Source organism: Garra rufa, chromosome 13 (assembly GCF_049309525.1).
Source record: "Garra rufa chromosome 13, GarRuf1.0, whole genome shotgun sequence".
In the NCBI taxonomy this organism is placed as follows: domain Eukaryota; kingdom Metazoa; phylum Chordata; class Actinopteri; order Cypriniformes; family Cyprinidae; genus Garra; species Garra rufa.
The window spans coordinates 2,254,899-2,399,077 of NC_133373.1; the positions used below are offsets into that span (position 1 = coordinate 2,254,899).

A 144,179-nucleotide genomic window follows, 5' to 3' on the forward strand; every position below is an offset into this window, starting at 1 on the left:
TCAAAAGAAAGGAAGTGAAATGTTACAATTTGCCACGTAGGTGGGGTACATTGTAACATTTGAGGGGCACGTTGTAACATTACCATATGACAGTTTAAAATGTTATCTGGTCGAATGAAAAAAAATATGACAAACTATAATAGTTTAAATGATTAAATTATTAACTTTTTCAAACAAACTGATGAATAACAGACTGGAGATTAAAATAATAGCAGATTGGTCTCGTTTGAAAACTTAAAAATAACTTCAGCCAGAAATTTAAATATTCAGCGATATCTTCAAAAGACTTTTGAATTTTGGCGCACTTTATTGTCTGTATAGTGTTGCTATGTCAAGTAGTAATAATTTTGCTTATGCTAGCATGTGGAAATATTTAAACCAAGTGTGTTACAACTAACCCCACTGCCCTATCATAAAATATTTTAACATACTACCTTTTAATAATTTTTCATTAGTACATAGCCAATTTCACAGATATTTGCATCTAAAATATCACCAAATATTTCTTCCCCACAAACATGTATTATTTTGAAGATATGTGTGTCTTTGTTTTTTTATGTGACACTGGACCACAAATCCAGGTATATTTGTAGCAATCGCTAAAAATACACTGTATGGGTCAAAATGATAAATTTTTCTTTTATTCCAAAAATCATTAGGATATTAAGTCAAGATCAAGTTCTATGAAAATAGTTTGTACATTTTGTACCGTAAAAATATATCAAAACTTATTAGTAATATGCATTGCTAAGAACTTCATCTAGACAACTTTAAAGGCGATTTTCTCAATATTTTTTTATTTTTTAGATTCCACATTTTCAAATAGTTGTATCTCAACCAAATACTGTCTTGTCCTAACAAACTTATTTATTCAGCTTTCAGATGATGTATAAATCTCAATTTTCAAAAATTGACCCTTGTGACTGGTTTTGTAGTCCAGTGATAAGACATATTTATTTAAAATAATCCTTAGTCTTTTGTAAATAGTTTATGGTTTGTGTGCATCCCTCTTTTTGACTTAACACCCTTGCAGCCACCAAGAACTAAAGTAGGCTACTGACATTCTTTTACTTTGTTTATTTATTGCTTTTTCATGTTAGGCAGGATTCGTCAAGCTTAAAACAACCACCCCATCAAATAGAAAGGGAAAAATGTTGAAAATGTAAAAAATGAAATAAAATGTTACGCAAATTAATTTTAAATTTTGTTTTGTATTGTGGACTAATTCATTTGGAAGCATGTGGAATACTTTATTTGTGTTTTTAAGTGAATATGTTTTTTCAGTACAAACACTGAGGCCACTGAAACGTCGAATTCATTTTTCAAAATTAAAAATCCAATAATAAAACAAATGCATTAAATTACATACTTTCTATTTAAAAAGGAACATTTTACTATTAGGAAAACTTTTTACTTTTTTTTTTAAAAAGCTATTTCTAGTTTTATTACTTTAATGGGATACATATTGTCTGTTACGGGATAGTACAATAAGAGCTCCCTTGCATGAATAAAAACAGTAATATTAATAAAGGTTTTGTGCCTGAGATGTGTGTGTGTGTGTGTGTGTTTTGTTTTGAAGATTAACATTTTTCAAGTTGTAGGAAAAAAAAAAGTTTTGAATATTGTCATCCATATTTCATGTAATGACTCATTAATTGCACTAAATTAACCGTTAACATTAAGTAAATTAACCGTGCCAATTTATTAGGCTGGAGGGGGGCTGACTAATTACATGTAACATAATACATAATTTAATTACAAAATGAATGTAACTGTAATCTGTTACAGTTGCTGAGAAAAAGTCTGTAATTAAATGAGTTACTCAAGAAATGTTAACAATTACAAAGAAGAGGAATCTTCTAAAATGACCAGAGACAGCTGGAAAGCTGGACGTGACATTTGTAGACAACAAGTAGTTTGTTGTACCTGTGGTTGAGGGTCCATGCAAGGTGTTGGCACTGGCTCTGGTCAAAGACAAGGTCATTAGAAATAGACTGCTTTATACATCCACAATACTATAAAGTGCAATGTATTATGGAAAGTCTTACAGAGTAAAACATCATGATTCTCTGCTGACCTGGCTGAGTCTGCACACCTTAAACTGTCATGCACACAGCACATAATATAATGCATTAATTTAATTCATATTTGCATAAAGTTCAATGAATAAACAGAAAACTCAGATGAAGCGAAATTATTTTTATTACAATATAGATTATAAAATAAATATATACATATTTTCTCATTTAACAGTCATTTGTACATAATTAAGAAATAACTTAAAGAGTAAATATGTTGTGTGCCTTCTTACACATACGCATGCACAGAGTTCAAGGGAGTCAATGTGGGACAGACTTACAAATCTGAAAAAGCAAAATTATGTTATTTATGCAATACCTGTTTGATTTATGTGTGTGTTGTCAACTACTGTTAGATAATTTAAGAAGAACATCTGTATTGAAAAATATAACAGGTACTTTGACTGCTCCAATTCAATCTTTAAAAATGCATGCAAAGGGAGCAATAGATGAGGAGGTATTGTGAAAAGCAAGCCAATAGATAAATATGTGAAAAGTTAAATACTGTAGAGTTTGGAGTGAAAACGATAAAACACATGCAATGTTTTATCAGAGGACAGATGTCCAGACATAAAGGTCTTTATAATGTAAAAGTTTAAGTGTATTCTCGTTTATTATTGTGTTATAAATGCCATATGTCTAAATGATACAGTTTAAACACTAAACATATGGCATTTATAACACAATAACAAAACATCAATTTATAACAATATAAACATCAATCAAATATTCATATTTACTAAATAATTTAGTCATAGCAGTGCAACATAAAAAAAAGAGTTTTAAAGTAATTTTAAAAACATTCATTGAAGCCTTTTTCAGAAAGCGTTATTATTGTAAGGAGAGGAATTAATAGGACAATGACATATGGCTTCTACAAGCCCATCTGAACATGACAGCATCAAGCTGATTTCTTTCTTGTCTAGCAATTAAATTAAATTACAAAACAGCTGAACACTTGTACTGGGATGTTGAAAACATTCGACAGTCTCAAACCAATGTGTTCTCAACTGGTGGGTCATGATCCACAAATGGGTCTGTTCTGTACTGTAAAAATAATTTCTGAAGAATGCTTTAATATTAATAATTTATAATTTTAATAATTATAAATAATCCCCTTTACAATAGATAGACCCATATATTTAGGAAATCGGTGAATCAGACTGTGAAAGTGCCCTGCAAAACCCCCCAAAATATCAGGGTAATCAACACTGCAACCTTGATAGAGAGATGTAGTACATTTTGCTGCTTCTAATAGTAATGCACATTATATCAATGTCTATTATGTATATACAAACAAATGCATGTATTATGTACAGTGCAGTCTTTTATAGCAGAAAAATGAGTGGGATAATAACAATTCAGGATTTAAAGGACATTTAGAGACAATGCTAATTTGTAATGCTTAAAGCCAAATATGTTTTAAACATCTATCCAGAGGGACATTGTTCAAGTGTAACACACTTATACAGTGTTTATTATATACATATAATCTGTTATATATACACAAACACACAATTTCATTTACAGTCTATTATAATTTAAAAATAATGCAATAAACTGCACAAAAACATGAATAAATACCTTCAGTGATTCCATAATACAATTGTTTTTAAAAATGTGGAGTCTGTTCTTGAGAAAATTTTGGGTTATGAATAAAGATCATAAATCAGTTTAAACTGTTTTCGTCTCTGTTGGCTGGCAATTTTTAGCTGGCCAGACTGAGAAGTACTAACTTGTAATACCAGTAAATGAGACTGGGCTGGTTAAGCAGGTTTCTATCTGTCCCATGCATATTGGAAGCCATATAAGTGCAATTAGGGTGGCCAAAAGTTCCAATTTATCCAGGACTGTCTTGGTTTGATGAGATGTGTCCTTCATAGTGTATTCTCAATATGCTATTGTTTGTATTTAACGATGACAATGGAATCTAGTGAAGCAATGCAATTAACTGATTTGCTAATATAGAACGTTTATAATAAAGAGTTTGCAATCTGGCTGCTATAACTTGCATTCAGCGCAGGAACCTAAAGTTCTTGGTAAGTTAGAGAGATGCCCATAAAAATGAGTTTTCAATGACAAGAAAAATGTTTTGCTGTCACTTTAAATTTACTGTTGTCCACAGACAAGTTTCACAAGATATCTTGATAACTCCGCTAGCTAAAATTAGTCAACAGTTGTGTTTATTTCTAAAGAAAGACGTGCGTAATGATTATGTATTACATTGTCTGTTCTTAGCTTTGGAAAATAGGAAAAATTATATTTTTATGTATTTTTAGCATTAAACTAAACCTACTGCATCCTAAACCTAACCAAATCTCACTAGCAACAGGAGGATGAAATAATATTTTTTCGAAATAAATAATTTCTTAAATGCACTTTACAGATTCCACATTCTGCATAGGTTTTCTAAAGCTGTACGATAGCTGAAAGTAAAAGATGAAGATTTTAATGGCTGGAAATCTTTCCTCTCTTTAAACACAGTCAAAGCTCAAAAGAAATTGTTGCAATCAGTCATGAAACTTATGAGGGCCATTTGCATTTCCCATCAAAGCAGATGTAATGGTTCTTCAAGGCGTTCATGTTTGAAGGACTGCAGAGATTTAGAGTTACATGGGGATGTTGATCAACTTTGGGGCTTTTTCTAAAACAAAACAATTGTTTGGCCTTTTCGCAATTTCTTAATTATACTTTCTGCATTGTTTTTACATTGCAATATAGTGACAACTAATTAGGTTTAGAACTAGGGTCTGTTTAGGCACGTAACGTAGCTAAAATTATCGAGGCTTGTTAAATTGAAATTTTCACAATCGCAATGACCCTCATGTTCACGACAAAGCTTCTCCTTGAAAAAAAGAACTTTAAATTCACATGTAAATGTCACAATCTACAGAAACAAAATGTTTGTCATTATTTATTTTGTTATTTGCATTCTCGGTTGATTCTGCTCAAAATTTGGGGAAAACTGAATAAAACAGCAGAGAAATTGAAACACTATTAAACTAAAGATATTACACCAAATATGATATGCACCGTTTACATTGTACAACAGTTCCTCTTATTTTAAAATAAACATAATGTGAAACAAATGTTATTCCATCATTATTTCAGTCAATGGTGGCTGGTATTGTTCCACAAAAATCCACCCCCTGTGTATCCTATAAGACTTACAAATATCAGAAAATTTAATAAACCTGTACAGCAGTGTTCGAAAAGTCTGAGAACACTATTGAAAATGCTTCTTTTTTGTAATGTTTTCTCATTAAAAATAACAATAATAATAATGTTGTCATCATATATTATATAATTAGCATAAGAATTTACATTAAAAAGTTAAAAAGAAATGCAACATACAAGCTGCCCATATCATCTGGTATGATTGAGAATGTTACAAAACTTTTGTGTCATTGGTAAAATGACAAATTTGGTTTAATTTCATTGTCGACCTAGAGTGTGCAGAATATGAAATATTTATACTTTATATGTCACAACCTAATTTTTAACCATAAATCTTTGTTTATAAAGTATTTTATATTATATAGTAAAAAACAACAACCAAATTTTGGTCTTCGATTTTTGTGCACCTCGCTTTGATGTGTGAACAAACCCAGAACAGGGGGTGGAAAAATAGTGAAATAACATTTGCTTTTTAATTGCTTTTAGCAGAAATACAAAGCATTTTTAAGAAAACCAAGGAATGTTAAGATGGGACAGAAGAGAAATGAGAAACCAAGGAGTATGATGGCAGTAACTGACCATTAGCTACACTTGTTCTGCAAACATTTTGGTTGAAATCAACTGTCAGTCTCAACAATTCATCCTGGGTGACTGCAATACACTTTACGTAACATTATCTTTCAGTCTTTCAAACTGACTCGCTTTCATAAAGCTTAAAGCAAGAGATGTTGAAAGACTCTGTTTCAAGATTTCCTCAGAATCCTGTTTGAGCTTGTATATTCCACCAAGTCGTCTGTGTGCGAAAGGACCTGTAATACACACACAGCTGAAATCTCCAGCTGTGCCCGATGATATATCCAACTTTTTGTCAGAGGAGCGAATCAGTAGTCCTTGTTTGATTCAGCGCTCTGAAAACACTCTCATTTCCAGTCCACAAACTGAGCTCAAATAACACAAAGAAATAACTGCACTTCAAAACAATAACCAACAATAAACAGATTATAAAAGCATATAAAACACAAAGAGAAGACAAGAAGTAACAGTCACAGAAGCAGTTCAACTGCTAGCTGCCCCGGATAATCACACACATGCAAGTATATCCATGCACGCACACACACGCGCTCACACGCACAAAGATTTAGGGATTTTAGTCCTGACCAAAATCCTTGTTCTTCTGCAAAAAAGAGAAAGAGTAAACCATGTCCATGTTCTTTTATAGCTGATGTTATTTTTATTGATTGTTATTGTAACTAACGCAAAAAATGGATGAAAAGTCTATTGTGTAAGTGTATATTTTACAAAAAAAAAAAGAAAAATTCTCTTACACAACAAAAGAAGGTGTGTGTAATAATGCAGTGGTGTACGATAGCTATGAGAAATGCTCTTTGTTCAGTCTTTAAAATATGCACACATATGTTACACAAATCCAGTCTCTGCTCAACTGTCCGTACATGCAGGCAGCTCCCTTTACTGGGAGAGAGGAGGAGGAGAGAGATAAAAGGGGATTTCGGTTCCTATGTACAATTGCTTATATACTGTAGATCTGTTTGATTCGTTTCAGGGTTGTCATACGGAGGAATCTCAGAAAGCCTTGAGATGATAAACTACTAACAACGGGTGGTACAGTCAAAAAACAACTGCCTGCAAGAACTGTGGTACTGTGGAAGTTTGGAACGTGTTACTGATTATGCATTATTAGACTGGTGTCCCACTAGTCAATTTCAATTGTAGGTGCATTAACATATCAGTCCCAACAGGACAGATTTAATGGTAGGTTTGTTTGAACAGTGAGAGACAGAATAACAACAAAAAAATGCATTTCAAAAAAGTTGTAATTGATTTGCATTTTAATGAGTGAAATAAGTATTTGACTCCTTTGCAAAACATGACTTAGTACTTGGTGGCAAAACCATTTTTGGCAATCACAGAGGTCAGACGTTTCTTGTAGTTGGCCAGCAGGTTTGCACACATCTCGGGAGGGATTTTGTCCCACTTCTCTTTGCAGATCCTCTCCAAGTCATTAAGGTTTTAAGGCTGACGTTTGGCAACTCAAACCTTCAGCTCCCTCCACAGATTTTCTATGGGATTAAGATCTGGAGACTGGCTAGATCACTCCAGCACCTTAATGTGCTTCTTCTTGAGCCACTCGTTTGTTGCCTTGATCGTGTGTTTTGGGTCATTGTCATACTGGAAGACCATTTTCAATGGTTCTCACCCAAGATTTGATGATAAATGGCTCCATACATCATCTCTTTAATGTGGTGCAGTTGTCCTGTCCCCTTAGCAGAAAAACACCTCCAAAGCATAATGTTTCCACCTCCATGTTTGATGGTGGGGATGGTGTTCTTGGGCTCATAGGCAGCATTCCTCCTCCTCCAAATATGGCGAGTTGAATGCCAAAGAGCTCAATGTTAGTCTCATCTGACCACAACACCTTCACCCAGTTCTCCTCTGAATCATTCAGATGTTGATTGGCAAATTTCAGACGGCTGTACATGTGTTTTCTTGAGCAGGGGGATCTTGCGGGCGCTGCAGGATTTCAGTCCTTCATGGCGTAGTGTGTTACCAATTGTTTTCTTGGTGACTATGGTCACAGCTGCCTTGAGATCATAGAAAAAATCCTCCTGTGTAGTTCTGGGCTGATTCCGCACCGTTTTTATGATCATTGAAACTCCACGAGGTGAGATATTGCATGAAGCCCCAGACCGAGGAAGACTGGCCGATATTTTGTATATTTTCTTCCATTTGCAAATAATCTGTTGTCACCTTCTCACCAAGCTGCTTGGCGATGGTCTTATAGCCCATTCCAGCCTTGTGTAGGTCTACAATCTTGTTGCTGACATCCTTGGACAGCTCTTTGGTCTTGGCCATAATGGAGAGTTTGGAATCTGATTGATTGATTGCTTCTGTGGACAGGTGTCTTTTATTCAGGTAACAAGTTAAGATTAGGAGCACTGCCTTTAAGAGAACTGTATAAAAGACACCTGGGAGACAAAAATCTTGCTGATTGATAGGGGATCAAATACTTATTTCATTTATTAAAATGCAAATCAATTTATATCTTTTGTGGAATGCATTTTTATAGATTTTTTATTTTTTTTGGTGTTATTCTGTCTCTCATTGTTCAAATAAACCTACCATTAAAATTATAGACTGATAATTTATTTGCCACTGGGCAAATGTACAAAATCTGCAGAGGATTTAATATTTTTATTTCCCTCACTGTACACCATCACAGTCAAGAAATTATTTTTTAAAATTATTCCTAACCAGCCACAACTGCGAATGAATATTGCACCGATCGCAAGGTTTCTATTTCTGTGACGTTGCACTGGGCCGTCCAACCAATGTCAGATCTCTCTTTTTCTCATGATTGTACATCAAATATCTGGGTCATTGGAACACTGGAAGAGGGTGAGATTTGGAACCTATGATCCCCCTGATGAAATACAAGTTTTTTGGAGTTGGCTAGAGGGACACCAGCTTTAATGAACCATTGTAACAAGCCTCACTTCACTTATATCTTTAGCTATGAACCGAATACCATGTGGCTGACTGTTTTGGTCTAACAGCGGTAAAGTAAGAATAAGTATACATTAGATATGCTAAAAAAAAATCAGCATATCTTTAGGTACGGTTGGTTTTGGAGCTGGCGGGTGTTTTCGTATATTGAAAAACTCAAATTTTGATTGACGATTATGGCTCTGGTTTTTCAAAGGAGCTCTGATTGAAAGAAAGGGATTGTAAAGTTGTGCTTTGGTTGGAGTAGCATCTGCTGAGAATTATTGGATGGCAGGCGGCTTTGCAAAAGAAATAAACTTGGCTTTTATGTTTATACTGGGGCAATATTATGGGACAGACCCCGCAATTTATTTGAATGACAACGCCTCATTTTATGCTTGTGTTTAATATAAGTGCTTATGTATGGTTTTGAGTCTCAGTATCGATGAGACTGATGAGAGTGCTGAGATGAGGACGAGTATCCCATAGTGCTTTGCGATTGGGTGGAGCCTTGGACATTGCTCTGGTAACCAAGCCGCGAGCCGGAGTGCTGCAATGAAGAAAAGGAGAAAGTTGAATTACTGAAACAATTAAGCATTTAGCATGATTTGGAAGTTTTTGGGAATACTGAGTTGAAAGTAAACTAATATTACGGCTCTTGCTTTATTTGTTGTCAGTGCTGGGCAAAGTTACTTTTAAAAGTAACTAATAAAAAAGTAACTAATTGCGTAGGGGTGGTAGAAAAAAATCGTTTCTTCAATGCATCTCGATTCTCTCTTCAACGATTCAGAATATTTCAGAATCGATTATGAGCTTGTTTTTTTTTTCCCTGCATATGGAACATGTGCCCGCTAGAGACACAAGGGGCTTCATTGCACAGAATTTGCACTGTGTTTTACTTTAGATATGCTTTAATTTCTGCCGTTTGGAATGCAGTACTATTAGATCCACGAAACTTGCGCACTGACAGACTTTCACGTGTGCTTTATGTTTGTTCGTCCTAAAGCTCGATTGCAGCTGTGGTTAAATGCACTTGCATTTTCGAATACTTTTATACACAACCAATGTACACACAGTCAGTTATGTTTTCAGAGCAGGACAAAACATCTGATATATGGAAATAGATCTGTGCATTAGATTGAATGCAGTCTGTTAAAGCTGCCACTGTCTATGATCTCATCAAAAATAATCAAACGCCAATAATGCTGAGGAAAAAATAAAAAACAATAACTATTGTCTGTAAACAAACTTATTTTAAATAAGTAATTGTTTTAAAAAGTGGCCTGCTCATATAATAAAAAAATAATTTGATATAAAATGTATATGAAAATGCAGCCATGTGCAGTAATATTGAAAACTGTGAATGTGACGCATTGAGATGTTTAGTTGATAATAAAAATCGTAATTAAATTTAATTGTGAAACCAGTAAAGATTCACACCCATACTTTTAAGATGGCAGTACTGACACACTGAGATTCTAACTTTAAACAAAAAGCATAGAAACTGCAATTTTACATTTTGTTAAAATGTAAAGTTGTAAAGATGTATTTGCACAGCAGAAGAACTAATTGGGAAAAAAAATGTAGATCAAGAATCGTTTTGGAATTGGATCGTAACTCCCAGAATCAGAACGTTATTTAGTTAATGGAAAGTAATGCATTACATAACTTTTGAGTTACTTTTTATCACCTGGGCGTGGCTTGCTTATTTGTTACATTTTTGCCTAATTTTTGGCCCTTTTACATCAAAAGTGAAATTAATGAGCCTCAGGCTGAAGAAAGTGACTCTGCACTGTTCGATTTCTCTAAACATGGAGACAGGAAAGCTGTCAGTGAATAAATGGGAAAATGTAGTAACTTGCGTTGCTTATTTGAAAACGTAAGTAAAAATATTTAAAAATATATATTTACATACAGTACAGACCAAAAGTTTGGACACACCTTGGACACACCTTTGAACCAAAGTTTTCTTTATTTTCATGACTATGAAAATTGTAGATTCACACTGAAGGCATCAACACATAGTATATATATAGTATATATAGAATTAAATATTTTATACAATTAAATATAATTCCAAATGTGTTAATTCATAGTTTTGATGCCTTCAGTGTGAATATACAATTTTCATAGTCATGAAAATAAAGAAAACTCTTTGAATGAGAAGGTGTGTCCAAACTTTTGGTCTGTACTGTAATTTGGGGTGAGTGCTGCTTTATGTGTGTTCAAATGACTCTTTCCTGGTTGCAAACAAAAGTTTGTCTGTTGTTCAGCTCTGACTACACTCTTAAAAATAAAGGTGCTTCAAAAGGTTCTTCAAGCGATGTCATAGAAGAACCATTTTTGGTTCCACAAAGAACCATTCAGTCAAATGTTCTTTAAAAAATTTGCAATTCTTGTTTACCTTTTCATAATCTTAAGAACGTCTAGGTTACGAAGGTAACCCTCGTTCCCTGAAGGAGGGAACGGAGACGTTACATATGGGAACTCGCCTGAAAGACCATTCATCTCTGAGCCTTATTCAAAAGGCCAATGAACATTGGCGAGTGGTATTTGCATGCCAAGCCACTCCCCCGTACATACGGGTATATAAGAGGGCGGCTTGCAACCACTCATTCAGCTTTTCGCTGAGGAGCCGGATCGCGGAAGGGCGTGGTGGGAACCTTGGGCACATAACCGGGCCGGGGTGTCAGGATGACGTGAGAATCTCCGGGCCCGAACTCAAGGCACGTTTCGCTGACAGAGAAGGCTTGTAGGTCCCCTACCCTCTTGATGGAGGCCAGTGCAGTCAGGAGCGCTGTCTTAAGTGACAGGAATTTCAGCTCAACTGACGCAAGTGGCTCGAATGGGGCTTCCCGTAGGCCGCGGAGGACGACGGAGAGATCCCAAGAGGGTATGAGGTGCGGTCTGGGAGGATTAATCCTTCTCGTACCTCGCAGGAACCTCACGATGAGTTAATGCTTACCAAGGGATGTTCCATCCACTGCATCGTGATACGCTGCAATGGCAGCAACGTACACTTTGAGAGTCGAAGGGGACAGCCTGCGCTCCAACTTCTCTTGCAGGAAGGAAAGCACTACTGCAATCGTGCATCTCTGTTGGCATGCAAATACCACTCGCCAATGTTCATTGGCCTTTTGAATAAGGCTCAGAGATGATTGGTCTCTCAGGCGAGTTCCCATATGTAACGTCGTAGTGAAACGACTGAAGGGGAACCTTATTTGTTTGTGCTAAATGCTGTAGTAAGAGATGTATTACCTGTCAAATATTCATTTATATTTATGTTTGCAATTTTGTCAAATAGTTTTCTTAAATACACATCTTGATCTGATGGTTATTTAATTGTGCCATTGCAATGTTTTATTTATTTTGCTCTGCATTCCTCATTTTAAATATAATGAAGCATTCTTACAGTGTAATAAACGTTAAACATAAAAAACAAAACAGTATGGGCATGCATCTGTTTCTGATTATTTATTAATTTAGGAAAACAGTCTGCATAATAAAAATCACAAAAATGGCATGTGAATAAATTCAAATAGATGGGGAATATAATTTCAGCTCAATAAAACAGCTATAAATCAACAGACAGCTCCATTAAACAGCCTATATTGGGGTATTCAAACAAGTTACTTTTGTTACAACAACATCTGTCTCTGATGTAGATTCATTTTAATGTGGGTGAAGATTAGATTGCATTCTTTATGTTAAATGGTTGTGTTGGGTATAAAATTCATCCTCAAATTCAGTTTTATAAACAGGTAAAGGAAACATCTGGTGGAGGAATATCTATGATATCTAGATACTATTTTTCCCTGCATGCATGCATTATGAATGATTACTTACACTCTTAAAAATAAAGGTTCTTTCTTGGCATTGATGGTTCCATGAAGAACCTTGAACATCAATGGAACCTTTTTAAATGCAGAAAAGGTTCTTTATAGTAGAAAAAGGTTCTTTAGATTTTTAGAATGTCCTTCAAAACTTTTCACAGAAAGATTCTTTGAGGAACAAAATGGTTCTTCTATGGCATCACTGCAAAAACACCCCTTTGGAGCCTTTATTTTTAAGAGTTTTTCAATAAAAATGTAAAAAGTACAGATTTTGTGTTATAAAATCAGTCAGATTTAGACTTGCCAGGTTTTCATTATTTTTAAACCAAATGATATCCATGTACATGTCCATTATACTTGTATTAGTGCTGGTTGGACACTAGGTTGTGCTAGGGCACATGTGCAATGCTTTCAAGAAGGTGTGTGGAACTGCATTATTTAAGACTATTTTATTTGTTAGGATATTGAGTTGTAAGTTTCAATTATAGTATCAATTACCCCTTTAAACCCGTATTACCATATACCACGGCAAATGTAATCAAATTGTGGTAGTCTTAACATGCTATTTTGATAAAAATGAAACCACATTTTTTAAGGAAGCAATGCAGAAATTAAATGTAATTCCAAATGGTTCACAAAGTTTTTTTGCAACAGTACAACATGTGGACTCTTAAAATAGTCTAAGCTATTTTAGGACATTTGTTTATTCGGATCTTTGCTGGAAAGAATTTTGAGCAGCTTTGCATGGGACTTAATGGGGAAAGTAAAAATGTTGAAATGAAGTATTACTTTATGAGCAAGAGGAGAAAAGGGGAAAACTTGACAGGATTTTAATGTCCAGTTATTTTGGGTTATAGCACTATTTTACATTTCATTTTGGTGAAAATGAGAGCTTTTGCTTAGGTTAAAGAAGATCTGATAATAACAATTGTGATATGAGGCTCACACTGTTCAACTGTCCGTCCGGTGTCTGTTTCTAAACATTCAGTTGCAACATTCTAACACTGCACACTGTTTCACATGTGACATGTTTGGCACTGCAACATGGAGTTAACACTGCAAACAATTTCCCTCTCAATATACAGCTAATTTGCTGCTTATTAATAGTTGAGTGTATTTTTGGTGGATTAAGGGTCCTAAAATATGCTCGTGCACAATGAGGCATTAGTATAAACAGTTTAGATGTCGCAGCACTGCTAATAAGTATAGACACCATATTGAACCGAACAAAGATGAAAACAAGGCTGCAAGGAAAAAAACTCCTTTGCAGTGGCACAAATTGTTTAAAGGCCCTAGACCCAGTAATGATCACAGCTCACAACTTTCAAAACTATATTATGGAGTATTTGTCCACTAAGAAATTTTGTCAGAAAGCTATTTCATTACCTGGACAATTGGTATGTTCTTACTGTCCATTAAAGACACTGTAAGTTAATGTATTTTATTAATTTCATTCCAAATTAAATACGACTCTACCCTGACTAAGGTCTATTAACATTTGAACATAAAACAAATCTCAAAGCATTACCTTAAGTGTTTGTTTGATGATATTCACTTTTGTCATGTGTGAACTTGAATCACTCCTGAAGTCAAGTTAAACAAGTTGCACAATGAAGAAAGATACACTATATTGCCAAAAGTATTGGGACACCCCAATGAACAGGTTTGACAATTTTAGTCATTTCCATGGGTACAAATCTCAATGTTTAAGCATATAATGATATTCTAGGGAATTGCGTGCTTCTAATTTTATAGCAACAGTTTGGATACGAGCCTTTTCTGTTCTAACATGACAATGCATCTGTGTATAAAGCAATGTTGATAGAGAAATTATTGATTCAGCCAGTGTGGAAGAACTTGACTGGTCTGCAGAAGGCAAAGTCCTAATCCCAGCTGAACACCTCTGGTGTGACTTTAAATGCACGCCTTGAGCTAAAAACTCATCACCAAACACCAATGACTTGTACAGTCATTTTAGACACTTCCAAAACTGATGCAACAGAGATGGGAATACAGTTTTTAAATGCACTAAGTATGTTTTCATATTTGTTGCCTCAATTTTGGAAGTGCCTTTCTCTGTTCTAAAGAAGGGGTGTCCCAATACTTTTGTCTCATAAAGTACAAGTCATTGGTGATTGGCTCAAGGTCTGCATTTAAAGTCACAACAGAGACGTTCAGCTTGGACTTGGCTTTATACAGACCAGTCAAGTTCTTCCACACCGACTGAATGAATCATTTCTCCATTAACATCGCCTTATACACAGAGGCATTGTCCTGTTAGACTAGAAAAGGGTCCTGTCCTAACTGTATAAAATAAGAAGCACACAATTCCCTAGAATATCATTATATGCTTAAACTTTAAGATTTGTGCTCATGGAAATGACTAAAGTAGTCAAACCTGTTCATTAGAAGGGGGTGTCCCAATACTTTTGGCAATATATTGTATATGTGGTATATGCCAGATTATATTAGGCTGTTCTGTGAAAGATGTGCACTATTGATTGAAAGGTTAGGGGTTAATGAGATTCATTTTTAAAATAAATTAATACTTTTATTCAGCAAGATTAATTTTTTTTTACTTTTGTTTTCATCAAATAATCCTGAAAAAAAATTAGGCAGAACAGATTTCTACACTGGCAATGAGAAATTTTTTTGAGCACCAAATCAGTGTACTAGAATGATTTCTGAAGCATGATAATATGCTAAGTTTGTTTAACAAGCACAATTTTGGTTAATGCACGTGAATCGATCAGCGATAATGAGTGAATGCATAACATCGTTTGAATTAATCTGAACGGAAGGCTTCTCTTACCTGGTAGTCTGTTTGAAGAACACTGGTTCCTGAGGTGCGAGGTTTTTTGTTTGGTGGCCCCTGTTCCTGTCCATGCTGCATGGAGGGCCCCGTGTTGGCCCCTGCAGTGCCCGATGTGCCGTTTGTCTGCGCTGAGCTCTGCTGGGTCGGAGCCTGCTGTGTCTGCGTTTGTGTCTGCGTCTGTGCAGCCGTCTGCTGGTGCTGCTGCGTCTGATTCTAAAGACGACACAACAACATCACTGCGCTTTAAATGCCAGCTTTAATGATTTTTTGGCCACATTAAACAAGATTAATAACAGTTTTATTTTAGTGTGTGCAATATACTGGTGAATCCAATGAATTATGCAAAACATGGTTATGCAAAACTCCACCAAACATCACTTTATATTCAGGTATTGATAGAAAAACAAGTGCATCCTCTTTGCTGAAAAACTATCCCTTCATTTATCCATTTCCCTTTAGTTACTGTCAAGTTTCACTATCAATGCTTGTCTTGTCCCTAGATCACAAAACCAGTCATAAGGGTCATTTTTTAAAATTGAGATCAATAAATAAGCTTTCCATTAACGTATTTGGTTGAGATACAACTATTTAAAAATGTGTAATCTGAAGGTGCAAAAAAATCTAAATATTGAAAAAATCGTCTTAAAGTTGTCCAAATGAAGTTCTTAGCAATGCATATTACTAATTATAAATTATTTTTTGATGCATTTACAGAAGGAAATGTACAAAATCATGGAACATGATCTTTACTTAATATCCTAATGATTTTTGTCATAAAATTATTATTTTTTCCCCATACAATGTATTTTTGGCCATTGCTACAAATATATACATGCTACTTAAAACTGGTTTTGTGGTCCAGGGTTATAATATTATAAATACAGAATCAAGAAGTGGCTATCTAAAGAATAAATCTTTTTCTTGCACCATTTATTTTGTTGCTGTTTTTTTTTAAATCAAGTTATTTTAGTAAACATTATATAAAATAAATATAAATTTAATTAACAGCATTTTTGTGCATGCATTATTTAAATTAAATAGTGCAATATCATATATATCATCTATCTCTACGACACGGTAAAAATGTTTATATCAATCAACCACTATTTAAAAAAAAGGCATATTTCTGGCTCTGAAGTCAAATTAGTTGTTGCTAATAATTGCTAATAACTCTTGGAAGTTTTACAAAGTTGCTGTAAAATATCCAAGAGTCATATGTAGGCTAGGAATATATATAAAAACCATCCTAAGATGTCAGATTTTTTACATTAAATTATTTAATACTGAATGGAAATGCACTTGGTATGCAACGATGGCTTTTGTGTACGAATGAGGAATTGTCCTACATGACAAAATTCTCAAACTCATCAGGGGAAACTCACCAAAAATGATACAAGAGAATAAAAGACACAATCGTAAGCAAGACTCATGTTGTTAGATCAGCTTTTTAGTGTGTGCTGTCAAGTGTGCATGCTTTTTTGTACATGCAAACCTATTTTAAGTCATGGCCTTTGTGTCGTGGGAACCCAATCTGGGTCTGTTGGTCTTTGTAATAATGTGTGGTTCAGATGTGTTTGCAAGGTTTACTTCCTCAAATACACTCACAGCCATCCTGGAATTGTGCTACCCAGAAAAGCAGCAGTTGCATGAACATTATACTGTGTGGCCAAAGCCACTAAATGTAAAAGTAAATATTGGCTTAGTCCGGCATTGCAGACGTGAGATGGTTATTTTATGCTGTGTGTTTGTTTGTTTGCATTTGTTTGCCTTTTGCTTGGATACATTTCATCCTTGACTGCCCAAGTGCACAGCTTGGCAACACTGCTATCTGAGCTCTTGCTCTGCTGCTCCCTCTATCCTACATCAACACTCAGCTTCCCTCTTAGTTCCACTGGAACATTACATTAGAAATTAGCAGAAGGGACCATAAGAAAGCAGTCATTTTAGCAGATGCTTTTATCCAAAGTAGTTTGCAGTTGAAATTTTACAGGGATAATCTCTTTGGTGTGCCAAACTGCTTTGCTCAAGGTCACAATGTCCTTTGCAGTGTTCAGACCAACAATTCTGCTAATGTGAGCATCAAACCTGCTCATACTTCTATAACCCACTAACCACCTATGGCTGTTTAATTAAAGCAAAATACATGCAATTCAAATGAGTTCAGTGGTCAGCAGTCTGAAAAGCAAATATAGCCCACACATTATCTTACACCATAATTAAATGTGGTTTGAAATCAGATTTTTGAAAATCTGTTTCAGTTTGAACAGTTACATCAGATTTTATTTATTCTTTCATTAAAGGAGTTCACTTCCAGAACAAAAATGTACAGATAAATTTACTCACTCCCTTGTCATCCAAGATGTTCATGTCTTTTTTCTTCAGTCAATAAGAAATTATGTTTCTTGAGGAAAACATTTCAGGAATTATCTCCATAAAGTGGACTTCTAAGGGCGTTAAATGATCCCAGCCGAGAAAGAAGGGTCTTATCTAGCGAAACGATTGGTTATTTTCTTAAAAATAAAAAGACAATTTCTATACTTTTTATATAAAACTTTTGACCGGAAGTTCACACAGAGTTAGACAAGATGAGCATTTGAGGTTAAAAAGTATATAAATTGTCAATTTTTTTTTTTTTTAAATAACAGATTGTTTCACTAGACAAGACCCTTCTTTCTTAGTTGGGATCATTTAGAGCTCTTTAAAGCTGCATTTAAACTGCATTTTGGAAGTTCAAACTCGGGGCACCATAGAGGTCCACTATATAGAGAGAAATCCTGAAATGTTCTCCTCAAAAAACATAATTTCTTTAGGACTGAAGAAAGACAGGCATGAACATCTTGGATGACATCTGTTAGGTTGTCCTCCTCTTTATCTGCATGAATCATCTTTGAAAACTTACCTCTTTTCTCAGGCCTATTAATAATTTTTTTGAGTTAAATTTTTAGTCCTGATTTTTATTCGGTTTATGATTGATTGAAGTTGTTAATTTAAAATCTAAACTTTGTATTTTTTTGTATGACTGTTATCATTTGATTGTGTTATTGTGAAGCACTTAGGTCAGCTTTAATGTTCTTTTAAGCTGCTATATAAATAAAAATGACCTTGACCTTCTACAAGCCCAACATATGTGAATTAAAAACAATTATCTTGTCTATTATCAGCATAACAAGGTAAGAACTAGTGAATACAATGTACCACATACCAAAAACAAGAAAAAAAGAAAAAAAATGTAAGGGCAAAGCATACATGTAAATATAGGTCCTATAACAGATCCCTGAGGGATCCCACATATAATATGTGCTAATATGTTAAATCCTGCACTGCTCTCTGTCAAACTCAAAACTTGTAACTATTTTTTACTTAATTTCCATTCAGCCTTCCTGCATTCCTGCCTTCGGATGCACTTTTGATTCTTAAGCCAGGGTTCTGAATAAACTTCATATTCCTTGACTTTATATGGAGCAACAGAGTCAAGAATATCTGTACAGACACAGTTAAACTGTGACTAACTCATGTGGACCAACAGAAAGAGGGGAAATCCAGTAACACTAAAAAAGAGTCGGCAAATAAACTTCTGTAAAGTCCAGAACTGTGGATGAAGTATTAAGATGGGAATAGAACAAAACAGGCATGTGATCAGTTAAACAATTATTGATAATGTCAGCATTATTAGATAGAAGCCCTAGAGGTAGAGATAGACCTAAGGAGTTAGCTTAGGCCAGTAACTGAATTAAGAGTTAAGCAAATCTGAAAAGCATTTGTGACATTCACTATGTATTGAATGGTTCTTGCACATCACATGTAAACACAGTCATGTTTTATATGAGACTGACCATCATGTGAGAGATTTTTTTCTATCCTACTTCTGATATGTTTTTTGTCATTGCTCTCACCCTTAAGTCAAACCATAGCAAACCAATGTAGATAGGATACTGACTAAACTGTCAAAACAAAAGAATCTGGTTTTATTCTTTGCAAAATTACAGTTTGGAAAGTCAATGCTAAAGATCACACCTAAAAAACAAATCAGAACTGGATGCAATGTGTGAAAAACTTAAGTTTTTCTAAATCAGGCGTTGTTACCTTCTCTGTTTTCTCTTCGGGTTCATCCTCACTTAGAAACTCTCGTTTGGGGTAGGGGATCTGACATCCTGCAAATACACTAACAACACACACATGCACACAAAGAAAACATTAAGGCGAGACATTTTTAGTTAAAAATTAACTAAAAGTTAACACCTCACTTACCCAGTTGATTACATTGATATTTGCAAACATTTTTTGTATTACAAGTTTTCTAAAATGTTAGGTTTAAATATTCAAATGAGCCATTATTTAATGAACTATGCGCATTTCTAGTGCAAAAATCTAAACACTGGATCATGTCAGTTTCAAAATTCTTGTTTATTTGACATATTAATGCTTTTCTTACTTAGCTTTTTTGTCTTGTTTTCAGCCAAAATATCAAAAAATTCTTAAATCAAGAAGTATTTTCTAGACAAGTAAAAATGATTGTCTTGTTTTCAGAAAAAACAACTCAAAATGAAGTGAGTTTTTGCTTAAAACAAGCCAAAAATCTGCCAATGGGGTAAGAAAAAAAAAAAAAAATTCAAACAGAAAACAAGATTGTTTTTCTTACTCCATTGGCAGATCATTTTGCTTGCTTCAAGCAAAAATGCACTTAATTTTGACTTTTTTTTCTGAAAACAAGACAGAAATTTTTACTCATCTAGAAAACCCTTCTTGATTTAAGAATTTTTAGATATTTTGGCTGGAAACAAGACAAAAAAATCTAAGCTAGAAAAGCATTTTTTGCAGTGTAGAGTCATTTTTTTACAGAAGGAATCTCATTTTGTCACTCCATAATTCAAAAAACAATATATTGTTTGAAATTTTGGGGGGAATACAATGTTGCATATACTCAAGCAAATTATATATAAACAAATCCCTCTGTAAAAACCTTCAGGATATAGTCAGGAATACAAATGTAAAGTTTGGTGTGTGTAAGTGCTACTTAAAGTGTAAATTTATGGCTCAGTGTAGGAGAACAAACTCATTTTGAGAAAACAGCCTTTAAAAATATGAATTGTAATTGAAATCTATTGACACAAATAGATAAAGTGCTATAAAAGAAACACTTAACAGCATCTTTTGGATGCTTTCTTTCCACTAGTCTGGAAAAACACGTTATGAAAAACCAAAAAGCCCAAAATTTCAAACTTGAAATGTGCATGAAAAACTGTTTTTGCATGCAGTGTCTCCCCTTAAAGCAGTTTGTACAGGAACTGCAACTGTTTCAGGGAAGTTTGGTAAATTAATAACAGATGAATGACTATGTTTAAGCAGTTTGAAAGAGCAAAAACAGAAAATATCGTGGTATGCTACACTACACAGTGAAAAACAACCAGACACCCATTTCACATTAAAGGGTTTGGCGAAGTTCCAATGGCACAGAATGGCACTCCAGAGAATTAGGTACTTTTTCCTCTTGCATGAACATGCATAAAAGTGAGATCCATAAAAATTATCCATTGAGTCTAAACCAAAAATGAACACAGAATGAAAGCCAGATCCCAGAGTGAGTGCCTGAGCTTACTGATGGTCTTGAACAAGAGCAGCTTCTCAAAGCTAATTGTTCTGAAACTACACATCAGGGTGTGTTCATCCCTGAGATTACTCAGCATTTGTGCTTGTGGAGTGAGACTTACTCAGATGTAGGTAAGGGGTCCTCCAGGAAATATGGGTCCTGCAGTGCCTGCTCAGAAGTGATTCTTTTGGTGGGGTCCATAGTCAGCAATTTCTGGAGCTAGATTAGAAAACATTGATTACTTAAAAGATGTGCAAATTTGCATAATGGAGTTGGTGGGCCTTTCTAAATGATTATTTGACTAGTTCATGTTGAGGAAACCATGCATTCTTCAATGCATCACGATTCTCTCTTCAATGATTCAGAATCGATTCTAAACTTGTTTTTTTTTTTCCAGAATTTTCACTGTGTGACACATGCGCATTTCTCAACAGTGTGTGCTTTCACCCGCCGTGTTTTACTTTAGATATGCTTTCATTTCTGCTGTTTGGAATGCAGTTCTATTAGATGCACGAAACTCACACACTGACAGACTTTCATGTGCGCTTTGTGTTTGTTCGTCCTAAAGCTCGATTGCAGCTGCGGTTAAATGCACTTGCATTTTCTAATACTTTTATACGAAACTGATGTGCACACAGTCAGTTATGTTTTCAGAGCAGGACAAAACATCTGATATATGGAAATAAATCTGTGCATTGGTTTGAATGCAGCCTGTTAAAGCTGCCACTTTCTATGATCCCATCAAAAATGTAAACTTTAGGATACTTAAAGAACACTTATTTTAAACAAATAAATGTTTTGAAAAGTAGCCTGCTTATATAATAAAAAAAATAAAGTATATTTTGCACAAAATACATTTTATATAAAATATATGAAAATGTAGCCATGTGCATTAATATTGAAAACTGAAAAGAATGTGACGAATTATGATATTTAGTTGATAACGACAATCATAATTAAATTGAATCGTGAAACCAGTGGAGATTCACACATCTAATTTTAAGATGGCAGTACTGACATACAGAGATTACAACTATAAACAACAAGCATAGAAACTGCAATTTGACATTTTGGCAAAATGTAATGTTGTAAAGATGTATTTGCACAGCAGAATTAATTGGGGGAAAAATGTAGATCAAGAATCATTTTGGAATCGGATCGTGACTCCCAGAATCCCATCCCTACTGTCAAGGCCCAGAAAAGTATGGAAGATGTTTTGTCAAAATCAGTGGTTCAACCATAATTTTACGAAGCTATGAGAATACTTTTCATATGCAAAGAAAGCAAAAATAACAACTTTATTCAACAATTCGTCTCCTCTGAATTGTTGGAAAGTATCCACTGTACGCAAACAGCTTTCTCGTAGCTTCGTAAAATTATGGTTGAACATAGACACAAAGCTCCCGGTTTTCATCCAAAATATCTTAAATTGTGTTCCTAAGACGAACAAAGCTTTTACGGGTTTGGAACGACATGGGGGTAAGTGATTAATGACAACATTTTTATTTTGGGGTGGAGTGACCCACTATTTATTTAGCAAAACTTTGAAAGTTTTTTTAAAGACGGTGCATCTTCATATAATTCAAGAATGGCTCATACAAAAAAATCTTACTGGATTATAGTAATATGAAATTTCCTACTGCAAAACTGAAGCAAATGAAGTAACCATCTTAAAACAGATGTTTTGTGAAGTTTATATAAGTTGATTCCACAATGCAAAAAATACTTTTAAATAGTTCAATTGTTTGTCTTGTTTCCAGCCAAAATATCTAAACATTCTTAAATCAAGAAGGATTTTCTAGACAAATAAAAATGATTTTCTTGGTTGCAGAAAAAACAAGTCAAAATTAAGTCAGTTTTTGCTTAGAACAAGCAGAATAATCTGCCAATGGGGTAAGCAAAAAAATCTTATTTTTAACAGAAAACAAGATTATTTTTCTTACCCCAATGGCAGATTACTTTGCTTGTTCTAAGCAAAAACTGACTTAATTTTGACTGGTTGTTTTTTTTTTTTCATAAAAAAAAGACAATTTTTACTCATCTAGAATCACCTTGATTTAAGAATGTTTAGATATTTTGGCTGGAAACAAGACCAAAAAATCTAAGAAAAGCATTTTTGCAGTGCATATATAATTTGAAATGAGTAAACAATAGACTCACCAGTAGAAACACTTTGCTGTCTGGCTTGACTTTATGTTTCTCCATGTATTTGATAAGACTGCTGTTGGCATATCTGTAAAACAAATGCAAAGGATCGATATACACTGCAAAAATAGGCTTACTTAGTATTTTAGTCTGGTTTCTGGTCAAAAATGCTTAAATTAAGTTGCATTTACTAGATTTATTTGTTTCCAGGGTTTTAATTAAGTGCATTTTGCTTAAAACAACACTAATATCATATAATTTTGCTTATTTAGCAAATGCATTCGAAATTAATAATTTTTTTTTTTTAAGATATTTTAACTAGAAACAAGACAAAAATACTAAGTAAGATAAGCCCTTTTTTGCAGTGTATATGCACATTTATGTCTTCACATAAAATATGTGACCCTGGACCACAAAACAAGGATATATTTGTAGCAATAGCTAAAAATACAATTCGATGGGTCAAAATTATAAATTTTTCTTTTATGCCAAAAATCATTAAGATATTAAAGATCAGGTTGCATGAAAATATTTTGCACAATTTCTATCGTAAATATATCAATACTTAATTTTGATTAGTAATATGTATTGCTAAGGTTAAAGTTTTCCAATCTCAGCCAAATATTGTCATATCCTAACAAACCATACATCAGTGGAAGACTTATTTATTCAGCTTTCAGATTATTTCAGAAAATTTGAGCCTAATGACTGGTTTTGTGGTCCAGGGTCACATATAACACACATATACTAAGTTAGCTGTGTCAAACAGTACAGAACTGAACTGATGCACTGCCTTGCTGTTCCTTTGTATATACAGCTAGAAAGATTTACAGCAAGAATATTGAGTTATACACTCACATAAATGAATATAAATCATGACATAAAATCAACACTCGTATTGTTTTTGCTGTGGAGAACAAATGGTGTTGTTACTTTGGAAAAGAGCACGGCACTCACGTGGTTCTTCTGAAATCTTTCTGTAGAGTAGGATATTCTGGCATTTTCCGGATATCTTCCCAGTCTTTATCTAGGAATTACACATAAACATAATATAATAGTGCACAGCGACATTTAACAAGGCCACAAGTCCAAATAAGGACCAACGATAGCACATGGCCTCACTTCTTAGGCGTCTCTAACTACTATGTACTTTTGAAAATTATACATTTGATATAATAATCTGGTATTATTGTGTGCATTTGTTACACTGTACTTAAAATCAAAGCATCCGCATTTATTGCTAGCTCTTTATCGTACCGTATCGCTCGTGTCGTACTTATTATAGTAACTAATCCTAGTCTGTAAGGCATGCATGATTCAGAACAAATCAACAGAGAGACACACATATGTGACCCTGGTCCACAAACCAGTCTTAAGTAGCACAGGTATCTTTATAGCAATAGCTAACAATACATTGTATGGGTCAAAATTACAGATTTTTCTTTTATGCCAAAAATCATTAGGATGTTAAGTAAAGATCTTGTTCCATGAAGATATTTAGTACATTTTCTACCATAAATAAATAAAAAAAAATTTAATTTTTAATTAGTAATATGCATTGCAAAAAATTTCATTTAAACAAATTTAAAGGCGATTTTCTCAACATTCAGATTTTTTTCAGATTCCAGACCTCAAATTGTTGTATCTCGGCCAAATATTGTCCTATCCAAACAAACCATACAACAATAGAAAGCTTTAGCTATTCAGCTTTCAGGTGATACATAAATCTCAATAAAAAAATAAAAAAAAATTACCTTTATGACAGGTTTTGTGGTCCAGGGTCACATATTTTTATGCTGTGTGCATAACTGCCTAAAATGATCTGTGGTTTTCTAAGGTGTGGCAGTCAGTTTATTGGTATTTGCACCATTATTTATCACCCATTAAAAATGGGCATGTCCTAACTCATTTACGCAAACCTGATTATCATCGGCTCTACTTGTTTGCGGCCCTTTGCTAATTTGCGCTGGTAATTTGGTAGATTGCGTTGGTCATTATGGTTGTTTACGCTAATTTACCTTGTTTAGTAAATCAGATCCTAAATATTCACAAATAAAACTGAACGTGTTGCTTTGTTGATATGTTAATAAAAATATGAATACTTTTTGATGGGAGTCTATACATATTGTCTGCTATTTTCCAGCGTGTCTGCTGCATCTTTTTTTTCCTCTGCTCTATTATTGTGGTATAATCTATTTCAGATAAACCCACAAAATGTCATTCACTCATTCATTCAGTAAATCAATGACAACTCTTTTGTTATTGTACAAATTGCTTCAAATGTATCACTTACGTTAAAACAAAAAACTCAGAGCATATGCGAGTAATATTTGCAACTCAAATGTGGGAAGAGGACCCACACAAGGACAAATGAATTTAGACTTTGAAGAAAGTGAAAGAAAAAAAAACCACGTTGAATATTTAAACTCAATGGAAATGCAAGTGGCAAGTTAAGTACGTCACTAAGAGAAAAAAAAATGTGGAAATTTAAATTTAAATAATTTTGCTCCTAATCTAAAGAAACATATCATTTTGGGATCAGTAAGACTTGTAATGTTTTTTAAAAAGTCTCTTATGCTCATCAAGGCTGCAATTATTGGATCAAAAATACATAAAAATACAGTAATATTGCAAAATTTTATTACAATATAAAATAATGGTTTTTATGTTAATATACTATAAAATATAATATATTTCTGAGATGCAAAGCTGAATTTTTATCAGCTGTTACTCCAGTCTTAAGTGTCACATGATCCTTCAGAAATCATTGTGATATAATGATTTATTATTAGAATGATCAATTTTGGATTTTTTTGGAATCTGTGATTCTTTTTTTATTTTTTTTATTTTTATTTTAATTTTTCTTTGATAAATAAGTTAAAAAGCATCATGTATTCAAAATATAAATCTTTTCTAACAATGTAAATATATGCCATCACTTTATATTAATTGAACACATCCTTGGTGAATAAAAGTATTAATTTCTTTCAAAAAAAAAAGAAAGAATAAAAATGTACTGACTCCAAACTTTTGAACAGTAGTGTATATTGTTAGAAAACCTTTCTGTTTTAAATAAATACTGTTCTTTTTAACCTTTTATTGATCAAAGAATCCTGAAAAAAATATCACAGGTTGCAAAGAAATATTAAGCAGCTTTCTTAGTTTTCAACATTGATAATAAATCAGTATATTAGAATGATTTCTGAAGGATCATGTGACAGAAGACTATAGTAATGATGCTGAAAATTCAGCTTTGTATCACAGAAATAAATTACATTTTAAAATATACTCACATAGAAAACAGTTATTTTGAATTAAAATAATATTTCACAATATTACATTTTATTCTGTATTTTTGATCAAATAAATGCAGCCTAGAAACGTCTTTAAAAACCATTAAAAATCTTACTGATCCCAAACTTTTGGCCGGCAGTGTAATTTATAATCTACAATAAATGTATTATATATTTCCAAAAAAAGAAACGGCCACAGCCTAGTCATTCCAAAATAGATTAATCTAATCTGATCTAATCAAAGTGATGATGTAAAAATGTTTGCATTTAGTTCAAATCACAAGAGTAGAAAACTATTGTATAGTGAGGCTGAGTAAAGGTGGCCATACAGTACATTAAGGGTTAGTCACCTGCTGGGAAGCCCATGACGCTGAAAATGCGATCTAACTGGTCGTGATGAAAAGGATTGCTGGTCTTTATGTCCTCTTGTCGACAATGGAAGATTGGTTCTGACGTCAACAGCTCCGCAAAGATACAGCCTATTGCCCAAATATCTAAAAAGTCAAAGAATATTTAGTACAGACAACAAAGAACACACAAAGAAATGCTAAAATGCACACAACCAGGGATCAAAATTTACTTTTTCACTCACCAGCCAATTTGGCTACTAAAATTTTAAGTTACCGGCAATTCCACAACCCAACCAAAAAAAAAGGAATAAACCAACAGCTTGAGATTGTCTACATCGGACGTAACAAAGTGACAAAAGCAAATAATATGGTGTGGAGTGTGTGATATTAACAAAAAAATAATATCTCAATATTTTCCGGGATTTTATGGATAATGGTATTGATAAAGATAATTAGACAATATTATGCGTGAACAACTGTCTCCTAAATTCTTTGATATTCTTCATTTTCTATGGCCAGTTCACTGCAGTGATACAAATGATTCTTTTCCAGTAAGTTTAAATTCATTTTTACCTTTATAAAGCCATTTTTTCTAAAAGTGTGCATCATCTTTTGAGGCAAATTCTTACATTTAATCAGTCAATTATAATAATAATGATGGATTTAGGCTGAAATCAGTATCAACAAAATTAATCTTTACAGAAGTTAAATCTAAAGTGCATTTAGATGCATTTACACACTGTTTAATGAAGCCCAAAGAGACGTGGAATGCTTTAACCAGCAGTTACAAATGCATAAATAATTTTGTTTATTTTAAGCATAAAACGTTGAATACTGATATTTGAAATTATTTTAAAAAAATCAAAAGATACACTGTAAAAAATGAACATGAATTTAACGGTAAAAAAACTGTAAAAATGCTATGGTAAAAACCTGTGAAATGGTTAACTGTAAGTTCCCCTTCTATATACGGTGAAAAACGTGTTGGACATTGCATGTAATTTTACGGTAGTATACCGTCTTTGGAAGTGAAAAAGAACGTTGAATTTACAGTGAATAACCGTAAATTGACCTTTCCCAGAATTCCCTGTTTTTTTTTTTATTTGATGTTTTTTGTTGAAATAACGTTTTTTCTTGACAGTTTTGTACAGTAGGGTTGTATGTTACATCTAATGTTGTTAAAATGTTTTTTTGCATTATTTCAGTTTTATGTGTGTTGCCATGATGGTGTTTAGTGTTTGTGTGAATGACGCTGTGCACCTTCTACAAATGCTATTATTTAAAACCTCCTTGTGATGGACTTTGGTTCATCATGTGATGTTCTCATCACCACCTGCTTTTGGTGGTTATCATTGTATTGCAAAGGTTAAAAACAGATTTCAGTACTTCAAAAGGCTGGTACATTACCATTATATCAGTTGATGAAATTACGGTATTTACCTGTAAATTTAAGTGAAAACCATAAAACATTGCTACCGTATTTTTTATGGTAAAATTCTGGTAACCACAGCTGCCAGTAGTTTTTTACAGTGAAATTTTAATGTGAACTTAAAACCAGCAGTAGGTGGCAGCAAATCACTGTTAATAAGTGAGTCATTGCAATTGAACTGAATCATTTAAACGCTTGATTCATTCAGGAACGTGAAAATAGACCAAATGTGGCGTCTAAAATATATGTAAGTCTCTTATTGTTTATTGAACTCTTTTATAAAATCAATATCACATTTGTGATCATACTGATTTTTTAAGACAAAACGGCGCTCTTTGTGTGATATTATAACTATATGAAATGATATAAATTTCTAAATTTTCTGCCCCATATCTTGAATTATGTGATTGTTGTTAATGCATAATAATAAACTGATTCATGCAGTGAAAGGATGCACTCTAAATGCACACAAGCACTAAGTTCATCTTAGTGCATAACTTACCGATTGCTTTGGTGTAGTGTCTTGCCCCAAGCAGTAGTTCAGGAGCTCGGTACCAGAATGTGACGACCACTGGGTCCAGATCAGCCAAAGGCTTCAGTGGAGAGTTAAATAGTCGGGCAAAACCCATATCAGCTAAGAGACAAACATATAAACACATAAGTAGCCCACTCTGATCACAAGGACTTGCATGTTTGCAGATCATTTCCACTTTTGGGTGAGCTATGCATGTTTTTCATGAACAATTAATATAATATTTGCACTCTAGAGATCATTTTATCAGTGTTGCCAAGTCTGCGTTTTTTTCTGCACTGCAAAAAATGCTTTTCTTGCTAAGATTTTTTGCCTTGTTTCCAGCCGAAATATCTAAAAACTCTTAAATCAAGAAGGATTTTCTAGACAAGTAAAAAATATTGTCTTGCATTCATAAAAAACAAGTCAAAATTAAGTGAGTTTTTGCTTAGAACAAGCAAAATGGTGTAAGCAAAAAAAAAAATCTTATTTTCAAACAGAAAACAAGATAATTTTTCTTACTCCATTGGCAGATTATTTTGCTTCTTTCAAGCAAAAACACACTTAATTTTGACTTGTTTTTTTTCTGAAAACAAGAAAGAATTTAAGAATCTAAAAATGTAAGAATTTTTTAGATATTTTGACTGAAAACAAGACAAAGCAATCTAAGTAAGAAAAGCATTTTTAGCAGTGTGCTGAATTGGATGCATTTTAAACCACTCTCCAAAAACCGCAATTTTTGAAAAAAGGTGGAATACCATGGAAGGAAGTTTTAACCCCAAGGAATGCATTTTTGGAGCAAATTCAAGGTGTATTTATAGTTGTCTTATATTATAGATTTTGTGCTTGTTTTGTTGTGCAGACCTGGCAACCCTGTTTGATTAATATAAAAGTGTAAATTTTGCTATTTTTTCAAAACCTAATGGAAACCTTTGAGCATGTTTTGTCCCATGTGTCATAACCCGTGAGAGATTAAATAATTAGTCGTGCCAGTGCCACTTACGTGATGTGGCTCCAATACTCAAGTGAGTCAAGATAACATTGAAAGCCACAGTGCAACTAAACACAATAACAAATTCCACAGGCTGGTAAAAATAGTGCCCACAGCCCTGAACAATCATCACCCACAACAGTGTCTTATGTAAGACAATGGCTTCACATTTACTCAGACTGACCCTACAGCCGCCTAAGCTCTGTAAACCTTGACAATATCACCTAAAAACAAAATGCCTCGACTAAAAAAGGTTCAGCAGAATTACATAATAAAAATTACATATGTGACCCTGGACCACAAAACCAGTCATAAGGTTAAATTTGACAAAACTGAGATTTATACATCATATGAAAGCTCAATAAATAAGCTTTCTATTGATGTATGGTTTGTTAGGATAGGACAATATTTGGCTGAGATACATCTATTTGAAAATCTGGAATCTGAGGGTGCAAAAAAATCAAAATACTGAGAAAATCACCTTTAAAGTTGTGCAAATTAGGTTCTTAACAATGCATATTACAAATCAAAAATTACATTTTGATAGGTTTACAGTAGGAATTTTACAAAAAAATCTTCATGGAACATGAACTTTACTTAATTTCTTAATGATTTTTGGCATAAAAGAAAAATCAAAAATTTTGACCCATGCAATGTATTTTTGGCTATTGCTACAAATATAACCCAGCGACTTAAGACTGGTTTTGTGCTCCAGGGTCACATATTGGAAATCTTGTTAAATATATTCCAATCCAATGTAGTCAGTATGGCACTTTACCAATTTTGACTCGTCCTCGCTCTAGGCCCTCGCCCATGACCAGGATATTGGCAGGTTTCTGAAAGAGAAAGACCACAAATTACCACAACTTTATCTCAGAATTTCATTTTGACATTTGGTTGCAACTGCAAAATATCCTCAACAATAGATGCGAACATTTTTAATGAAATCATCTTAGAATCATTCTACATCACAACAGATGTTTATTTACAAATTGGGTAATTTTACTTTTTTTTTTTTTGATCTAGTCATCACCTCTGGGCCATGCAGTTCTTCTTAAAAGTTTGGAAAAATTTAGTTTTTTATTTGTTTTTTGGAAAATTCTCTACTGCTCATAAAAACTGATCAAAATCCCAATCCAGCAAAAATAGCAATTTGAAATTTGAAATTTTCTATGTGAATATATTGTTAAATGTAATTTATTTCTGTGATCAAAGCTGAAGTTTCAGCATCATACTCCAGTCTTCAAAGTCACATGATCCTTTAGAAATCATTATAATATCCTGATTTGTTGCTCAATCCTTATTGGTCATTTATTAAAACAGTTCTCATTAATATCCATGATAAACACAGTTTTTGCTGCTTAATATTTAGTGTAAAATTATTTTACTGTCACTTTTGATCAATTGAATGCATATTTGCTCAATATAAAAGCTATAGACCAATTTATAGTAGATGTAATAAGTGGAAGTAAACAGGTAAAATCCATGGAATAAAATAAAGAGTTTTCGTGCCTTTTGATGTCAAAATCAGAATGCAAATCATTTTTTAAGAAGAAGACGCCATTTGAAGCTAAACATAGAAGTTAAAACGGACATACTATGGATGAAAATTTATATGATTACTTTACTTTTAAAGCATACATTTGATGTAAACAATAGGTCTACATAATATGCTGTTCATAAGGGACATATTGTAATTATGTTACAGCATGAAATATTATTTAGACCTATTACTATTTAAATTTTTACATAACATTTATTTCATCTCACAATTCTGACTTTGTTCCTCGCAAATGCAAGTTTATATCTCCTAATTCATTAACTTAAAAAAATAGTGAGTTTTATGCCACCAGATAAAACATCATCCCGGTTTTGGATCTGTAAGATCTGTTAGATATCCCACTATCTAACATCAATTTCATTGAATAACAGTGTTATTTTCGGGTGTTTATCGCTGGGTAATATAATCTATATCTTTTTTAATCTAACTATTTTGTACCGTATCCGTGTAATTCTCTAATCATAAAGGCTATCCCTCCCGGGTTTTATGCAACCATGACAAATGTTTACAAACCTATAATTGCTCTATAATTTCTACATTAAAAAAACAGAGTGCCTACTTACACTAAGTGCAAATAACCGGCCTTGTTGACAAATGCCATTTACACTTACTCCGCCAACCAATGTTTGATTGGGATAGTCAACACTACAAAAGATGGCTGTTAATTGTAATTCCAGTGGTGCAGAGGATATATTGTGTGTTTCACTCTTTTCGATGCTACTGATCCGGGTTCGAATCCCCTTCTGACAAACTTTTTTTCTCCCTTTTCAAATCTCATATATTGGAAAGGCATTTATTTTCAATAGAAATAGAGGACATAATTGAAAAGTTGAAAATAAAATATCGGTTAGGGTTAGTGTAGAGGGCTTATTGTCCCAATAAGGCAGTGCCATTTAATAAATTTAATTAAAACTATAATTTACACTCAGTATGTAATTACTGCATACTGTTTTAATGTACCACAATACTGAGGTGCAGATAATTGAGTCTATTGGCAATACGTATTATAAATATCAGAAAATCCTGCTATTTCAGCATAGTGTGAATAGCATCTATAGCTATTTGCACTTATTTGAAAAAGAACCCATTGTTATTTGCAGTTAGTGTAAATAGCCTCTATTACTATTAATCCTTAGTGCAAATAGCCGCTGCTTAAAAAAAAAAACCTTTTAAACTGTAATACTATTTCATAACACTAGTATTTGCACTATATTTTTAAGCACACAAATGCAGCCTTGTTGAGTGGAAGAGACTTCATTAAAAACATTTCTGAATCATAATGTTTACAAACCTTTGACAAGTACAGTGTCATAGCATATAGCCATGACTCCCACTTTGTTTATGGAAATATTCTGTCTCACAGGGAAGCTCTGGCAGGTGCTGAGCTATCGCTCTTCTAAACGCATAACTTGTGGGAGACGCCATCTTCATAATAATATTTATGCATCTCAAAATATTAATTTCACTGCCATTACTGAGTGTTAATATATATTTTTTAAATTTGTTATTTTTATTAAGAACATAATATGTAAATGTACAGTATTTGTATTTGATTTTTTTTTTCACATTTTTCAAATGCTTTTTTATTTTAAGGTTTATTTAGTTTTGACGACAGACGGAATTGCAAAAATAATTACTTTTCCAAACTGCACAGACCCATTTTTCTGCCTTGATTTCTCAAGAAAACAAAAAAAATGTATGTCTATTGGATTCTGTCTGTTTATTTACAATTTAATTTGGTGCCACTAATACAGAAATTAACACTTTAGAATATGATGTTGCTTATAAATGGACAATAAAATGGAACGGACAGACAAGAAATCACAGAGACGTCATGAATCTTTAATTTTTAATTTGAATGTCACTATTGATGAGGATCTTTAAATAATATCCGTGTTTAAATGCAAAATGTTTAAAGTGTACCTAAAGTAGACTTGCAATAGTTCCAATTTAGCACAATCAAATATACTTAAGTACATCTATAGTTGGACTTCTGCACAATTAAAGTGCATTAAGTAAAAAATTAGTTGTTCCAATTTAGCAGACTTTAATTGTACCAGTTTAGTATACTAAAAGTACAATTTCAGGGCGTTTTAATTAAGCACATGATATGCAAATGTATTTGTAGTATGATTAATATTAAATAAATGTATTTTAAATACACTTTAGTAGATTTGTTTTTCACATTTTTCAAAAGCTTTTTATTTTAAGGGTTATTTAGTTTTAGCAACAGACAGAATTGCAAAAAAATAATTACTTTTCCAAACTGCACACACCCATTTTATTTTATGTCTACACGATTCTGTATGTTTATTCACAATTTCATTTGGTGCCACTAATACAGAAATTGCACACTTCAGAATATGATGTTGCTTATAAAGGGACAATATAATGGAACGGACAGACAGGAAAACACAGAGACGTCATGAATCTGTATGTGGCTGTGGATGACTGGTTGTTGCATCAGTAAGTAATGATGTCCTCTAATTATTCCGAGACGCGAGAGTTTCTATGAGCCTTAATGAGAGTGTGTTGCTATGGGAACAGCAAGCATAAGGTTTCTGTAATTCACTCAAAACAACACTGCCATCTCAAAACTGCTATTATCATGCACTTTAAATAATGGTCATTTATGGTAAAACTGCAGGCCTCAACGTTAACATTAACACAATATGATAAAATGCAGACACTTATCATGCCTGTACAATAACAAATGTGTCAACATATGGTATCTAGACCATTATAAACCCAGAAGGAATAAATGCTGAAATGAATTACAGTTAGGCTACATAGGCAAAATTTAAAGAATAGTTCACCCAAAAATGAAAAATTTGTGTAACACTTTAGTATAAACTTCACAGCTACCATCAAATTAAGAGTTTGCTGAGGCAAAACTCACAGTTAATGGTTGTTAATAGCAAGAACTGGACTTTAAAATAAAATGTGAGCAAATTCTGTCATCATTTAGTAACCCTCGTGTTGTTCCAACCCTTGCATTTTAATAGTAGACTATTTATTTTATTTACACACCTCTAATTAATTTTTGTAATTACATCTATAATTACACTGTCAACCCTTAATATTATACTAAGTACAGTTCAAGTCTATTAACATATTTGTTGACATATTGCTTAAGAGTTACTGATATAAAAATTGTAATTAAATTTTATTTGGAGTACTACTTGTGCACAATGCACGTTTTTTTAATATTAAGCCTAAAATATGTTTTAATGTCACTATTGATGAGGACTGTATAATCTTTAAATAATATGGTCTTTAAATGTTTAAAGTGTACCTAAAGTATACTTGCATTAGTTCCACTTTAGCACAATCAAATACTCTTTAGTATATATTTAGTTTGACTACTTTTGCACAATTAAAGTGCATTAAGTAGAAAATTAGTTGCTCCAATTTAGCAGACTTTAAATCTGCTGCTTATTAGTAGTAAGTTTAGGTTTGCTGTCAGATTAAGTGATATAAAATATGGTCATGCACAATAAGGCATTAGTATATGCTTTATAAGTATTTATAAACAGCCAAAATGCATGTTAATAAGCAACTAATTAATAGTAAACAGTGTTCTCTAATCTAAAGTGTTAACCCCTTGAACACTTTCACACAATTTCTTTTTCTAAGGAAGTGAGAAATACATAAATACAAAAGCATTAAATATCCCGCTGTTCCTGTTAAATCACATTTATAATTCATGTTGACTCTAAGCCAGCTGTTGACTGCAACAATGTCTAGTTCTCTTCTATTCAACTGGGTTAATGACAGAGTATGCTGTTGATCGCCACACAACAGGGATTGATGGGATTACATAACAGTGCAGTGACAATCCGTGTGTGACACTTTCCACTGGATTCAATCCATATCACTCTCAGTCTGTGTGCTGCTGATGCTTTTGACAAAGGCCAACACCAGCTGAACATTGCACAAATAGTTTAGTTTAGTAAAGATAAGACTGGAGGATCCAGTAATGGATGGGTGTGTAAACACAACTGAGTTACCGGAAAAAACACAGGAAAAAACTAATAGTCAAAATCCAACTTTATTTTCTTCTTACTTTGACTGTCAAATTATTCCTTACGTAAAACATAAAAAAATTTTTGCATACATGGCTGGAAATGTAGCCATTGTTTTAAACAAGCCAAAACACACCTTTAAAAAAATATATAGACACTTTTATCTGACTTTCCTGTGTAATGCATAATACTGCATGTTTAGAAATCTCCTGTATCTCATCAAATGCAGAGATTCAAATCCATATGTGAGCCTGGACCACAAAACCAGTCTTAAGTAGCACAGGTATATTTGTAGCAATAGCCAAAAATACATTGTATGGGTCAAAATTATTAGGACATTAGGTAAAGATTATGTTCTATAAAGATATTTTGTAAATATATCAAAACTTAATTTTTGAGTAGTAATATGCATTGCTTAGAACTTCATTTGGACAACTTTAAGGACGATTTTCTCAATATTTAGATTTTTTTTGCACCCTCAGATTTTAGACTTCCAAATATTTGTATCTCGGCTAAATATTGTCCTAATGAACCATACATCAAAGGAAAGCTTCTTTATTCAGCTTTCAGCTGATGTATAAATCTCAATAAAAAAAATAAAAAAAGACCTATATGTGGCCAACAATGTATTGTATGGGTCAAAATTACTAATTTTTCTTTTTTGCCAAAAATCATTAAGATATTTAGTAAATGTCATGTTCAGTGAAGATATTTTGCAAATTTCCTCCTATAAATATATGAAAACTTAATTTTTAAGAAGTTAATTTGGACAACTTTAAAGGCGATTTTCTCAATTTTTTATTTTTATAAAAAATTTTTTTTTTTTGCACACTCAAATTCCAGATTTTTAAATAGTTGTATCAATAGTTGTAAGCTTATTTATTCAGCTTTCAGAGGATGTATAAATCTCAATTTCAAAAGATTGACCCTTATGAAAACAAAACCAATCTTAAGTAGCATCTGTATATCTGTAGCAAAAATTACATTGTACGGGTCAAAATGATTGATTTCTCTTTTATGCCAAAAATCATTAGGATATTAAGTAAAGATTATGTTCCATAAAGATATTTTGTAAATTTCCTACCATAAATATATCAAAACTTAATTTCGGTTTAGTAATATGCATCACTAAAAACTTAATTTGAACAACTTTTAAAGGTGATTTTCTCAATCTTTTGATTTTTCTGCACCCTCAGATTTCAGATTTTCAAATAGATGTATCTCGGCCAAATATCGTCATATCCTTACAAACCATACATCAATGGAAAGCTTATTTATTCATGATGTATAAAACTCAATTTAAAAGAAATGACCCTAATGGCTTGTTTTGTAATCCAGGGTCACATATAAGCACATCTTTTTACTTTCACTGACAAATACTACTGGCAAACTTCTCTCCCCAAAAACATGCAGAAATAATTCTTTATTTTCGATTTTGACAATAATGGTTATCCTATTATCAGTGCATCCTATTATCACCTCTGTGTTCTTCATCGCCCCTGGCAGCCACAGCCTTTCACTAACAAGAAGGCAGAGCATCATAATTTCATCATTTCATCACTGAGGAAGGGATTTAAACGCCCACAGGACGAGAAGCAGAGAAGGTGAGACGGTTCTTTCTATGTTTGTTTCCATCACAGAAACAAATTGACTCCCATTTGCAATTGCAGTTCAGTTTCTGACCAGCACACTACTCATTTGCACACAATAATGTAACGTGTACTACAAAAAAATCTATTTAACACTTCTGCTGAATGACTTTCTGTCTGTTGAGTAACTTTCCAATCAGAAAATCGCAGCAATGCATGCATTTTTTGTTTTGCTGTTGGAAAAAAGACTGGAAAATTATATTTACTGTGGACTCTCATTTCCTTCCTTAAAAGTTTACCTACTACAACCTACACTCCTAAAAATAAAGGTTCTTCAGATTATAAAAAATTAAGAAAGAGATGGTTCTTTAAAAGAAACGTTGACTGAATGGTTCTTTGTGGAACCAAAAATGGTTCTTCTATGGCATCGCTGTGAAGAACCTTTTAAAGCACCGACCTAAATTATTTTTAAGAGTGTATAAACATGAAAAACATTGATTGTTAGGAAGCCACAGGTGTTTTATGTATTTTGCAGATAATTAACTTCACTTTGCTTTGTTAAAATCGATTTTGTACAATGGAATATATGTGGGCCAAAGACATTAAGATGTCCATGGCAAAAGAAATCTACAAAAGTGATTTTATGTCAATAGAAAGCACATTAAATGTCAGTAAAGTGTCTACATTTAAGGTTTCAAATACATTTTGGAGAATAAAATGTCAAAATCGGTTGAAATAATGTTACATTGTCATTAATTGTTACAATATTTATGTAAAAACTCAAACAACATGCTTATGCTGACTTGTACATATAAAAATATCTAAAAGCATAAGGGAGCATATTACATTTTTTAAATGAATAAAAATTCTTACTGATAAATGGGCAAAACCTAGGATAGTGGCAAATTTTAAAAAAATTAGAATTACAACTAATTATTATTTGGGGTGAAAGTAATTCATATTTAATGTCATAAATTTATTTTAGTTGTAAATATGCCTGACAAGATTGTTACACTGAATGACATTTTAATGGGTGTCTTCTGTAAATTAGGGGAAAATGTATGATATTTATTTTTTGCTCAGAAAAACAAAAATGCAATTACATTAAACAGAAAACTTTTTAATATTTTTTGGGAAAAACAGCAACAATTTAAAGCAGTATTACACTTATTGTTTTTATGCTTAAACTGTTTTTCGTCTTTGACCCATGTACATTAAAAATCTTCAAGATTTTATTTTAAATAACAAAAACACCAGCATATGGGTTTGTAAAAAATCAAGTTAAATAACAGAAATGACAACATCTTCATTTTTGGGTGAACTATATTTTTAACATTGCGTAACACTTAGTATTGAAATATTTTTACTTAAGTAAATTTAAAAAGTATCTGTATTAATTTTTTTCTTTGAAAAACTTCATCAGTTTTTCTTTGGAAAACTTTTACTTTTTCACTACATTTCTAAGCATTCTGTTGTACTTTTTGCGGCACTGGATTTCATAAATAAAAGTCGTTTTTTTAACCTTAAATACTTAAGAACATCTTGTACTTTTGAGTAAAAGTAAAAAAAGTACTATATTTCTAATGTAACTGAGAATTAAATTACATTTAATATGAAGCGTAGTGCCATAAAAAGTACAATATTATGCTTTGGAATGTTGTGAAGTAAAGTTTTCTAAAGAAAAACACACTTGAAAAGTACTTTTAAACAGTAAAAATACTTCACTGCTGTCTCAGTAGAAACATAATAAAAGAGCACTGAATATCCCGCTGTTCCTGTTACATAACATTTACAATGTAAGCAAGCGGGGGGGAAAACAGATAGGAAACAAACATCGAATCTGAGCACCATGCCTTCCGGTGCAAATCCTCTGTGAGCCACTGACCAACAAATGACTTCATATGAGGCTTGTGTTTGTACTCACCAGATCTCTGTGTAGGACCCAGTTGGCGTGCAGATAATGGATGCCGTCTAAGATTTGGTAAAGCAGAGACTTCACCATCCCCCTCGGTAGCTGCATGGGTTTCTTGTTGGCCTTTGACGCTCGATGAAATTTTATGATGTGCTACGACATAAGAACGGGTAAAAACTGAGTTTTTATGTGTGTGTTTTTTAGACACAATGCTAATCAAACAGAGGACCCCTGTAGATCCTAAGTGTCAAGGTCATTAAGGGCCAGTGCCCGGTTGCATAAAGCTCCTTAAGTTTTTCCCTTAAGTATGACACTTAAGGCATGATTTCCCCTTAACTAAGGGAATGACTTAAGGGTGTTGCATATAATCCCTTAAACACTGCCCTTATAGTTAAGGAAAACCGTTAAGTGTTTTACAACAGCGACGCAGGTTTTCCGTTAAAAAATCTACTGTTGCCATGGATACGTTATTTGTTAACGCAGATAGCGGTGTAAGTTTTCACAAAAACAATAACATGGATAAGATTTACTGAACAGGGCCAATTAGAGTGAGAGCATGATCCCAATAAAAGTGCAGATGGGAGTGGAAAGTTCTGAAGGTGATTTACTGACAATGCGCAAAATAAACACAGATGCAGCCATGTGTATTTCCATTATGAACATCACAAACAAACAGAGCCGATGATTATAAGGTGTGTACTAACAACACAGGTGCAGAATGGATTAAGACATGCGTTTTTAGCCAGCAAATAATGGTGCAAATACCAGAAACTCACTAGCAATTTTAGTAAATGACGCTGCGTGATTCATTTAACGCTCTGGTTGTGTTCGGCTTCCTGTCCCACCCGGTCCAAACAACTGCTTTTAAATCTCTCATTACGCTATATTATCACCTAATATTGGATTTAATCTTTTTGTCAACTTGTTTTCTTTCATTTAGGACCGGTTTTGTGTTTCTATTTGCATCTGATTAATCGTAGGCCTTGTTTTTCTGAGAGTAGGCACCTCGTTTTTTAAATGAATTTTTTTTTTATGAGTAATTTTCACAATTTGTGATAAAAAAAATTATAAAAATGTGATTATAACAAAAAAGATAACTTTTTGTTAGCTTGTTTTTAGCATGATTAGCATGTTACTAGCATGCTTTTCGCATGATTAGCAAATTGCAAGCATGTTGTTAACATGCAAGTAACATTTCCAAATAGTGTGAACTTTAAAGTCGTTTTTAAAGGTTAAAGTCTTAATGTTTTGAGGGCAATACAGTAGATAGATAGATAGATAGATAGATAGATAGATAGATAGATAGATAGATAGATAGATAGATAGATAGATAGATAGATAGATAGATAGATAGATAGATAGATAGATAGATAGATAGATAGATAGATAGATAGATAGATAGATAGATAGATAGAGCTGTTGCATGCAGTTGCTAAGGTATTGAGTGGTTGCTAGGATGTTGCTGTGTGGTTACTAAAGTATCCGGTGTGGTTGCTAAGGTGTTGGTATGTGGTTTCTTGGGTGTCCAGGGTTGTTGCTATGCGGTTGCTAGGGTACCTTAGATGGATGCTAGGGTGCTGGTTTGTGGTTGCTAGGGTATCCAGGGCGGTTGCTAAGGTGTTGCTATGCAGTTGCTATCCAGGTAGGGTAGCCAGGGTGGTTGCTAGGGTGTTGCTATGCAGTTGCTAGGGTACCCAGGGTGGCTGCTAAGGTGTTGCTATGCAGTTGCTAAAGTCCCCGAAGTGGTTGCTATGGTCTTGCTATGCGGTTGCTAGGATACTTGGGATGGTTGCTAGGGTGTTGGTATGTGGTTGCTAGGGTACCCGGGGTGGTTGCTATTGTGTTGCTAGGGTACTCGGGTGTTGCTAGGGTGCTGGTTTGTGGTTGCTAGGGTATCCGGGGCGGTTGCTAAGGTGTTGCTATGCAGTTGCTATCCAGGTAGGGTAGCCGGGGTCGTTGCTAGGGTGTTGCTATGCAGTTGCTAGGGTACCCAGGGTGGTTGCTAAGGTGTTGCTATGCAGTTACTAAAGTCCCCGAGGTGGTTGCTATGGTCTTGCTATGCGGTTGCTAGGATACTTGGGATGGTTGCTAGGGTGTTGGTATGTGGTTGCTAGGGTACCCGGGGTGGTTGCTATTGTGTTGCTAGGGTACCTGGGATGGTTGCTAGGGTGTTGCTTTGTGGTTCGAGATATGAAAATTTGAAGATTTATTTTTGCCTTTATTAGGACAGTATAGAGTGTTGACAAAGGGGGGGGGGGGCATGATGGGAAAAGGACCACACAGTCAAACTGGGTGCTACACATGGAAAGAGATGCACACAAGGCTATTAGCTCTGACAATGTTTGAATTCTTTTAACTTGACACAGCATCTTAAAAAAATTGAAAGACACTCATTTAATGCATGTTTAGATAAAACAAAATAATGTTGTCTATGTGAAGCACCTCTAAGATGTGTACACATGTATTCAAGGTATGAGAAAATGTGGTTTTATGCAAATTTTAGCAACTTCTTTCCTCAAACATTTTTGTTTCATTCTCAAATACATATTTCAACCACAATTGAAAGGTCTGTCACTAGTTTCTCGTGTCTTTTGAAACCTAATGGGGGGGGGGGGGGTTTATGAAGCAATGCTGAACCTAAAAAATGGCAAAAAGTGTAAAATCATAATAATTTGAGTGCATTTGTACATGTATACTCACCCACAGGTCGTGCTCAGCATAGTCAAAGAGGAGCCAGACTTTGCGGTCACTGTGAGAGAGAAATACTTTCTGCAGGGCGATGACATTTGGATGCTTTAACTCTCTCAGCAACTGCAGTAAAACAGAAAAATATATTTTTCTGTTTATTCACCTGTTCATTTTCCAAATGTTTTTCATACATGTACATGTAAAGGCATTTCCATCAGACAATGCACAGTAAAGGTCATTGCACACTGAGCACACTGTAAAAAAAAAAAAACGACCTTACATTGTGTCAATTGAGTTTACACACTGCCTCCAAAACTTTTGTACATCATAATAAAAAAAATCTTGTACCAGGCTTGAATTTCAGCATTTTTGCATCCGTAGCAAGCATTTTGATAGGAAAGGATGACAAATATGAAAAAAAAAAATGCATACAAAAATTTCTAACTCAGTGTGCTAGGACCTTAACCCTTAGATTTTAGGTACTATTGGACTTTTTGTTTTTTGTTTTTTTGGATTTCTGACCCCAAGGCTCTACTAAAACTCTCTTTCTGCAATTCTCTGGCTGTGAACCTTGGAGAGTCATTGGTCACTCAGACTAACTCAAACCCTAACTGTCTTGAACCAGAAGGCAGAGCAAGGCAAGACAAGCATTTGAGATTAAAAAGTATATAAACTATAATTTTTAAAAAAATTGTTTCGCTAGATAAGAACCTTCTGGAATCATTTGAAGCCGCATATAAATTGCATTTTGGACTATATGGAGAAGTCCACTATATGGAGAAAAATCCTGAAATGTTTTCCTCAAAAAACAATTTATTTTCAACTGAGGAAAGAAAGACATGAACATCTTGGATGACAAGGTGGTGTGTACATTTTCTGTACATTTTTGTTTTGAAAGTGAACTATTCCTTAATCTAACTCAACTTTTACATTTCCACATGGAAGCTGCTAATGAGCCGATATATGTTTTATTTCAATGATATCATCTGAGAACTATATTGTTGAATTTATTCAAGTGTTTTTAATGCTTAATGCAACTACTAAAAAACAATAAATGTTAAAAAATAACAATCAACAGCATGCAGCTCAATATTTAGCTACACTCTTAAAAATAAAAATGCTTCACGATGCCAGAAGAACCTTTTTGTCTAAATGATTCCATAGAGAACCTTTCTTTTTTAAAAAAGGTTCTTTGCAGCAAAAGATGCTTCTTCAGATTATAAAAAGCAAAGAAAGAGATGGTTCTTTAAACAACCTTTGACTGAATGGTTCTTTGTGAAACCAAAAATGTTTCTTCTATAGAATCACTGTAAAGAACCTTTTAAAGCACCTTTATTTTAAGAGTGTATAAAATAGACCTCAAATGAAGAAGCCAAAGTCCAAATGACAATTCTCAACTCATATTAGCCAACTTCAACACCTTTCATCCAGCTCCGGAACAATATGACCATTGTTTTGCCTTTGCAACAAAGTAAAAGCGACGTCAGATATTCAGAGATTGAGAAAGTGAGTGTTTGATCCTATTAGTTTGAAGGTAAGTCCAAACAGGTAGTCAAACAGTACATGACCTACACAATAGACACACCGAATTGGTTGGATTTAAACAATTCAAACTCAATTCAATGGACCGATTATCTGCACGCAGCCTAACAACAATACTCAATGCCGTGACTCATAATGTGGCCATCTGAGACTTCTACACCCATGACGTTTAAACCTCAAAAACAATGCTGTTATGCACTTGTTTTCAATCTCAGGAAAGACCTGGGCCAATTGTGCTGCTACTGAATCAATTCTATGATAAGGAGCTTTGAGAAACTTGGCATACAAAACGAATAAACAAGTTTATGCCATAGTTCTTGCGTTTGAGGCTCAGACCTGGCACATTGCATTGGATTAATGTTAAACAAGTGTTACAGTGTTGAATGAAAAGATGTGTGATATTATTTTCCTACTCAATAAGACATGTTTCGTTCGTAGATCATAAAACAGGTGTACAACTCACAATGAAGGACAGAGCCAAGCCAAGCCACATTCAGATTACAGAATATCCAAGACTCAACAGTGGTTTTGTTTGGCTTGGGTTAGAAATGTACCACCTTTAACATTCCATAGCAATTGCATCTCAGCTGGAAAAACGCTGTGCCACCAAAACGTTTTTAAGTGTCACTAGCTGGCCATTTTTAGAAAAGCGGCATATGTATAAAGCGGCTAGTAAAATTTAAATTTAAAGTCTCAAGTGTGTCAAATTTCTAACAATGGCATAATATTACTATTATTCCTAGACCTAAGAATAAGGGTGATTCATTAAGCTTCCTAAGTGTTACGAATTAGTCTCAGCTTCTAAATTATTTACGAGAGCTGAAGAGGTCTCCTAACCCCGTTAGGAGTATAACAAGACATATAAGACATATAACAATACGACATATTGGAGTTATATGATGATATGGAGTTGATAAAACAATACAAACTTGATTGTGAAGATAAATTATAAAAAATAAAAACAAGTAACTGATGTAACTGATCAAGCAAGAAATGTGATTTTCTTCCGCTCTACAAATCAATGCTCTAACTGCAGAAATAAAAGTAGTAATTCAATTCAAATTTAAGTCTCAGAATCAAGACTTGTCCAAGAAATTGATTTTGTTGCTAGGTTTTTTAAAAAAGTCTCAAAAGGTGTGAGGAAGTCACTAAATCTAGTGACAAAATCACTGCATTGGCATCACTGTCACATTGAGTACAGCAAAATTACTTATTTTATTTATATTTTGTTGGTTCTCTCGTTTTTACGTGTGTTCATATTTTCTTAATCATAACCAAAAATGATGTCCGCACAATTTGGCATGTTTCATTGTTATTATCACAAATAAAACAATTGACTCTAAGCAACTATGCAATATGTTTGCAAAGCCTTTAACAGTTTTTTTTTATTAAGGTTGAAGATGTGAAATTTTCCACACTGTACAAAAAAAAAAAAAAAATTGTTGAGTCAACTTAAAATCATTTCACACACTCGTACAACCTTAACATGTTAAGTTTAGTCACCTCAAAGTTTAATTAACTTGAAATGTTAAGTTGTACTAAGTGACAACTTAGATATTTGAGTTGACTTAACAAAAAAATGGTTTGTTAAACTTGTAAGCTGGGTAAGTTACCTGGCTGCCTTAACATTTTAAGTTGAATCAACTCAAATATCTAAGTTGTCACTTAGTACAACTTAACATTTCAAGTTAATTAAACTTTGAGTTGACTGAACTCAAAATTTTAAGGCAGCCAGGCAACAAATTATTTTAAGTTGACTCAACAAATTGTTTTTACAGTGCAGTCCAGCCATCCCTTTTAGCCACTATGGCAGTTCATTGACTTTCCAACTGATCGTCAAACCAAAACAAGTTACTTTTATGAGGATCGTGGACTTTCCTGGAGTTATTGGAGCTTGTTGTTATTCATTGCTCCAACTGTAAACAAGGAGACATATTTATAGAAAAGGATTTCAAAACATCAATAATAATTTGTGATAATTTTGCACAATGCAAAGCATTTTTAAAAAATGCATTAAAATATTAAATAGTGTCTTAACTGAATGATTTTATTGTAGTTACAACAAATGATTGGTGTTGTGCTGCTGTGACTTCACATGAGCAGCCTCACTATTGGCTGTTTCAGATGTCAAGGGCGGCTATTTTGGGTTGACATCATTGTAGTCCTTAGTTCACAAAACTTAAGTGTCCCCTCAGTCAACACTTAAGAATCGGTCACAGACTTTACCGAAAGCTGCTTTTACCTTCTTTGTAAAAGCATCCTACTCTTATAAAATTCCTACTTTTTACTAAGAATCTTTTGACACTTAAATCAAAGATTAGGACAATTCTTAAGAGCATTTCTGTAAAGTTTTATACAAACAGGCCAAGGTTTAAAAGGACACCAAGTTTTGGTGGAAATATGTTAACTGATTATTTATTGTTAGGCATTTGGCCCATTACTCTTTTCTGCACTTATGCAATACAGTGGAGCCAAACCTGAGAAGGAAGTACAGAGTATTCAACTGCGTTCCTGAATAAGTAATTAAAGTAGTTGTAATTCATAGGTGAGGATTATATTAATTGTGAATGAGAATGCTCGATCCCTATTTATGAATGATTGGAATTTCTGATGTTTACGAAGAGTTTGTGAAACTGGAAGGATGGTCTGTTTGTTAACACTTTACTTTAAGTGGAGACACTGCAGGCAAAAACACAGTTCATGCATCTGTCAAGTTTGAGATTTTGGGCTTTTTGGTTTTTCATAAAGTGTTTTTTCAGACTAGTGCAAAGAAAACATCCAAAAGAAACTGTTGAGTGTTTGTTTTATAGCACTTTATCTATTTGTGTCAATAGATTTACATATTTTTAAAGGTTGTTTTCTCAAAATGATTTTTTTCTCCTACACTGAGCCATAAATCTCTACTTCAGTATAGCACCAGACCAAACTTTACATTTTTTTCCCCTGTCTATATCCTGAAGGTTTTTATAGAGGGATTTGTTTACAATATAATGTGCTTTGTTTGTAATATAATTAACATAATTTGCTTGATTATATACACAACATTTTATTCCCTAAAGAATTGTGAAAATATATTGTTTTCTGTCTGTTCTAAGTGTTTTATGAATTATGGAGTCACAAAAATTTGACTTAAATATGAAAAATGACTTCATCCAGTGTTCGGATTTTTGTACTGGAAATGTATGCAAATTAGCACATATTTCATTAAATAATGCTTCATTGCATATTTAAACCTGACATTTTAGAAAACTTGTAATACAAAAAATGTTTGCAATTATCAATGTAATCAATCAACTGAGTAAGTACGGCAATAACTATTAGTTTTTTTATACCCCATTCACCTGCAGAGTCTTGCCTTAAGGATTCATTTTCACTATTATCTAGTTGCTTATTAGCATGCATACTACAAGCACATTGGCTGTTTATTAATACTTACAAAGCACATATTAATTGCTTTTTCTGCATGGCCCTAATTTAGATCACTTAATCCAACCCCAAAATTGAACAACTTCCTTACTAACTATTAATAAGCAGCAAATTAGGAGACTTTTGAAGGGAGAAGTGTTTTCTAATCTAAAGTGTCTGTCTATTAGGCAAACTACTCATAAATGAATGCAAGTTTCATGAATGAGGGCTATTGTTATGAAGAAGCAAAGCCTCTCAAGAATGTCAGTGTGATGTAGCTTTAAGATTTGCCCTTGCTGGATTTAAGGGGACAGATTGTTAAAAAAAGGAAATGTTAAATGAAAAAACAAAACAGCCATAAAATTATTTTTATAAAATTTACATAGAAAATTATTTCATTAAAGGTATCGGTTGTATTCCTCAGGAGTTTTTATTTATTTATTTATGATTTAACAATTCATAAGTGTATGTAGTGCATTTTTATTTAAAATTCTGAATGTTTTATTTTTTCAAAAGTTCATGCTAGTGTAAAATCAACAATACAGGTATTTTTTGTGTGTTTTTAGTCTGTAAAACTGCTGTGGCTGTTGAACTGGAGGCTGCTGAACCTGTTTCATGATCAGTCTGTTCAAATATGACCACACCTTAAAAGGCATGTAATTCAGTCTTTTCAGAACAAACCGATTAGGACCAAGAGAAAGACAAACAGTGACGCTGACATACCTCGCATTTGAAAATGAAGATCATCACCCACAATTCAGAAAACAGCTCAGACAAAACATAATGCACTGCCCATGCGTTCACTGGTAGGTGAGCATGCAGTGCATTTAACTCAGTCTCATACAAAAAAGTGCAAATATTTATGAGCCATTCATTAGCTGTGTTTGCTGAGGCGCAGAATCCCATCTTTTATCCATAACAGCCTCTTTGCAAAGCTGACAAATCCACAAAACAATACATACTAAAATGAGTGCATTTTACTCTTGGTTCGTTCTAATGTTATTTAGCAATAGTCGAGTTTATCCTACTTCCTCCTGTTTACAATATGAATGTTACATAATCTGACTCCATTTAGTTTCCTCAATGTGTCATTATGCACAACTATGATTTAAAACCAAGTACATTTTTCCTGTAACATAATACAAGAAAAATGGCACGATTTTAACTTTTAGAAAATAATGCTTACGTTTCCATGAAACAAACGTGTTTTATTTCAATTTCAATTCAATTTCAATTTTTTCCTTCTCATGTGCTCCCTGCCTTGTATCAATGAATGTTTTCACCCATTTTGCATGTTAATTAATTAGGGGCTAAGCACCATAGGTGCGATGGCACTTATTGTATCCACTGGCATTCCTATTATTATTCTTTTTCTACCGTTTCTTCTTCCGCTCAAGTCTATGGCAGCCCATAGAACCGCTTGCGGGAAAGTTATGAAATTTGGCACACTGATAAAGGACAATCTCAACATTAACCATAGCAAGTTTGAAGCCTCTAACTCAAACTCTCTAGCGCCACCACTTGTCCAAAGTTTCACTCATATACTAATAACTTTTGAACCATAAGGCACAGAATCAAAAATAAAATTTTCTCTAAAACCTTGGCTCATGCACAGTCGAATGGAGTCCAAAATTCAAAAATCGCAAGGTTTAGTTTTTTTTCTATTTTTAATAGCTCATAAAATCTACTTTTTCGAACTCCTCCTAGACGGTTTGTCTGATTTTCACCAAAATTGGCTCAGATCATCTTTAGACTATGCTGCCAAAAAGTTATGGAATTCAAGTTGATTATTCAAACTTTTCTTGAATAACTCCCAAACAAATTTTACAAAAAGCACGCTAAAATGGATGCGACACTGTATCTCCGCAACCGTTTGGCGTATTGGGACCAAACTTGGTGTGTGTTATAACAAGCATGAACAGAGGCTACTTGCAGTGTTTCTGAACAGTGCCAACTAGTGCTCAGGAGATATGAAAAATTGCTATTTTTGCTATTTTTCAAGGGTTTGGCCAAAAATCTCAAAACAGGTCTTAGATTCGGAGGAGCAATTTTCACATGTCAGCCATTTTGGGCTTTAGCCATTTTGTATTTTGTCATAAAATGCTATATTTTATGAACTTATTGACGTATTATTACTAAACTCTGTATGTGTCTTTCGCACCATGCCCTGACAGTACTCTAAAAGTTTACAAAAGTTATAAAGAAATCTTTTAAAATGCTAATAACTTCTGATGAAAATGGCTTATTGTAATGAAAGTGATCTCAAAATATTTCTTGGGTCATGCCAAGAACATTGATACCAATTATGCTAAAATTGGTCGAACTTCCTGTCCGCCATTTTGATTCATGTTGAAAACCCACTTTTTTGAACTCCTCCTAGACCGTTGGTCCGATTTTCACCAATTTTCACCATTTGACTCGGATCATCTTTAGGCCATGCTGCCAAAAGTTATGAATTTTGTTGGTATATGAAACGGTTTTCGTTTAACGCATCAATGAATTTGCTGGAAAGATGCCAAACTGCATCTGAGGCTGTATCTCTGCAAAGCTTTGACATATTTGCACCAAATTTTGTATGTGCCATTGCCACCTCACACTGATCACACCACATTAATTTGGTCAAGAGTAATAAACCATTCATTAACCATTAGTTATGAAATTTCCAGTTGTCACTTAGTACAACTTAACATTTCAAGTTGACTAAACATTTTTGAGTTGACTGAACTTAAAATTTTAAGGCAGCCAGGTAACAAATTATTTTAAAGTTAACTCAACAAATTGTTTGTTTTTTTTTAAAGTGTGGATGAAAAAAATGGATGACAGGATACAGATTGTAAAAATATGTAAAGTATTTTGGAATGTATTCATCCTACGTACCCAGAATATTTGATGAACGTATATCTCATACACAGTCGCGAAGTCGGTTCTACATTCAATTCAATACTCTGGAAAGTCTCTTTTTGACCTATTTATTTTTATTAACTAAGGCAAATACTCTAATCTCAATATTGCCCATTCTCATAACATAGCATGGATTCTTATGTTGTCTATTTTTGTAGTGCTGTCAATCAATAAATAATTTGCACATTTTAATACATTTATATTGTCAATTTCACATTATATCTCCAAATTAATGTAGAATCAACATAAAGAGGGTATATTTTAAATGTGTTTAATGGCATCAACCATCCTGGGCTAATATTAATGAAGGCCAGTATCATTTATACAATAGTGCTACGGATGTCTCTATGAAATGCATTTTCTTTCAACTTTAGACATTACAGCCATTCAACATTACAGTATAACAGAAAGACATTTGTAACATTTAATAGGGTTTAAAATATAACAACAACTTCCAATTGAAATGAATTCAAAACAATATTTACATGAACTATAAATTGTATATAGATTCATCTTTATTCAAGCATCAGCATAAGCTAGCAGTGTTTTTTGATTTACATCATTGACAGATTGCAGCGAGTTTCACTTTGAAAAGCAGTGCTGTCTCTTTAAAACCTGTCGCACATGACACAGATCTGACCCACATCTGATTTCCCTGGTCATTTATGTTTTTTAACTTATTTAAGACAAAGTCTGTGTACCAAATTAATTTCTGTTTTGCATCTTACTGTGTTTGACAGCGTGTTCATATATGCTGCTGTAACACTAGCCAAAGGATGCCAGGGGGGAAAAAAAGCATGCTGCGTTAATTGTGTTAAATATTTGTAATGCATTAAACTGAAACCAACTGACTGAACTTTTTCAGAACTGAATTTTATTTGCAGTTATCAAACCCCAAGGCCAAACAAGTGAATTTATCTAGTGGTTGACCTCACATCTATATAGTCCGCTAATATTACGTTGCTATCATTATCTTGTTTATTATTACCTCTGAAACCCACTGTGACCTATAATACTGAATTTGTGGGTTATACACTCTCAGAATAAAAAGGTCACTGTCATTGGGGCACTACACTTTCAAAAGGTACCAATATGTACACTTTAAGTACTAATGTGAACAATTTAGTGGCAAATAAGGTATAAAAGATGTACCTTTTAGCAGTGTAAGAAATGACAGTGATTTTTTGCGGTAAATTGCATAAAATAATGTGATTTTTTTTTTTTTATATTTGCAATGCTAATTTAAAAGTGTATTTATTTCTAGATAATGTTAGTTCATACTTTTTTTTAACACAATTACTTTATTTTAATATAAGTAAATATTTGCAGAAATCTGCTTAAGTGCTTCTGTATAAATGCTATTATTTACTAGTTCATGTTAACCACTGTGTAATCTTAATGTGCAACCATTTAAGTGTTACAAGTACATTAATAACAGCAGTCACAAGCTATGACTTGAAGCTGTAATAATAGCATACAAGCAAAACAGATCTGGCAAATGCTCAATGCTCAAATTTTGCATGCTGCAAAGTTTTGGGAATGACATCCGCATATAAATTCAGGATTTACTCTCGAAATTGACTGACATATTGGTAAACCATAACAATGGACAGGAAGAAAAAAAGTCAGAATAGATATGTGCATGAAGCACCCTCAATGATTTGATTCTAGAACGGCCTTGCCTCTACATTCTTTAACATCTTTATTTAAAATTAAAATGCTTTTTTGTGTTCTATTTGTCTTTCTACCAGCCAATCATGATTCTGAAGGAAAAAGGATAGGGTTTGTTATAGCAACAACAACTTTCATGCATATCTGACAACAGATAAATACAGATAAACTGTCCACTCTTATTTCAGTTAGGAATGCACAATACAGTGAAATTCTAATCGTGATCATGATTACGGATTGTTATCGGGGGCACATCAAAATACTGAGAATAATTATGTATAACAAATTACTCAGAATTATGAATGAATTTAAGATAACTTTTCCTATCAACTGGTCACAATGCACAACACCGCTGTATGCTGCGTCAAAGATGCGTGTGCACTTTGATGTAAACAGGCACGGATGAGAAGCACATGGTGAGAGACACTCTGGATGAAAGCGCACTTTCATTCTCTGACAGCAGATGGCGCTAAACATAATTCAGCCTTTACCCCGAAAACCCTGTAAACAAAACAGCTTTCAGTTTCTCAAAAGTGTTGTGTATTTGCTATGGTGTTCATCGCAGCGCTAAATATCTAAATATTTAGACCTAATAGGCTGTACACATAAAATAAACTGGCACTGAAAAATTCTTCATTAATCTTAGGTAATTCCAATATTTAATAACAAATTGTTACAATTAAAAATGGCAACTGTTTTATTTAATGAGCTAACATGAACTAAGAGTTGTATTTTTTAACAAAGAAAAAAGCAATAAAAGTATTTCAGCTTGTTTTTTTATTTCTATATAAAATGATGGCACGCAGTTGCTTCAAACAATGGTATAAAGCTATTTAAAACATCAATCAATGTAAATTGTGATAATCGTAATTAATAAGCACAATTACAATTTCAAAGGAATAATCAACAAGTATGAGTTTTGTCATAATTGTGCGGCCCTAATTCAGTGTTTTTATTGTGCTAAGAAAATCGTTTTGCTTTCTATATGCAATTCAACAGCATTAAGTTCAAGAGGGTAAACTTTATCACTCAACCAAAATCTGCACATGCATTTAGACATTTAGGTGTTCTTAAGCCATCCAATAAATAAACATGCATCCTTGATTGAGCAAGACATAGCTAATTTTCTTCAACAGCACTGTAAAAAACTATTTGTTGAGTCAACTTAAAATTTTAAGTTTGGTCAAGTTTTAAGTTTACTTTATTTATTTAGCACATTTTAAACAGCCGCAAGACTGACCAAAGTGCTTTACACTTGGAACTCAAAAAAGTTGAGTCAACTTGAAACATTAAGTTGTGCTAAGTGACGACTTATATTTTTGAGTTGATTCAACTTACAATTTTAAGGCAGCCAGGTAACTTACCCAGCTTTTAAGTTTAACAAACCAAATTTTTTCAACTCAAATACCTAAGTTGTCACTTAGTACAATTTAACATTTAAAGTTGACTACATTTATTTGAGTTGACTGAACTTAAAATCTTAAGGCAGCAGGGTAACAAATTATTTTAAGTTGACTCAACAAATTATTATTATTTTTTTTTTTTTTACAGTGAGCTCAACCTGCAATTTGCAAGAAAAACTAGTTGGTTCTGTTGTCACATCATACATCTAATCCTTCATTACCACTGCTAATACTGTACTCCTCTATCTAGTTCTACAATCACAGCATATAGATACCTCACAACTTGTCTTTTTAATACCTTGAATGGCCATTTATAAGCTCATGTTTTTTCTTGAAAAGCCTAAATAGTCTTTAAATAGTCATTGCATTGCATTGTGAACAAAGCTTAGGATTTTACTGCTTTACATTAAGTCAATTCTTACAAACCAACAGAACGTTTGAGTCACCAGCCGCATTCAAACTAGACTGACTCACAGTCACCAGTCAGTCTAAAAAAAAAAAAAACACCTCTTTGATATTCTCTCTAGGATTTACTATTACCTCACGAAACCCAAGTCTGTGACAAGCATCTCAGTCACTTGGGGAACGACAGCACAGCTAAACAAAATAATAAATAAACAGTAACAAGCATTTCATACATGTACAGAAACAAAATGACTAATATAGAGTTAGTACATGATGAGCCGGGCGTCAATGAAGTGCAAGTAAGAATATACAAAGCATACACACAAAACAATAACAATTTATCATGAATGCAGTCAGACGGCCTTATTGTTTCAAAAGGAAAGCAAATAAGTTGGGGAAAATAAAAACATGACAACAGTGTTTTAACCTTGTGTTAGTCATTTGATTTTAAAGAAACCTTTGTCATGTGACTGTGGGAGGAGTATAGCTGATTTGCGTGACTAAATGGATGTCTTTAAATGGCAAACCAGAACTGTTGCAGATAGTCACCTACCACAGAAATTTAAAACAATGTTTTCTATTATTATGCCTACAGTCAAATTCAGAATTATTCTCAAAATAAGTAAATATAAACAAAGACGCCTGTGAAAACAAATCTGCATTGTTAATCCTTTTGATATTTTATTGGAAAAAAATACACACACACACACACACACACACACACACACACACACACACACAAATATAAAACCCTAACCTTTAATTAGAGTAAAACAACTAAAAAAAATTATACTCCTTTGAAACAGGAAGCCATGGCTGGACAATTTCAATTTCATGTTTGTATTCACCCTGGTATGCTAAAAATTGTAAATATGAACAGGAATATACGAGATATTTCACTCATATTAATAACTTCTAGGGGTACCAATAATTGTGGCCAACGTGCATTGGAGAAAAGCATTAATTTCATAATTTAATTTTCCCACACTTTTTACATGTTTTACTTGTTGAAAGGTTCGAATTTTGTGATTTTTTTTTTAAATGAAAGATTAAAAAAGTTATACAAAACAGATTTATTTTCTTTCACAGGCTTCTTTGTTCATTTTTAATTAATGAGTGCCAATAGTTCTGACTGTATGTGGACTAACATACTGTAAAAAACAGTTTGTTGAGTCAACTCGAAATAATTTGTTACCTGGCTGCCTTAAAATTTTAAGTTTAATCAACACAAAAAATGTTTAGTCAACTTGAAATGTTAAGTTGTACTTAGTGACAATGTAGATATTCAAGTTGATTTAACCTAAAATTTTAAGGCAGCCAGGTAACATATCCAGCTTTTGTTTAACAAACCAAAATTTTGTTAAGTCAACTTAAATTTCAAAGTTAACATTTCAAGCTGACTAAACGTATGTGAGTTGACTGAACTTAAAATTTTAATGCAGCAGGGTAACAAATTATTTTTAAGTTGACTCAACAAATTGTGTATGTTTGTTTTTTTACAGTGCAGCTTAAAAAATAAACTAAACTACTATCTAACTGAACTTTATCTCTACATTGCTTTTCACCACACACTGCAAATCAGCTTTACAAAGAATACCGCCTTACAACCAGGGGTCAAATCTGTATACACTGTAAATCAGTGGTTCTCAATCCTGGTCCTGGGGGACCCCTGCTCTGCACATTTTGCATGTTTCCCTTATTTAACACCTGACTGAGATCATCCGCTCATGAGGAGAGAGATCCATGAACTGAACTAATTAGCAAATGATCTCAGTCAGGTGTGTTAAATAAGGGAGAGCAGGGGTCCCCCAGGACCAGGGTTGAGAACCACTGCTGTAAATAACAATTTGTTGAGTTAACTTTAAAATAATGTTACCTTGCTGCCTTTAGTCAACTTGAAATGTTAAGTTGTACTAACTGACAACTTAGATATTTGAGCTGTTTTAACTTAAAAATTTAAGGCAGCCAGGTAACATACCCAGCTTTTAAGTTTAACAAATCAAATGTTTAAGTCAACTCAAATATCTGAGTTTTCACTTATACAACTTAACATTTCAAGTTGACTAAACTTATTTGAGTTGATTTAATTTAAAATTTTAAGGCAGCAGGGTAACAATTATTTTAAGTTGACTCAACAAATTGTTTTTTTTTAATGAGTTTAATCAAATTCCCTGTACCAAACTAAATATGACCCTTTGAACCTTAAAGGAAGATTCCAGGTTATTTTCACAAATACCAAGTAAAACTAAAAAACTTTACTTTTTTAGCTGATTATGACATTGTGTTGGTTACACACAGAGTGGCTGGTAAATCATACTGATCATACTAATACCAAGCTAACACACAAAGATAGCAACCTAATATTTAGGAATTATGGTTATATTTTCGAAACAGTGTTAAAGTTGTATTAATTTATTGCCGTTATAGTTTAATAGCACTGCACTTGCTGGATTCCTTTGTTAACACTATACTGTATACATATTTTTGTTTATTGTTTAAAAACTGACAGTTCATTAAAAATTGTATTACTTAGCATTTAAGTAACTCACAGCAATTTCCCTGCAGGCAGACATGGAAATACCAGTGCCTTCTATCTGTTTCAGTGCATACTCCTTCTCATCCTTCCTGTAAAAACACAAACACAACATTACTAAACGTGAGGAAAGACATTTACGCGCATATAGGAGATATACCATTGCAACACTTTTGTCACAATATTAAATAATCTATACATCTATCTATTGTATTTCAGTAAATTATATTCTAGACATGAATAACAATACATTATTCATTTAATTATAAATAAGTATTACTCATTAACAAAAATAACTGTACACAATACCATACTTACATTTTTGCTAATATGATGAGTTACACACATTTTGCTAATAATAATGTTATTTACAATTCACTATTAGATATTTAAATGCCAATACATTGTTCACAGTCAACAAAAGTCAATGAAAATACATACATTTAGAAAATCCATACATATACACACTAAACTAATCAATATCACTTTGTTTTTTGAACAAACGTATTTCACAAATAATAACTCCTTAGGTTCTAACTCACTGTAAAAAACAATTTGTTGAGTCAACTTTAAAAAATGTGTTACCTGGCTGGTTTAAACTTTTAAATTCAGTCAATTCAAAAAGGTTTAACCAACTTGAAATGTTAAGTTGTACTAAGTGACAACTTAGATATTTGAGTTGATTCAACTTAACATTTTAAGGCAGCCAGGTAACTTACCCAGCTTTTAAGTTTAACAAAACCAAATTCTTTAAGTCAACTTAAACATAGTACAACTTAACATTTCAAGTTCACTAAACTTTTTTGAGTTGACTGAACTTAAACTTTTAAGGAAGCAGGGTAACAAGTTATTTTAAGTTGACTCAACAAATTGTGTTTTTTTTTTTACAGTGTGGCTACCGGGTGACAGCAACATTGCTCAAAAAGTTGCCTTGTGTATCAACACCTTCAAGGTGTGGTCACCATTAAAACTAAATCAATTCACAAAGAATCTAAACAATCTGGAATTTCATGTGAGGGCAAAATATCCTCACGCAAACTTCACAATAGTTTCACACTGCTCACCACACTAACCGAAAGAAAATCCCTTGGTTTCTTTTTATAGATGTGATTCATACATCACTGCACTATTGACAATAGACTATAGAGCTTTTTTGACCACACATTCAGAAATACGTCACAATTCGCTAATTTAAAAGAAATGACAACTGTTCACCAACAAATAAAGGCTGACGCAACACTGAACGTTTCGTAGAAATCACGCACCAGAACCGAAACAGAAAATCTTGTTTTCTGTTTTGGTAAAGAAAAAACCTCAAATGCAGTTGACAGAATTTCTATTTTTGGGTGAGCTATCCCTTTAATACACGTTCAAAAAAGGTACAGAAGTTGTCACTCGTGTGGTACCCTTTCAAAATGTACTAATATGTAAAATGTACGTACTAATATGCATCTTTGAAAGAAAAGTTCACTTCCAGAACAAAATGTAAACACCCTCTTGCCATCCAAGATGTTCATGCCTTTCTTTCTTCAGTCGTAAAGAAATCATTTTTTGAACAAAATTTCAGGATTATATAAATTGCTAATTGTTTTTTTAAATAAGAGATTGTTTCACTAGATAAGACCTGTCTTCTTCGACTGTGATCGTTTAGAGCCCTTTGAAGCTGCATTTAAACTGCATTTTAGAAGTTCAAACTCGGGGCACCATAGAAGGCCACTATACAGAGAGAAATCCTCATGTTATCCTCAAAAAACATATTTTCTTTACAAGTAAAGAAACAAAGACATGAACATCTTGGATGACAAAGGCGGTGAGTAAATTATCTGTAAACTTTTGTTCTTTAAAGGGGTCATCGGGTGCAAAACTCACTTTTACATGTTGTTTGAACATTACTGTGTTTTTGGCAGTTTGTGTACACAACCACCCTACAATGATAAAAATCCACCCAGTGGATTTTTTTTAATCTTTAAAAGTAATATCCTCTTTTTAAAATCAGGTCATTCTCAGCTTCTTGTCGTTGTGACGACACACAGTTGATTGACATGAGCATTTACCTTAGACCCTCCCTCACCGAGCTAAAACAGTCCGAATACAACTGCCATTGTGTGACTCAGGTGCAGAGGAAGACTCTAATTGAGCGACTGAGGTGTTTTGTTCGTTTTTAAAAGGAAAGCGCCGATCCCGATCTACATATGCATGTATCTTAAGGGTTTTTCTTTGCAAATGGCCTTTCTTAATAATGTGCTTGTTGGCAAGTTTCATGATAAACATGACTAAATGCAGCTAAAGTAAACATAATCCGAGAGAGAGGCGGGGCTAGCAGAGCTCGGTGGCATTTAAAGGGGCCATGTCTTAAAATTAGCTGATATTTTGCAGAGCTGATTTTGACAAGGTAAAAGGGTGTTTTTTTACACTACTGAGAATTATTTACATTAAGACCCTAAAGAATCATATGAACTTGTGGAAAATGGGCCCCTTTAAGGTATTAATGTGCATCCTATGAGGTATAAAAGTGTACCAAACATGGCTGAAGGTTGGCCAGCTGGAGGAGAGCAACTGCAGTACCTCACTGTCACTATAAAGTATTTTCACAGAGGTCACCATGGCACCATTTCTCACTAGCATGATCACCTGTTATTGTTTCTGCATGGAACTTGGTCAAGTCCACTGAGCATAGTATAGCATAGCTTTGGATAAAAGCGCCTGCTAAATGAATAAATGTAGTAACTGAATAGATATACTGCATAGATGAACTCCTATACATATGCTGTGTAAACTCCAACACCGAAAAAAACTTATGCACACGTACACATGCATTTGTAAACATGCGCACTGCTTTTGGAAAAGTGTGAACTTCTGCACAAATCAACACGTGAACTCCTGCAGACGCTGAGCTGCACAAATGAACACACATAAACATGACATCCAGCACAAGCGAATTTCTGAACACACGGACAGCTGAGCATGTAAGCACATAAAGTCCTGCACATATGAAAGTACGAACACATGAAGTCCTGCATCTACGAGCAGGTAAACACGTGAACTCCTACACATAAGAGTCAAACATACATCACGTTGGTTTGGGGGTGGACCGTTTGAAGTGCGTCCATGAAAACAAAAACAATCACACAGGCTAGAGATAACAGCGTGATACATATGAACATCCTGCACACACTGACAGTACAAGCTCGTGCAGTGAGTGAAACGCGTCAATCAATCGCGTGTCGCGTGTCTCTTACCCGTCTTTACGCTTCGCTTTATAAACATGCCCGTATGTGCCGCGACCCACTTTACAACCTTCATATTCAAACAGATCTTCCACTCTCTCCCTCTCGGCGGCGAGCTTCGTTTTGAAGTCGTAGTCCATTTTAACCCATAAATATTTCTTAATTTACAATAAAATAAAATATTAATTATTACATGCATTAATTAAATGATCCGATCGTTTTATTACCCCACCATTTCCTTGTTTGGGATTTTGGTCGGCTCCGCTTAATGGTCACGTGTTCTGTGACGTATTTTATTGTGGCGGATTGCCTTCTGGGAATTGCAGTGTATACAGATTAGTCCACCGGTTTGAATTAACGACGGTTGGACGTCCGTAAACTACAACGCGCAAATCGCGATGCGGACGTCGTTCTTTCATCGTTGCATTCTCTTTCAAAATTTTCTGGTTAGAACATTCAAACTATGCATTAGCTGCAATTCCAACGGGACTACAATAATCGTAGTGTCACTCACCGAATAAAAGATTAACACAAAATATTTTTTCCATTGAATAAACAGACAGCAATTACTTGTGACTGTCTGCACTTTGTCGCAGCGTTATAGAAAACGCAAATGTTGATTCGCCTATACAAGGGCATATACAAGCTGTGCTACTACAACGTGAACTCATGCCTTTACGCAACATCAAATTTGATTGACAAGAGTGACAGCCAATCGTTGCTGACACGAGGGCGGCTTCTCAGCCGTGATTGGTAACCGTGAAAATGACGTCGTCGGGTAGGTGATAAAAGCTCCGCGCAGGCTGCCATTCTGCGCTTACACAGTATGGCCGGCGATATTAGCTAGCACTCGCTCACGGTATTCTCTGTAAAAGGGAAGACGGTAAAAAAAACAAGGCAACTACACCTGGACTGCTCAAGGACTGTAACTAAGCTAATAAATTATAACAACCAACAAAGGACTAATTAACTGGGATTCCATCCGACGGTTTAATTTTCTGTTGTTGGAGTCTGTTTGTCTCACGATGGAAGACAGCAGTGCACACTTCTTCGAGGGGACCGAGAAGCTCCTGGAGGTGTGGTTCTCCCGGGAGGACAAAACCAAAGGAACCGGGGATCTGCGCACTATCCCCAGGTGGGTGAATCGGTCCGAGCCGTGGATGGATGGAGTAACGTTAGAGCTTAGTTTTAGTGATTCGCGGTTAAATCATCCATAAAACCTGTTTAAACCATGACTGTGGCGTTAGTAATATCACATTGATAGTTCTGAGGGAACGAGAGCGGCTGAGTGACATGTGGCCCTGACTCTGACACCCGAGGCGTGATCAGCAGTTTTGGCCATTTTCTGACACCATCCCCCTTTACGCTCATTCATTTGAGCTGTCAGGACTGGAGCTGAACCTCAGGCCCCAATGAGGCTCAGCTTTTTGCTTTTTCATTAATGATTTTGCACACTTAATTCCAAGTCGTTGTTGATCAAAATTAACAACGTAACGTTAATTAAATTAACGTCTTTACGTTTTTTGACGCGAGTCTGGCCCTGTCTGTGTCCTATCATTACTTTGCAATTTTCATCTCTGGTTTGAGTCGTGGCCCTCATCGAGTGATGTTTTCCCTGTATTGTGGATCAGCCATGTTTCAGCCTGAATCAGTTATCGATGAGCTGTTAGTGTGAGTGAAAGCTGATCGATTGATTAGCTAGTGGCTAGGGGCTACAGCTAGCTGATATGGCGCCTTAGCAAACACGCCTCCCCCAAACACAGTCCTCCGTCAGCGCTGGAGTGCATCTGCACAAATGAATGCATTCTGAATGGTTTTGGTTTTGGTTAACGTTGCCTTCATAGCATAGGCATTTGCTTTAAAATGCATTCTTTTAATGTTTGCAGGTATGCGTAAGCGCATGCGATTGATTGCATACAAGCGCTCTATTTTTGGGAAGTATCATGGCGGTTGATCCTGCGCCGCAGCATCCATGTGAAACTCACGTGTCGCGTCACGCTTCGTAAGCTCCGCCTCCGTGCCGTGATTGGTCGGGAGTTCTGGTCGCTCATTGGTAGGTATTAAATGTGCGCAGAGAGTTGGACAGCTGCGGCTGCACGCATGCGTCTCCTGTGGTTGTTGCTGTGCGTATAAACCAATGACTGAGCTGAAGAGTTAATGCAGAGAGAAAATAACATTTTACAGCACAGTACGACCACAACATCAATTTAACATGCAATAATGGTTGGATACTAGAATGTATTTGTCTTGAAGTATTATAAATAAAATGAGATCGTCCAGTAATTAACATGTTTATTGTTTGATCCTAATATTTTCAAAATATAAGTCTTGTATTGATACTATACTGCTTGAAAAAAAAAGACTGAAAAAAGGAATGTTTAAAAAAAATTGTTTCCATAAAAATGCATTTTATATATATTATTGATGTTTTCTTGTACTACTCTTCGTAAGGTAGCCATTTGAGGCTTTCCAGCTCATATAGGAAGGAGGTGTGTACAATATGAATGAGTCAGGACATTACATGCATCTATAGTATCCTGCAGTAAGGCCGCTGCTTCAGTTTCTCAGAGCTGAAAGCTGATCTCTGTGGTTTTCTCTGGGTACGGCTGCCAGAATGAATTATGAGGGCTATTAGTTTACTTCCGGGAAAGCACATTAACCCTCAGAGAGATACTAGAAAGAGAATCATTATAGTAGGAGCACAGCCAGTTTCTAAATAAGTCCAGTAGGCCTTGTACCTGCTCTTTTTCTTCCTACAGCATGAGGAAGCACTTTACTGTGCTCAAATAGGCTTTTGTCTAGTGATTAATTCATAGCTAGCATTTTATGTTTTGTTTTTTTGATATTTTGACTCCTATTTTATATCATCAGGTGCCCTTAATATATTGCACCTAATATTAAAATGATTTTTGATTTATGCTTTTATATGGTTTAGATTAAAATTATTTTTTATAAAAAAAAATGGTTTATAGTTGGTAACATCCCCACCAATGGGACTGGGGCATTAGTACCTTTAGCTGAGGAAACACTAATACATAATACATTATGTATGGTTATTGAGAGGAAACCTAAAGCTGTGTATTACTACAGACTCATGCGACTTTTACACGTTACACATTTTTACCGTCATCACCAGTGAGTCGTCTTGTCGATGATATGTGTTTGACAATTTATTTATAAAAGTATAGTCCATATGTGAAACCCAGGAGACTCGACAGAGATTGATGAACCTTTTGAATAAATTTGACTGTCAGTCACAGCTTTCTATGGTGAATGTTTGTGTTCTGACACCAAACAGTAAATAAGTGATGTAATGGGCTGAATCTTGTCAAAGATTTTGATTGCCATCCCCTTGGAACAAACAGGCCATCTGAGCTTGTGCCAAATGTGTGAAATCTGAGAGCTCTACGACACGAGTTCAACGGAGCCAGCAGCTGCGCACGCTGCCATTGCCGCAGAGCAAATGACCTCAGAGACGCGCCATTAATGCATCCAATCGGTGTTCGTTCATGCTATAGAACAAATCAGTTGTTTTATTTATTCTTTCCAGAAAATGTGACAGTCTAAATTTGCCTTGTTGAAAATGTTCGCCATTTGGAAAGTGTTATTTTTCAAACATAAAAAGTAGTATGCAATAACAAAATCATTTTGTGAGGTCTTAATGTTTTCCTCTCTGTGCATTTTCAGATTTGAGTGGGACAAACTTCTGGAGAATGTGCATTGTTTGATCATAAGTGTGACAAAGACTGACAAGCAGGAAGCTTATATACTCAGGTGAGCTATTGACTCGTAGGTCTGTCTGTCCTTTGAGTTTAGAGGACAGGATTGTGATGACGCTGTAATCCTTCAACCCGCTTCAAAGCGGCTATCCTTCAACACCTTAAAATCAACATTATATTAAGTTTTCTCATCACTGAGATATGATCAAACCAATAACTTAGGTTATTTGTAGCAACATTAAGGCCTAAACTAAATTAAAGTTAATTAAATAATAATTTAATTATCAAAAAATAATCAGGTGTGGCTCATTGCTGGATGAGCAAAGCCTTGGCGTTCTTACAAGTGCTCAATGTTTACAGTTTGCACTAAACTTGTACTCACAACTGATAAGCGCACAGTAGCGTTTCAGCTCGGAGATACTCAAAAGCTGATAAGAGTAGTATAAATGGCATCTGTGTGACTCACAGTCATGGGGGGGTGGGAATGATTCAGTGCAGAGTACTTGTAAACGCATCCTGCTAAGGATGACACTAAGCCATTTATTTGGGCTGAGACAAAGGGTCAAAGGGGGAATTCAGGTCAAAGCTATTCATAGCTGTCTGGAGAGAAAAAAGCTGGATGTGTTTTTACTTTCCTGCTAAAATAGCTTTACAGTTCCTGGAAGTAAAACAAAGTAAAAAAAAAAAAAAAAAAGGAGAATATTTAATAATTAGCATAATTTTTATGCAGCAATATAGCAATGCTTGCACTAAGGCTGCACGATTAGGACAAAAATCATAATTGTCAATTATTCCCCTGAAATTCACAATTTACATCGATTGATGTTTTAAATAGCTTTATACCATTGTTTGAATATATAATTTTATATAAAAATAAAAAGCAAAGCTGGAAAAAAAAACCACTTCCTAAACCTTTTTATTGCTTTTCTCATTGCCACAAATGTCAACGATACATTGGTTTGGTTTCTTTAAATAAAAAAAGTAAAATATGCAATATGCATAGGGATATGCCGGAATCATATTGAAATTTATTTGCAAAACATGGTGTCATAATACAGTATAACGCATTTAATAACTGTTTTCTTATAACAAAAATAACTGAATATTGAAATGCAAAATAAAGCAATACTCAAATGTATCAAGTTTAAAAATATTACACCGATTAAAGTGCAAAAGACCAGTAAGTATCACTTTACAGTAAGATCTCTTAGTTAACCTTAATGCATTAATATTCACAATAAGCAATAGCTACATTTGCTACAGAAGTTACTTTTGATTTTAACAATTTATTAAATATTGGAATTACCTAAGATTAATGAATATTTAGAAGAATTTATCAATGAGAGTTTAATGAATTAACAAATGTTAACTAATGAACTTTTACCTTATGTAAAGTTTGAACAATAAAGAATCAAAACACTTTCAAACAATATCTAGGGCAGGTTGTAGTCCAGATTAAAATGAAAAGAATAAAAAAAAAAATAGCCTATTAAGTCTGAATATTTAAGTATTTTGCGCTGAGATGAACACCATAGCAAATACACAAATCCTCTGTCAGAGAATGAAAGTGCGCTTTCATCCAGAGCATGCTTATCCGCGCTTGTTTACATCAGAGTGCATCAGTTTTGAACCTATTAAGTAAAATTGACAGTTTAATAGAACTCTCTTCTAAAACTTCTTTCTCTATAAACATTATTGTTATGGTTTGTAATGCAAAGGTGTGGGAAAAGTGCATTGATGTCATTGATATTTACAATGTTGATTCAGTTTATACTGGCAAATAGTAATAAGGAAATGCAACTGGAAATTGAGCCATAATTTAAAGCATTAACCACTCCTGCCTAATTTTCTCTCTCTCTCTCTCTCTCTCTCTCTCTCTCTCTCTCTCTCTCTCTCTCTCTCTCTCTCTCTCTCTCTCTCTCTCTCTCTCTCTCTCTCTCTCTCTCTCTCTCTCTCTCTCTCTCGCCCTTCCCAGTGAGAGTAGCATGTTTGTCTCCAAGAGACGTTTCATTTTGAAGACATGCGGAACCACCCTCTTACTGCAGGCACTGGTGCCACTGCTGGAGCTGGCTCGTGAGTACTGCGGCTTTGATGCCATCGAGGTACGTCATGCACACAGGTTTATGTTTAAGGAAGTGTTTATGGCACATCAGCCACAGTAAAACCAGATACGATCACATTAAAAGCTCTGACCGTGACACATCACGTTTATGAGATCATGTGAGATTTCTGGTTCACACTGAGTTCTCACGTGATTTTATAGATTAGTCATTGGCAGTGTTCAGTACAACGCATCTCATTTTCTTTTTCAGAATTTCTTCTATTCTCGTAAAAATTTTATGAAGCCCACCCATCAAGAGTTCCCTCACCGCAACTTCCAGGAGGAAGTCGAGTTCCTCAGCCAGATTTTTCCAAGTACGGTTTCATTATGAAAATGTTGTTTAATCAAACTGAACACCTATTTAACACCACTTCATTCACTAAGTATATAGTTACAAGGTTTTTCTGTTGTTTTTCACACTCAGATGGAGCAGCCTACTGTATGGGACGTCTAAACTCAGACTGCTGGTGAGCTGTTTTACATCATCTAGACTTGGCCTGATAAACCACTATTAGTTATCATTAAAGGTTGCATATGGCCAGATTTTAGCATTGGAAAATCTGGTTTGTTTTACAGAAGCATTTCATAAATGAATAAATTAGGGCTGTCAGTTTAACACATTAACTTAATTAGTTATAAGAAAAAAAAATAACAGGATTAAAATATTTTTATTTCATACAGTTGACAAATATGATGCTGGTTAACTCCATAAATGCAGTTATACCTTAAAATGTAAGAAATTGGTGCAAAAAATGCCCCTGAATGGGTTTTGTCTCATATTTATATATCACACGGGCAGCAAGAGCAATATGACACGAGTGTTGATTCTTTCCTGATCTGTCATGAGCTAAAATTTGATTTTATACAGCAGTTCAGTAAATAAAAAGTTAATATTGCGTTACATTTTAAACTCTGTTATGTTTTTGCTCAGTTTTGCAAAAATCATATTACCTTCGAAGCCATAGCAGAATTGTTGCGTCTCTCAAACACAGTGGTGTTTAGTTTCTGAATAAATCTGCGTTTTGAATGAATCGTGTGAATCAGTGACTCAAAGGCCTGTTCATAAAGAGTCATTTACTTCATTATTGAATGAATCGAATTAGCGAATGATTCATAAAGACATTTACCGCCACCTACAGGCAGATTTAGTTTCTTATTTAGAGTGTCATTTTGTTAAATGAAATAAATAAAAAATAAAAACATTTAAAGGGATAGTTAACCCAAGAAAAAAATATTTCTCCTCTTTTAATCACCCCCATGTCATTTTCAAACCTTTCTTTTGTCAAACTTTTTTTGAAGACTGTTGGTAACAAAGCTACGGAGCCCCTTACGTCACCTGTAGGAAAAAAATAATTAATCCGTGGGGACGGTTTTGCAATTCGTTCCCTCAGTTTATAAACCGTACTCATGAATTCTTAAACTGTTCCCTCGGTTTAACAAACCGTGCCCACGAATTTCCAATCCGTGCGCTCAGATTTTGTAAACCGTACCCTCAGATTTTGAATCCGTACCCACAAAATCATAATCCGTGCGCACGCTTTCGCAATCCGTTAGATCCGAGTTAGATGCATGCTGCACTATTATTGTTATTATTAAATAAGGCCTATTATTACATTGCATTTAGTTTGACAGCAAAGGAATGGCAACATAACCTGTACATTATTTGTTTTGTATTGCTTTTTACCCTCTCCTCTCCAAAACTCGTTTTTTTTTTTTTTTAAATTCAGGTAATTTTACATTTTGAAAAATATTATTAAATAAAACAAAGCTGTTTGACCAGCGCTCTTCACTTATTATTTTATTTTGGTACCATGACCGCACTTACAAAACAGGCTTCTTTTTAGCGTTTATTTTACATTAATAACCAATAGGATAAAACACATGGTGTTTTGGCAGCTAATCTATTGGTGATTAATATAAAATAAAGCTAAAAACTGTCAGTGTTGCATAGTCTCATATAGCCTACTGAGAAATAAAGTTTAATAAATGCAAAACAATGCATCCAGCACTTAAACAGGTGTCCTGGTTGAATTTGGGGGCGGGGCCACAAATCCGTGAGAGCAGTTTACAAACTGTGGGAACGGATTGCGAAAGCGTGTGCACGGATTATGAATTTGTGGGTACGGATTCAAAATCCGAGGGTACGGTTTACAAAATCTGAGCGCACGGATTGGAAATTCGTGGGCACGGTTTGTTAATCCGTGGGCATGAATTGTTAAACCGAGGGAACAGTTTAAGAATTCGTGAGTACGGTTTATAAACTGAGGGAACGAATTGCAAAACCGTCCCCACGGATAAATAATTTTTCTTCTACAGGTGACGTAAGGGGCTCCGTACAAAGCCATGACTTTCATTATATGAACAAAAAATACTGAGATGTTTCTTAAATGATCATCTTTTATGTTCCAGTCAGAGGTTGCGTTAGACTGTTACGTTGCCCGTCATTTTGACGGACAGGGTCGTAAAAAATCATCACCCGTCATTTTAATTTTCATATTTTAATTATAACAGATTTAATTGCATTTATTTTTGTTCACGTTTAAATTTTTAATATGTTGAAGAGAACAGATGAGACTGCTTAACTTTTCATGTTCAACACCACACCCCGCAGTGACATCGATTTTAATGTATTCTCATTTTAATGAGCAATATTGATCAGTAAATCCCAGTCGATCTTTTGGTCTATGCTGTTTTCAGTCGATGACTAACAAGTACATAGTGCGCCTCCCATCCAATAAATCGCAAAGTCTTCAATTTCATTAGGAGATTCAAGCAATAAATACCGTTTTGGCGCTCTTTAATGTGGCATGATAGATCGTTGTAGCTTCTTAGTACTACTGCGCCTGTGTGTAATCAAACGCATAGCAAAAGGCATAATATTAGTAACAATTTCTTTTTAGTTGTGGAGCAAGTGCTCTGTTGCCACACTGGAGCGCACTCGCCACCAACTGGACAGGGCTGGGAATTACAGCTAATAATTACACTAGATCACCCTCTGTGTAATCTGTCAAAGTGACGGACGGCCTTCAGATTTTTCCGTCTTTGCAACAAAAATTCCGTCAATGACGGACAATTTTCGGTTAACGCGACCTCTGCTTCCAGTTTACATTAGGCCGTCGCAGCCTAAATGTTTGTGTAATAAATTTTATGCAGAGTCAAATAAAATATTTTCTAACTTTCCAAAGCTACTATTTGTAATGTCTACTTGATACTTTCTCATTTGACACAAATAGCTTTAAAAATCTTTTGTGGGTGTTTTTAGTCAAATTTACTTTGCAGTTAATTAGATTAAACATTTGAATCGACTGACAGCCCTAGATTAAATACAACAGTTCCAAATCAAATTATTTTTCTTTACGGGAAAATAAAAAAACAGCATCAACTGATGTCCATTTAAATGACCTTTGCATGGTGTTCTTCTCCTTTCTGTCCTGAAGGTATTTGTTTACGCTGGAGCTGCCAGAGTACTGGGAGAACAAGCAGGCGGACCAGACACTAGAAGTTCTGATGAGTGACCTTGACCCAGCTGTGATGGACCAGTTCTACATGAAAGACGGTGTTTCTGCTAATGATGTCACTCGTGTAAGATTTGTGCTCTTATTGCCGGACGCTGGTCCATTTACCTGCATCATGTTAGTGCTTTGTACCATTTGAACATGGGCACCTCGGTAGTTTTTTGTGAGGGTGTTTTTAATGCTATCTGCTGTTTTCACAGATGAGTGGAATTCGTGACCTGATTCCAGGTTCAGTGATTGATGCCACAATGTTTAACCCTTGTGGATACTCCATGAATGGGATGAAAACAGATGTAAGGAGACCTTTATTTATTATTAAGCTGAAATCTGTGTCGTGCAGGCTAATTGAGATGGGTTCTTTTTCTAGGGAACTTACTGGACGATTCACATCACCCCCGAACCAGAGTTCTCCTATGTCAGCTTTGAAACCAACCTCTCCCAAACATCTTACGACGAGCTTGTTTGCAAAGTCGTGGATGTCTTCAAACCAGGGAAATTTGTGACTACGCTTTTTGTCAATCAGGTACTTTATGCAACTAATCCACAAACAATTCATTTTCAAACAGGTACTTGGTTTCCATCAGTCTGAAATAAAATTATTTATATATAGTATTACTTGTGAATTGATTGCTATGAATATTTATGTAACTGCATATGTGACAGTTACATTGAAGGCAGTAGGGCTGTCAAATTTTTTTTAGAATGTTTGTCAAATTTAACATAACACTTTCGAATGCAAAAATGTTGCATGACGACTTTGTGATGACCATGTTATTGTCATTGCATTATAATGTATTTATTATGCCATAAAACTAAGCCATTCACACAGAATGCATTATGTTGCGCATTTTCTAGAGGGTCATTTATCTTGCATCTTGTTTAGAAAGCCATGTAAAATAATGAAGTTCAACTTTGAAAAAACAAATCTTGATGATTTATTTTTCCCCATCCCACTGCATTATATTTTTAAATGGAAAAAAGTACTCTGTGTGATTGGCTTTTGATCCTTTGTGTTAAACTCATACATACCTGGGTCAAAGACAAAAAAGGGTTTAAGTATAAAAACAATAAGTGTAATACTGCTTTAATCTTTTTATTTTGTTTTTTTTTTTTACCCCCAAAAAATTAAAAAGTTTTCCGTTTTTGATTTAATTCCATTTTTGTTCTTGTTTTTCTGAGCAAAAAATAAATATCATACATTTTTCCCTAATTTACCGAAGATCAATTTATGACATATTAAAATAATTATTACTTTCACCCCAAATACTAAATAGTTGTAATTCTACATTTTTTAAATTTGCCACTATCCTAGGTTTTGGCCATTTGTCAGTAAGAATTTTTTACTCATTTAAAACAATAAGTCAGAATAAGCATGTTTTTACATGCATATTGTGTTGCATTGAATGACAATGTAACATTATTTTGACATTTTACTCTCCATAAACTTGTTTAATACCTTAAAAGTAGACCCTTACATTTATTCTGCTTTCTATGGATATTTTTGTAAATTTCTTTTGACGTGCACATCTTAACATCTTTGACCCATATACATAGTTTTGTTTAGTTAAGCGACTTAATTCATTATAATTTTATTATAAACCATTATCTTCACAAATAGTCATGTGATTTTATTTGAGTAAATATGCATTAGTATTATTTTGCTGGATGCATCGACTTGTGGCCACAGGAGAGAAGCCAAAAGCGTTTTTTCACCCGAAATAAAATTATGCATTTTAAATATAAAACGTATTTTGATCATATTTAAGTACAAAATTCAAATTTAGTTATTTTTTTAAGCTATTTTGACATCCTTAGATAGCAGTGTGTCCTTCTAGGGTTAAAATTGGTGATCGACCGATATTGATTTTTTTTTAGAACCGATACAGAACCGATATTTGCATGTTTATGTGCCCGATAACCGATATGCAGAACCGATATTTGCATGTTTATGTGCCTGATAACCGATATGCAGTACTGATATTTGCATGTTTATGTACCCGATATGCAGAGCCGATATTTGCGTGTTTATGTGCCCGATAACCGATATGCAGAACCGATATTTGCATATTTATGTGCCCGATAACCGATATGCAGAGCTGATATTTGCATGTTTATGTGCCTGATATGCAGAGCTGATATTTGCGTGTTTATGTGCCCGATAACCGATATGCAGAACCGATATTTGCGTATTTATGTGCCTGTTAACTGATATGCAGAACCGATATTTGCGTTTTTATGTGCCCGTTAACTGATATGCAGAACCGATATTTGCGTATTTATGTGCCCGATAACCGATATGCAGAACCGATATTTGCGTATTTATGTGCCCGTTAACTGATATGCAGAACCGATATCTGCTTATTTATGTGCCCGATAACCGATATGCAGAGCTGATATTTGCATGTTTATGTGCCTGATATGCAGAGCTGATATTTGCGTGTTTATGTGCCCGATAACCGATATGCAGAACCGATATTTGCGTATTTATGTGCCTGTTAACTGATATGCAGAACCGATATTTGCGTATTTATGTGCCCGTTAACTGATATGCAGAACCGATATTTGCGTATTTATGTGCCTGTTAACTGATATGCAGAACCGATATTTGCGTATTTATGTGCCCGTTAACTGATATGCAGAACCGATATCTGCGTATTTATGTGCCCGATAACCGATATGCAGAGCTGATATTTGCATGTTTATGTGCCTGATATGCAGAGCTGATATTTGCGTGTTTATGTGCCCGATAACCGATATGCAGAACCGATATTTGCGTATTTATGTGCCTGTTAACTGATATGCAGAACCGATATTTGCGTATTTATGTGCCCGTTAACTGATATGCAGAACCGATATTTGCGTATTTATGTGCCCGATAACCGATATGCAGAACCGATATTTGCATATTTATGTGCCCGTTAACTGATATGCAGAACCGATATCTGCGTATTTATGTGCCCGTTAACTGATATGCAGAACCGATATTTGCATATTTATGTGCCCGTTAACTGATATGCAGAACCGATATTTGCATATTTATGTGCCCGTTAACTGATATGCAGAACCGATATTTGCGTATTTATGTGCCCGTTAACTGATATGCAGAACCGATATCTGCGTATTTATGTGCCCGTTAACTGATATGCAGAACCAATATTTGCGTATTTATGTGCCCGATAACCGATATGCAGAACCGATATTTGCGTATTTATGTGCCCGATAACCGATATGCAGAACCGATATTTGCGTATTTATGTGCCTGATATGCAGAGCCGATATTTGCGTATTTATGTGCCTGATATGCAGAACCGATATTTGCGTATTTATGTGCCCGATAACCGATATGCAGAACCGATATTTGCGTATTTATGTGCCCGTTAACTGATATGCAGAACCGATATCTGCGTATTTATGTGCCCGATAACCGATATGCAGAACCGATATTTGCGTATTTATGTGCCTGATATGCAGAGCCGATATTTGCGTATTTATGTGCCTGATATGCAGAACCGATATTTGCGTATTTATGTGCCCGATAACCGATATGCAGAACCGATATTTGCGTATTTATGTGCCCGTTAACTGATATGCAGAACCGATATCTGCGTATTTATGTGCCCGATAACCGATATGCAGAACCGATATTTGCGTATTTATGTGCCTGATATGCAGAGCCGATATTTGCGTATTTATGTGCCTGATATGCAGAACCGATATTTGCGTATTTATGTGCCCGATAACCGATATGCAGAACCGATATTTGCGTATTTATGTGCCCGTTAACTGATATGCAGAACCGATATCTGCGTATTTATGTGCCCGATAACCGATATGCAGAACCGATATTTGCGTGTTTATGTGCCCGATAACCAATATGCAGAAGCAATATTTATTTGCTGTTATATAGTAAATAAATGACTGAGTAAAGTAAGTCCATACTTCACTGTTCACTGTTTAATTCTTATAACAACACAAACATTTAGTTTATAAAAAAGCTTTAGCTGCAACACTAACAAGTTCTACTATAAATGTAGAATGTCGAATGTTTTCAAATGGAGAAAATAAAGCAATATGTGGTATAGAATAGTTTAGATATGTTAAAGTTGATCATGCAAAGAAGCTTTGAGCTTACAGCTCTGATTGGCAGCTTCAACACTTCCAGTCGCTTCCAATGTTGCCGTTGTGGTTTAGAGTATTCGTTCTAATTCTTTCCCTCTCATTTGATTCCCAACAGAGCTCCAAATGTCGCAGTGTTTTCTCTTCGGCTCAGAAGCTGGAGAGCTACCGCCTCCTGGACCGCCAGTTGGCCCACTTCAACGACTACAACTTCGTCTTCACCAGTTACGCCAAGAACCGCCAGCAGAAGCAGAGCTGATCCTCTGAAATGAAGAAGCGTAAAAAGAAACTCCGCCGCTGCGAGGAACAACTCTGCAGCCGGCGTAGTCTCGTAGAGGAGAGGCGGTGTTTGTGCGTGGAGTCTTCTGGCTGTAGATCTTCCCTGAGTTTAACATTTATGCATTCTTGTACCAATGACGTAGATATCGTGCATGAAAGCTCTTCTTGTGTCTCTGTAGATATTCTAGCCCATTCTTGCTGTGATCTTGAAGTGCATGTAGAGTTCTTGAGCGTGGTGGTGTGGTTCAGGCATGTCACACCATCCCAACACATGCAACGCTCCCTTCCCTTCCTGCAAGTGTCCCCTCGCATCCCCCACAGACAGGGTTTCCGACCTCACTAGACAAGGACCCTGACGTGCTCAGATCTGGCTTGTATTTCCACATTGGTTATTTAAATCGCAACTGTGTATAGCTAGCTAACTTTTCTGTGACCGTGTGAAGAAATCCTGAAAACAAACTTCAAATATTCCTCGTTCATCGTTTCCCGTAACCCTGCAGGCAGCTGTCTTTACTCGCCGTGTTAGAGAAGTGAATGTCTTAGAAGTTTCAATGTCGACAGCCCGCTCATTTAAGTAATACACTAGTTAGATTGTAACTTTGTACAGGTAGGTAATATTTCCATTACAGGCTTTACTGGTGCCCAACTTCATTCAAAGTACCAGAGAAGTGAATGTTGCTTAACTGTTGCCTTAAATGTCAGCAACATATAACCTGCAATATGTAACCATTCTCTCGTCTTCCTTTCCTCAAATGAAATGGCCTTTAAAATGAATGTATTAAAAGTAAAAAATTAGTTAGTTGAAGGGTGACAGTGTGTTCTATATAAAAGAAGAAATAACGTTGCAAGCGGAGAAGCGTGCATTGGAGAAAGAGTGTCGTTTTTTGCTTTCCGTCCGTCGTTTTAGTCATTGTGAAGGACCCTGGGGCTGTCCAGCACTGATGCACGCCTTTCAATTGAGTGCCGATCGCACAGCAAAGCATTTTTCTTTTTTCCAAACAAAATGTGTTCTCTCTCTTTTTCTCTACAGAAGCTGGTTAGCAAACAATAGGCACGCACTGATCTGAGCACGTCAGGGCAAACCCGGATCATTCCACACCCCACGTCTGCATAAAGTGCAGTTTTAATAATTTTTTTTCTTTTTGCAATAGATTTGTACACCTCTCCAGATCATGCCCTCATTGTGCATTGAGAAAAAGATTTCTTCACATGTGCTATTGCATGCGACTAGCAGGATGTTTACTGTGCTTCAGCCCTTTGTAACGTTGACATGTTTAAGTTCTGTCCGTACGATGTAACAAACTGTTCATTGGTCCTGAGTGTGGTGAGCGGTGAGCGTGGTTTTATTTTTCGGCCTCACCAGTGCTGATGGAGAACCTGAGTGTTTTTGTTACGTCTCCTTCATCTAGTAACGAATGTCTCTGAAGAGGCAGCTGGATGTTTACAGTAGTTAAATCTGATCTAATGGACACTGTAGGTGTCTGACGTGGACCACTGCTAGGAGAAATAACATGAGCATGATTTCAGTGAAGGGGTGGCAGTTTCGATTTTTTTTTTTTCCTGGTCATTATATGTGGGATTTATACAATATACATGAGTGGAGGAGGAGATGTTGACGTTGCGGACCAAGTATATACAGTATATACTCCTTTTTCTGACCCTGTTCTGAGGTGGGGAGTGACCTTTTCATGATTTGGACCTTCTCTTTGTACTAGCTCTTCTTCCCAGCCGCTGTTGGTTGGTGAGGGAACTATAGAAAGGATTCTGTTGCAGGGTTTTCGTGGAGGTTAGGAAAGGGAAACTTTGCTGTTCCAATTCTCTTGCTATTTCCTTGGTTGGTCAAGATGTGCTAAATATATCTGTACTAAGAGCTTGATGCTTTCAATAAAGTGAGTAACAATCAGATGTGTACTTGTGGTTTATTTGTTATTAGAGTTTTGTCAATATGATACTAGGCTGAAATATACACCGCTGCTCATCAAAGCAGCCTTTATTTGATTAAAAAATACAGAAAAAAAATGTAAAATTGTGAAATATTATTGCAATTTAAAATAGTGGTTTTCTATTTGATTATACTTTAAAATAGAATTTATTTCTGTGATGCAAAGCTGAATTTTCAGCATTGTTTCTCCAGTATTCAGTGTCACATGATCCTTCAGAAATCATTCTAATGTGCTGATTTATTATCAGTTTTGCTGCTTAATATTTTTTTTGGAACATGTGATTTTTTTTAGGATTATTCTATGAATAAAAAGTGTGTGTTTGTGTGTGTGTATATATATATATATATATATATATAGTAACAATATATACACTACCTTTTACAATTTAGGGTCAGTATTTTTTTTCTTTCTTTGTTCAAAAGAAATTAATACTTTTACTCAGCAAGGATGTGTTAAATTGACAAAAAGTGATAGTAAAGACTAAATATTTTGACAAAATATTAAATATTTTGAATAAATGCAGTTCTTTTAAACATTTTATTCATCAAAGAATTCTGAAAAAAGTATTACAGTATCCAAAAAATATTAAGCAGCACAACTGTTGCCAACATTATTGATAAAAGTAATAAATCAGCTTTGCACCACAGAAATAAATAATATTGTAAAGTATATTAAAATAAAAAAACTTTTGAATTGCAATATTTCATAATATTACTTTTTCTGTATTTTTGATCAATTAAATGGAACTTTGATGAGCATAAGAGAAAAAAAAAAAACATTAAAAACCTTACTGATCCCAAACTTTTGAGTGGCAAGTGTATTAATTGAAATTCAGTAACCTTATTTTACCTTTCATAATGAAATGTCAATTTTCCAAGTTATAATGTTGATTAAAATATCTAAACCTTAAATCAAGATTAATTCATTTAAATACAAAGTGAACAGTGTTGGGGGGAACGCATTACAAGTAATGCAAGTTACGTAATCAGATTACTTTTCAGAATAATTAGTAAAGTAACACATTACTTTTTAATGTTCAAGAAAATATCTGAGTTACTTTTTCAAAAAAGTTAGTTTGTTTCCCATTTATTGACTGACAAGTCACCTGTCCCCATGTTGAGAGAAATCAAAGAGTAAATACAGAGGCGTTGTGTGCACTATGTAAACATGATGTTACTGTAGTTCTAGACTAAATATGAACATGCATTAATGCATCTAACTTGCAAAAAAAAAAAACATTAAGTATTCCTCAAAATGAATAAAAACAGAAATGCAAACCTGCAATACTTAAATGTTAAATCACAAAAATATCCATTATGAATCCAATTTTATTAACCGATGTCTTTGCTCCTGACCTTCGATGATCCAATTCAACCATACTTATACGAATTACTTTAATTGTGCTTCATTTTTTTTTATTGCTTAAGAGTGTTAAGTGTGAAAGGGCTTTTACATTTGACAAATATTATTAAAAACAAGCAAGCACTGTCCAGATTTTAAAAAAAAGAATGCAAAAGTAACACAATGCATTACTTATCATAAAAAGTAACCAAATAGTTACATTTTTAGGGTGTAATGCAATATTGTAATGCATTGCGTTTTTAAAAGCAACACTAAAAATGAACATATGAAGTCTTGTTTTTTGAATTAGAAGAAATTGAGTTTATTGCTAACACAAGAACAAATAACATTTTATTTACTCATTTGAAAATAAGTTATGTAGCTCTATTGGAATTGTTTTAATAAAACTCATTTACATTTAGAGACCATGTTGGCATATTGTGCTCTATTCAATTTAGCCCTTAAATGAACCTTCATAAAACCTGAATAAGTGCAAGTGTGAATGCAAAAATATGCCAAGTCACCTTTATTTATATAGCGCCTTTTAATAATACAGATTGTCAAAGTCAGCATATTTATCACCCACAATACCATTTACAAACAGGTTTCATAATCTTATGACAAAGGATTATATGAAGTCTGACTGTCTGTCAATCTGTCTTACTCAGTTTTTTGTTTGCCTATTAGTTGTAGTCGAATTTTTTTTTATTTTTAATATGCCGTAGAGTTAATTTTCATAAAAATGCTGTGAATTCAAATGAAAATATTACAGCTGCAACTTAAAGATAACAGATCAAATCTGTGTAAAATACAAATTTACCAAAAAGTGTCCTAATGTACCAGAATTCACTCTTAATATATATATGCGCTAAGCCTTCACCCCAGTAGGGTTTGTAGTCAAGTTGTGTCAAGTTCAGTTATAAATGCTGAAATATTTCTGGCGAAACGTCTTAACCAACAAGAAATGAGCCCACGTCTAACAAATGACTTGCATGACAGCCTAAGATAACCACAACTCTATCACTGATTTGATTTGATTTTCACCTCTACTTGAAGAACACAGAAAAGAGGTTTAATACTGGTTTTGAGGAAATGTATTTTTTGTATTTGATTTGCTAAATACAACGTCAGAGTAAAGCTCTCAAAACCACACGTTTGTCTGAGCTTATGTGAGAAGTTAAAAGCACATTTCTCAAACACATGCATCAACAACTTTACAAACCTTTTAGAAGTTCACGAGTACTGCCTAAATTGGCAAACTTTACAAACAAATTGACTTTTTACTTGTAAAAAAAGGTGTTTTCTTTACATTGCTCTCAGCTGAAATCAGGAAGTTCTTAGGAAACCTGCTCTGTTGACATACGGTAACAGTTATGGCGGTCAGCTGTAATACTTGGATCTCTTAGGGCTACGACTGCGGCTGCGGTCTCGTCTGTAGCGTTTGTGATCGCCGTCTCTGTCTCTCTGTTTCTCCTTATCCCAGCCCCTCTCACGCTCCTTGTATCTCTCTCTGTCTCTTGAACGTGAACGCTGTCTGCCTTTATCCTTTTCTCTCCGACTCTCATCACGATCCTAAAGAAAATGAGACATAAGAGAATACCGAGAAGTCTGTTCCCAGAAAAACATGACAGATTCAATTCAAAGTCTATTAGGGTTAGGGTTAGAATAATTAAAATCTCAAGAATCATTTTACTAATTGTACCAAATACAAATATACAGAATTTCTACTAGATGAACATTTAAACATATTCCTTTCCCTGATTTGTTAAAGCAACAACTATACCAGTGGTTCTCAAGTTTGTGACTCAAAACCACGAAGCTCAATAACTATGTACAGTTAAGGTAGCAAATTAAAATATAGCTGCAAGCAGCAATTATGGGGCCAAGCATTAGGCAAGGGAAGCATCAGAACAGGTGAAGCCTTTTTACGGGGATTTAATCAAAATGGGTGAAAAATCATAAAAACAAACACTAGTAATACAATATAATCGGTTATCACTTTTGATAACAAGATGGCACTGTCTCAAAACGTTTTGAATACATTCAGGTCATGGTCTCGACGGTACATACAAAGTTGTATAATGGTACACCAATGCATTCGTAAAATGTACCATTTTCTATTATAATGCTCCATTGAAGTCAATGGCAATTTCATGTTTTGTTCAATTATAGCGCCACAAAGAGGCACAATCCCACCCAATTTCCTTAGAATGTGCCCATACATATGCGTGTCAAATTTGGTGAAAATATTTCATTTCGTTTTGGAGTTATAGACATTTTTATATATGAGAAGAGAAAAAAATGTGTCTGGAGTTTGGCCTCTTCCCTGCAAATTTGTTGATACGCTAAATGGAAACCGTTTCGTATACTGACACGAAATCTGTAACTTTTTGCCAGCATGGTCTGAAGATGATCTGAGTCAAATTTGCTGAAAATTGGACGAACGTTCTAGGAGGAGTTGGAAAAAGTAGGTTTCCAACATGAATTAAAATGCCGGACAGAAAGTTCAGCCAATTTTGGCATAATTGGTATAGATATTTGCGGCATGGCCAAAGGAATATATCAAGGCAAGTTTCGTTACAATAGGCTAATATCAACTCGGCATGCTCATCCGAATCTATTGAGACCAGTTTTGTATATTTTTGCATATTTTTGGCCAAACCTTTGAGAAGTTATAAACAAAAATAGACATTTTTGTATCTCCTGACCCCTAGGTGGCACTGCACCAAATCACTGCAGGTAGCCTCCAGTCATGCTTGCTATCACACACACCAAGTTTGGTCTCAATACGGCAAACCGTTGCGTAGATACAGGCTCACATTTATTTTTGCGTGCTTTCGGTAGAACTCGTTTATGCGCTACTCGAGAACGGTTTGACAAATCAACTTGATTTCCATCCTGAACTTTTTGCGAGCATGGTCTGAAATTGATCTGAGCCAATTTTGGTGAAAATCAGACAAACCGTCCAGGATGAGTTCGAAAAAGTAGGTTTTTCAAACAATTAAATCTTACGATTTTTAAATTTGTGAAAATTTGGACAAGTGGTGGCGCTAGAGAGTTTGAGTTAGAGACTCCAAACTTGCTATGGTTAATGTTGAGACTGTCCTCTATCAGTGTGCCAAATTTCACAGCTTTCCCACAAGCGGTTCTATGGGCCGCCATAGACTCAAGAGCGGAAACGGAAGAAGAAGAAGAAAGCCAACGGTTTCAATAAGCTTATCAGGTTTAAAATAATAAAACATTATATTACTATTTGTTGTTGGCATCAGTGTCTGTGTGCCCAATCAACTTCACTGCCATCTGCCAAACTGCATGACATGCCCTCATTCTCTAAAGAGCAGACCACAATAAATACAATGAGGATTAATGTGGGTTGTGATTAGAGCTGGGCGGTATGACCAAAAATTTATATCACGGTATTTTTCAAAATTATACGGTATCACGGTATTTTTTTTTTCCCATGCATGACTAGGTGTTAACCACATTTCCTAATAAATAAGAGAACAATTACTGCAGTATATTGGCTTAGACTGACCGGACTAGTATTAACCCAGGTTTGATTGGTCTCACAAAATGCTGCTGTTCACAAAGAAGTGACAGTGGCACTCATAATTGTAATGAGGTGAAGAAATCAGAATTCATGACTTGCAGTCAAAATACACAACACTTTATTGTGCATTCTTCATATTCCAGGACATGTTTGTGGCGGAGGTGGTAAAGCAAATTGCTTGTGTTGCCTCCTGCGGCTACAACTTTAGCCTGACCACATTTACATATGTAGTGATGCACCGAAATGAAAATTCTTGGCCGAAACCGAAAACCGAAAGAATTATGCCAATTATTAGTACCATTGCATTTATGGCTATGACTGTGTACTAAATCTTACTAGAATCGAGGCATTGCAATTGCATAAATTAATATTAAAGTTTCAAAGAATAATTCAACTATATCAATTTAAACAATTATTATATTACTTAAATAGCATATACATATATTTTACTGCCTTTGTTTAAATTGTTTAAATTTTTATAACACATTATCTTGTGGATCCATGAGTTCACATTTACAAGTCTACGCGTTTCTCTTCCAGCAGGAGGCGCTGTCAGAATGGTAGTACACAAAGCAGCGCAACAAATGATTTTAAAACGTGCAGCGCTCATATTTATTCAATGGATAGCCTTTTGAAGTTTCATCGCAATTCTTGCCTTTCAGTCCCCACATTTAAGACCACCTGAAATCATAATTATGACTTTCATAACCCCCTAATAACACTGCAGTCATCAATGAAAATTAAGAGCTTTAAGACTTTCAAAAACAACCCTTACACAAAATACGTTTCTTTTATTTTTTTTCCCACCATGTTCGAGGCACAAGAAAAATATTAAGGGACTTAATTAATATCAGCATATGAAGTATAATCATCTCTCATTGTCTGAAAGAATGCACATCAGATGCTGAAAGTCAGTTTTTACTTTCACTTTAACATATTGATCAGTTTCCACGTTGCAAGTGTGATATCCATTGGCTCACCTCCATGGTTTAAAACATAAATATTAATAAAAATACATATAACGTAAAGCCATTGTTTTTCTCTCACTGAAAGCTACATCTGTCTGCACGCAATGCGCCGATCTCTGCTCTCATCTCTGCAGACACACCCCCTCTTGAAATTTCGGCATTACAAGTTTTGCAAATCGCTAACCCTGGGTCTTTCTCAGATATACTGAAATACGTCCACACCGCAGATGTGTTGCTTCAGACAAGCACGTGCAAGCTGCGGTTTCTGTTTGCGTCAACATACTTGTTCCCAGCGCTTTGTACGCACACACTCACCGGTATTGGGGTATATGAAAAATGAATATCATTTAAAAAAAAAAAACACCGGTATTCGGTATGAAAAGGTATACCACCCAGCCCTAGTTGTGATGACCATATGTTCTGTGCAACAAATCACTGGCTGCCAAGAACCATAAAAAGGAGCAATGATAAATTATTTCCATACTGTGGTACAAGAAGGATAATAGCCAATGCAAAAGAAGCCAGAAGTGCTTTTGAGAGGCCTTATACCCAAAAATGAAGTGTTACAAATGTCTAAATGTATCCTTAATGTCATTATTGCGATGTAAAAACATTGTTTTCATTTGTGCTGTTATACACACACTGTTTGGTCCAAAAAAAAAAAAAAAAAAATTGAAATAGAAGTATAGAAGAGTTTCTATGTTTCTGGCATGTTGTATGTTTGGCAACAATTCTTCATTTCCAAAACAACCATGTCTGAAGATGTTACATTATTAATATTATATTACATATACACAACTCGAAAACAGTTGTGTACAGGTTTTTTCAGGATTATTTACTACATAGAAAGTTTAAAAGAACAGCACTTTATCTGAAATAGAAAGCGTTTGTATACAATCCAACGTTGTGTGCTACGTTGCCTTCACAAGTCAGCTGGAGATAACCCAATGTCTCCATGTCAAGGTTTTCCCCATTTCTTTTGGCTGAAAGCAGACTGATCATTAAGGAAGACACAACAAAATTATTCAATAAACAATACGATAATTTGTACCATAACTATGTCCTGCTTCCTGCCCATTTCCAGGCTTTTGGACAGATAAAAGAACTGCGTTATCTAAAAAAGTAAACATTATGGAGGCTGGGTCTGCATGTGGCTGAACCTAATATTCTTGTGTAGCAAAATGGTCCAATAAGACACTATATAAGTGCTTTCTTTGGTTCGAAAATCATCATTAGAAGATGCAATAAGATCCCATTCGTTTCTTTTAACTCTCTGGTGAAAAAGTGGGCAGATGTGGACCAGACGGTTCTTCGGGGACTCACAGTCTGTATGTTTTGTTCAAGAATAAAATTTGGCTCCTGAAGCAAAACCAGTTGAGAAGCACTCAAATCCACAGCATTGTACCTTTGATTTTTTGTCCTTGGGCCTTTCGTCCGAATGCCGCTTCCGGTCTCGTTTCTCTCTGTCATCCTTCCTTCTCTCATCGTCATCCTCATCTAAGAGAAGCTCATAACGGGAGCTTTAGAAAACAGTCAAGAAATACTGACTTGAAAGAAGATCACCTAACATTTTTCGATTAACCGCTGTAGGACACAGACGTTAACTTAAAATCAAAATGTTCCCTCTTTCCATTTCTCAAACACATTTCTGGTCTTACTGTAAATGATTGACCAAGTGCATGTTATTCTAGCGGAAAACTATTTGAAATGTTGAATTTTTGATTAATTTGATTAATGGGTAACTGTTACAACCTGTGTTTCAAGCCAAACCATATCTGCTGTAAACCTTTTTGGAGAGTTCACTGAATTAAAAATGTAAAATCTTAAATGCAAATACTAAAAGGTGAAATACAATTGTCCAAGTATGATTTAACTGTGAAGAGATTATTATAAGGATACTCCTGTTTGGTTTTGACATTGTCTTTCAAAGCCAGTTTGGATCTGTTTTCCACGTCTTTCTCGTAGGCCTTAAAATCATCCTTGGTGTACTTCCCACCTAAAAAATAAGCCAATATATTAACAATAACATTACCTTCAGTTGCATGAAAAGTTTTGTATTTAATTTGGATTTACTAACATTGACATTTATCATATACACTACAATCAAAAGTTTTTGAACAGTAAGATTTTTAATGTTTTCTAAAGAAGTCTCTTCTGCTAACCCACCCTGGATTTATTTGATCCAAAGTACAGAAAAAAACTAAACATTTTTAAAATAAGTTTACTATTTAAAATAACTGTTTTCTATTTGAACATATTTAAATATGTTCAATTTGTGATCAAAGCTACATTTTCAGCATCATTAGTTCAGTCTTCAGTGTCACATGATCCTTCAGAAATCATTCTAATATGCTGATCTGCTGTTCAAGAAACAAATTTCATTATTATCCTCAATATTTAAAACAGTTATTTAAAAACATAAATCAAATTTTTTAAAAATTGAGCAAGGATGCTTTATATAAAAACATTTAGAATGTTACAAAAGATTTATATTTCAGATAATAAATGCTGTTTTTTGAATGCTCTATTCATCTAAGAAACCTGAAAAAATTACACTTGGCTGTTTTTAACATAATATTCTTTTTGAGCAGCAAATCAGAATATTACAATGATTTCTGAAGGATCATCATGCGAGTAACGATGCTAAAAAAAATCAGCTTTGAAATCAGGAATAAATTACATGTACATTTTTAAATTTACATTTCAAAATATATTCAAATACTAAAATATTTACAAATGTCACTGTTTTTGTTGTACTTTGGATCAAATAAATGCAGGCTGATAAGTGAGCAGAAGCGACTTAAAAAAAAAACATTAAAAATCTTACTGTTCAAAAACTTTTGACTGGGCTAAAGCAGTAAAATTCATCAAAGAAATGTTTTATTTTTATTACTTCACAGGTTATGTTTTCAAAAAACAGGCAGACTCACCTTTGCCTTTCCATTTTATCTTAGACACTGACTGGCTGAAATCCACATGAATGCGACGGTCATCTATCAGGACATTGTCCATTTTGAAGTACGCTTTTTCACAGTCCTCCACCTTATCAAATAATACACAAATGCATTTATTAATCCAAAATGACTGACCATGCTTTTGCCCTGAATGTACAATTTGCGGACCATTTTGTGCTCAGTAGACATGACTGTGTTTGGCTATAGGGCACGATTAGTCTTAAATATAATGCTGTAATCAACACTTTTCACCATTAGTTCATCCTGGTGACCATTACAGTAAAAATGCAGTAAAACTTTGAGAGAGAGAGTTCCACATGTAACACTCATTTCATTAATCATAGTTTAAATTCAGCATAGAAAATTACCATTTATATCTTAATGAAAACATACTAAGACTCTAAGTTCATATAATATTACATAATTTTAAACAAGAAAATTCCATAACCCCTTAAAACTGCTGAATATTACTAGATGTTTAATAAACTAGATGTTCTGATTTCTAATCTAGAAGTTAAACACAGGGCTTCATTAACACTAAACACTAATATCTGTAGATTTGTATATAACTAGGTCAGAATTTGTCAAGGACGAGACCATGAATCATTTTGGTGCAAGGTTATGGACTGCACAAAAATTAGAAATATCTATGTTTAGTATTTTAAAAATGTGTGCATGTGAATTTAGACGTATATATAAGTAACTAACTTTTTGCTTAAAATGACAGATATACATAATAGACATTACAAACCTTTTCAAACTCGATGAATGCATAGCACAGAGATTCTCCAGTTTTCCAGTCTTTGATGATCTCACAACTGCAAACGAACATTAACATGTTAGATCAAAGCTATATGTGACCCTGGACCACAAAAAACAGTCTTAAGTAGCATGGGTATATTTGTAGCAATAGCCAAAAAAACATTGCAAGGGCCAAAACTGTCTATTTTTGTGCCAAAAATCATTAGGATATTAAGTAAAGATCATGTTCCATGAAGATTTTTTGTACATTTTCTACCATAAATACCAAAACTTAATTTTTGATTATTAATATGCATTGCTATGAACTTCATTTGAACAACTTTAAAGGCAATTTTCTCAGTATTTAGATTTTTTTGCACCCTCAGATTCCAGATTTTCAAATAGTTGTATCTCAGCCACATTTGGTCCTGTCTTAACAAACCATACACCAATGACAAGCATATTCATTAATCTTTCAGATGTCTCAATTTGATCTTTATGAGAGGTTTTGTGGTCCAGGGTCATATATACACACACTGAGATTAAGACACAGACTATGGTCAAAACTGAATACTAGCGTACTCACTGGACTTCACACTCTGCCTAATGCCTACTGTAAAACAGCTATGCAATACAATATAACACTAACAAACAGCAGTATATTAGTGGTGTTCACTGTGGTCACATAACCTCTTTACATTGCATGTTTAATTCAGCTAGTAGCATCCTATTTTAGAAGTATTTTTTTTAGAAGTTCAACTGTAATGTGAAATGGAAGGTCATGAGCACACTGCATTGTGGGATATAATATTCCACATTCACTTGGCAAGGTCATCCAGGCATTCCATACATACAGCCTACTGCTAAAATTGTACCAGTAGAATGTGTTGCAAAATGAACCTTCAAGCCCTCTCTCTATCTCAAAATAAAAATAATACGCAAAATGGCATAAACACTTTAACACAAAAAAAGTATTTTACTGTGCTTATACACTTGAAGTCTGAATCCAAGGACCAATACTTACAAATAAGTAAGTACTATTGGTCTGCCCAGCTGCCTAACGCCACCTATTGGTTTACCCTGTGTAGTAACAGAATCGGCAATTGCAAAATATATGGGCATGGATCTGTATTTGTATTGAGACCTGTGTAAGAATAAAAAATAAAAAAAAACTACTAAAAATCCATTTGTTAAAAAAAATACCTATATGGTATGGAATGATGCTTAGCGCACACTGGGAGAAGTCCAAACTCTTTCTTACTTTTCCCTTATTTGGGCAAACAGGGACTTCAGACCAGCAAAAAGGACTTTGGATTTAAACAGAGGGCATTAAAAGGTAACTGTAAGATTGGAATTTTTTTCAATGCTTTTTCTTTATCACATAATTTAGTAATCATAAATTAATATATATCATTTGAAAGCTTAAAACCTCATTCTGTGAAAACCATTTTGCCAAATCGGACATTCCATTCCCATGGTACTTTAAAATCTTTTAGCAGTCTCCTCCCCTTAGTGGGTGGAGTCAAATGTCATATTACAAAATGTATTATGGTCTTTTAGAATTCCATTTTTTATAATCTTGACAAAATAATATTGTCAGTCTAAAGATTCAATATTTGAGGTTATTTTATATACTGACAGAAATTTAGACATTTGTGACAGAAAAATGCATAAAATGTTCAATAATGGTTTTGATGGCACCCAGTGGCTGTTTGTGGTATAACACCCTAAATAAACTCTCACAGGAACCTCACATTTTTTTCTATCAACTTCAAATTTGGAACATAACGTATTTAGACATAAGGCTTTAATAAAATAAAAATTCAGACTTCTATAACTTTTTGATACTTTAATATTTTAAAAAGATTCCACAAATCTGCAGATTGTCTTAAAAAAAAAAAAAAGTCCAACCTTAGGTCTGTATTCCAAAGCGTTCATTAATTAAAACAATTTAAGTTTGGATAGCGCACTTTCATGTCTATGTTCAAAAATAGGGGGTTGACACTTAAAGGGTTAAAGACCTTGACGAAAAATGTAGAATTCCAATGATAAGACTTTTAAACACTTACAAATTCGCATATGCATCAATGTCAAGCAAAATCATTCACTTTCTAGATTTTTACCAAAACAGGCAATTAATTAGTGAGCAGAAGCGACGTTTAAAAAAAAAAAAAAAAACATTAAAAATCTTACTGTTCCAAAACTATTGACTGGAATACAGCAGTAAAATTCATTATTACTTATCACAGGTTATGTTTTCAAAAAACAGGCAGAGACTCACCTTTGAATATGTTTTATGAGGATCTTAGTTCAACCCAAATTTCACTGTTTTATCACTGCAAATTTGTTTACAGCTCTAAAGAATCATCTGAATCCTAGAGAGCTGCTTGGGGTATAGATCTGCAATAAGACCTTTCAGATTCAGAATGAAGCCACGTATGCGTTTGGCTTGAATTGCGTTATGCCCAGAATTTGCCAAGTAATACTAGATCTAACACAACTAGGTAATACATACTTATGTCATCCCTGAAAAGTTAAATAAGTTCAACCCAAACATCCAAGACAGATGTTTTATGGGATGGGAATGTGAGGTTATTAAGGCATTCTGGCAAAATGTGACAACACTAATTTGTCCAATTATATCAAAACCAATTCCAGTGACCCCTGAAATATGCACTCTGGGTTTATTTTCTGTATTTTCTATATCATTATCAGGTTTTCAAACTAAAATGATTGCAATTTTCTAGCTGTTGTAAGACGCTTAGTAGCATTTTACTGTAAGAACACAGATCACTGGCTGAAAGATCTGGCACATTATATTGCACTGGAAAGAAGGTTAAGTTTAAAATAGGGATCTAAAATATGCAGAACAGGGCATTCATATGTATAAGAACTAATAACTTTATAAGAACTAATAAATAGCCAATATGATAGTAACATGCATTCTAATAAGCAACTAGTTAATAGTGAGAATTGGTCGCTAAACTAAAGTGTTATCTTAACATACCATGTATGTTATCTACAGAAATGAATATGATTTTTAATGACAGACTGTGCATATGTGAAACTTGTAATCTTGGATCAACCCTTGCACATGTCCAAACATGCAATCTTTTGGTTAAAGCTCTAATCATTACTTACACTGTTTAACCATTACTGTGAGAGTGAGACTATCATAGCAGCAACATTTTTTTAATATCTCACCATTTAATGAGGCCGAAACGTGAGAAGATGATCTCTAGATCTTCATCTGTGGTCACAGGGTTCAATTTGCACACGAACAGCACGTTTTCTGGAGGTTTAACATCTGCATCTGGAAGATCACCCACCTTTCAATAAGAAACAAACATTAGTGTCATCAAACAGATGTCTAGAGTAAGTGTAAGTGTGTTTATGTGTGAGTGATGAAATTTACCATCTCTAGTAAAATGGCTTGAGTCTTTGCTTCCTTTTCCTTGATGAGTTCATCCAGCTCCTCAGCATCTTTCCCATCGTTGTCGTTAATAACCTCATCTGCTCCAATCCGACCACTCTGAAATGACATTGAGGTGATGCATAATGCAGTATGTTCAATAAACCTAATGTTCAATTTTACACACATAGATAGGTTACATAATTAAATAATACATTTATGAAGTTTCCTAGAAACTGAAGTGATGGCCTTGGTAATGCTTTTTGATAATGTTTAACAAACGAATACTTATAAAAGAACATGCACATTTGTACAGTGCCTTGGGAAATTATTCATACCCCTTCATTTTTTTCACATTTTGTTATGTTGCTGCCTTATGTTAAACTACTTTAAATTACTTTTTTCCCCAGATCAATCTACACTCCCTACTTAATAATGGCAAAGCAAAAAATAGGTTTTTAACATTTGAGCAAACTTATTAAAAATAAATAACTGAAAAGATCCCGTTGCATAAGTATTCATACCCTTTTCTGGGACACTCGAAATTTAGCTCAGGAGCATTCATATTGCTTCTAGATGTTCCTACACTTGGAGTGGAGTTAAACTGAGGCAAATTCATTTGAATGAGTCTGATTTAGAAAGGCACACACCTCTCAGAAAAGGTCTAACAGCTGCTTCAACTATGTACTGAGTTAAGGGTATGAATACTTATGCAAGGTACTTATTTCAGTGTTTTATTTTTAATAAATTTGTAAAATGTGCAAATCTGTTTTTTGCTTTGTCATTATGGTGTATGGAGTGTAAACTGATGTGGGGGAAAACTAATTTAAAGCAGTTGAACATAATGCTGCAACAAAACGTGAAAAAAATGAAGGGGTATGAATACTTTTGCAAGGCACTGTACCTCTACTTTTAGAGTATTTATTATTCGTGAATGAAGACCAACAAGTAATTTATAATTACCAAAAATCATTAGAAATGTTTTTTGGAAATATTTATTTATTAAATAGACAAAAAGTAAACCTGCACTGTTTTCAGGAATCAACCTACAAATGCATTACTTATAGTTCATCCTGCATGTTAATCTTTGAAATTGTTACACATATCATCTCTACGCTGGCTGAAACCTGCCGCTTTGCAGTATAATATTACGGTGAGTTTTATTTATGCACTGAATGAAGACACTTACATCCAGCTGCTCTTTTGTGGGTTCAGGCGATCTGTCTGGAATCGGGAGGCCTGCAGGATCATCAAACGGGTCATCCAGAATCACTGTGTGATTAATCCTGCAAACACAGCACAGCACAAAAACTAAGTTTAGTCTACAGCACTTATGACACGATCAATGAACAGACCACTCAAATCCTTAAAATTAGGGATGCACTGAAATGAAAATTCTTGGCCAAAGCTGAACAAAATTAAACACTGGTTTAATTACCGAACACGTTTTTTCGTATGAAAAGGCATGTGTTTTTAATGTACAAATAAATGTACTCTTGCTGAGCAAAGGAGAATGTTAGAATAAATGTATTAATAGAGCTGTTCTAATGACTGTTATCATTATTTTTGTCTTAATTTTTTAGTTTTCTGAAATATTAGGTTTAAATTTGCAAATGGTGCATTATTTAATGAAATATGTGCTAATATGCATACATTTCTAGTACAAACATCTAAACAACTGGATGAAGCCAGTTTCAAAATTCTTGCTTTTTTGGCATTTAGATCAATTTTTTTTTTTACAGAGAGAATTTTGGGTATTTCATTTTCGTCACTTCTTAATTCAGACAATACTAACAGACTGAAAACAATACATTTTTACAACGTTTTGGGGGTTTGAAAATGTTATATATAATCAAGCAAATTATATACAAACTAATCCATCTGTAAAAACCTTCAGGATATAGACAGTAATAAAATGTCAAGTTTGGTGTGTGTAAGTGCTACTGAAGTGGGATTTATGGCTCAGAGTAGGAGAAAAAACTGCCTTTAAAAATATGGATTGCAATTGAAAAGTGCTATAAAAGAAACACTTGTGTTTTTTGCATGTTTTCTTTCCGATAGTCTGAAAAAAAAAAAAAAAAACACTTTATGAAAAAGCAAAAAGCCCAAAATCTCAAACTTGACAGGTGCATGAAAAACTGTTTTTGCATGCAGTGCCTCCCCTTAACACTGCTGATATGCACAATATTGCAAAATAAAAAAAAATATGTACAAATAGTATTTGTAAGAACCACCTACTCAGACTGAAAGAGTCTAGCTCGCTGACATGAAAGCAGATAATAAGCTTTTGTTTGCTTTTTGTGTCTGGGATACACTAAAATAATTTTCTCAGTTACTAAACACTGAATCTGCATACCAGTTATCATCACACACACACACACACACACACACACACACACACACACACACACACACACACACACACACACACACACACACACACACACACACACACACACACACACACACACACACACACACACACACACACACACACACACACACACACACACACACACACACACACACACACACACACACACAGTGTGGGTCAATCTCTCTCTAAAATCACTTTGTCCTACCTGATGTCCTGGTAGGGGATGAAGTTGTTGTCTACAAAGGTCTCATTGATTTTAGCGAGTACATCCATACCCTCTGAGACCTCTCCAAACACAGTGTGAACACCATCCAAATAATCCACATTCTCTCCCGTGGTGATCAGAAACTGAATGCAAATTGAAAATAAATAAAATAAAGTAAACCATACTCACAGCCCATTAACAATACTAACACTTGTGTATTAAATTTGTGCACAAGTAACCTGTGAGCCATGCTGGTCACTGCCGTTGTTCACCATAGACACTGTTCCTTTCTTTCTATGCTTGATCCTAGGCATCTTCTCGGGTTCAAAAAAGCGTGCCTGATCGCCATACAGTTTGCTACAAACATACAAACATCATCATTAGCACACAATACATACATCTGTATTCAAATATTATATTGAAAAAACCTCTTTCCCACCAGAACACAGACTCTCCTCCTCGCCCCGAGCCGGTGGGGTCACCCGTCTGAATGATGAAATCTCTCTGGAATTGGGGAAACAACAGATACAACATCTTGAAATTAAAAATACTGGCAATTCTGATACCCTACCTCAGTTTGCACCCATATGTGCAATAACTTTGCATTAACTGTACTATAAATTAGGGATGCACCCAAAATCAGCAACCGAAATTATAATTATTAAATAAATGATGCACAAATGGAGCAAACGTGGGCAGCATTTGCAATTTTACTGTTGTTCTGTAAAATAAAATTAAAAAAAAGACAGTGATGACAATCATTCCAACAGCTCTATTTATACATTTATTACAACATCCTTCATTTCTTAGCAGGGCTGCATTTACTTGTACATTAAAAACACATGCCTGATTCAAGAAGAGGGTCTAAAAAAATGGCCAAAGAATATTATTTTACTAACTTATTCATTTTAAGTTAAACTGTACTTTGTTGTTAGGCTATAATGTCTACTAGAACATTAAAATGTTGAAGAGCAAGACAAAAATTTAAAAAGCAAATATTGGCTATTTAATTTATGCAATGGTGAAAAAACTGGCAAAATACATGGGGGAAAAAACACGAAAAAACATGTTCGGTAATGAGCCTTCGTCCCAGTGTGCAATTTTGTCCAAGTATTATCATTTCGGTGCATCCCTACTATAAATATTATTTTACATATGATACAGTAATGAAACCTTATTATGATTTTTTTGAGACAAAAGTGAACTCAAAACGTTATTTCCAATTGAAAAAAATCGTACTTTTTTCCTGATAATGGTTTTAAAGGAAATACACCGATAATATGAACAGCACTTGCTTAAAGAACACTTTAACAAATATGGTAAAACAATGTATGATATGAAATCTGCAATACACATATATTACCTGAACATTGTGAATCAGACAGTAGTTGTAATATTTGATTTTGCACAGTTTCAGGAAGTTTAGCGAAGCTGCGAATTAAAAGGAGAAATCTGGTTATCATTCAGGACTATGCTTTACGTAAAATAATACCATGAACTGACTGTTGGTTTACACTCTTAAAATCTAATGAACTACTAAATAATATAACGTCGAAACGACTTAAATATTGGTCATGCCAGCACCATTATCAAGAATTTACTAAACATACAAGTTCCGACAGAGATTTCTTGTGTTTACTACATGTTACGTTGTCGAAAGTATTAAATGCTCGTGCGTGTAACAAAGCAAGTACGTTTAAACCCTTCTTCTGTTATAAATGTTATTATTATTACCTTTCGGTCTCTCTTCTGTGTATAAATCGATCACGATATCTCCTAACGTCGTTTCCAACAGCACCGCCATATCGCGGCAGTATCATCAACAAGCGCCGGACAGACACTGACATGCGCATTGAGAAGAGTCGCAGATATTACGTCACAACTATGGTACAGAAAGCACGAGCTGTAAACAACTGTAAATAAATAAATAACCTGTAAACAACTGTTATACACAAGTGTCGCTAGTTTAAATCTCCTCCCCTGTTTATTGTGTTTAAAAATGATCTAAAATACTTTTCAAATGCCCTTAGTAAAATGAAAAATCCAAAGGCAGTAAAACGATTTAATTTGTTTGTATTATATAATTTGTTGTAATTATATTTTCTTTATTATTACTTTTTGTTTAATCTTTGTTTCTTATTTTGTACTTGATTCTCTTTCTTGGAATATTTTCTTATATATTGCCATTTTTTTGTACTCAGATTTTGTAGGCTACTCAATAAAAAATAAATAAATAAATAAAAGCTGTAAACAACTGTATATCCAGATTAACCTTCTAAATTATACAAAAATTAAGTCTGGAGTGTTTAAAAAAGATTGCATACAACACTTTTTGGTTAACAACCTTCTTTGTTGTGGTATATTGTTTATTCACAAGGTTTTTGAAAACCGCCTCTTCTTTTCCTCACTTCATAAATGAGCTTAGAATTATTTATAATATTTTCACTGAGTTTAGTGATTTATAATATTTTATAACCCCTTTGCAAAGTTATGTAAATGTATTTTATTTATTTTATTTTTATCTATGTTTATTTATTATAACTTATTTTTTATTGTAATATTTTTCAACTTTATTTTGTAATTCAAATGTAGTTAATACTATGTATATACCTTACAGTTGTGTCTGCCTTATGTACGTGCAATTGTATATTTCTAAACGTCTATTTTGGTTTATTTAAAGCCTGTTTGGTTTGTACATTTTTTTTATTTTTAATTAAAAAAAAAGCTGTAAACAACTGTTGAGAACTGTTATATTTAGATATTTTGACTCAGACTCCACAAAAGATAATATTTGTTTTATTATAAATGTAATTCTTTTTTCAAATGTTATATTCACAAATATAAATTCTCAAATTCTAAACCTGTCTTTGTGGTCTTTTTAAGAGACATGGACAGTTATATTAATTTGATTTCACTATCTACTAATAAGAAAGCCATAAAGACTGTTCAAATTCATTCCACACTTTTTTGTGTGTAAGGAATTTTATGTAAAACAATGGCCCTTTTTTGCTTTGTTATTTTTGTATTATTATTATTTATTGTATTTTTTTACTGTTGTCTTTCAAGTATCACTACTGTTGATATTTTGTACTGATTTGTATGTTCTTGTTTTCAGCAATAAAACATTTAAAAATGAAAATTCTATCATTGTTTATTCACCTTCATGTTACAACTAAACTGTATGCATGTCTTTTTTTTGTGGAACATACAAGAACATATCTGAAGACTTTCTTGGTCCATGCAATGAGGTCTTGTGTTGTTTAAACTAAACAAAATTTGGATTTTAAATGAATTCCTAGCATACAATAGGTACATTCTTACAATAGATGTCCACATCAAAAGAAATTTATAAAAGTGATTTTATGTCCATAGAAGCACATTAAATGTAAGTAAAGTGTCTAGTTTAAGGTTTCAAACAAGTTTTTGGAGAATAAAATGTCACAATTTGTTGAAATGATGTTACATTGTTATTCAGTGTAACACAATATTTATGTCAAAATTCAAACAACATGCTTTTTCTGATAAGGGAGCATTTTAAATTGTATTGTGTTTTTAATGAGTAAAAAATTATTACTGACAAATGGGCAAAACCTAGGATAGTGGCAAATAGTATTTAAATATCTAAATAGTATTTACTGTAAAAGTAATTTGTCTTTTAATGTCATAAATATGCTTGACACTGAATGACATTTTAGTGGGTGTCTTCTGTAAATTAGAAAAAAAAGGTAGGATATTTATTTTATGCTCTGAAAAACAAAAATGCAATTAAATGAAACGGTAAACTTTTTAAAGCAGTATTACACTTTTGCCAAAAGCAGAAAGATCTTAACATACCACTACACAAGTGTAAATGTAATATTACTAAAGTCATATCAGCTGGAAACATGAAGAAAAAAAAGTTAGTTTGCTTTCAAAGTTTTAATTTACTTCAAAAGTGAAATTCCAATTTGCAATTTGCACAAAAGAGTTTGAATGAAAACACTGATCATGCAAACATTCGCCACAGATATCAACTTCTCGTTACATGATTGTCACATTACATAGCCCTGTATATGCATATTATAAATATAGAAACTAAGCTTTTTTTTTCCTCCCATGACCTAGCACTGACTAAAAAAATAAATAAATAATCAGTGAAATGAAATGACCAGATCAAGTCATTAGATGCGCAATTATGATTTGACTAAAACCCTGCAGTGCCATCGGTTTGAACTAAAATGGTCATGTAAAAAGGTCTTGGAGGTTTGTGCTGAATAAATAGACTTAAGTGCACAATGTCATAGTCTAGTGAAACATTGTGCGGTTTACATATGATCTCAGGAATGTACTTCTGAGGGAGATTACAGTATATACAACTTCAGAGGTGGTTTATTCATGTCATCCCATGTGGGAACACAGTACAGTTTGATTAGTTATTGTGTTTCTTCAATATATCTAAGCAAATATAACTAGTTTTGATTTAAAAGAAAAGAACTCGACAATATACCTTATAAATGATGCAAGTAAAAATATATAAAATGCACACAGACTCGTATGTGTTTAGTTTCAGTGTCTTTTTCTGAAAGGAGAAGGGATTTGGGCTGGAAAAGGTTCTCAGGCAGGTCAAGACATGTTTCTGTAAATAAATATCAAAAATAAAACAAGCTCCCCGTATAAAGATGCCGTAACAGCGCTCACGTATCAAATGTGTGGATCGTCAACAATTCATTTAAAGTCACTTGCACAATTGCAATTTTCACAGACGGATAAAAAAGTTAAAACACCTATTTACATGTGATGTGCATTATCACAAAGACTTGAATCGATCCCACTAGATATATTTGGTTATGTCTCGAATGTGAGCATGTGTACGTGGCTATGGTTCTCAGCCTGGCTTCTTTCTGTGTTCGGTGATAGCGTTCCAGAGTTTACACAGGACTCCACCGCTGGAAACACAAGAGAAGGAAAAACAAACAGTCATGCACTACTTGTGGACAGCAGGTTTTTATTGTGCATAGCAGAGAAATGCAATAATCATTCACTTTCACACTGACTGTGTTTCTCATTAAAAGATTCTTAGAAAACGGCATTGAATATTTAGTTTTAAAAATGATCATTAATTCTAAAAAGAGGGTGCCGCTGAAAATAATGACAAATTTGTAATTATTAATTTTAATTTATGTTTGGAGGAGGACTAAATTTACATCTAAACATTAATTTATTTACAAAGAAAAAGTAAAAAGAACATCGTATGGGTCGAAATGATGGATTTTCCTTTTATGCCAAAAATCATTAGGATATTAGGTAAAGATCATGTTCCATGAAGATATTTTGTACATTTCCTACTGTAAATATGTCAAAGTTAATTTTTGGTTAGTAATATGCATTGCTAAGAACTTCATTTGGACAACTTTAAAGGCGATTTTCTTGTGGCCTAGCAGAGAAATGCAATAATCCTAAACTTTCACATTGACTGTGTTTCTCATACACCTCTGTATAAAAAAATAAAATCATTCTTAGAAAACGGCATTGAATATTTATTTACAAAATTTAAATTAATTCTAAAATATTTAAAGAGTGTGCCACTGAGAATAATTACAAATTTTATCATCATGGAATTTATGTAATTTATGTTTGGAGAAGGACTAAATTCACATCTAAATATTTATTTATTTATATTGAATGGATCAATTTTTCTCTTTTATGCCAAAAATCATTAGGATATTAGGTAAAGATCATGTTCCATGAAGATATTTTGTACATTTCCCACCATATATATATCAAAACTTAATTCTTAACTTCAGTTTTACTTAAAAATAAACTGAGAATCATTATTTTATTTTATTATTTATGTATTTATTTATTATTATTTATTTCTTTTCTTTTAAATAAAACAAAATACAAATTTAATTTAATTTAAAATAAAATAAAATAAAATATATATTGTAATGTTTTTTTAAATATTTAATATTTGACTAAAAAAATACTTCTTGAGTTTTTAGATCATGAAAAACATCAAGTGTGTCCAAACTTTTGACTGGTAGTGTACAGTATTTTGTATGTATGGAGAAGGACCAAATTACATCTAAACATTAATTAATTTACAAAGAAATGGAATCCAGTCCTCAAATTACATAATATAACACACTTAGTTGTTTGTGTGTCTGTCACAACTTGCAACAAGCCCAACACACAATATCTTTTTTTATTTTTAAACAATGAACATGCAGTTTATGCCACAATTGAATGTTTCCTTATAGAAGCTTATATTTCAAAAGACTAAATAAATTGCATTGAGGTTACATTTTCATATTGTTTCAGCAGATATGTATTAGTTCACGCTGAAACAATAACATCTACACCGAGCATGTGACAACGAGCAACATATTAACATACCTTTACACAAGTGTAAATGAAATAATACTAATGTTATGTTAAAAATTACTACAAAATATTAGAGACGTTCATTCACCGTAATCTCAAAATCTTCAAGTCGTCTCTTGTGACACAAAGAAGGATGTCAGCAAGACTGTAATCTTCAGCTATAATCTGTCAAATTTAAAATGATCTGTTAATAAATACAGGAAAACTTTTATTTACAATGTTTGGTGACCAAATTGAACAGTTTGTGTGTTTATTACCTTCTCTATGGAATCTGCATCAGCCCCGTGGCATTTAAGCCATTCCAGAAGTTCCTGGTCTACTTCTCGTTCGAATGAACTACTTGTGCTCATGAAATGCACAGGAACATCTGCCATAAACACAACCAAACACAGGGTTGGACTTTGGACTGTGGTGTTCATACTCAAAATGTATTCTAGCATAATGATTTAATACATAGCAAAAGGCAAAAGACAAAATACAGGAATGAAAAACAACTAAAAGAACGAAATAAAGAGAAGTGACAGAAATGTCTGAATGCCTCTGCATTAGGTAACAAAATATCTGCATTTAAACATGGCAGGAGCCTTTTTCATTGCTAACTACATTTTCTTAATGACTTTTTCAGCAGAACCTTTTTAATGAATGCATAAATGTTGGGTTGCATATGATCACTCAGACCACAGTATTACTGCTCTGACAGAGACCAATGATCTTCTGAAAAACTGAGAAGTCACCGTCCTACATCTGATTCAAGCTATTTTCTCTGCAAATGCAAAGTCACATTGCTAAGACAACTGTTTTCCGTGATAATCATGTTCATGTTTTTCTTCTGAACTTGTTCAATTAAATTAAAGACACTGGAGTCAGGCAGTTTGTGTTTGTTGAATTCTTTTTCTCATGAAAGCTGCTCATATATATATATGATTTCTACAGCAAAGTACCAGAGTAGTATCCCATTTTTATGATTTGTGACCCTGCACCACACAACCAGTCATAAGGGTCATTTTTTGGATATTGAGATTTATACATCTTCTGAAAACTGAATAAATAGGCTTTCCACTGATGTATGGTTTGTTAGGATAACATTTGGCATATGAGCGTGCAAAAAATCGAAATACTGAGAAAATCGCCTTTAAAGTTGTCCAAATGAAGTTCTTAGAAATGAATAATACTAAGTTTTGATATATTTACGGTAGGAAATGTACAAAATATCTTCATGGAACATGATCTGCACTTAATATCCTAATGATTTTTGGCCTAAAAGAAGAATCGATCCTTTTGACCCATGCAATGTATTTTTGGCTTTTGCTTAAGACCGGTTTTGTGGTGCAGGCTCACATTTGTGCTCACAAACCACTAGATTAAATAGTTTATCATGTTGAGACTCACAGGTCATTTATATTCAAGACTTCTCTTTTGTGTTTCTTCGACCTTTTTAGTTGCAGCTTGAAGCTCTGAATAGCATGTGTATACATGCTATAAATGAATAATTTGCATATTAGTGTATGAAAGTGCATATTAGACTTACCGGCGGGCCCAGATCGACTCTTCAATAGTTTGATCTCCTGTTCTCTCTCCTCCAGCACTTGCTGTAAGATGGCCTGATACTCTCTCTCCTTCTCTATTAATTCCTCTAACAACCTAGAACACACAAACCAATGCAGGCATGCATAACTCAAGATAACTTAAGATCATGACACACATTGTCCAGAGTAGTTCAATGTATGTCAAAAAGCATCCTAATAACACTCTTGAGACCTAGGTCTGGGTGCGTTCCTCACACATATCTATCATATGACTTTAGAATACTTGGATTATAGCAGTCATATGGACAACCTGTGGATTACTTTGTCAAGTTGAGTCAAGTCAGCTTTATACAGTACTAATTGTGCCAAAGCAGCTTTACAGTGTTAAACAGGGAAACAGTGTTTCATTAATGCAAACAAGATTTTAATGGTGTTTTTTCTGACGTTTGGGGTTTGACAGGCCCATTAACCATTCACTTTCATTATATGCAAAAAGGAAAACTAACCTAAACCACTCCACAGTCAGTCTTATATGGTGACTGGCATTCATTATTTGTGACCCTGGACCACAAAACCAGTCTTAAGTCGCTGGGGTATATTTGTGGCAATAGCCAAAAATACATTGCATGGGTCAATTTTTTTGATTTTTCTTTACTACTGTAAATATATCAAAATGTAATTTTTGATTAGTAATATGCATTGTTAAGAACCTAATTTGGACAACTTTAAAGGTGATTTTCTCAGTATTTAGATTTTTTTGCACCCTCAGATTCCAGATTTTCAAATAGAAGTATCTCAACCAAATATTGTCCTATCCTAACAAACCATACATCAATAGAAAGCTTATTTATTGAGCTTTCATATGATGCATACATCTCAGTTTTGTAAAATTTAACCTTATGACTGGTTTTGTGGTCCAGGGTCACATTTGTTACAGATCATCAGAGTCTGCCAGTATTATTTACATTAGGGGTGAGCGATATGGCAAAAATATCATATCACCCTTGTTTTTTTGTTTTGTTTTTTTTTTAGAAATATTACGATTTTATCATGTTGGTTTCACTATTTTGCAAGTTGTCCAAGCAGCACACCCAAACTAATTTCCCTATTTTAAAACTAAACCCTTACAAGGTAACAAAATATAAAATAAAAATAATTTCATCATTCCATTATTTCATCTTTGTTATTCAAAAATAAGAACAAACACAGGCTACATGTTACAAATACACACAATATACAAATAAAACAAATAATGCTTTAATTTTCAGATACAGTAGGTGTATTTAGCAGTAGCATTTAAGAAACTGAATTAACTAAAATAATAATTAAACACTATATCCATAAAGTATACATTGACTCTTTTTTAACTGTATTAAAGTTCTTCAGTCAAGCACATCGAGTGATTTTTTTGTGTTTTGTTTTATTAGCCTACCATCACCCGAAAATGACTACTCTGACATTATTAACTCATTATTTTTATGTTGAACGTAAAACTTACTTTGAACGTATGTGGGCAACCAAACAGCTGCTGGTCCCCAGTGACTTCCATAGTATTTTATTTATTTTTTCCCACTATCAAAGTCAGTGGGGACCAGCTACTCTTATCCACATTCTTCAAAATATCTTCTTTTGTGTTCAGCACAAAAAGAAAAATGATTAGAGGTTTGTGACAACATGTGAGTGAGTCAATTTTGGCGTGAACCATCCCTTTAATGACAATCGGCAGCATGTTTATGAGTTCTGTCACTTTAAGAGCTGCTGTTAACTTTCACTTTAGACATAACTAACTGTGTTTATATGTAATCCTTGTGTGTTTTTGACAGTATTAGCGAATCAAATGCAAAGATAGCTTAGTCCAGTAACCAGGCGCTGTTAGACAGGCTTTTAGCTCATTATTTAACCGGCAATAATGTACTTTTGTGATTGCGAATACAAGTGCAGTGTCATTTTAATCATCCACAATCAAAAATCGTCATATCGCACAGCCCTAATTCACATGTGTACAAATACAATATATTAGAGCTGCAGATACAACAAAACAAAACCACTTACCTCTTGGTTTCTAGCTTCATGCGACCCAGCTCCATGCTAATTGATCGCTGAGCACTATGAGACTCATGGGAAACTGTTGAACTGAGCGTGCTCACTCCAGATGTGACCACAGTGTCGTCGTGATGAACGATAGGTGGCGCTATATCCTTAAGGGCAGCGTTTCCCTGAGGAACTGTGTCGTCATCAATGTCCTCTTGGTCAGCGGGGTCGCTCTCAGACGCCAACGTGAAGTGTGGCCGCAATTCTGCGAATGAACAAACAAACATCAAATGAACTGTTCCTGGAGCTGCCTTAATTCCTTAAAGGGATAGTTCACCCAAAATTGAAAATTTGACGTTTATCTGCTTACGCATCCAAGATGTAGGTGACTTTGTATCTTCAGTAGAACATAAACGAAGATTTTTAAGTCAAACCGTTGCAGTCTGTCAGTCATATAATGGGAGTCAATGGGAACCACGAATTTGAGTCAAAAAAACATACACAGACAAAACCAAATTAAACCCTGCGGCTCGTGACAATACATTAAGGTCTTAACACACAAAACAATTGGTCTGTGCAAGAAATTTAACAGTATTTATATCATTATTTACCTCTGATCCACGTGATCTGGCAATGTAGTCGGTGAAAAAAGTCATGATATAAATACTGTTCAGTTTCTTGCATAGACCGATTGTTTTGTGTGTTTGATTTGGTTTTGTCTGTGTATGTTTTTTTTTTGACTCTCAAAGCTGTGGGTCCCAACCACTGCCATATATATATGACTGACAGACTGCAACGGTTTGAGTTAAAAATCTTCGTTTGTGTTCTACTGAAGAAACAAAGTCACCTACACTGGATGCCCTGGGGGTAAGCAGACAAACATCAAATTTTCATTTTTGTGAACTATCCTTTTAAATGAACAGCAGCCAAAAAGCTGGATTGTTTTAAAAAGCAACCATGTTGTTGTTTACCAGGCACTAATATGATGATGGCAGTCTGTACAGCCTTCCGAATGATGTTGTCCAGGGCAAACATCCAGTGCGGCTTTATGTTGTGGTTATGCAGGATTTTATTTACCTGAGGAAATGCAAAATGATAGGCCATAACCATTTCATCTTCTATAATGAACTTTAGATATTTTATTTAAAAGTCACATTACATTTGAAGTTTTTGAAGTCAACCTGAAATGGCATTCATAGCACATTTTAATTTCAAAATTACCATTTCAGGTGAAGCAAGAAGAAAAAAACTATGGCATGATTTTCAAATGTTTTCCGCAAAGATACTATATTCTTTGAGGAAAACATCTGATATATTTCTCCATATCGTGGACTTCTATGGTGCCCTGAGTTTGAACTTCCAAACTGCAGTTTAATAAAGCTTCAGATGGCTCTAAACGATCCCAGCCGAGGAAGAAGGGTCTTATCTAGCGAAACAATCTGTAATTTATTTTTTAAATTACAATTTATATACTTTTTAACCTCAAATGCTCATCTTGTCTCTCTCTCTGCGATGTGCATGAGTAGTCTTGTGCATCTCTGGTTCAAGACAGTTAGGGTATGTCAAAAAACTCACATCTCATTTTATCATCATCCTACATTGTTGCAGAAGTACAGATCAAGTGTTTGCCAAACCAAAGTGAGCATGCAAAGATCATCAAACACACTTAACAAAAAAGGTGAAAAAAAGCGATAAGGACGATTTTGTAGTTGGAGGAGAAAATGAGATGGGAGTTTTTCAACATACCCTAACTGCCTTGAACTGGGGAAAAAACAAGAGTTCAGGCAGAGCAAGACAAGACAACAATTTGAGGTTGTAAAAGTATATAATTTTATTAAAATAACCAATCTTTTCGCTAGATAAGACTCTTCTTCCTCGGCTGGGATCGTTTGAAGCTGCATTTTGGAAGTTCAAACTCTGGGCACCATAGAAGTCCACTATATGGAGAGAAATCCTGAAAGGTTTTTCCTCAAAAACAATTTCTTTACAACTGAAGAAAGAAAGACATGAACATCTTGGATGACAAGGGAGTGAGTACATTATCTGTACATTTTAGTTCTGGAAGTGAACTTGTCCTTTAAAGTGCAATCACATTTACCATTACTCTGTGAAAGTTTGCCAGCAAATTCCATTCGTGTCAATAGGAACCTGTGTGATTGGGAGATTCACACAAGGAAAAAAATTAAAAAGTCCCCATGCAGATTTCACTCAGAAATGAACAGACAGCTGCTTGGTTTAAAAGTGACTTTCCCAATACTGGCAATAGAAAATTGACATTTTTGCCCACAAAATTTCGCCAATTATTTGTGACCGCACTTTTAGGAGTTTATTAGTTGGCTTTGGCTAGAGGCTTACCGCATCCTGAAAACCGAAGAGCGCCACCTGGAGTTGGCTGATTGCTGTGCTGTCAAAGTCAAGCTCTAGTTTGAGCTGAGAAAGGGTGTCTGCAATTATTTTCCTGTCTGCCATCCTCACAAAATCTCCCAAACTTGCAACCAGTGTGGAGATATGCTGATGTTTCAGTTTGGTCTCCTCAGACCCCTGTATTGAGACAGGAAAAGCAACACAAATCACTTACAAAATGCAACTGCTAAAGAACTCCAGGTAAATGTTATTGCTTTAGCAAAACCACACACTAAAAATGTTAAGAAATGTAAAATGAAATAAGCACACAGTGTTTAGGTTCACCTGTGTGAGTGCTTCTAGCAGGTGAAGCACTATCTTTTCTTTGTCCTCAGTCAGGATTCGGTGTAAAGTTGCTCTCCTTTCACTGTCTTTCCTCAGCATGAAGAAACCAGAGTCCTTCTCTTCTGGGGAAGGTGGTGCGCTGTGGTCTTCAAAGTTCTCCACAGGAATACTACAATAATGTGTGGACGAGTATATTCACAAGCTTACTAAAAGTATATACAATAAATGCAAAATAACTTAGGGATGGCACGAATGTTCGGCAACCAAAATGATTCGAAAATATTAAAAAAAAGCTCTTTCGGACTTCAGGCAAATAAGCGAAGTTTTTTAACAACTCGCAATTTCTGACTTTTATCGTAATTGCGGGTTTATATCTCCCAATTTTGAGTTTGTATCTCACAATTTTGGCTTTTTCTCACTATTGCGAGTTTGTATCTTGCAGTTCTGACTTGTTTCCTTGCAATTGCGAGTTACCTGGCAATTCTGACATTTTTCCTCCCATTTGCAAGTTTATATCTCGCAATTTTGACTTTTTTCCTTGCAATCATAAGTTGCAATTGCGTGTTTGTATCATGCATGTCTGACTTTTTTCCCCTCACAATTGTGAGTTTGTTTCTTACAATTCAGGCTTTTTTTCTAAGAATTTTCAAGTTCATATTTCGCAGTTTTACCTTTTTCACAATAGCGAGTTTATATCTTGCAATTCTGACATTTTGTATGTTTATATCTGACAATTTAGACTTTTTTTTTTTGCAATCACAAGTTTATATCTCACAATTCTGACTTTTATCACAATATTTTTTATTCATTTTTTATTTCAGTTGTAGTCAAATTACATCAGTAAAACTATAGGAAAATGAGAAATGTTGAAATGTATATATAAAATAATCCTGGTTCATTTATTTTTCATTCTTAATTTCTAATGTGAATAGAAGTAGAAATCGGACAGGCAGATTTCACAATGAATTCAAGTAGGAATTTCATTAATGTGACCGCGCCTTTACGTAGGAAACTATGTGGTATTTCTATGTGTTGAAAAAATAGTGAATAACTGAACGAATGAGCCACCTCAGACACAGAATGTGCGAAAAATGGACAAAACTTACGACTGAGATGTGAATATAGCAAATATATAATACTGAACAATGACGTGACGCGATCAAATAGAGGCGCGCACTAATGCAGCAAACATGTGGACAGTGTGGAAGCATTTAAAACTGTCCCAGAAAGACAAAAATCATTTCAAGCACAGACAGCGAGAGACTGTTTAGAACCGCATCGCATGTCTTTCATGAGAAAAGAAAGGGCTGGATGTTAGGGCTGGGTATTGTGACCAATTTGGTGATTCGATTCTTATTTTTATGGTTTCGATTCGATTCAATTCGATTCAATTTTGATTCGATTAGCTATCAATATTTCATTTAAAATGTTAGTTTTGCAGACATGGGATATTTTGATGTAAATGCTGGTAACTGAAACTCTCCTACTTCTACATTAACAATAGGGTGCACACAGTTGTTTATTTTAATAAAACTTTTATTTTAAACGAACCCTGTAACAAGAAATCATAAATATGTGCATCCATTGTACACCATGCAAACAAACTGCAAAATGCACATTACTGTAAAAAAATAAAAAGACTGTAAATGTGCAACAGTGAAATCTACTAAGAACTTCAAACATGTTTAAGAAATAAAACATTTATCTAAATTCAAAACGTTCAAAACAGGCCAATCATAAAGCCCTTGTCTGCGTATACAAAACATTCTAACTGTCCATAAATCTAACAGTTCGTAACTACAGTCTAATCATTTTTGATCACCAGATTTTTCAGCAAAAAAAGCAGCTGATGGTGACACCTTCAGGAGGAGAGGTGAATATTCATATCCTCTTAACGTGAAGCACGTGCATTAAACTGAAGATCGATTAAAATCGGAGAATCGATATTTTTTACCCAGCCCTACTGGATGTTGCTGGTTACTGTATGATGCCTGAAATCATCCATTAGTAATAAACTACAGAATGTTATGTTGTCTAATACACGCACCAGTTGTATTTATTCTGCCAGCGCTGCATGAGCTCAACGGTTCAAAGTCAAAAAGCGCAAGGAAAATCTGATGACAATCATTCATAAATCTGCTGCTGTCAGCAAAAAGTAGTACTGAGGTCTTCTTGCGGTTTCCACCAAAATAAAAGTCAACATTCATAAATGTTAGTATGTAGTGTTACGGTTGTTCTGTAAAATAAAATCAAAAGGCCAAAAATAATGCTAACAATCATTCCAACAGCTCTATTAATACATTTATTCTAACAGTCTCCTTTGCTCAGCAAGGTTGCATTTATTTGTACATTAAAAACACATGCCTGATTCCAGAAGGGGGTCTTAAAAATGGCCAAAGAATATTATTTTACTAACTTGTTAATTTTAAGTTAAATTGTGCTTTGTTGGTAAGCTATAATGTCTACTAGAATGTTAAAAAATGTTCAGTGTTAAATATTTTTAAATTGTTTTAAATTGATTTTTTTTCTTTGAAAAGCAAGACAAAACTGTAAAAATATTGGCTATTTAATTTATGCAATGGTAAAAGAAATTGGCAAAATACACGTGGGAAAAAATCCACGCAAATCCGTGTGTCTGCCCAGTGTGTCATTTTGAATTTTCATTTTGGTGCATCCCTAAAATAAATGGTACACAGTAACAAAATAGGATATATTTACGCTAAAATGAAACTTAATCTGACCTCAGGAAGAGAGAGCGATGACCTTTGACCTCTCTCTCGCTGTAGCACTTGATGCTGGGTTTGAAGTTGAAGGGGTTTGTGCAGAGCTCATTGTCAGGCGAAACAGATCCGTATTCGCTGCTGCTGCTGGTGTCCTCAACCACAACGGGAACCGGAAGAGATATGCTGCGCAAATACTCTACAAAACATGACCAGCATAACATCCATTCATAAGGATTCTAAGTGGAGGAAAGCTAAACATTATTGTCTTTTAAATGACTGATGAAAACTCAAATTTGACCTTGCATCTTTGTAGAACAGATCCTTGTGGATCGGTAGCTAAATAAAATAAACTTCATATAATATGTAATATGCATGTAACAATTTAGGTCATTTAATAAATACATTTATTTTCTGTATTTGACACATTACACATGCATACTTGAATATGTGACCCTGGACAACAAAACCAGTCATAAGGGTCAAGTGTTTAAAATTAAGATTTATACAGTACATGAAAGCTGAAAAAATAAACTTTTCACTGATGTATGGTTTGTTAGGATAGGACAATATTTGACGAGATACTATTTGAAAATATGAGGGTGCAAAAAATCTAAATATTGAGAAAATAACCTTTTAAAAATGTCCAAATGAAGTTCTTAGCGATGCATATTACTAATCAAAAATTAAGTTTTGATATATTTATATCGTCCTGGAACATGATCTTTACTTAATAAACTAATGATTTTTGGCATAAAGGAAAAATCAACAATTTTGACCCATACACTGTATTTTGGATTTGCTACAAATATACTCGTGCTACTTATTGGTCCAGGGTCACAAATGTATAAGTTACGTGGCATTTTGCACATAACACAGCTTGTAAGTGAGAAAAAGAGAACAATTTTTGATTAAGAACAACATTTTCATCAAAAGACAATGGTAGGAATTTAAAAAACAAAACAAAACAGCATTAGGTTATATGTTTTAAAACAGACAAGACTCACCAGCTCCTGGTGTAAGAGCTGTTAAAAAAAAGAAAAGAAGGTATTATTATTATTATAAGCAATTCCCACAATAAATTTAAATAGTAGTGAAAGGATCTCTTCACCTAAAATTAACTGTACACCTTAAGAGCTCAAATATTTAAAAATGTATTAATTTGCTCTATGTCTGAACACATTTACATTTTTACATTTTAGTCGTTTTGCAGACGCTTTTATCCAAAGCAACTTACAAATGAGGACGAGGGAAGCTATCAAAATCAACAAAAGAGCAATGATACGTAAGTGCTATGGCAAGTTTCAGTTAGTTTAATGCAGTATAATGAAAGTTTTTTTTTATTATATAATAAAAAGAAAGTAGAATAGAAAAAGAATAGAGCTTTTTTTGCTTTTTGTTAATTGCATAGTAAATAAAAAAAGGATAGAAGATATAAGAAGAATAGAGAAGCTAGTTTAGTTGTGTGTTTTCAATTTAACAATAAACATTAACGAAGCATTACAAAAACTACAGTCATTAAAAATACAACAAAATTGGTAAGAGACTTGACAGTAACAAAACCAAGGTTGCAGATGTAGCCTAAATTAACCAGTCACTCATATTCTGGCTTAGTTAGTTGATACCAGATATTACTATATTTACCATACATAAAAGATAATTTGATCTCAATAATTTTGGTAATTAATTTATTCATACATTCTGTCATTTAAAAATTTATATTAACTTAATTTTTTGGGTCCAAAAATTGAGGCAGTGTAACATTTTCTAACGGGAAAAAAATTATGCATGTAAATATTATGTTTTGCCACTGAACTGAAAATTCAAAACTACTGTGTTGTTTTAGTCATTGGAAACAATCAAGAGAGTCAAGTCCAAAAAAAAAAAAAAGTAACACTTATTCCCTATTATTCCCTAATGTACTCTATTCATGGAATCTGCCAATTGAAATGATGCCATGGAATAAGGTGTAATGTCCATATAACACACAAACACACCTGTGAAACTGTTGTTCTTTGATCGTTTTTTGCGTGATGTAACAGTGAGGAACTCGTGGGTGAGCAGATCGTTGGATGTGGCTCGGCTGTCTGGATCAGGCTCAAAACAGCGCAGGATAAATGCTTTGGCTTCAGCGGACATAGAGTCAGGAATCTCCGGGTGGATTTTAAACATCCCAACCTAGACAAAATACACCAGCACAAGCAGAAAAATGCATTTTCAAGACTCTGGACCAAAACTGAAGACAATTTCCCAGTAGGACAAGTACAGTGCCTTGTGAAATTATTCATACCCCTATATTTTTTCACACTTTGTTATGTTGCTGCCTTATGTTAAACTACTTTAAATTACTTTTTTTCCCCACATCAGTCTACACTCCCTACTAAATAATGGCAGAGCAAAAAAAATAGGTTTTTAATATTCGTGCAAATTTATTACAAATAAAAAACTGAAAAGATCCTGTTGCATAAGTATTCATACCCTTTTCTGGTACACTCGCAATTTAGCTCAGGAGCATTCATATTGCTTCTAGATGTTCCTACACTTGGAGTGGAGTTAAACTGTGGCAAATTCATTTGAATGAGTCTGATTTAGAAAGGCACACACCTCTCAGAAAAGGTCTAACAGCTGAAAATGCAGATCAGAGCAAAAACCAAGATAACTGCCTGTAGAGCTCAGTGACAGACTTGCGTTAAGGCGATGATCTAGGGAAGAGTTCAGAAACAAATCTGCTGCATTGAAGGTTGACAGAAGCATTCTCCATAATGGAAGACGATTGGAACAACTAGGACTCTAGAAAATGTCTGCCAGCCCCCATCCAAGCTGACAGAGATGGAGAGGTGAAAAGGTGAGGCAAAGAATGGCAGATAATTGCCAAATGCAGATGTGCAAAGATGGTCACATCAGACCCAAAAAGACTTGAGGCTGTAAAGCTGCTTCAACTATGGACTGAGATAAGCGTATGAATACTTATGCAATGTACTTATAGCAGTGTTTTATTTTTAATAAATTTTTAAAATTTGCAAATCAGTTTTTTGCTTTGTCATTATTATGGTGTATGGAGTGTAAACTGATGTGGGGGGAAACTAATTTAAAGCAGTTTAACATAATTCTGCAACAAAACAAAATGTGAAAATACTTTTGCAAGGCACTGTGTATTTTAGTATAACTATATGTGCCCTGCTGGGTTTAAAAACCATTTGAAAACTACTAAATAACAAATGTGACCCTGGACCACAAAACCAGTCATAAGGTTAAATTTGACAAAACTGAGATTTATACAATAGAAAGCTCAATAAATAAGCTTTCTATTGATGTATGGTTTGTTAGGATAGGACAATATTTGGCCGAGATACAACTATTTGAAATCAGAAATCTGAGGATGCAAAAAAATCAAAAAGACTGAGAAAATCACCTTTAAAGTTGTCCAAATTAGGTTCTTAACAATGCATATTACAAATCAAAAATTACATTTTGATATATTTACAGTAGGAATTTTACAAAAAAAATCTTCATGGAACGTGAACTTTACTTAATTTCCTAATGATTTTTGGCATAAAAGAAAAATCTAAAATTTTGACCCATGCAATGTATTTTTAGCTATTGCTACAAATAAACCCCAGCGACTTAAGACTGGTTTTGAGGTCCAGGGTCACAAATTACATTCAAATGCTTTTTATGTTTAACAAAGCACACATTCAGCACAGAGTAAAAACTAAAAGAGTGGCAAATTAGGCTACACATTAGGTACATTTTGTGCAAATATTCAGCACACTGAACACCAAGCATTAGTTCAGGACACTTTACAAAGTAATCATGACTGACCTTGAACATTGCTGCTTGTGGTTCCCCGAGCTCATAGAAGGGCGGTTTCCCAGTAGCCATTTCTATAATGGTGCAGCCTAGAGACCAGATGTCTGCTGGCTTACCGTACCCACGCGGCCCTTTATCTATGATTTCAGGGGCCATGTACTGTAACGTACCTGACACATTCAAACAAGTAATCAGTAACTGCTAATAAGAAGCAACATCAAATTGCTATTGACAAAAGGATACGGAAATATCAATAACAAAACAAATACTGCATTCAGTACCAGTAAAGGTTTCAGTGCAGGGGTTTATTCCAGCCAGACGTTTGGACGTTCCAAAATCGGAGATTTTCAAAACTCCACTGTAGGTGTTTATCAAGACATTATCCCCCTGTAGGTCATGAAAGTCAGTCAGCTTTCTGTGTAACTTCAGAATCTCAAAGAAATTTGAATACGGCACAATATACCAGTACTAAAAAGGTATCGCAATACCCTGCTTTAAAAAAAAAAAAAAAAAAAAAAAAAAAAAAAAAGTAAGATTCCGCATTTTTCTAGTACTGGTGCTTTAAGAAAGCATTTTGATAAAAGCCGTATTACAGTTTTGTACAGACGCTAGGACTCATTTCTCAATACTTAGGTCACTTTTGCAAAACTCTTCACACAATTCTCCTAACCGACTTTCAGCTTGGCAAAGCAGTTCATTTCACATTCAAAATGCACTACAACTACCAAAACACTTTATTCAGGTCTCAAATAAACTCATTCTTCCAGAACACTAGCAAAGGTTGACAGAAGACAAACACACTTTGTCACCCACAAAACAATGAGCTAAAAAACACTAACAACACGTAGCATTACACAGTGTTTTCTGGTGTAAAACGGACACATCTCTGTTTATAACTGCAATATATGTTACTGGAATGAATCAGACATGATGCAGAATTCGTCAATATTTTATGTTGTTGACTCATTTTTATTTTTTTGCACTAAGTAATTCCAAAATACAAGAATTTGTATACACACCATCCACTGATACAGATACAATAGTAATGCTAATCTACTCGCATTTTTAGATTTGAAATATGTTTCAATAAAATATTGCTGTTGAATTTTGCTGTTTTATTCAGTTTTGCATTATGTTATTGTTTTGAACATAAGTTTAACAGTTTTGAAAACAGTATGTAAGCATGCGCAAAATGTCCTGTACGTACAAAGATTTTTGGCAGTTGTTGTGTCTGAGTGAGAAAAGAATTCATGAAATTTGAGAGATGTAGTCATTGAATGCATTTTGTGCCAAAACAATGATAATTGATCCTCAGTTTAGCCCACATAGACTTCTGTTGTGCTCACTGTGTGAAGAGTTTTGCAAAAGTGACCTAAGTATTGAGAAATGTGTCCTAGCGTCTGTAAAAAACTGTAACACTATTTATTTAGGCTCCTATGGTTAAAGTGAAGTGGAAAACGTGGATGGAATTGCGGGATCCAGTCATAAAAACAGAATTTATTTTATAAGACGGAATATCACAGAAACGTAAAGGCTGCAACCCGTCAAAATAAAAGTTTGGTTTAACTTGACAGAAATATTACTTAATGTAATGATAGTACTACTACTAATAGTAAAAATATTATTTTATTTATTTAATATTATTATTATTTACCAGAATTTATTTACAAAAAAATTGTAAATACACAAGGCAATATTTCTGGAAAAAAATAAAAATAAATATTCTTTATAAATTCTTATTCATCTTTATTAATTAATTAGACATGTTTTTGATGATTTAAATTTAATACAACTATTAAAATGGAATGCAGAACGTTTATAGAAAACAGATTCACAGATTTTGATAAAAATAAAACTGAATTTAAGAAAAATAATAAAATGTTTTTATAGGGCCTTAAAATGTCATTTTTGTTAAACTTCTTTTGTTAAATTGTCTACGTTTCATGATTTAAATTAATTACACATGCTTTTTGAACACTATTTTGTAATGTAACCATTAAATTAGAGTCTAGAAAAAAATATATAATAATTAAAATTATAATTAAACGTAAAAAATAAATAAAACAAATTTCATAGGGCCCTATTTATTTCATTTGTGTCTTTGTTTTATTGCATTTGTCCTTTAGTTTGTTACTTGCATCTTTCTTCTTCTTATTAATAACAAAGATAAAATAAAAATTGACTATATCATGATATAAATTATTGTGAAATAAAATGACTAATTCATGAAAAAAGATTTGGCGTTATCCTTTTAGCTCTTATCAAATTTGCAAAGATTTAATTATTATTTTTTTTAAAGAGGGATGGAATGCTTTTTTAATAGATAAAAAAAATAACCTTTATCTGACTTTATCTGTCATTTTATGTTTTTGTCTTAGTATCGGTTCAGTAGGAGTATTGAGTCAAAATGTTGGTATCGTGACAACACTGCAATCACTTCACATCTGCGTATTCAACCTCATTTCAGGACGAAAGGTTTATTACCTTAATGTCTCTGTGAACAATCTGGTTGTCATGCAGGTATTTGAGACCCTCCAGTATCTGTTTGGTGTAGAAGCCGATAGTTGGCTCATTGTTCTTTAGAGGACCCCACTTTGATCTTAGCAATGCTGACAGACTGCCTGTGATTCACAAAAAAATGCATTTTTCACATTTTGAATAATACAGATGAATTTTGGCCTAAAGAAGTACGCTGTAAAGGTCTCACCTCCAGGCACCTGCTCCATGAAGATCTTGATGAAGCCATTCTCGCTGATGGAGCCGAGGTATTGCACGATGTTCTTGTGCTTGAGGTGTTTATGCAGGGCGATTTCCTCATGCAGAGGCTGTGAATATCTATCAGCACAGAGGTGTTACATGCGTTAGATGAACTTGCAGCCGTGTAAATGCATGCATTTTTCTTCTTTCTATTCACATTTGCTTAATCATATCCTCCTAAGTACATTTGAATAACGCTTATGCATTTATATTATATATAAAGTGTATAAACCCTCAGATTAAAAATCTGATGCTTTACCCACTGAGCTATCCTAAATTCCAGCCAACACACATGACACATGCACATACAACTCATGCATCTAGAACACTGGAAATTATGCATGACAACAGTAACAAGTAATCAGACTTTTCACGTTGGATATATGCCATAATGGAGGTAGTTTTGCCATAGTATACAGAGATACCAGTACAAGGACTAGAACATGCAGAATTCAATATATGATAAAAAAAAATAAAAAAAATATAAATAAATAAATAAATAAATAAATAAATAAATATATATATATATATATATATATATATATATATATATATATATATATATATATATATATTTTTTTTTTTTTTTTTTTTTTTTTTTTTTAATCATATATTGAATTCTGCATGTTCTAGTCCTTGTACTGGTATCTTCGCATTAACATCCATTCACACCTGCATGATCTGTAATTATCTGCCTAATAATTTTGTGCTTTTCTGCTATTTCTTGTGAAGTTAAATTAAAAATTAAATAAGTTTCAATCACTATTATGTCATTCTCATTGTAACATTGTGCATTACAGAACAAATTGCATGCTGTATTCATTTAATATTTAATATTTATTGCAGTGGGTGGCATTCCTGAATGCTTAAAATATTGAGGTTAGGTAATCAACACACACTTTAATCTGATTGCACTTAATTTGTCCATTTTGTTTTCATGTTTATTTTAAATGCATACAAAAAATGTTTTAAACCTGTTATAAACACTGTTATAAAAATTATGACATTGTGGCAAGTCTACACAAAAGTTTTCTAGGCTGTGCAATGAGAAAAGTACATTTCGTTATAGAATTCAATGAAGGTCAAAATGGTCAACATTGTCAAAATATACATCACCGCTCAAAAGTTTGAGAGCAGTAAGATTTTAATGTTTTTAAAAAAAAAAGTTTCTTATGCTCATCAAAAAACATAACACTGTGAAATATTATTACGACATAAAATTGTGTTTTTCTATATTAATATACATTAAAATTTTATTTATATCTGTAATTAAAGTTGAATTTTTAGAATCATTGCTCCAGTCTGCAGTGTCACATGATCCTTCAGAAATAATTCTAATATGCTGACTTATTATCAACGTTGAAAACTGTTTTTTTGTAACCTGTGATACTCAGGATTATTTCATCAATAAAAGGTTAAAAAGAACAGCATTTATTTAAAATAAAAAGGTTTTCTAACAATATACACTACTGTTCAAAAGTATTTATGTATGTACCCATGAAGGAGTGTTGTAAGTTTGTTATTGTGTTAAAGTTTATAAAAATAAAGTAAAAAAAAAATAAAAAAATAAAACTGTTTTTTTGTAACCAGTGATACTTTTTTTTTCAGGATTCTTTCATCAATAAAAGGTTAAAAAGAACAGCATTTATTTAAAATAAAAAGGTTTTCTAACAATATACACTACTGTTCAAAAGTTTGGGGTCAGTACATTTTTATTCTTTCTTTTTTGAAAGAAAATAATACTTTTATTCACCAAGGATGTGTTCAATTAATAAAAAGTGATAGATTTACATTGTTAGAAAAGATTTATATTTTGAAAAAACTGTTTTTTTTTTTTTTTTTACTTTTTATTTATCAAAGAATCCTGAAAAAAGTATCACAGGTTCTAAAACACATTTGGCAGCACAACTGTTTCCAACATTTATAATTCTAATAATAAATCAGCATATTAGAATGATTTCTGAAGGATCATGTGACACTTAAGACTGGAGTAACAGCTGATGAAAATTGAGCTTCACAGGAATAAATTATATTTTAAAGTATATTCAAATAAAAAAAACATATTTTGCAATATGACAGTTTTTTTTTCTGTATTTTGATCAAATAAGTCTTCTTTAAAAAGCATTAGTGTACATATATTTACTGCAATGACACACATTCCTATCCAAATGAATTCAATTTCAAAGTGAAATAAAATGTCCTTCCAGAAATTTGTAAAAAAAAGAAAACTTGCTCACCTACTGTCCCGTTCAGGAATCTCTTTGATGGCTAAGCGCACCTGGTTACTGAGGTCACGACCGGCATAGACTACCCCAAACGTGCCCTTACCCAGAACCACCCTCTCTCCATGCTCATCGTATTCATAATCATACTGCAGGCACACAAGAACACAAATCACTTACTGTCTTGCCTCCCTGTTGCTCAGCACTATATATATAGCAAAAGCAAACAACAATCATTTACCTCTAAAGCCTCCGATTCACACTCAGGCTCTTCTGTGCCTTTCCAGGCCTCCTCAGTGAGAGTGTTTACCAGATCACAGAACCTACGCAAGACAGACATCATCACAACTTATAAAGTCAAATAACTTAAATGACAGTGCACATGCTTTAAATACACAAAGATGCACATTGTTATTAACTTTTAGACCTTCTTAGTATAGTATGCCCTGGGCCTGCACATAGTATAAATGTGACCATCGACCACAATCTGAAAGTTGAATAAATAAGCTTTCCATTGATGTCTGGTTTGTTAGGATAGGACAATATTTGGCCAAGATACAACTATTTATAAATCTGGAATCTGAGGGTGCAAAAAAATCTAAATATTGAGAAAATTGCCTTTAAAGTTGTCCTAATCAAGTTCTTAGCAATGCATATGACTAATTAAAAATGAAGTTTTGATACATTTACAGTAGGAAATTTACAAAATATTTCCATGGAACATGATCTGCACTTAATATCCTAATGATTTATGGCATAAAAGAAAAATTGATAAATTTGACCTATACAACGTATTAAAATAAACCCGTGCTCCTTAAGACTGGTTTTGTGGTCACCTTCACAAATGAAATGTTCGTTCATATAATTTATTTTCATTGCATGAGTTGGTAACCGTCTGTCGTCTCTATTTCTTGCCCCCTCATGACTGAAAGTAAATAATTTGCTATTTTTAAACAACAGCCCATGTCTAATGCTTTTAGCAGCAGATGGAATTATTGGCTGATGCATTTTGCATTGCTAGTGTCTAAAATAAGTCTAGTAGGCAATCAAATCTGCAGGCACTGTAAGAAAAAATAAATGCAATGTGGGAAAAAGGCATACCTCTTGCAGTGCATCTCTGCGCAGAAATAGATTTGGAAGTCTTCAGAGTTGTTCACCACATACAGAAAACAGCTGCGCTCATCAAATTTGGAGATGCTTTAGACAAAAAAAAAAGAAGGTTAAAAAAAAAATGCTTTATCCCAGGTCATAATATTTATATGTATAATACACTATTTTTCCAAAAGTATGAACACTGCAAAAATGCTTTTCTTACTTAGACTTTTTGTCTTGTTTCCAGCTAAAGTATCTAAAAATTCATAAATCAAGACGGATTTTCTTGTCTTGTTTTCCGAAAAAAATATTCAAAATTAAGTGTTTTTGCTTGAAACAAGCAAAATAATCTGCCAATAGGGTAAGAAAAATAATCTTGTTTTCCGTTTGAAATAAAAAACTTATTTTGCTTGTTCTAAGGAAAAACTCACTTAATTTTGACTTTTTTTTTCTTTTTTCAGAAAACAAGTAAATAATTTTTACTCATCTAGAAAATCCCTCTGGATTTAAGAATTTTTAGATATTTTGGCTGGAAACAAGACAAAACATTTTTTGCAGTAAACAGGTTTGGCTACTTTAGTAATTCCCATGAGTGTAAATATTAATGTTTAAGCATATTCTCTGCTGAGACTCTGCACCAAAAACTCCAAAACCAAAAACCAATATCTTGTACACTATATGGACAAAAGTATTGGGACACCCCCTTCTTTAGAACAGAAAAAGGCACTTCCAAATCTGTGGCAACAAAGATGAAAACACAATTCATGTATTTAAAAATTGTATTTCCATCTCTGTTGCAACAGTTTTGGAAGTGTCTAAAATGACTGTACCCATATGTAAAAGTCATTGTTGTTTGGTGATGAGTTTTTAGCTCAAGGTCTGCATTTAAAGTCATACCAGAGGTGGACAGATAAGATTAGGTCTTGCCTTATACACAGATGCATTGTCATTGTAAGAATATAAAAGGGTTCTGTCAAAACTGTTGCTATAAAATTAGAAGCACAAAATTCCCTAGAATATCATTATATGCTTAAACATTAAGATTTGTGCTCATGGAAATTACTAAAATAGTCAAACCTGTTCATTAGAAGGGGGTCTGAATTCTTTTGGCAATAGAGTGTATAGTAAATAAATCATGTTCTACTGCTGTCTTCTAGTGCTGGAAGGTCAGTTTACCCTACAGCATTTACCTCACTCCTCGTACTGATGTAGCACTGAAATTCCACTCATGGATCCCTTGATTCTAAAACACAGAGAGAGAAATTGTATCCATCCAGGCATAACATAATTTCGCATATTTTTTTTTTCTGCACGACGGATAGCATTAAAACATGATAGCATTTGCAGTCTGCAAGATACAGCGAATGATGTTCACAATAAACTGACTACATTATATTTCATTGTTGGACGTGCATGAAATACAGGTTGCGTTCAAAATCTTAGGCCGCCGACTTGTTTCCTCACTGACAAGTAAGGAAATGACTTGCAATGACCGCATGCAGCAAGTAAATCGTGCAAAAATGTCTCAAAACTTCTGAAGAATTTAGAAATAGAAAATAAAAAAGATGTCTATTTTAAATAAATGCTGTTCTTTTTAACTTTTTATTGATCAAAGAATCCTGAAAAAAGTATCACAGGTTCCAAACAAATATTAAGCAACACATCTGTTTCCAGCACTGATATAAATCAGCATATCAGAATGATTTCTGAAGGATCATGTGACACTAAAGACTGGAGTAATGATGCTTTGATCACAGAAATAAATTAGATTTAATGTAGATTGAAATAGAAGAATGCCGTTTTACATCGTAATGATATTTCACAAGATGAGCATTCGAAACCTATTTAAAATACATTAAAAATCTTACTGATCGTAAACTTTTGAGTGGTAGTGCATGTATACATGTATGTATAATACACGAAAAAGGCACATACATTTTAGGAGCTTTTTTAAGACCGGCTTAAATGAAATGAATATGAAGAAACATATGCATTCTCAAAATAAATAAATCCTGTAGAACATGGAAGAGTGTCATGCTTTTCCTTAAAAATGTGCAGCACTCTATACTATAATGTTTGGATTTGTAAGCATTTAGAGAATTACAGTCGTACAGCAATTAAAAAAACATCTCAATTTAAGAACAAACAGATAAATAGGAAGTTATTACTTTGTCATCAGGAGTCACGTGCCAGATGGACAATGTGTTCTCTTCCACATCTTTGTTGATTGAGAGGTAAGATGGCTGATACACTTTAGTGGGCTCTAATATCAACACCTGCACACAACAAAAACATGCAAAAAAATTTAATTAATGCTTTGCATGCCATTAACAGCCATTAGTCTTACAAGGTGTATCAAGTCAATGCTCTTACTAGCACTAAGATAAAATAAAATAACAATTGCCAGTGCCTAAATGACTGTTTATAAGGGTTTATAACAGGGTTTTTTAATGCATGTAAATGTGAATGCCACTTTCGTGTCTTAAATGACTTTCTCACAGTAAGTGTTCTGGTTTGGCAATGCAATGTGGCAACGCAGTATAACAGTCACTGTGTGAAGAGGGTTCATACAGGAAAACGGACGGATGTCACATCTGTTTTGGTGGCTTCCACCATGAAGTCCATCCAGAAGTCCACAAGCTCTTGTTTAGGGGCCTGCGGATCAGTGGTTGGTTTTGTAAAGTGCTTATAGATGAGGATGGTCTCAACCAGAGAGCGGAGATACCTGAAATACACATAAAACACCTTAATGAATGAACAACAGCCCATATTTATAATAACACAATCATATTTAAAAATGACTTTAATCATATAAATGGAGAACATATATTTATTATACGTTATAAAGTCCAGTTCTGGGGAGAAACAAAAGACATGTTCACAGAATTGCAAGTTGTTATCTCACAATTCTGACTTAAATTGCAATTATGAGTTTACATCCCACAATTCTGACTTTATATCTCACAATTGCAAGTTTATATCTCACAATTCTGAGAAAAAAGTCCGTTTTTTATCTTTTATTTAGTGGTGGACACAGGCTTTCCTACAGTAAGGGTCACCAAAAAGAAGTTTTTTTAATTAAATGTTTTTAAACAATACAAAACAAAAACTAAAACATCTCTCATACGTAATGCACAGCTCTGTTGATGTAAAACCAGATTAATTTATGGAACCTCCTTCAAAGATTCAAGAATCATCTTTATTTATTTATTGTATTTATAATATTAACATATTTTAATGACGGAATATTAAGCTAAATAAATAGTTTTGTTCATCAAAATAAACAGAAAATAGTACAAACTTTGCTAAAGTGAATGTTTTGAACACGTATTAATTGGAATATTACGCAAACCATATTACTAAACGTATTGCATACTTTAAGTAGTGTATTTATAATAATATTTTGTTCTGTGCTGATGAGGCTTTTATCTCACACAGACAAAACAAGCCAGATTTATGATTTATTTTCCAACAAAATGTTTGCTCAATCAATGTTTAATAAAAAATTATAAATGTTATACTATACACTGTCGAAGAAGTAAAAAGCACATTTTGTGTGTGAGTTTTTGATTACTTTATTAAAAAAATCAAATAAAATCAATGAAAGATTTCAGGACTCTCTATGAATTGAAATGTCCTAAACACTGTTTTTGTTCAAATTTAAATTGTAATAGTTATATATTAATACATATTATTTGAAACAGTGACGCATGTGAAATGTAATTTCGTGCACATACCAAATAGGAGCTTTAAGCTTGAAGAGTTTCTCAGAGGCCTGGATGACTCGAGTGTTGTCACAGGCCAGAATACTAGCCCCGAGAAAGAAACCCACATCCCAGTAGCTCTGTAATCTATCCAAACTGCCCTTCTTCCCCAGGAGACTGCTCAACTTCACACCTACAAAACACACAGATTAACTGCATATATTCTATTAAGACGCATATTAATACATGGGAGACTTATTAATTTATTGATTTATATGACATTTTGGTTCCTCTCTCTGTATAATATATGGGATATATGAGGACGGTCTTTATTAATTAGCAAGTATCAACAGTAGTATTTTGGAAAATGGCAAAATTAATATGCAAATGAATTTTTCAATTTGTCACATTATTTTTGCACAATTGTATGGAAGCCCGTTTCTGCCACTGAATACAAAATAAAAAAGTAACTGCGACTTTTTTTGCAATTGCGAGTTTATATTTTGCAATTCAGAATTTTTTTCTCAGAACTGTGATATAAATGCACAACTGCGAGTTATAAAGTCAGAATTGCGGGATATAAATTTATAATTGTGAGAAATAAAGTCTGAATTGCAAGATATAAACTTGCAATTCAGATTGTTTTCATGCAATTGCGACTTTGTATCTCGCAATTCAGACTTTTTTCTCAGAATTGTGAGATATAAACTTGCAATTGCAAGTTTACATCAGGCAATTCTGATTTAATTTCTTAAATATCTGGGAATTCAAACTTTATAACTTGCACTTGCAAGTTTATATCATGCAACTGCAACTTTATTTCTCAGAATTGCTAGTTTACATCTTGCAATTGCGACTTTATTTCTCAGAACTGTGAGTTTATATCTTACAATTCAGAGAAAAAAAAAAAAAAGTCAGAAGTTTGTATCATGCAATTCTGAGAAAAAGTCAGAATTGTGAGATAAGTCGTAATAACCTTTTTTATTTAGTGCCGGAAACGGGCTTCCATACAATTAGGATAACTAATGTAAACTGTTTTTTATTTCAATTTTTTAAACAATACTTGAAGAACAAAAAACATCCATCATACGTAATGCAATAATGTTTTTTATTTTAATATACTGTAAAATATAATTTATTCCTGTGATGCAAAGCTGAATTTTTATCAGCTGTTACTCCAGTCTTAAGTGTCACATGATCCTTCAGAAATCATTCTAATTTGCTGATTTATTATTAGAATGATCAATTTTGGAAACAGCTGCGTTGCCAAATATTTTTGTGGAACCTGTGATTCTTTTTTTTCGGGATTCTTTAATGAATAACAAGTTAAAAAGAACAATTTACTTAAAATATAAATATTTTCTAACATTGTAAATCTATGCTGTCACTTTTTATTAAATTTACCACATCCTTGGTGAATAAAAGTATTTATTCTTTCAAAAAAAGAAAGAATAAAAATCTACTGACCCCAAACGTTTCAACAGTAGTGTATATTGTTAGAAAACCTTTCTATTTGAAATAAATGCTGTTCTTTTGAACCTTTTATTGATCAAAGAATCCTAAAAAACAAGTATCACAGGTAACTAAAAAAAATATAAAGCAGCACAACTGTTTTCAAAAGATTCTGATAATAAATCAGCTTATTATAATGATTTCTGAAGAATCAAGTGACACTGAAGACTCTGAAAATGTAACTTTAATTACAGATATAAATTAAATTTTAATGTATATTAATATAGAAAAACATTGTTTTAGATCATGATAATATTTCACAATATTACATTTTTTTCTGTATTTTTAATCAAACAAACAACCTTGATAAGCATAAGGAACTTCTTTAAAAAAACATTAAAAATCTTACTGATCCCAAACTTGCGTGGTAGTGACACAAAATAAATGTTGATCTTGCACAAACTTTCAGGGGAAGTTCTTATGATGCCAGACAGTTAAAAAAAAAATAGTAGAAAGAAAAAAGAAAAAAAAACATTTTGCCCCACCACTTTTGTAGGAGTGGTTGAACTGAGTGGTTGAGTCTCAAGCCAGTATTATCCAAGCTGTCAATCAAACGCACCTACTTTACGCAGCTCAAAGGAGGAGTCAAACTGATGTCCTGCAGCCAATAACAGCACTGCATAGTTTATCCCAGAGTGCAACGTGGGCTCAGACTCAAAACCTTTTCTAAACCTGTATATGGAAAGAAACCGAGACAGTACAGTGCCAATGTACCTGTTACTATGGCCACTTTATTGGTGAATCTCATAAAACCTGTTAACACTTTCACAATGCAATAATCCTAAAAGCAGACTTCATTTTGTTTTTGTATTTTTGCATGAAATGTGATCCTCACCAGTGTATGCCTTGATCTCTGCTATCAGTGTCGATGAAATGAGAGTCCAGGAACATATCCTTATAGATTCGTCCAACCAGGCAATAAATATCCGATGCCACCTGCTCATCTGAGTTCACCAACGGCAACATAATGTCCAGAGCCTTCTGACGGTCTCCTGGTAGGTTTCTCCTGCAGGGACAAACCAAAAAGACTGTGAAAATCAGAAATTAACAAAAAAGTTAGATCTATGCATTTTCTTTTTGTTCAAATACTTTTAGTTTAGTTTAAAGCGAGACACTGCAGGTGAATAGGGTAAAAAAAAAAAAAACTAACAGTTATCACCTTACTTACCCAGTTGATTGATTACATTGATAACTGCAAACATTTTTTTGTATTATAAGTTTTCTAAAATGTTAGGTTTAAATATGCAAATGAGGCATTATTTAATAAAATATGCACTAATTTGCATACATTTCTAGTACAAAAATCTAAACACTGGATGAAGTTTCAAAATTCCTGTTTATTTATTTTTTGACATATTAGAGTCAAAAGTTTTTACAGAGGGGATTTGGGGTATTTCATTTTGTCACTCCATAATTCAGAAAAAAACTTGTAACAGACGGAAAACAATGTATTTTTACTATTTAAAAAACAACAACTAATAGTTATCACCTTACTTACCAAGTTGCTTGATTACATTGATTGCAAACATTTTTTGTATTACAAGTTTTCTAAAATGTTAGGTTTAAATATGCAAATGAGACATTATTTAATAAAACGTACTTATTTGCATACATTTCTAGCACAAAAATAAAAAAACTGAATAAAGTCAATTTCAAAATTGTTTAATTTAATTTTTTTGACATATTAGAGTCAAATGTTTTTACAGAAGGAATCTCATTTTAACGAGAAAATACTTTTAGGAAAATAGGAAACACTGTATTTTTTACAATTTGGGGGGGGGGGGGGTAAAATGTATAAAATCAAGCAAATGATATATGAACAAATCCCTCTGTAAAAACCTTCAGGATATAGACAGGAATAGAACTGTAAAGTTTGGTGTGTCTAAGTGCTACTGAAGTGGAGATTTATGGCTCAGTGTAGGAGAAAAAAAAACTCATTTTGAGAAAACGTTAAGCCTTTAAAAATATGCATAACAGTGTCTTTTGGGTGTTTTCTTTCCACTATTCTGAGAAAACCAAACCAAAAAGCCCAAAATCTCAAACTTGACAGGTGCATGAAAAAAAAACAGTGTTTTTGCCTGCAGTGTCTGCCCTTAAATATCAAATATTCTGATTAGCTGTGTTTATGTGGTGTCACAGTATTTTAAGTAAGATATTCAGCCATCACCTGTTGAGGGCAAAGGCGTAGTGGAACTTTATGTGAGGATGAGCCACGGGGTCAAAGGTCGGCAGCTTTTCCAGTGTTTCAACTAACTTCACAATGGATTCATAATCCTACAAACAGATAACCAAAAGACAAAAAGACAGGAAATTAATATTAATTATACAATATTATAAAATACATGTGGATTCCTGTATGATGTATGATCCTCCTGATGTGAAAAAAGGTAATCTTTATGAATAATTCTGCCATAAAAGTACATTCAGTTTCTTTGTATTTCTTTATTCTAAACCGCTTTGTTCAAACATAATGATTCTTGCATGTAAAATGTATCTGCTTCATATTTCATTCAAATAAAAGCACTAAAATATTCATGAGAACCTCTTAAATAAGAGCTAGAGTCACAGTAACCACAAAAACATAATTAATTAGACTTTTGACACATTGTCTTTCAATTTGAAACTTGGAAATAATGTACTACACGACACTTTAACTTCACTATAAGCTCATGCACAGCAAATCAAACTAAACAATTTGTGATTTCAGACTTTCGTTCATGCCCAGTTTTTAAAACCTATATCAAGTATATCACGTCTTGTGATAATGACAAGATGAAGTGAAAAGCAGAAACTAGAATGAATCATTGAAACAAACCGAATCGCCTAAATGAGTCAAACTTCTAAAATACTAAAACAAAGCTGAAAAACCAAGGCAAACATAATTATAACCAATTATGATGAACAATGCTGATTTGCAGTGGTTAGTAAATGACACACAGAAAAACTAACTTTAAAGTGCATTAACAAAAACACCCATTTAATTTTGAGACTTATGACAATGGTGATGAAATTAAGTTGTGTGTGTCTTTGGTGCAAGAAACCTTAGAAGTCAAAAAAATAAAAATATAGAAGTTCAGAATATGGCCTAAGAGAGAGATTTATATGCAATGAAATGAAGGTAACAAAGTGCATGAAAACTATGCAACTGTAGTTAACAGTCAGTTATCATACATTTTACTTTTAAGGTAACTTACTTCCAAGGTGTGTCAGAATTATAGCAGCGCATTTATGACTTCCTGTTCTCCTCTTATTAATTTTTAACAGGACAGGCACTATTAGGATCCTTTCTTTGAGTACTGGACAACTTCAATATCCAAAAGCAACAGTACTTTTATTCTTCTACATTTGGCTAGGCTAGCAGATTGATACCAGTTTTGTCTTAACAAAATTGACTGCCTCCAACATTTCTAACATTTTGACTTGGAATCTCTACACCTCACCTTGACATCTTCAGGAGAAATCTATGGTTTTCTTAATTAAAAGTGAAAGTATTTGAGGCAAGAAATGAGCATCTTGTATTTTCGTCAAAGCATAAGCTTTTTAGTACACAGATGTTTTTAAGGTGTACTTGTGGGCCTGATGGACTTCTCGTTATGTGTTACTGATGCAATCCCAGAGGGTGGAGTATGCTTCAAGTAAACAGTGTTTTATGGACACATACCTTTGTACATATTATGCATCATTTACAAGGTGTACCCTCTTTACATGGGCATGACAGGAGTACTTTTGGATGTATATTTGCACAAAGTAAACAAAGTTTCCTCACTCTAGACTCATGTTAACATGTTGAGATGGGATGGGATGAGAAACATCCATACAGAAGAACGTCCTGGATGTGTGTGTACTAGGGGTGAGAATCTTCAGGCACTTCACGATCTGATCCGATTCTGATTCTGGGAGTCACGATCAGATTTCAAAATTGTTCTTGATCTACATTTTTCCCCAATTAATTCTTCTGCTGTGCAAATACATCTTTACAACTTTACATTTGTGACCCTGGACCACAAAACCAGTCTTAAGTCGCTGGGGTATATTTGTAGCAATAGCCAAAAATACATTGTATGGGTCAAAATTATTGATTTTTCTTTTATGTCAAAAATCATTAGGAAATTAAGTAAAGATCATGTTACATTAATATTTTTTGTAAAATTCCTACTGTAAACCTATCAAAATGTAATTTTTGATTAGTAATATGCATTGTTAAGAACTTAATTTGGACAACTTTAAAGGTGATTTTCTCAGTATTTTGATTTTTTTGCACCCTTAGATTCCAGATTTTCAAATAGATGTATCTCGGCCAAATATTGTCCTATCATAACAAACCATACATCAATAGAAAGCTTATTTATTGAGCTTTCATATGATGTATATATCTCAGTTTTGTAAAATTTAACCTTATGACTGGTTTTGTGGTCCAGGGTCACATTTTAACAAAATGTCAAATTGCAGTTTCTATGCTTTTTGTTTATGGTTGTAATCTCTGTATGTCAGTACACTGCAAAAAATGCTTTTCTTACTTAGATTTTTTGTCTTGTTTCCAGCCAAAATATCTAAAAAAAAATCTTGAATCAGGAAGGATTTTCTAAACAAGTAAAAATTATCTTGTTTTTAGTGAAAAAAAAAAAAAAAAATCTTATTTCAAGCAGACAACTAGATTATTTTTCTTACCCCATTGTCAGATTATTTTGCTTGTTTTAAGCAAAAACTCACCTAATTTTGACTTGTTTTTACTAAAAACAAGACACAAATCTTTACTTGTCTAGAAAATCCTTCCTGTTCAAGAATTTTTAGATATTTTGGCTGGAAACAAGACAAGAAAATTTAAGTAAGAAAAGCATTTTTTGCAGTGTACTGCCATCTTAAAAGTAGGGCTGTGAATCTTCACTGGTTTCACAATTCAATTTAATTATGATTTTCAACTAAATATTACAATGCGTCACATTCTCAGTTTTCAGAATTACTGCACCTGGCTACATTTTCATTTACATTTTATATCAAATTTCTTCTGTGCAAAATGTACTTTATTTTTTCTATTATATAAGCAGGCTCCTTTTTAAAACAAGATCTTATTTAAAATAAGTGTTCTTTAAGTTTTTCCGTCGAGAAGAGTCGCAGGGTAACGTGAATCATCACTAAAACACTGCCTTTATGGCATTTGGTTCTGGCTTTTGTTCACACAGCGCTCGTTCCCGTAATTTTCAAGAATCAGCGCGCATTGTGAAAGGGGCTTTACTAAAGCAACAGTTACGCAGCTTACTGCATTCGGTGTTTGAAAAAGAAAAAACATTAATGATCATTCTGAAATATCCTGTTGAGTATCAGCAGGCTAGGCTCTCTCTATGGCTCTGGGCTCGGCTACAGCATACATGACCGTAGTTACTTGTGATTGGCCTGGCTGTGTGTCACTCAGAAAACAACAGGCCAATCAGAAAGGAGGCTCATGAATATTAATTAGATGGGCCAAAATCGACCTGTTCTTGACAGAGCTCCTAAAAAAGGAGCTGTAAAAATATATTGAGATGGATTTTGACACTTATACCCCAAATATATATTCTTAAGGACATTAACAACTAAAATAAACATCCAGAAATGTGTACAATATGGGACCTTTAAAAGCCTTTGTCGAGGTTTTTGTGTATGTTTAGTGTATTGTCAATAAAGCATGTTTACAAGCTGATCTGCGACCCAGAATTTTTCCCCTCACCAATCCACTTTTCCCCAAACAAGTCTACTGTGTTATAAGTTATGGGTGGCACTTCCGGTTTATGGAACTTCCACCCAAAATGACTGAAACAAATCATATTCAAATAAAAAGCCTGCACTGCCAATAAACCTGATCTGTCTGTGAGCTGTATGCGTTCACTCATGTTCTATTTTCAAAGGAATAGTTAATAAAAAAAAATTACAGATAATGTACTCCCCCCCTTGTCAACAAAACAAAACCAAAAGCTTATGTGATGCACTCACCTGAATATCTCTGTATGACAGAAGGAGGTTTATGACGACATCAGCTGAAAGGCACTCCACGTTATCGAGCCGCTGTTGGATCCGCCTGAGCTCCGCCGCTAGCTCCGCTCCGGTGTAAAGCTCACGCGCTTTACGAATCTCATTCAGAACGGTCTCACGAAAGTACTGGCTAAACAAGCACACAAAAGAGACAAAAAGAAAAGTTACTAATCTATGCAAGAATGGAAATACACACTGCAGATTCACAGTGTTATTATCATACACTAACACCAAGTAAACAATTTTAGAAACAACATTTCAACCCCAAAGTTGATTATTACAGCTAGCAGCCGGTACAGTACAGTATATGCTGTGAACAGCCAACAGGGAATATGTTTCCATGAAAGGGTAGGTAGGTGATAAGCGTCAAAGTAACACCCGCATGTATGGCAGGACCCAAGGATTCCAGCAGAAAATTACCCAAAGCATCACACTGCCTCTGCTGGCTTGCGTTCTTCCCATAGTGCATCCTGGTGTCATGTGTTCCCCAAGTAAGCAACGTACATGCACCAAGCCTACATTTCAAAAAAGTTATAAATTGATTTGCATTGAAATGAGTGAGTTAAGTATTTGACCCCCTATCAATCAGCAAGCTTTTTAGCTCCCAGGTGTCTTTATCCAAGTAACAAACTGAGATTAGGAGCACGCTCTTAAAGGGAGAGCTTGTTAACTGTATAAGAGACACCTGTCCAAAGAAGCAATCAGTCAATCAGATTCCAAACTCTCCACCATGGTCAAAACCAAAGAGCTGTCCAAGGATGTCAGGGACAAGATTGTAGACCTACACAAGGCTGGAATGGGCTACAAGACCATCGCCAAGCAGCTTGGTGAGAAGGTGACAACAGTTGGTGCGATTATTTGCAAATGAAAGAAACACATAATAACTGTCAGTCTCCCTCGGTCTGGGGCTCCATGCAAGATCTCACCTCGTGGAGTTTCAATGATCATGAGATCGGTGAGGAATCAGCCCAGAACTACACAGGAGGATCTCGTCAATGATCTCAAGGCAGCTGGGACCATAGTCACCAAGAAAACATTTGGTAACACACTACGCCGTGAAGGACTGAAATCCTGCAGCACCCGCAAGATCCCCCTGCTCAAGAAAACACATGTACAGCTCGTCTGAAGTTTGCCAGTGAACATCTGAATGATTCAGAGGAGAACTGGGTGAAGGTGTTGTGGTCAGATGAGAACAAAATCAGGAAGAATGCTGCCTATGACCTAAAGAACACCATCCCCACCGTCAAACATGGAGGTGGAAACATTATGCTTTGGGGGTGTTTTTCTGCTAAGGGGACGGGACAACTTCACCACATCAATGGGACGATGGACGGGGCCATATGCCGTCAAATCTTGGGTGAGAACCTCCTTCCCTCAGCCAAAGCACTGAAAATGGGTTGTGGATGGGTATTCCAGCATGACAATGACCCAAAACACACAGCCAAGGCAACAAAGGAGTGGCTCAAGAAGAACCACATTAATGTCCTGGAGTGATCTAGCCAGTCTCCAGACCTTAATCTCATAGAAAATCTGTGGAGGGAGCTGAAGGTTCGAGTTGCCAAACATCAGCTTAGGGCTGAGCGGTATGACCAAAATTTTATTTAACGGTGACGATGTCTTTCACGATATAGTTTTTTATATAGGTAGTTATTCCAGAAATGTACAAAAGGGCTTTATGTAATAAATAAGCTTGAATATTTAAGAAAAGAAAAGGACTTGATCTTATTTGATTATTTTGTATTTTATTCCTCCTCCTGCTCAGGATTTTCTTTTGAGCCCTCCTCGTCTGTTCGTTTCTCCTTTTCCATGTTTTTACAACCTCCCAGCGTATCCTTCAGTCTTGCATTCAACGGTTTGACCGGTCTCAGCCTCACGCGTGCTGCATGTGAGTTGGCCACGCCCACTTATTTACATTTTGCGGTATACACGGAATAAAAAATTATTTTACGGTACACATTTCATTCCGCGGTAACGATATACGTGGATCCAAACCTTTCATCAAATTTGTGACCCTGGACCACAAAACCAGTCTTAAGTCGCTGGGGTATATTTGTAGCAATATCCAAAAATACATTGTATGGGTCAAAATTATTGATTTTTCTTTTATGCCAAAAATCTTTAGGAAATTAAGTAAAGATCATCCTCCATGAAGATTTTTTGTAAAATTCCTACTATAAATATATCAAAATGTAATTTTTGATTAGTAATATACATTGTTAAGAACTTAATTTGGAGAACTTTAAAGGCGATTTTATCAGCATTTTGATTTTTTTGCACCCTTAGATTCCAGATTTTCAAATAGTTGTATCTTGGCCAAATATTGTCCTATCCTAACAAACCATATATCAATAGAAAGCTTATTTATTGAGCTTTCATATGATGTATACATCTCACTTTTGTAAAATTTAACCTTATGACTGGTTTTGTGGTCCAAGGTCACATTTGTCCTAAAACCAAAAAGAATACCCGTTCTTATCTTAGGACAACTTTTGATGAACTTTTTTGATCCACTTCGAATGTTGACTACTGTATACCGTCTTACCGCCCAGCCCTACATCAGCCTCAAAACCTTAATGACTTGGACAGGATCTGCAAAGAGGAGTGGGACAAAATCCCTCCTGAGATCAAACCTGGTGGCCAACTACAAGAAACGTCTGACCTCTGTGATCGCCAACAAGGGTTTTGCCACCAAGTACTAACTCATGTTTTATGAAGGGGTCAAATACTTATTTCACTCATTAAAATGCAAATCAATTTATACATTTTTGAAGTGCGTAGCCATCACAATTTGGCCCTTGTCAAACTTGCTCAATTGCAGTGTTGTTTTTGACAACCATCTTAGATTTAGTCTTAGTCTTAGTCTTTTGGACTAAAATGCTTATTAGTTTTAGTCAAATTTTAGTCACTTCTATATGTGATAGTTTTAGTCCAATTTTAGTCGACGAAAAGTCAGAAAGGTTTTAGTCTAGTTTTAGTCGACGAAAAGTCAAAAAGGTTTTAGTCTAGTTTTAGTCAAAAAAGGGGAAAAAGTAGTCTTTTAACAAATTAATGTAGGTCAGTAAGTATTTTGCTGTTGGGTAGTGTCACTTGAAAGTTCTGAAAATAGCAGATCTATAGTTCAACACAATGTGAGCTTCCGGATCGACTATTTTCACCAATAATTACAATAATGAAGGAATGTTATAAAACATAAAAGACAAACAAGGATGGAATGCTAAAACGGCTTGCCATACTAGCATGGCAAGGAGTATTTAATGCTAAAATGGCTTGCCATAGCGGCAGATACGTTTCAGGTTTTGATTGGCATGCACAATAAGCAGAAATGTCATGCATTTTAAACGTCTGACGGACCACCCACTAACATTTGTCTATTCTCGTCTCATCAACGAAAACTCACACACGTCTCGTCATGTTTTAGTCATCAACGAGCCATTTTTATCTCGTCATGGTCTCGTTATCGTCCTGAAAAAAAGTGGCGTCAACAAAATGATTTCGTCATCGTCATCGTTGACGAAAACAACACTGCTCAATTGCTAACATTTGCCCATTTTTCCTGATTCTAACACATCAACTTTGAGGACAAAGAGTTCACTTGCTGTGATGCAGGTGCTGTGATGAAGTTAATCAGTGTTATTCACTTCACCTGTCAGTGTTCATAATGTTATGTCTGATCGGTGGATATTCAGCCATAAAGATTGTAATTGTATTACTGCTATAAGTCAACTCTGTAACTCAACAATCAATTAACTGTGAGATGAAAATGAGAATTGAGGAGACAAAGCAGGTAGTGAGCTCCCACCAGGTGTTGGTCTTGCAGGTGGTGAGCAGTTGAGTGAGTCTGTCCAGCAGCGGCATACAGATGGGCCCCAGCAGGGCCTCAAAGCTGGGCTGCATCAGTTCACTCAAACCCTTCATCAGACTGCTCTCACAGCAATACACCTTATTCTGAGGCGTCACCATGTACGGAATGAACGTGTAGTTAGCGGCACACGTCTGGAAAAAGCAAACAGGAGGAAACATAAAAGCAGAGGAATGCAGTTAATATCCACAGTGAAAATGAACAACATAAAATGAATCAGTAGTAATGTCATTTCTTGGTTGTGGACAGCAGGATATAAAAAATTACTAATAAATTTACTCATTCTACTGAAATGCACTCATAAACCCCTATGGGTTTTCCTGGCCTTAATGATTTTCATGCCTAATTTTTTTCTTTTTTTGGTGCATAATTATAAAATCTTACAACAAAGCTCTTGCAAAAGTCTCAAACAGCAAAAAATATCAATAATGTGAAATCTTCAATAATATGATATAACCAAACATGAAGCGAAAGTTTTCCATTTCCACATTTTCAGGATTGCAATCAAACTGACTAACCTACATGAACTACAGCACAAATGTAAGAAAGGATGCACAATTTCTTTGTTTTAAAAAATGACATCAAATTAACATGAGGCAGAAAGTAAGTGAAGATTAAGAAACTTACCATATTCTTCTGACATATCACCTCCTGTATGAGAGAAATATGAGTCATAATCAATTTAGATGGTATAAAAGGTGTTTTTGTTTTTGACATAATTCTATTACAAACATACAGAAGCCTGTCTCAGCCACTGAATAAAAAATAACTTTTTATCTCACAATTCTGACCTTTTTTCTTGCAATTGCAATTCTTGCAATTTTTTTTAATTCTCAGAATTGCATCATATAAAATCGCAATTCTAAATTTTTTCTTAGAACACACAATTACTTTATATATATATATATATATATATATATATATATATTGCAGTCATAAGTTATAAGTCTGAATTGCAGGATATAAACAAAAAAAGTCTGAATTTTGAGATATAAACAGTTCTGACTTTTTTTCTCGTAATTGCGACTTTGTATCTTGCAATTCTGACTTGTTTTATTAGAATTGTGAGATATATACTCGCAATTGCAAGTTATAAAGTCCAGTTATAAAGAGAAAAAAGACTGATATGTTCACAGAATTGCTAGTTTGTATTATAGACTTTATAACTCACAATTGTGACTTTATATCATGCAACTCTGACTTTATAACTTGCTTTTGCAAGTTTAAAAATCATGCTATTGTGACTTTATTACCCATAATTGCAAGTTTATATCTCATAATTCTGAATTTATAACTCGCAATTGTGAATTTAGGTCTGAAAAGTCAGAATTGTGAAGTCAGTTGCAATAACCTTTTTTATTTGTATTTAGTGGCGGAAACGTGACCTTCATACAAACAACCTAAATGTGTGTCTGAAGACGTTTAATAACTGTTTGTGTGTGTCCATGTCCAGAACATTATAATTGATTTACTAGTTTTGTAGTATGTTCTGTAGTATGGTTGTACTAGGTCTGTTTCTGTTGAGTATGCAAGCTAAAAAGGCCAACTTGGCCTTCCATTTCAACAACTATAAATCTCTTGTCAGATTATTTAATTGAACTGTTAAAACAAATGTCTTCTACCAATTTATTTCAAAGAGAAAACTAAAATTCACCCACTGCTTGTTTGACATCCTTAAGACGATTTCAAATGAATGCTTGTTTTGCAATTCCGTTTGTAGTCACTTTTTATTTAAGATGAACTGGAAATGCAAAATTAAACATGCACTCCTATAACATCACGCTATTACAACAATGTAGTATGCAACTGGTAAAAACTTTTATCGTCGCATATTGTGTAGTGATTCCTGAAACTGCAATTCCTAAGCAAGGCACTTCTTACTGAACTGATCTGTGTGTTTATGTGTTTTCCAAGCACCATCCTCCACTAAAATCTGCCTAGTAATAAAATCACTGCCTTAAAGAGCTCTTCTAAATATATCCCATATTATGCAACTTACTCCCCACTCACCTGGCATAACTCCATTTAATAATGTAAAGTAATAATGGAGGTGTGTGACCTTGCTAGGAGGATCTCCATGACAATAATGCCTGCCTACAATTCACTGACCAACCTACAATAGACCACTGTGATCAAACTGTTGGATGTCTAGTTGATGCACTACAAGTTATGTAGGTTGTATTAAAAATTTAGTGTCCATCCAATAAATGTCAGCTCTCTTATTTTAGACTAATACATCTTTTAATTAGAAAGTTTGTAAATGTTGTCACAAAGAATGAATGAATGAAAAATGAATTTTTTTTAAGAAAAACTGAAGTTAAGAATTTTTTTCCCATGGAAAAAACCAAATGCTTTTATTAAAAACAAACTGAGAATCATTCCTTGGCACAATTTGTATTTGAAAATCAAATCAAATCAAATAAGATCAAATAAAAAATACATAATAATTGTATAAATCTATATTTTTAAGTGATTAATATTTCACTAAAAAAAAAAAAAAAATTAAAGTCAAGTGTGTCAACACTTTTGACTGGTAATGTATATTACAATACCTGTACTACACACCATAATGCAGCTGCTTATTTTAATTTTGCCAAGCAAGGCATGAAGCTTCAACATTCTAACAGCTAATTAGATATTAGGGTTAGATTTTGGGGCACTCAACCAGCTCCTGAGTCTTTTTCAGTCCAAACATTTCTTGGCTGGGATGCATGAAGTTTGTCTATAATGTCTGCTACTTTAAACCGAAGCTATTTGCTATTTTTATATGTTTTTCTTTGTCTTATATGTGACCCTGGACCACAAAACCAGTCATAAGGTTAAATTACAAAACTGAGATGTATACATCATATGAAGCTTTCTATTGATGTATGGTCTGTTAGGATAGGACAATATTTGGCCGAGATACATCTATTTGAAAATCTGGAATCTGAGGGTGCAAAAAAAAAAAAAATCAAAATACTGAGAAAATCACCTTTCCAATCACCTTGTCCAAATTAAGTTCTTAATGCATATTAGTAATCATAAATTACATTTCGATATATTTTAAGTAGGAGTTTTACAAAAAAATCTTCATGGAACATGATCTTTACTTAATATCCTAATGATTTTTGGCATAAAAGAAAAATCAAACATTTTGACCCATACAATGTATTTTTGGCTATTGCTACAAATATACCCCATCGACTTAAGACTGGTTTTGTGCTCCAGGGTCACAAATAAGCCTTCCATTGATTTATGCTTAGTTAGGATAGAACAATGTTTGGCTGAGATACTGCTATTTGAAAATCTAAGGGTGTAAAAAATCAAAATACTGAGCAAAATGCCTTTAAAGTTGTCCAAATGAAGTTCTTAGCAATGCATATTACTAATCACAAATTGAGTGTTTATATATTTACGGTAGGAAATTTACCAAAATATATTGATGAACGTGATCTTTAATTAATATTCTATTGATTTTTGGCAATCAATAATTTTTTCTCATACAATGTATTTTTGGATGCTTTTGCGGTTATATGCTATACATATAATAAAGCAGCTTTTTCTATAAGACTGGTATGTTTCTGATATGAGCCTTACACTCAGGTGCCACAGTTTTGGACTTGCGTTATTTCCCCTCAACAACATTTTACAAAAGTGCTTTTCATTTCTTGAGCAATAGGAAGCATTGGGGATGAGATTAGTGTATTTGTTCTCTTGCAGTGATCCAGAAAAATGTCCTACTTGGCTGAATCAGGGTCACCTGATGCAGTAACACACTACCAGTCAGGTTTGGACACACTTGGCTTCAAGGAGAAGTTCAATTCCAGAACAAACATTTACAGATAATGTACTTACTCCTTTCTCATCAAAGATGTTTTTCTTTCTTCCCTTGTAAAGAAATGATGTTATGTCTCCATATAGTGGACTTATATGATGTTCCTGAGTTTGAATTTCCAAAATGCAGTTTAAATGCAGCTTCAAAGGGCTCTAAACGATCCCAGCCGAAGAAGGGTCTAATCTAGTTAAACAATCAGTTAAAATTGACAATTTATATACTTTTAACCTCAAATGCTCATCTCCTCTAGCTCTTCGTTAACTCTGGGTATTCCCGTTCAAGACAGTTAGGGTATGTTGAAAAACATCTCATTTTCTCCTCCAACTTCAAAATCATCCTACATCACTGCAGAAGTACAAACTGTTTACAAAGTGAAAGTGCAAAGAAGATCAAACACCCTTTATATAAAAAAAGAAGGTAAAACAGCAATGTAGCATGACTTTAAAGTTGAGGGGAGAAAAATGAGATGGAAGTTTTTCGACATACCCTAACTGTATTGACTCGGAGATACACAGACGGGCATCTGAGATTAAAAAGTATATCAATTAGGGATGCACTGAATGTTTGGCAACCAAAATTATTCGGCCGAACATAGCAAAAAAAAAAATCTATTTAGGTGATCGGCCAAATAAGCGAAAACGCCAAAAAATGTTATAATTGACAAAAGACAAAACTGTAAAAAGCAAATATGTGACCCTGGACCACAAAACCAGTCATAAGGTTAAATTTTACAAAACTGAGATATATACATCATATGAAAGCTCAATAAATAAGCTTTCCATTGATGTATGGTTTGTTATGATAGGACAACATTTGGCCGAGATACATCTATTTGAAAATCTGAAATCTAAGGGTGCAATAAATCAAAATACTGAGAAAATCACCTTTAAAGTTGTCCAAATTAAGTTCTTAGCAATGCATATTACTAATCAAAAAATACATTTTGATAGGTTTACAGTAGGAATTTTACAAAAAATCTTCATGGAACATGATCTTTACTTAATTTCCTAATGATTTTTGACATAAAAGAAAAATCTATAATTTTGACCCATACAATGTATTTTTGGCTATTGCTACAAACATACCCCAGCGACTTAAGACTGGTTTTGTGGTCCAGGGTCACATATTGGCTATTTAATTTATGCAATGGTGAAAAAAATTGCCAAAATACATGGGGGAAAAACGTGTTCGGTAATTGGCCTTCAAACCAGTGTGCAATTTTGTTCGGCTTCAGACAAGAATTTTCATTTCGATGCATCCCTAATATATTTTGTACCTTTTTTTTTTTTTTTTTTTTTAGAAAATAACATATAGTTTTGCAAGATAAGACCCTTCTTCCTCGGCTGGGATCGTTTAAAGCCCTTTGAAGCTGCATTTAACCTGCATTTTGGAAATTCAAACTCAGGGGCACCATTGAAGTCCACTATATGGAGAATATTCCTGAAATGCTTTCCCCAAAAAACAATTTCTTTATAACTGAAGAAAGAAAAAAATGAATATCTTGGATGACAAGGGGGTGAGTACATGTGTACATTTTTGTTCTTGAAGTGAACTGCTTTACGTTTGACTCTGAGACAAAAGACTTTCTGACCTGAAGAGAGTGCAGCGAGTCTGAGTTGAGATCACAATAAAGAATGATGTTGTTGACCATGCTGAAACTCTCTCTCACACCCAAGTGATAGAAGAGAGAGGGCTGCCGAAATGCATCCGTCATTTCAACCACTGCAATATCTGTGAACAGAAACAGAGAGTTTTCACAATTTTTGAAACACTTTTACCCAAACCTGACAGACAGACAGACCCAGACAGTTTGATGAGTGTTTGTGTGTGGGGGTTATTTTCTATCGGGCCTGTCCCTGCAGTTGAGTTTAACGCATTATACGCCACATTTAAATATCAGCAGGAAGTCAGTTCCTCTGTTTGCATGCATCTGTGCCAAAGCTGTTGTTTCAGTTAACCCAAAGGAAACAGACATGTCAGAGAAAACGAACAAAGCAACATACATTCCTAAGCAGAAGGCCATGTAGAGTGCATGAACATCAGAACATCTTCATTATTCATGCATTATACACTCTTAAAAATAAAGGTGCTTTAAAAGGTTCTTTACAGAAATGCCATAGAAGAACCATTTTTGGTTCCAAAAAGAACCATTCAGTCAAAGGTTCTTTAAAGAACCACCTATTTTCTTTTTAGAATCTGAGACCAGTTTTGTGAAACAGAAAGGTTCTTCAGATGTTAAAGGTTCTTTATGAAACAATTTAGACAAAAAAGTTTCTTCTGTGGCATCATTAAGAGTGTAGTTTACAGATGATATGAAAACAATTTGAGTCATCTAGGAACCAAAATTACAGCTGAAATAAATGTGTAATACTTTAAGACAGACAGAAATTCTCAAAAAAGCCAAGCAAGTGGTCAACTTGTCAGAGTTTACCACTGGAAGTAGTGGTTTACCAATATGGGTTTTTCAGCGGCCAATGCAAATACATTTAGAATGCAGGCAGGTCTAAGACTGTTATAATACAAACATATTACAACACATTACAAATGAATGAAAAATTATTGTACACAATATTATCTAATACACTTTCTTATTATAAAAAAATGAAACCATTTACATCCAAGGTGTTCATGTCTTCTTTCTTCAGTCGTAAAGAAATTATGTTTTTGAGGGAAAGAAATCTGGATTTTTCTCCATATAGTGGACTTCAATGGTGCCACTGAGTTTGAACTTCCAAAATGCAGTTTAAATGCAACTTCAAACCATCCCAAATGAGGTTGAGGAAGAAGGGTCTTATCTAGTGAAACGATCAGTTATTTTTTTTTTTTTATGACAATTTGTTTACTTTTTAACCTGGTTTAAGATAGTTAGGGTATGTCACAAAGCTCCCATCTTATTTTCTCCCTCAACTTCAAAAATTATTTAAAAATTATTCTACATCACTGCAGAAGTACCAACCTGGTGTTTGCAAAGTGAACATGCAAAGAAGATCAAACACCCTTAACAAAAAGGTTAAACAGCAAAGTAGAGCGATTTTGAAGTTGAGGGAGATAATTAGATTTTTTCGTCATTTTTCGACAGTTTTTCGACATTCCCTAACTGTCTTAAACCAAAAGTTCAGGCAGAGCAAGACAAGACAAGCTTTTGAGGTTAAAAAGAAAGTAAATGTAATTAAAAACAAAACAAAACATAGTTTTGCTAGATAAGACCCTTCTTCCTCGGCTGGGATCATTTGAAGCCACATTTAAACTACACTGGGAGTTCAAATTCGGGGCACCATAGAAGTCCAATATCTGGAGAAAAAGTCCTGAAATGTTTTTCTCAAAAACAATTTCTTTATGACTGACGAAAAGAAGACATGAACTGTAAAAAAATTTCTGGAAGTTAACTTATTCTTTAATGCAAATTAGTTCATTTGTTAAACATCAAAAAAAAAAATCTAACATTTAAATTACTCATGCAGGCTGTATAAAATTTATGCAAATGATAAGTTTGTCAGGTCACTCTTTGTATATTTGTTGGTTTTGGCTTCTCCCATATTTTGTATCCAATTTTACAATGCAAAAATTTTTTTGCTTACTTAGATTTGTCTTGTTACCAGCCAAAATATCTAAAAAAAAAAAAAAAAAAAAAAAAACTAAAAATAAGTAAAAATTATTGTCTTGTTTTCAGAAAACTAGTTTTTTTCTTGAAACAAGCTAAATAATCTGCCAATGGGGTAAGAAAAATAATCTTGTGTTCTGTTTGAAATAAAAAAATTTTGCTTACCCCAATCATTTTTACTCGTCTAGAAAATCCATCTTGATTTAAGAATTTTTAGATATTTTGGCTGGAAACAAGACCAAAAAAAATCAAAGAAAGAAAAGCATTTTTTGCAGTGTAAGAAAATGTATCCAAAAATAAACTGTATGACTTTCTTCAATGCCACACAAAATACTACAACAGCATTAGTTCATCTTCCATTTGCAATTTATGGAAAAGAGGTGCAATGAAAGCGAAAGCTTTAAGGTTGTCTTTCTCAGACATTCCGTTGAACTGTATACTGCCGTTTATGTTCCATGGAATAAGGAAGTCCCAAAGGTTTGAAACCTGTTCATATGACAATGGTGATCTTTCCAGGGGTAACTGCAAGGTCTAGCATTCCAGATTTGCTTCAGATTTCACACATGCAAATATAGTTTCAAATTCTCCCACATCAATCTGTCACTGTTCTACACTTGTACAGCTGATGCAACTACATTACTTTGTTGTGTCACACAAAGTGCACAAATCACGTCAATGGGAAATGCCATGTGAGATAGAGATGAGTATGTTTAACTAGTCATCCAACAAATGACTTGTTGAATAGTAAATTCAGTATTTTAGTGGTAATCCTACAGTTCTCAGATACACATCTTTGTGCAGCTGTGTGTTGGACCCTTTCTTATAAGCACAGACAGTTTTGTACAGACTGTTTATTATTTGAATATCTGTTAGTTACCCTTTTCCTAATAAATGTGTCTGATTTGGGCCTAGTGGACACGCCACAGCCTTATTATACAGGGATATCTTAAAGGGGTCATCGGATGCAAAACTAACTTTTACATGTTGTTTGAACATTAATGTGTGTTGGTAGTTTGTGCACACAAGCACCATACAATGATAAAAAAACAGCCAATGGTATTTTTTTAATCTTTAAAAAGTAATACCCCCTTTTCAAAACCAGCTCAGCTTCTTGCCGTTGGGACGAAATACAGTTGACTGACATGAGCGTTTACCTTAGACACGCCCTCATCGTCACTGTGTGACTCAGGTGCAGAGGTTCTGTTGTTGGATGTAATAATGAACAAAGCAATAGTCATTTACTCCCAACATCTGAGCCGATGAAGACGCAGAGGATTAATGTTACTTTTGGGTTTAAAAGGAAAGCGCCGATCCCGATCTACATATGCGTCTATGTTTGTGTGAATCGTTCGTGATGCAGCTTCACCCACAGCAGAGTGCAAGTGAGTATAAGGGTTTTTTATGCATCTTTGCAAATGGCCTTTCCTAATAATGTGCTTGTTGGCAAGTTTCGCCAATAAACGCAGCTAAATGTGGCTAAAGTAAACATTACTGCTCATAATCCCAGAGCAGAGAGGGGCGGGGCGAGCAGAGCTCATCTGCATTTAAAGGGCCCATGCAATATAATGGGTTGAGTTTTGAGCTGATTTTGACAAGGTAAAAGGGTGTTTTTTTACACTACTATTGAGAATTTTTAACCAAAGTATATTACAGACTTTTTATTAAGACCCTAAAGATTCATATGAACTTGTGGAAAATGGGCATCCGATGACCCCTTTAAGATTTTCTTGAGACAGACTTGTCGAGTATGAACATTTGTAGCTTTGCATATTTCTATAATGACAGGAAGCTAAAAAACAATTGCAAGCTTAGGTGGCTTCAGACACAAATAGCAACAACAACAATCCTCTAATCATGTTGATACATAACTATCAATGATATAAATCAATGTAAAACTAGTACAATACATAACAGCTTTGAACTGAGTTTTTGATTAGACAAAGGAGACTGATATTGCTTCCCGACAGGCAGAAATCCATTACGCTGACATGCCAGATTGTACTGGCTGGACTGGGCTGAACAAAATGATTACTGAAAGCAATAGAGTTTTTATTTACTTACTGCTTGTAAAAAACAAACAAAAAACTAACCAAACTAGCTTCTCTGTTCTTGTTGTATTCTATCTATATATCTATCTATCTATCTATAGGCCTCTAACACTAGCTTGCCTTTTATTTTTCATTTATTATATATTTTTTTAAAAACCTTGATATGTGTACTGTGTTAGCACTTGCATGTAATTGCTCTTTTGTTGTTTTTGATTGCTTCCACTGTCCTCTTTTTTTTGTATGTCGCTTTGGATAAAAGCTTCTGCTAAATGTCTAAATCTAAATGTAAATAAATAAATGTATCCAGAGTACCAAGAAATTTAAAGCACAACTCAGTAATTACTCTTCTTATAAAATGCCATTAAACAAATGTGGTTCAAAACAAAATTTGTGGTGAATACCTGTAATTTGTTGTTTACCAGGGTCAATCATTTTGACTCATCCCCCAGGTTGTAAGAACAAAGGATATATGTGACCCTGGACCACAAAACCAGTCTTAAGTCGCTGGGGTATATTTGTAGCAATAGCCAAAAATACATAGTATGGGTCAAAATTATTGATTTTTCTTTTATGCCAAAAATCATTAGGAAATTAAGTGAAGATCATGTTCCATGAAGTTTTTTTTGCAAAATTCCTACTATAAATATATCAAAATGTAATTTTTGAATTGTAATATGCATTGTTAAGAACTTAATTTGGACAACTTTAAAGGTGATTTTCTCAGTATTTTGATTTTTTGCACCCTCAGATTCCAGATTTTCAAATAGATGTATCTCGGCCAAATATTGTCCTATCCTAACAAACCATACATCAATAGAAAGCTTATTTATTGAGCTCTCATGTGATGTATATATCTCAGTTTTGTAAAATTTAACCTTATGACTGGTTTTGTGGTCCAGGGTCACATATGTCTGCGGAGTAATGCACTTACAGCAGAATTCTAACGGGTGGAGAAATGTGATCAGCAATTAGTAAAGGAATTCCACTAGAATTTACAGAAAGCTATTCATAAATTGTAACATATCCTAAACTCTCATGTGTCTGACTGCTATGCTGCTGGAAACCACATTCCAAGTGAACCATTACTATCTGCTGTTGTTTTTTCCAAATATGCATCATGGGAAATTTACTCGCATTTGGCTCTCAGGGGGTGTTGTTTTCCAACCAATGCTCACATACCATTGGTCATTTAGTCTAAAAATGTATTCATTGTATTGGTTTGGAATTTGTTGGAATTCCAAGCGTAACCATGAAACACAATTATATACATTTAACTGAATAATTATGAAATCATTCAAGCTCTTAAGTCATGTTTTTAGACTGCTGAACAAGGATATGATCTAAAAACCATTCAGCACAACTTCAGCAGAGCAGGGCCTCATCTAGCAGAAAAGGAATGTGCCATTTGCTGAGTTCAGCGGAGTGCAAGAAATGAAAACGACACCTAAAACACACTCTCTCTTCAGCTACTAAGCAACGATTACACATTTCTAATTAGTTAACCAACATACTCCCCATTGATTGTTTGGATGAACAGGTCATTCCTGTTATACCACCTTTTATATGGTTCAAATACAAGTGCAATCCAGCAATTTGTTAAGACCTACCTATAGACCAATTGTAGGTTTGTAAACATTCGTCATGGTTGCAGAAAACCTGGGAGAGACAGCCTTTACATCTCGAGAATTACTCAGATATAATACAAAATAGAGAGATTTTAAAAATATTACAGATTATATTAATTAAATGTCATTTTCAAAATGTTCTCCACTTATTACAAGAGCTTGTCGCCCAGCGATAAGCACTGTTATGCAATGAAATTGATGTTTATATAGTGGGATAGTTTTTTATGGTGGCAGAAAACTCACTATTGTTGAGTTAAATCGAGTTATAAAGTCTGAATTAGAAGATATAAACTTTAAAGTAAATTTTAAAGAAGTACAATCACCCTCCTACGCGTCCACAGTCAAAACATGTTTAAGCCTTTTCGAAATGCTACAAGTATGTAAAACAACATGCCATCTTTAATCTACAGATAAAACATGCAGGCTCAAATGATGCACTTTATGTATTGCATGCACTCATCAAATGTGTAAATGTGTAAAATAACAATAAAGAGATGTGTCTATAGACCAAAAATATGCAACTGATAACAAATGTTCAGTACGTCTGTTTTAACTTGAGGATTTCATCAAACAATTCTATATGTCAGCCCTTTGCGGGAAAAAAAAACTGTGTTTAAAAGGTATAATTTCTTAATTTTTAAGCTTAGTGGTCAACATACACAAAAAAAAAAAAACAATAAGTACATTTACTTAATTTTTCCCCCCACATTTTTGCATGCATATTTTTTAAGTAAAATTTAAGAATTAAGTAAAATCTACTTAACTAAGTTAAGTAAAATTAGCAAAAGAAGTAAGTACATTTAACATGTGCAGTTAGAGCTTGATGAGTAATTTCTACTTAATTATTTTAAGTTTATCCTGCAGTCCTCAAGTACAATTCACTCAGCCACAGTTTGTAAACTTCACTCAAACATTATAACACCGAAAGAAAAGAAAAAAATGCCATTAAAGCATGTGGTTCACTTACAAACATGTACGTAAACAAGCAGACAGCTCCTTATTGTTTTAAAGGTTATATGTTCACTCAATGTAGTTACTAACCAAATTAACACAGAGACCTCGATATTTGGCACATGATTTGTGTATAGAGTAGAAAATGATTTTTGTGTATAAAATGAACAAAACAGCAAGCTACGTAACCTAACAACAAAAGCAACCACAAAACAGTGTAAATACATCTCAAAAACAGCAAAAAAAAAATTACCTTACTAATTATTCATGCCCAAGGGCTTGATGGGAACAATAAAATCATGACTTTGATATTTACTTAAAGCATTTTTGTAAAAATAACAAACAATTCCACGTAAAATATACTAATAATTTTACTTTTTAAATTCTAAAAGCTTAAATTGCATAGTAATACTGAATTTGCATTTTTTTTATTCTTGCCTTAACTAAATTATTTAATATGTAAGAAATTACATGTTTTTCTGTATAATTTCCTTCATAAAATTATTTAAGTGTCTATGGGTTTTAACACTGTCTAACACTAGAATCTAAACAGCAGGGTGGCTGATGGCCAAAATATGGCTGTTATAGTGTAGCATATAAAATACAAATTAATTATAAAACATTAACCTGCCACTACTTAAGTTTGCAGTTTGCCAGCCTGATTGGTTTATTATCTGGATTTCAACTTTGTGAACCACTGAATCTCACACAATCTCTGTTGCATGGCTTCAGAAGATTTGGGTGAACTTTTTTTTATGCTGAACTTTTGCCCTTTCAGATCTTTTCAACACATTTTAACTTTTTTCCCCATTCTATTAAACTGAAGAAATGGTGCTGCAAGGAGCTGCTTGGACATGCTATAAAACCCTTTCAAACAAATGACATAGCATCTTGAAGCCTCCAGCTGAATACTGACGACACGATAACATCTGAGCATCCAAAATAACACAACGACTTTGAGCTGTGCGAGGTTACCACACAGGAAACAACTGTTTTCACTGTGAACCATCTTGAGTTTTTTTTTTTTGTTTGTTTTTTTATCTAAAGGCCACATGGATAAAACAGCAATATAAGAAGAATGGGAAAAAACGATGGTGAAACATACAGAATTCTGTGTGAAGAAAACAAACCGCAGAGAAAAAAAATCAGTCTGTCTCTGATATAAAGTCCAAAAGAAACTAGGTCAGAGAAAATGACAGTCAAGTCACCCAAAGCACAAGATTAAATCTTGGCTTTGAGAAAAGAAATTCTGATGTTTAGAGACAGAAAGCTAAACTGCAAATCTTAAAAGTAATAAAAAATAAATCTACATATACACATATACAGCTGGGGTAAATAGAGCCGCAAAGTGTAGATATTGGCGCAGTAATGCCTATATGGAAAAAATTGACAGTAGGCTATGTGCAAAAACTGATATGGCTACTTCTGAGTGATTGCATACACTGTTAAAAATAAAGGCTCCAAAAGGGTGTTTTTGCATTGATGCCATAGAAAAACTAGTTTTGGTCCCCCAAAGAACCGTTCAGTGAACAGTTCCTAAAACAATCATTTTGAAAAACATTTTAAAAATCAAAAGAAATGTTTTCGAATATAAAGAACCTCATCTGCATTTGAAAGGTTCCGTGGATGTTCAAGGTTCTTCATAGAACCATCAATGCCAATAAAGGACCTAGTCTACTAATTAAAAGTTACCACTGATTAATGAATGATATATCACTCCATTTGACCTTAATTATATCCGTTCACTTATTCTACAGTTATGGATGTTATTTCAGGGATTTTCATTAACTGCAAATACGTGCAACATTTGCAAAACGATAAAGCCAAACTACTTTAAATTTAAATATCTGTCAATGCCAAGTAACTACTAAAGTAACGCATTATAACCTATATACGAGTTACTTTTTTTGCAAATAAGTAATGCCAGTTACCCTTTTTGCCCCATTTATTGACTGAAAGCTCTTGAGTCCCAGTGTTGAGAGAAATCGGGAGTGAAATGTTACTTTAGTTCTAGAATAAATGTGAAACAGATTCAGTATTCCTCAAAATGAACA

General features: G+C 34.0%; 4 protein-coding genes across 4 annotated transcripts in view; 1 reads left to right on the plus strand and 3 right to left on the minus strand.

The window, feature by feature from the left end:
* Positions 1 to 5,706: 5,706 nt before the first annotated feature.
* Positions 5,707 to 59,134, minus strand: cdk19 (cyclin dependent kinase 19). The gene is made up of 13 exons (XM_073853242.1): positions 58,585 to 59,134; positions 55,362 to 55,437; positions 41,498 to 41,608; positions 38,810 to 38,950; positions 30,489 to 30,546; positions 28,711 to 28,842; positions 26,780 to 26,923; positions 24,094 to 24,163; positions 23,152 to 23,224; positions 21,113 to 21,210; positions 19,488 to 19,566; positions 15,402 to 15,617; positions 5,707 to 9,306 (listed from the first exon to the last, which is right to left on the minus strand). Exons 1-13 carry the CDS (start codon positions 58,710 to 58,712, stop codon positions 9,193 to 9,195), a joined length of 1,440 nt encoding a protein of 479 aa, XP_073709343.1. The 5' UTR covers positions 58,713 to 59,134; the 3' UTR covers positions 5,707 to 9,192.
* A 273-nt stretch (positions 59,135 to 59,407) lies between these two features.
* On the plus strand, positions 59,408 to 74,205 carry amd1 (adenosylmethionine decarboxylase 1). The gene is made up of 9 exons (XM_073816762.1): positions 59,408 to 59,707; positions 62,260 to 62,346; positions 64,267 to 64,393; positions 64,604 to 64,706; positions 64,817 to 64,859; positions 67,830 to 67,974; positions 68,108 to 68,200; positions 68,275 to 68,430; positions 72,142 to 74,205. Exons 1-9 carry the CDS (start codon positions 59,598 to 59,600, stop codon positions 72,280 to 72,282), a joined length of 1,005 nt encoding a protein of 334 aa, XP_073672863.1. The 5' UTR covers positions 59,408 to 59,597; the 3' UTR covers positions 72,283 to 74,205.
* A 1,740-nt stretch (positions 74,206 to 75,945) lies between these two features.
* On the minus strand, positions 75,946 to 91,624 carry ppil4 (peptidylprolyl isomerase (cyclophilin)-like 4). The gene is made up of 13 exons (XM_073816434.1): positions 91,528 to 91,624; positions 91,157 to 91,224; positions 90,233 to 90,297; positions 90,033 to 90,150; positions 89,794 to 89,936; positions 88,401 to 88,497; positions 87,215 to 87,331; positions 87,004 to 87,128; positions 83,810 to 83,876; positions 83,035 to 83,146; positions 82,004 to 82,100; positions 81,510 to 81,624; positions 75,946 to 77,158 (listed from the first exon to the last, which is right to left on the minus strand). Exons 1-13 carry the CDS (start codon positions 91,595 to 91,597, stop codon positions 76,967 to 76,969), a joined length of 1,386 nt encoding a protein of 461 aa, XP_073672535.1. The 5' UTR covers positions 91,598 to 91,624; the 3' UTR covers positions 75,946 to 76,966.
* Positions 91,625 to 94,143: 2,519 nt separating this feature from the next.
* map3k5 (mitogen-activated protein kinase kinase kinase 5) overlaps positions 94,144 to 144,179 on the minus strand; it is a 52,097-nt gene continuing 2,061 nt past the window's right edge. Inside the window, exons 2-30 of the mRNA XM_073817091.1 lie at positions 135,492 to 135,631; positions 130,711 to 130,734; positions 130,024 to 130,217; positions 126,186 to 126,354; positions 122,386 to 122,492; positions 121,054 to 121,224; positions 120,778 to 120,890; positions 118,740 to 118,899; positions 117,574 to 117,727; positions 117,171 to 117,278; positions 116,193 to 116,245; positions 115,012 to 115,107; positions 114,152 to 114,233; positions 113,926 to 114,059; positions 111,639 to 111,766; positions 111,416 to 111,552; positions 109,213 to 109,318; positions 108,944 to 109,101; positions 107,119 to 107,299; positions 106,129 to 106,146; positions 105,143 to 105,320; positions 102,402 to 102,570; positions 102,069 to 102,254; positions 100,685 to 100,790; positions 99,735 to 99,978; positions 97,685 to 97,797; positions 96,414 to 96,523; positions 96,245 to 96,321; positions 94,144 to 94,718 (exon numbers count right to left, since the gene is read on the minus strand). Of these exons, the coding sequence (XP_073673192.1) occupies positions 94,658 to 94,718; positions 96,245 to 96,321; positions 96,414 to 96,523; positions 97,685 to 97,797; positions 99,735 to 99,978; positions 100,685 to 100,790; positions 102,069 to 102,254; positions 102,402 to 102,570; positions 105,143 to 105,320; positions 106,129 to 106,146; positions 107,119 to 107,299; positions 108,944 to 109,101; positions 109,213 to 109,318; positions 111,416 to 111,552; positions 111,639 to 111,766; positions 113,926 to 114,059; positions 114,152 to 114,233; positions 115,012 to 115,107; positions 116,193 to 116,245; positions 117,171 to 117,278; positions 117,574 to 117,727; positions 118,740 to 118,899; positions 120,778 to 120,890; positions 121,054 to 121,224; positions 122,386 to 122,492; positions 126,186 to 126,354; positions 130,024 to 130,217; positions 130,711 to 130,734; positions 135,492 to 135,631 (3,677 nt within the window). The 3' untranslated portion in view covers positions 94,144 to 94,657. The remainder of the gene's footprint in view (positions 94,719 to 96,244; positions 96,322 to 96,413; positions 96,524 to 97,684; positions 97,798 to 99,734; positions 99,979 to 100,684; positions 100,791 to 102,068; positions 102,255 to 102,401; positions 102,571 to 105,142; positions 105,321 to 106,128; positions 106,147 to 107,118; positions 107,300 to 108,943; positions 109,102 to 109,212; positions 109,319 to 111,415; positions 111,553 to 111,638; positions 111,767 to 113,925; positions 114,060 to 114,151; positions 114,234 to 115,011; positions 115,108 to 116,192; positions 116,246 to 117,170; positions 117,279 to 117,573; positions 117,728 to 118,739; positions 118,900 to 120,777; positions 120,891 to 121,053; positions 121,225 to 122,385; positions 122,493 to 126,185; positions 126,355 to 130,023; positions 130,218 to 130,710; positions 130,735 to 135,491; positions 135,632 to 144,179) is intronic.

Coding starts and splice junctions, on each gene's coding strand:
- ppil4 (XM_073816434.1), bottom strand. CDS start 91,597: ATGGCGGTGCTGTTGGAAACGACGTTAGGAGATATCGTGATCGATTTA. Junction 83,147..83,809: donor CATTCATCGAGTTTGAAAAG/GTTTGTAATGTC, acceptor TTATTTGATAAG/GTGGAGGACTGTGAAAAAGC. Junction 81,625..82,003: donor AATGTCAAAACCAAACAGGA/GTATCCTTATAA, acceptor TGTTTTCTAAAG/CTCCCGTTATGAGCTTCTCT.
- amd1 (XM_073816762.1), top strand. CDS start 59,598: ATGGAAGACAGCAGTGCACACTTCTTCGAGGGGACCGAGAAGCTCCTG. Junction 64,394..64,603: donor GCGGCTTTGATGCCATCGAG/GTACGTCATGCA, acceptor TTTCTTTTTCAG/AATTTCTTCTATTCTCGTAA. Junction 68,431..72,141: donor CTACGCTTTTTGTCAATCAG/GTACTTTATGCA, acceptor GATTCCCAACAG/AGCTCCAAATGTCGCAGTGT.
- cdk19 (XM_073853242.1), bottom strand. CDS start 58,712: ATGGACTACGACTTCAAAACGAAGCTCGCCGCCGAGAGGGAGAGAGTG. Junction 38,951..41,497: donor ATGCTGAGCACGACCTGTGG/GTGAGTATACAT, acceptor CTTATGTCGTAG/CACATCATAAAATTTCATCG. Junction 19,567..21,112: donor GACCCCTTACCTACATCTGA/GTAAGTCTCACT, acceptor GTGTGTTGTTAG/TGTATTTGCAGGATGTCAGA.